Genomic DNA, 144179 nt, shown 5'->3' with positions numbered 1-144179 from the left:
CTCTCGGGTTGTGGGAGCCTTCCTCGCCTGAAGCGGGGGACTTGCGGCTCTCTGGAGGCCCTCCCAATGTAGACCTCACACCCCCGACATGCCCCCGCCTCCACCTGACGCGGGGACAGCAGGCGAGTTGGCGTTCCCCTGCCACTGCATTTACTGCCGACTTGGCACTGCTCCTGAGACGAGGCCGCACTGGGCTCCCCCCCTCCGGAGGATCCGACACTGCTGGGCTGGAGTGCGACACGCTCGCTCACATCCTGCCTGGCCTACTGTGGTGCACCCGCCACCCTGATCAGCTGTGGTGAGATGGCCGGGATGGCGGGGCGTGTGGCGTGACCCCTCCACAATATCTGCAGGCCCTAATTGAGGGGATCCTCTGTGCGGGCCCCCAGGGGCGGACACACTGCTGCTGCATATGCATAGAGGCGTTCGCCATACACGGATGAGACGGTGAGTCCTGCCTGAGAAGCCGCGAGCCACGCACTCTGACTGTCTGGCCCCCTTGAGAACATATGAATAGCGCCGAGATCTGAAGCCTGCTTGGCTGCAGGTATACCTGCAGTGAGCTGATCATCGCACTCCATAATAACCGGTAGCTATTACACACTTCCCTCCTAATCTACCATTAAAGCACGCTGTGTGAAATCCCTGGCCAGTGAGGAGGGCTGATACAATCTCCTGATTGCTGTGGGCCTTCTGTTGGTGGGCTAACCTGACCCCAGGAGACTGCAAAGTAACTTTTACCAGCTCGGCATCCCACATCCCTGCCTAGTGTGAAGCCTCTCCCACTGGAGGCGCTGTACTCTACCCCTGCTACAGTCATCCCTTTGGACCGGGCAATCTGCATGTTTCTCTCTCCAGCATTCTTCCTTCCGGCGACCCTAATCAGCATGGTGATACGCTACACCTGGGATGCTACTAAAAGTTCTGCCGGCCCACTGGCCCTCCGCCCTGCTGCTCCGCCCTGCAGGCCAAATACGGCACGCCACTCACACTTACGCCACACTCAACTGATTCCCTGGCGCAGCTATCACATTGGGCAACTGGGCCTATGGTCATCGGGTCTCATCTTCTACTACTTAAGTCCCCGTTCTGTGCATCAGGTGAGCTGTGCCACGTTGCACGCCAAGCTCCATATCCGAATTGCGCCTAGACGCTTTCCGGCTTTTGCTTTAACACCATTACTGCTAGGTGCACCGCCCTCAAGGCGTGTAAATAGTGCGAGCCCCTCTGTGCTCTAACAGTTAGGACTGCAAGGCTCCTGCTGACACTGGAGGGGCCTGCCCATACTCAAGATGTCCAACAGATACCGCGGCACTGGCAAAACTAGAGCCATGGATAAATGTGCTAAAGCTACAATTAGACCTGAACATTGCCAGCCTGCTGCCAGTCAGGACGACGCAGACATTCAGGGGGACGCGCCAGGCCCTGATCTAGCTACCATGATGGAATCCATGGCTAAGAACTTTGCCTCCTTCAATGAAAAGCTGGACGACATCAATGCCAATGTTGCGTCATTCAGGTCCAAACTGGACCAGGAGGGCTCCAGAATTACAGAGGCAGAAACTAGGATCGGCACCAATGAGGTCGGCATTAAAAGACACTGTGTCTACCCTAGTTCGTGACATGAAATCAGTCAAGGCCAAGTGTGATGATTTGGAGTCTAGATCACGAAGAAAAAACATACCAATCATCGGGGTCCCGGAGAATGCGCTCAAGGGCCAGCTAGAACTGGCGACAGAAAACCTAATCAAGGACCTGCTAGGTGACCCCGATCTGTCTCCCTTCTTTGCAGTTGAACTGGCCCACCGTGCACTGACCCCACGTCCTAAACTTGCCGATTTTCCGAGACCAATAATAGCAAACACTTTAAGCTTCAGAGACAGGGATCTGATACTCCGCCTTGCACGAGAAAAGGGCAAACTCAGACCCGAGGCTCAGGTCATCAGGATATTCCCGGATTTCTCCACGGGGGTGCAGCAGGAGCGGCGACAATTTATCGGAGTCAAGAAACTGCTCAGGGAAAGGAATATTGCATACGCCATATGGTTTCGGCTCGCCTGAAGTTCACTTTCAACAACAAACTGTACTTTTTTACGGTACCGGATGAAGCTGTGAAATTCATCGAAGCACACATCCCTCTACATGCTCCCGCCGATGACCTAATGGAGAACGATTGAATACGATGAGATGTCTCCTATGCTGAATGCTCTATTTTTCAGGTTCATGGTTTTTACGTATTATGTGTACTTCTAACACAACTGGATCATTTGCACCACTGTTTATGCATCGGCTGTTCGGCCTGGCCGCCCCCAATATGACTGCCTGAACTACCTCCGCCAATTTATTGCCTACGAGCCGTATCATATGGGTGGCCCCTGTCCCCACTTAAGAGCTATAGACCACTGCTATTGCTCTATCTATGCTCCCTCTTCTGTGCCCATGGTCCAGAGATGTGGCCACCCTGATCCTACTTATAAGGGGGGAGGTGGTAGGCCCGATCGGCACGATCACTGTGAGAAATGTAGTGGAACCCTTAGGTTCCCAAATAGGTTGGCCGCACGGCAGCGGCGCACCCCCTGCGACTGCAATGTTGGTTAGTATGTTCCTGTGGCACGCACGCCCCTGTTCGGCTGGTGCAAAGGCTCAGCCATGTCGGGGACTACTCACCTTCTGGAGGGATGGGGTGGGCGATAGTCACACTGCCGCTTTGGGACATGGAGTGAGGGTGGCAACTTTTGAAAATGGCATTGAGTGCATGGCACTGCGCGCGATGGGTGTACTACATTGCTTCATCATCGACTTTTGGCAGGTGCGCTGCCGCGCACACTGGGATGTTCATTGAAATAGTGATATGGCTGTTCAGATGATGTCTTGCAATGTCCGGGGAATAGGGAACTTCACTAAGGCCCGTAAGATTACAGCATACGCGCAGAGACATGGAGTGAAGGTGCTCCTCTTGCAGGAGACACACGCCCCCGGCCATCTTGCATCATGCTTGGCTCCCCCATGGGGCCCAAATAGGTTTTACACCACATACTCCACACAGTCCAGGGGAGTGTTAACATTACTTCATAAAGCTGTGAAATTTGTATTGAAGAAAAGTCTCATAGACCCTGATGGGAGATATGTCATCCGACATTGCATGTTGGCAGACCGTGAGTACCTATTGGTGAACACATACGACCCTAATGTTGACACCCCTGCATTTTATGATACAGTGTCCTCGAAATTGATGGGATATGTCGGGGTCCCTATAATTTGGGGGGGACATGAATCTCATACTTCACAATGACCTAGACAGGACAGGTACAGCACCCAGAGTCCATTCACGAGCAGCTAGGAGATTACACGCACACATGGTGTCCCTTGGACTGCGGGATGTCTGGAGGACACTCCACCTCCATATCCAAGAATATACTTTCTACTCCTCCGTCCATGACAGCTCATTTAGGATAGACTTGTTTATGACTACGGGCAGGACAGTATACTAATTGTCACTCTGTCTGACCACGCCCCTGTGACGCTGAGCTTAGAGCTCGGACGCCTCTCGCAGCACCTGGCGCTTCAAATTTGAAGCAATACTTGACGCAGTATTCAAGGCCGAAATTCTCGCAGATATAAGGACCTTTTTCTAATGCAACCCCCATGGCAGGACACTTCCCTTGGGGTCAGATGGGAGGCCTTTAAAGTTTATATCAGTGGCATGGCTATCTCATGGGAGGCAGGGGCGTCCTAAAGGTCATCAGGAATTACCTAAAACGCTCCAAAACTAGACTTAGAGACCTGGAGTGTGAGTGTGCGACAGGTACAATGCCAGCCAAGTTGGCTCAAATTAGAGCGGAACTCGAGACATTTGAAACTCGCCTCGCGTGAAATAAAGCATCTGGAACGGCCACTTGCAGTGAGGAAATATGGGGAGAGCAAGACACCTGGGAGAACACTGGCTAGGCTAATCTGTGCAGAAGGGAGCAGAACCCACATTGGATGCATAAAAGATATGCAAGGGAATCCGCAATGGTCAGACCAACAGATGCTTTCGATATTCTCACAATTGTATGCCCACTTATATGCTACACGACATGAACACAACACCACTCTTGTATCCCAATCCACTCGTGAACAACTAGATGGCCCCAGAACCCTAGATGAGATAGTCAAAGCCATAACAGACCGCCCTCGAGGCAAGGCCCCAGGCCCCGTCGGACTTACCTCGGAATTCTATCAAGAACATGTAGCCATTCTGGCACCTAGACTGTTAGAGGTCTGGTCTGAGGCACTCAACAAGTACATCCTCCCCCCGTTAATGCGCGAGGCACGTATAACAATTCTTCTCAAACCTGGTAAGCCCAGCGATGAATGCAGGTCCTATAGGCCCCTCTCGCTTATGAACCTTGATACGAAGATACTTGCTAAGACCCTGGCCAACAGATTCCTCCCCATTATGCAGTATCTTGTCCACAATGACCAAAGCGGTTTTGTACCTGGCCGCTCGACGACCCTTAATATTAGAAGACTTTTCAATGTCCTGTCAAGAATAGACCAGGGGGTGGAGGCAGTCGCGGTCACGCTGGACGCACAGAAAGCCTTCGATATGGTCTTGTGGCAATATATGTGGGTCGTCCTGGAGAAAATGGGGATTGGCCCAAATATGATCCAATACATTAAGATACTATACACTTGCCCCACTGCCAGAGTCTTGGTCAACTCCTTGACCTCTGACTACTTTGAGTTACAGAGAGGTACGTGCCAAGGTTTTCCCTTTTCCCCCATCCTCTTTGCACTGGTCATTGAGCCAATGGCAGACTACATCAGGGCACGACATTCCTGGAGGGGCATACGCCTTGCCGATCCCCCGGATATAATATCACTGTATGTGGACGATGTCCTATTGTATGTCAAAAACCCATCCACTCATCTTGACCCCATGTTGAGAGACATAATCAAGGTAGGCACATTCTCTGGCTTCACCATCAATTATATGAAATCCGAGATCTTCGCCCTCACCAGCACAACCCAACGTCCGACTTGTGAATACCCACTTCACTGGTCACCTAAAGGTATCAAATACTTGGGGGTCCAGGTAGCACTATCCAGATCTGCCCTGATCATTGATAATTACACCGCTGGTGCAAAATACTTTGAATCCAAACTAACCAAGTGGTGCGCCCTACCACTCTCTTTGGTCGGTAGGCTCTCTCTGATTAAGATGGTCCTTGTTCCCAAACTCCTATACATTTTCAGAAATGTACCGATTTGGCCGGGGCAGAAATACTTTGAGGAATTATAAGAAATTGGCTCTCAATTCCTGTGGCATGCTGGGGCGGTTCGGAAGAAATGGCAACATATGGCCTTGCCCTACGAGAGGGGGGTTTTGCTGCTCCTGACATGACTCTATACTGGGTAGCGGCCCAAGCTCAGTTTGCCACATACTGGTATAAACACCCCACTGCTCCCCCCCATGTCAAGCTGGAAAAACTGGCCACGCCCAAGGTAGACATTATGACTTTGATCCTTCAACATAAATACACAACAGAAGCCCCTGCTGACCCTATTGTGTCCACTCTGGTGGTGTGGAAAAGCCTCCTCAACCTCACATCCACCCCACGCCCTATTATAAATGGCTCCCCTTATGGAGCTTCCCCAGGCTGGAACCTACTCACAACAAACTCCTCTCTCAACACTGGTCAGACCTGGGGTACCATGCATTAACAAATCTATTCCCGGGGGGAAGTTCATCACCCCACAGACGTGGCGCCCCGGCCATACAGGCTCGGCTCTAGAAATATTACAGTATTACAGACTCCGTGCCTCAGTTCGTGGTATGTGGTCGTCATTCCAAGAGGAACCCTGATACCCCTCTGCTGCATTACATTGCCAACTCCACCAGCAGCTGCAGAATAGTCTCCTCTCTATACAAAATCCTGCTAACAAGGCTCCCAGATATGCCCCCCCGGGCCCATAGTGCCTCGGCCAACGAACTTGGTCTGGATATCACAGATGATCTGTGGAGGAGGATGTGCGCCCACACACGTAAGGTCTCCCTAAACTCCAGATACAAGTGCATGCAGTATAAAATACTGAATAGAGTGTTTTATACCCCACACAGACTCTCCAGGATCTCCCAAGACTGCATGCAGACCTGCCCGAGATGCCGGCCCGAGAACGTGGACCACGCACACATGTTCTGGTCGTGCTCTGCACTGAATGCTTTTTGGGGGGATGTTCTGGCAGCACTCTCTGAGATTGTGGGTACGGTAATTGGCCCGGACCCGTTGGCGTTATTGTTTGGCATCTGGAAGGGCAAAGAGATTAAGCAAATGGCTAGTTTTCTGAATGTGGAGTGCATGGTGGCCAAGAAATGTATACTGCAGTGTTGGAAGCGGCCCTCCCCCCCCTACTTTCAAAATGTGTCTCTCAGCCCTCACTTGGACACAATCATTTCAAGAGGAGTACATTGCATCTCTACCTGCGCAATCTCGCCCCAGGAATGTTTGGGTTGCCTTCTGCAGCTATCTTAATAGAGAGACCGATGAGGACCCGTCCTCAGTGGCATCCCCACACTAAAAACCAAGCTGCGTACCATTGTGGTGAATGCCTAGCTGTTGCTTGATTTAGACGATACTCATGACTTTCATTGTATATGCTGTGTTATGTATATCTGTTGCAATGTTTACGAGCTCAAAGCGTGTAAGTGCCTAAACTCTGCTAACAAAAATAAAAGTAAAAAAAAATAAACATTTGACCCTTTCACCAAATTGACCTCTGTTGTTAAGGATGCAGGGGACACCCCTGCAACCGCCTTTTGACCTACTTACATGAACGTGAGCAGAGGGGGACACCCCCGCACCTCATCTTTAGGTAAATAGGTATTAACCTATTTGACCTAAAACAAAAAGGTCAATTTGGACCAGATGCAAAAAAAGGTCAATTTGGACCACTCCGAAAAGGTCAATTTGGTCAAAAGGTCAAATGCTTTAGCTCAAATAAGCTAATACCGAATAAATAGAGTATGTAAAGTAATCACCTCTTGGCTGAGAGAGGAGTGAAGTACTGGTGGGCCTATCCTTTGCCCTGGTTTGTGAGAAAGGAAGTGACTCGTACAAGCTCACTCCATGAAGACATACTCCAGGCTATTCAAGAGCTGGTTGGAGATCAGGAGGAGAGGAAAGGTTCAGAGACAGAGCCCTTGCGCAAGGAGGGACCTTGCAGAAGTGTCAAAGGAAGAAACATATGAAAATGCCAGGCTGAAGGACATTTTTGAAGCTTAACAGCTCGCTGTCGAGGGCGAGGCACCAAAGATCGTCCTTGTAACCAGAAGACCAGAGAGTGTTGGGCGAGTTCATGTTTAGGAGGAGTACCCAAAGATGTTTTGGTTGTACTAGCCTACAGAACGGTGTTGTTAGATGGGGGTTATAGCTTTTTTCTTGATGGACTGGGAGTCGTGTATGGTTTGATTAGGAGGAAGAGATGTTGCTGTTTTCTGTAATGGGGGATTATCACGAGGTGATTCTTGCTGAACTGACACTGAACGACCCTGGGTTAGTTTAGAAGGGTGTCTCAACTGGGGTAATGGGGTTTACTCACGTTGTGTCAACTCGTGGGGGTAGCAGAAAATGGCCTCTGCCCACTTGATGGGGCTGTACATAGGCTTCATTAAAGGGTGAAGGGGAAAGGCGAGCGATAGAGGGTCATGGTGGGAGGGGATAAATGGTTTGAGAGAGGGGGAAAGGGTAGGAAAAAGGGGAGATGGGATTGGGATTGGGAAAGCAAAAGAGAATAGAAACCATAGATCTATAAGACAAGATACAGATTTGATGGACCATGTTGACGCTGTTATGGGAGTCGGAGATGGAATGACTGTTTTGCATTTAGAGTGCTGTAGTTTCAAGGTAGATTGGAATGTCTGATGGAAAGGGTGGAATGTTGCTTCCCTGAACATAAAAGAGTTAAACTCCACTGCACAAACAGTCTCACTTGGCAAGGGAATTCAAGTGTTGTCATTTGCAGATGTTGGGTATCCAGGAGAAACATTAAAAAAACAGGGAGGTCTCAGTCCTGAGCCATGCCTTTTTGGGTCTCTCATCAAAAGAAGAAAACAGGGGTTGGGATTTTGATGTCCCAGGACTTTACTGGGGTATGTGCTGAGAGATGCCACTCTCATGGGTCATTGACCAAGTGCAGTAACGATGAGGCAAGTGTAGGACCGGAGGAAAGTGCGAGAGGACTGGCAAGGGTGCCACGGACCTGCAAGACTCTGAAGTACACCCGGCAGCCAGGTGTCACGCTACGCTCGCGCGCGCCACTTACCTGTTCTGGGGTCCCGGTTCTTCGGCCACGAGGGTCTCCCTCGTGGAGACTGTATCCGCGCTGGCGTCTTCCCTCGCGACGCCCCGCGGTCCGGGTCGGCTCCATGGGCGCGGCCATCTTGAATGTTCTGCGCATGCGCGGATCGTCAGTATCCGACGTTCCGCGCATGCGCAGTAGCGGGAGCTTGCGTTCCAAGCCTCGCCTTGGCCCGGAACTTTAAAGAGGCTCCGTACACACGGAGACTTGCGTCTCAACGTGATTCTTCCGTGTGTACGCTGCTGGAGCCTTGCTTGTCTCTGCCTCCAGTTCCCTTCCTGATTGTGCTTACCTGCCTAGCCTGCTTCTCTGTATTCTTCTTGGGTCCCCAGTCCCAGTCCTTCCTGCCTACTGCCCTTCTCCTACCCCTTGCCTGCCCCCTGATTCTATTACTGGGGTTCTAGCTGGCCTGTCTGGGTCTTCCTTCCCCTGCTCCCTCTTCTTGGAGTTTTCTTCCCTGGGTGGGCTGTTCTTCCTGCCTCCTCCTGCCTGTGCTGTGCCCTGCCGGTATCTGTGCTCTACCTTCCGGAGGAGTTCTGAAGACTCGCTTTTGGATCTGCTTACTGGACTCTGCTTGGCCTTCTCTGTCAGTGGTAACACTGTCTCAACGTCACGCTAATACAGAGAAGGACCCCTCGTGGCGTTGGGAGCTGATTCAGTCCCATCCTCTCGTTAATCGTCAGGAGGGGGTTGGGTCGGTTCCTAGCGTTGCACTTTCCTCGGCTGTGATTCATCGACATACTGGCAGCCTCAACTCAGCGCTCTCCAGTAAAGAAAGGTAATTTAAGCTCTCGTGACGCATCTTATAACAGATTGAGACGCCTATCCACCAGTCTCGACATGGATGATCTGCGAGAAGTACGTGATGAGATGCGAGCCATGCGTCTTGAGATGACTGCCCTTCGACAGGAGAACGACACCCTCCGTCAGGCGATGGAGCGGGGTGTGCATGTACCTCCCCAACCCGAGAATTCCATGGCCTATACAACCCCCATGAAGTTCGATGGTGATCCACGTCAAGTAGCAGAGTTTTGTACCCATTGTAGGATCCATTTTCAGTTCCGGTCAAGTCATTTCAGCCAAGACAAGGCAAAGATTGGTTACATCCTTGGAAATCTGACTGGCAATGCTCTTGCCTGGGCCGCTCCTCTGGTTTCCTCCAACAGTCCCTTGTTAGGGGATTTCGCTGCCTTCGAGAAGGCCTTCTTGGATGTTTTCAAACCGCCTAATTTGGCAGCCATGGCCCAGAATCAGCTAATGGACATTAAACAAGGATCTGGAGACATAATACACTACATTAGTCGGTTCCGACAGTTAGCAACTGACTCTCAAAGGCCTGAAGTCACTCAGAAAACGTTATTCCGCCGTGGACTACGAGATGAGTACAAGGACGAACTGCTACATATACCTGAGCCAGAAACATTACCCGCATTGTTGGAACAGGTCCTCCGCATTGATCACAGGTTGGCCGAAAGACGTAGTGAACGTCGCCGAACGGACCGATACCACCCGGGGCCCTCGGTACACCCTTCAGGATCGACCTCCACCACCGACACAGGACCCGAACCTATGCAACTGGGAGCCATTCGTGGACCATTGTCTGAAGCGGAAAGGAAGAGAAGGCGCCGGCAAAACCTGTGTTTATACTGTGGTGGTTCCGGCCATTTCTTAAGCATCTGTCCACTGCGTCCTTTGAAGAAGCAGGAAAACTGACAGGCCCGCTGTATGGTGAGAAGGCAGCGGCGGGCCGTTCTTTTGGATCAGACCTTCCTCCTATGCAGTCAGTGCCGTTATTGGTCTTAGAAGTAGGCATCGCCTGGCAAGGAAAATGCTTGAAGACTCGGGCTCTTTTGGATTGTGGTGCATCGGGTAATTACATCGATGTCTTGTTTGCAGCATCCAACGGGATCCAGTTGCACCGCAAGGAACAACCTGCGGTGGTAGAGGTGATTGATGGTACTCCCTTGTCCTCTGGCCCGGTGTGTCAACATTCCGATCCTCTATGGCTATCAGTGGAAGGGCATCTAGAACGGATCTCATTTGATGTCATCAAGTCTCCTTCTTTTCCGGTGGTACTCGGTCTACCTTGGCTACTCTATCACGACCCTCAAGTCAATTGGACTTCCAGAACCCTAGTCTTTTCCACTTCCCGTTGTCCTCGGGATTGTCGTCTTCTAGAATCCTTTCCAACAGCCTTGGGGTCTCCAGCTCTTACGACTACCTTTGATCGTCTATGTGTCACTCAGTCTGTACCGCAGGAATATGTTGAATTCCTTAAAGTGTTTTCAGAACCAGAGAGCATACCGCTACCACCTCACAGGCAGTTTGACTGCTCCATTGACATTCTACCTGATGCAGTAATTCCCCATGGCAAAGTCTACTCCTTAACGCAAACTGAAAAGAAGGTTCTACATGAATACATCCAGGAGTGTCTCAGTAAGGGCTACATTGCACCGTCTAAATCCCCTGCGGGTTTTCCACTGTTCTTTGTCAAGAAGAAGGAGGGCACTTTGCGCCCTTGTATCGATTACCGGCAATTGAACGAGATCACGTGCAAGGACAGGTACCCCCTACCTCTCATCAGGAACATCATTGAGTCTCTAAGATCTGCCCGGATTTTCACCAAGTTGGATTTGAGAGGGGCCTACCACTTGGTGAGAATAAAGGAGGGTGATGAGTGGAAGACGGCCTTCAAGACTCCCTTTGGACACTATGAGTATAGGGTAATGCCCTTTGGACTTTGCAACGCCCCGGCCGTCTTCCAGCGATTCATGGATGTTGTCTTTTCGGATCTTGTTGGAGTTTCAGTGTGGGTATACTTGGACGATATATTGGTTTTTTCCTCTACCCGCATGGATCATGTCACGCACGTTCAGGAAGTGCTACGAAGACTAGCCGCCAACCATCTGTACGCCAAGGTTGAAAAATGTCAGTTTCATCAGGAAAGCTTAGAGTTTCTTGGCTATGTTATCAACAGCACTGGAGTACGAATGGACCCCACGAAGTTACGGGCCATACAGGAATGGAAACAGCCCCATGACATAAAATCGCTACAACGATTCCTAGGCTTCGCAAACTTCTACCGACGCTTCATTTCTAATTTCTCTCATCTTACCACCGTGCTAACTCGCCTGACTAGCAATAAGGTTCCCTTTTTCTGGGATTCTCTAGCTGAAGCGGCTTTTCGAGATTTGAAGAAATCCTTTACAACGGCTCCAATTCTAAAACATCCAGATGATGAGAGACCGTTTGTAGTGGAAACCGATGCTTCAGACTTTGCAATTGGTGCGGTCCTATTACAGCATGATTCGGACACAGAGACGGAACATCCTGTGGCATATTTCTCACGGAAGCTAACACCCAGCGAAAGAAACTACGCTGTCATCGAGAAGGAACTTCTAGCAATAAAAGCAGCCTTCGAGGAATGGCGCCATCACTTGCTGGGAGGTAGATATTCAGTGGAAGTGCGCACAGATCACCGTAACCTTCAATTTTTACGTTCCCTGCAATGCAGAACCTCCCGGCATGCTCGTTGGGCCTTTTTCTTCTCTCAGTTTGATTTTGTGGTGACATACATACCCTGTTCACAGAATATAAAGGCTGACGCCCTGTCTCGTTCTTTGGAGAAAGACATCGAAAGCGCCAAGAGCCCAGAACCCTTGATTGCCTCGAAGCACTTTTTGTCGATGCTGACACCTTGGCTCCATCAACTACAAGATGCCACCCAGACGGATCCCTCCAGGTCTAAGATATTGCAACTTGCTGATGTCAGTGAACGTAACGGTTGTTTGTTCTTTAAGGATCGCCTGTACGTTCCCACGTGGGACCTCCAGAGGATTGTCCTACAAAATAGTCACGACTCCGTTGTTTGCGGTCATCGTGGGGTCAAAACCACTCAAGAACTGGTTGCACGGCAATTTTGGTGGCCCGGATGGGCCAAGCTGGTCAAACAATACGTGGATTCCTGTCCGGTATGCGCTCAAACCAAGATACCTCGCAAGAAACCTCTTGGTCTTCTACAACCCACACCTGCACCGCCTTACCCATGGCATACTATAGCCACGGACTTTATAGTCGAACTACCACTCTCGGGTGGGCATACGTGCATCATGGTGGTGGTAGACTGTTTCTCCAAGTTGGCTCATTTCGTTCCCTTTCCTAAACTACCCTCAGCCTCTCAGATGGCGCAACGTTTCCTCCATGAAATATACCGTCTTCACGGCCTTCCTGAGAAGATATTGTCGGATCGTGGCTCTCAGTATATTTCTTCTTTTTGGGATCAATTGTGTCGTCATTTGAATATCCAGCGAGCTTTGAGTTCCGGTTATCATCCCCAAACCAACGGGCAAACCGAGCGGACTAATCAAACCCTAGAGCAGTACCTACGATGCTACGCAAATGCCACTCAAGACAACTGGTCGGGTTGGTTGGACACCGCTGAAGTGGCTTACAACAATGCTGTCCATTCTGCTACAGGACTCAGCCCTTTTTTTTGTTCTGTCGGTTTGCATCCCAAGTTGCTTCCTGTTCGTCCTACACTTCCCAGTGCGGTTCCGTCGGCTGATGCCATGGTGTCTCTCATCCACGACCAGCATCGTCTAGCGGCCAGTACCCTGGCGGTGGCACAAGCACGCATGAAGGACCAGGCCGATAAACGGCGGAGGCCTGAGCCCGATCTTCGGGTGGGGGATAGGGTATGGCTCTCTTCCAAGAACTTACCAGTTCGCAATCTGCCCGTGAAACTGGCTCCCCGCTTTTTTGGCCCATTTCGCATCATTGGGCGGATTTCTCCTGTTGCCTTTCGTTTGTCCCTGCCGCCTTCTTGGCGGATTCATCCTGTCTTTCACGTTTCGCTCCTGAAACCCTGTATTCCTGATGTTTTGGGGCGTCCCTGTTCCCGTCCTGCCCCGGTCTTGGTTAGGGGTGTTCCTGAGTTTGAGGTACAGGAGATTTGTGATTCCCGGATCAGGCGCGGGGTGCTACAATTTCTGGTCGGTTGGAAGGGCTATTCGGCTTGTGACCGCACTTGGGAACCTCGTTCCTCTGTGCATGCCCCACGCTTGGTTCGGGACTTCTACCTCCGTTATCCCTGGAAGCCTGGTGCCCCTGGGTTGCCCGGGAGGGGGTGTGGTGTCACGCTACGCTCGCGCGCGCCACTTACCTGTTCTGGGGTCCCGGTTCTTCGGCCACGAGGGTCTCCCTCGTGGAGACTGTATCCGCGCTGGCGTCTTCCCTCGCGACGCCCCGCGGTCCGGGTCGGCTCCATGGGCGCGGCCATCTTGAATGTTCTGCGCATGCGCGGATCGTCAGTATCCGACGTTCCGCGCATGCGCAGTAGCGGGAGCTTGCGTTCCAAGCCTCGCCTTGGCCCGGAACTTTAAAGAGGCTCCGTACACACGGAGACTTGCGTCTCAACGTGATTCTTCCGTGTGTACGCTGCTGGAGCCTTGCTTGTCTCTGCCTCCAGTTCCCTTCCTGATTGTGCTTACCTGCCTAGCCTGCTTCTCTGTATTCTTCTTGGGTCCCCAGTCCCAGTCCTTCCTGCCTACTGCCCTTCTCCTACCCCTTGCCTGCCCCCTGATTCTATTACTGGGGTTCTAGCTGGCCTGTCTGGGTCTTCCTTCCCCTGCTCCCTCTTCTTGGAGTTTTCTTCCCTGGGTGGGCTGTTCTTCCTGCCTCCTCCTGCCTGTGCTGTGCCCTGCCGGTATCTGTGCTCTACCTTCCGGAGGAGTTCTGAAGACTCGCTTTTGGATCTGCTTACTGGACTCTGCTTGGCCTTCTCTGTCAGTGGTAACACTGTCTCAACGTCACGCTAATACAGAGAAGGACCCCTCGTGGCGTTGGGAGCTGATTCAGTCCCATCCTCTCGTTAATCGTCAGGAGGGGGTTGGGTCGGTTCCTAGCGTTGCACTTTCCTCGGCTGTGATTCATCGACATACTGGCAGCCTCAACTCAGCGCTCTCCAGTAAAGAAAGGTAATTTAAGCTCTCGTGACGCATCTTATAACACCAGTCAGCAAGCTGTGTGGAAATGGAGGGAGAGAGCGGTTAGCAGGGTAGAGGGAGAGAGAGAAGAGTAATATCTTAAGGAATTTCCAGAATTTAAGGAGATCAGACTCAAGACGGAGGGTGGCAGGGAAGCTATTCCAGAGGGAGGCCCCTGCTGAGGATAAAGATCTCCCTCCAAATCTCTGCTTGGAGAACCGGCTCACTTGCAGAATGTTGGAGGTAGATGAGCAGAGGGACCGGGAAGGACAGTATTTGGGTAGGCACCATTCCAGATAGGTAGATCCCAGGCCCCAGAAAGCATTGTGGACAATGCAGAGGGTCTTGAACTTGATCCGTCCAGCCACAAGAAGCTAGTGGAGGGATGTCAGCGCCGGAGAGATGCAGTCCCTGGGCTTGAGGCCAAGGAAAAGTCTTGCGGTACTGTTCTGAATGAGTTGCATAGGGCGCAAAGCCACAGCAGGGAGGTTGAGAAAGAGGTTGTTGCCGTACTCAATCCTTGAGAGAACCAGGGCTCTGGAGACAGTGAGCCACTGGGGGAAGGTGAGAAAAGGAAGAGTACCTCTGAGGAGGTGCAGCTCGTAGTTGGACTTATTAGAAAAGTCTGAAATGTGAGTGGAGAAGGAGCGAGTGGAGTCGAAGGTAAACCCAAGGTTTTTTGCCTCGCATGTAGGTGCGGGCACAGGGCCAAGGGAGGTTGGCCAGAGTGCGAGTGGTAAAGCTGGAGCAGGAGTCCCAATGCGAACAATCTCAGTCTTACTGGCGGTGAGACAGAGGTAATTTGCAGCAAACCATGACTGAATTGCGGACAGTCCGATATGAGCAAGGTAGAGGAGGTGGTTGAGGGTAGACTGAAGGAGAGTTGCGTACCATCCGCATAACTCTGGAAGTTAGAGATGAAAGTGGCAATCAAACATGCCAGGACAGCCATGTAGACATTGAAGAACCAGGGGGATAGGTTAGAACCCTGGAGAATGCCACAAGTTGAAACAGTGATAGTAGAGAGAAAGGACCCAAGTTCCACCTGGGATGGGCGGTCGCAAAGGAAGGAGGTTAACCAAGCCAGAGCCTGACCTGTGATTCACAGGGTGTCACAAAGACATGCGATCAGGAGGTTGTGGGTTACTGTGTCAAAGGCAGAGGAGCGGTCAAGAGGAATGAGGACAGAGGGAGTGTTAGTGTCAAGATTTGGGATCAGGTCTTTACAGGTGTTCAGAAGAGCAGTTTCCGTGCCTCTGGATGCTCTAAAGCCAGACTAATGGTCACGGAGGCAACCAGCAGATTCCATGTGGAGGGTGAGCTGAGAGATAGCCAGCTTCTCCATGAGCTTGCCCAGGAAAGGGGGATAGAGATGGGGCGGTAGTTTGCCAGAATGGAGGGGTCGGCAGAAGATTTCATACGCAGAGGGTGCACAAGGGAGTGCTTAAGAGAAAATGTTGTCCATATTGGTTTTGGAGGGGCTGTGGTCCACCTGTTTGGATGAGGCCTTCATAGGCCACACTTATCTGGTGGCCTAATCGAGTGGGATGGGAGTGAGAGAACAGAGAAGTGGTGGAGGGGCCAACGGAGGCTCTAGAGGTGTTGGTGTATGATGTGGTGTGGAGGTGAGAGAGGAAAGGATGTATTGAACTTCTATTTTCTTCAATATCGTGGTTCTTGCGTAGGTTTCTTCTTTCCTACGTTGATACTTCCATTGACCTCTTACGTCATTGTTTGTCCTCCAGGACACATACCTCGACGTACTTCTTTACCTTGAGATATCGTGCACTCTTCTTATGACGTCATCAATTCACCTTCGCAATATACTCCTTCAGGGGTTGCCTCCTGTAGGTTATCATCACGTCGAGGGTACAGTCGGTAGGGTTGTCTCAGTGGGTATCTTCTTTCAAACACACGCTGCAGTATTGGTATTATGGATGGTGTCAGGCACAGTACAATCTCATGTCTCCAATAAACGGGAGGTAGGGGTGGGATCTCCTGCAGATGTACACAGCTGCTCCTCTACATTCCCCCATCTGGTCGAGTCCTCGACCACCTCCTCAATTCTCTTGGTGCCCTTGTATTTTCTTTTGAAGAAATGTCTCTGCGGTGTCCATATCTTTGTCACCCCTCTCAGGGTTCCTGCTGTTTTTATGTGCTCATCCACACTCCAGGTCATGTAATTGCATTGCCCATTCGCGGCACAGTAGACCCACCTGCCCATGTATTTTTTATGATCCTTTGGATACCAGAACTTTGTTCCCTCCAGTGCTACGATGCTGGCCTTGATGTAATCTCTGATGGCGTCATCAGTCCTTTACTTCTGGTTCATCCTTGGCATCAATCATGATCTTCATTCCTACTGCTTTCTCGGCAGTTTTCTGACATTGTGCAATTATTTTTCTTCTTATACAGAATCCAAATATTATTAGCAGCAAAATGGCTCCAAGGAACTTGAATACGTTTGTCAACCAATAAGGAATCCATGAGAACAGGAATGCAAACCAACTGCCATCTTCAATGGCTGATGTCGCATACACCATTTTTATGTGCAAATCTGTCAACATTGATATGGCTTCTGTCAAAGTCCTGTTCTCTCTATCATGAGATGGTATAAATGTGCAACATGATGGCCCAATCTTGGCGCAAACACCTCCTTCCATACCTGTGATCATTTAGAGGACATACCTGTTCTGGAGGTCATCTGCATTATGGCCTTCAATTCTTCTTTTATCGGATTAAATCCCTTTATGATGGCATTGATTGTTTGCAGCAGTTCCCATCTGGTGATTTGTAGCCACCTGGCGTTTACAGCAGTCTAAACCCCAGGCATGAACATAGATGTGAACACCACTGCAGTTTTACTGAATAATTTATGCTCATCAGGAATATCATCAAATGCTGCTTTTGTTTCTACTGAGAAGTAAATCGATCTCTTTCTTCGTCAGAGTTCTATCAATCTTTTTTTCTCAGGTGATCATCTACTTTTGGGAACTCTTCAATCTTCAGGTCACTTTGTGGGATCACTAATGCTGGAACATGAATGTTTACAAGAGAGCACACTCCACCCCAATTCCTGGGTAATTTCATATATGCTTTAGATCCGCAGGCCCAATACCGATCCATTGGGACAGCCATCCCTCTTCTCATTCCTTGAACGTCCATGGTGTTTTTATACCACTTATTATGTCTGACATAATTCTTTCCCTTGCTCTGAACGCACATAGTCACATTTATTAATGGGACTACGGATACTGGCCAAGCTTCATCTTCCACCCATTTCAGTAGTTTAGAGTATTTAGGCCATGACGTCAAGCACTCGTCGTTCACTTTCTGCACTCCCTCTACTGCTTCTTTTCTCAACAGATGAGCTGCACATGACATCATTCTATCTTCCCATCCATACTGGTATGTACTCGCCCATAGATCAACAGTTGTGACTGTGCTCAGCATCCAGGCATTCCAGTCTTTTCTGTCAAGTCAGAACAGTTCATTCTCTTCATTTCTTCAACTATCACCTCGTCCTGGCCTGCAGCAGGATGCACGAGCATCCTGTCTGTCCATCCAGTTTGCTTCTCCATTTGCGTTGTTTTGATATTATCATCCTGGTAAGGAAACTATTTTCTTGATCTCCATCGCAATGTCGACGAGCTCCCTTGGAACTGTCCTCTGATAGTGCATGCTGCTAGATCACTGAGGCACTTTGCATCTTGCCCCAGCATTCCTTTTGAAATTAAGATTTTGACAGTATTCATGTCATAGAGGAGGAGAGAGCAGACAAAACAATTATCATCAGATGATCTATCGCCTACCTTTTTCATGTGCTGATACCACATATTATTCCCCAGCTGCATTATCAAGGTAAGTATCTATCCTGATTATCTTCTTCTGCATTTCGCTTATGTCGTTTAACCTGCTCATAGAGATTAACAAAATTATCCTCATTTGTTCTTGCACTGGGAAGAATCATAGACAATCTTTTTTCAATTTGATCAAGAAGGAGATAGATTTTCAGAAAGCTTAGATACAGAAAGATAAAGAGAATACACATGCATTTGTATATTACGCACAAGTGTCTAGAGAACCATTTTTTGTGCCATCCTAACGCTCAATGAGCTAATGCTCTCTCTATAATCACATTACCCTCTTCTTGAATATTTTTTACTGCAAATATTACATTTCGCATCTCTAATTGTACAATTTGCTCAATAATCACTGTCAATAGTCTCCTTATCACTGGACCATTTATGGGATCATGTAAAAAAAGTGTAAATATTAATGTCTCTCCTAACAAGGGCAGGATAGGATTGAAGTATGAACACAAAAATAGCAACCACAAGACTGTTTATATTCCTGCCAACAGGTATCATGTATTTTACCAATTAAAATAGATATTCTCCACAAAATGAATCTGAATATTGATCTCTCTTCCAATTTCTAATCAAGAACTGACGTTTATTTATAATACTAATCTATTATTCATTCCTCCAATATATTTCTAAAAGTTAATTTCAGCCTCAGGAATTCTTCCATAGGACTTTGCACTTCCTGCTAAAATATATAAGGAGTGTCCATTGAATTCCAGTCCAAAAGAAATATGTGCTAATCACTAGTCACTTTATCGTCCTTCTTCTTGGTCATTGATCGAGTCTGCACACAAAGAAATTATTTTTATCTTGCTTCTAGGTCAGCAACCGTTGGAGGGAGGGTCTCGCCTTAATAAACCTTCACATCACACCATATATTGTTTCTCACAGAAACATGGCTACAAGAACCTATAGGTCCCACGGTGGATGCTGCAGTCCCAGAGGGATATCATATATATTATAAAAATAGGGATATTGATAAGGGAGGAGGAGTGGCTATAATAGCCAAACAAGATCTGGCCCTCTTTCCCTCACCCACACACTGTAATGGTTGCAAAATAATCATGTTAAAGATGGCACCCACAAATAACAGTAGCATTAATTTAATTGCTATCCATAGACCACCCTCCTTGATATCTGACTTTAACGAAGAGTTAGTCCACCTTTTAAACTCTCTCAAAGGACCCAACACAGGGACAATTCTACTTGGGGACCTCAATAGGTGGAGAGGAAGTCCACAAGACAAAGAGGCTATCTTCTTCGAGAAAGAACACAATGCTATAGACTTTCAGGTACTCAATACAGGACCCACTGCCAACGCGGGTAACCAGCTCGACTGGGCCATATCTAGCAATGCGAACATCACAGCTCTTGGGACATATCCCTGCATTTGGTCAGATCCCTATAAAGTCTCACACTAAAAGACATTGTCAAGAAATTAAACACCACCCCAAAATCTATTCAAAGTAGAAATCTCAAAAAGATTTCACCAGCCATTCTCGCACTTGGCATCTCAAACGTTATGAATGCCAAGAGCGAGGACGACCTTTGTGAGAAATTAATAACCTCCTTCAATGATCATTTAAAAACAATTCTCAATCAATATGCCCCACTTAAACAGAAACTAGCAAGACCCAATAGAAATCACCAACACTGGTTCAATGCAGAAACTTGTAGAATCAAAAAAAAGAAAAGCAGAAAGTAAAAAAAGATACATCCACCATCAATAAGGAAATCTGAAAAAAGTTAGATCACACTTATAGAGAAAAGTTGAAACTAGCTAAAAAGAAATTACTACAATGACCAGATTACCTCTGCACCTAACTCCACGGGTAAACTGTTTCAGATTCTTAAATCAGTTGAAAAGCCAGCAACACTATCTCCCCCATTCCAACCTTCTCAAAGAGACTGTGGGATTGTCCAAACTGCCTTCTCCAACAAAATACTAAAGGCTAGAGAAAATATCAAATCCTGCATTACAGTTAATCACCCATCATCTTGCCCCGATTTTGTTACAGAACCGGATAATTCTGAGACGGCAAAATTCCACTTTTCCCCAATCTCTGTAGATGAGATGATGAAAATGTTATCATCCACTAAATGTACCTTGTGCTCATAAAATATCCTACCACCCAAGTTGATTCTTGATAATGCGGAGTTGTTTGCCCCTTTCCTCTGTCGTATGGTCAATGCCTCTTTCAGAGACCTTAAAGTGCCCACTTCCATCAAGACATTAACCGTGACACCCCTAGTAAAAATAAACGGCCTAGATCAACACGATCCAGTAAACCTCCGCTCCATTACTAACTGTAATTTTTGTTAAAGATCTTGGATAACGTTGCCACAGGCCAATTACAAAATTATATAGACCAAAACAACCTCTTGCATACCCAACAATCTGGCTTCAGAGTGGTACACTGAACTGAATCAGCATTGTTGGACCTCCAGACTAAAATGCTAGTGATAATGGATAGGAGTAAATCTGGACTGCTTATGTTATTGGACCTCTCGGCAGCTTTCGATCTGCTAGATCATCAGAAGCTCTGAGAGGCCCTGGGGAAGGCAGGTAACTGCTCACAAGAGGCTATTGACTTGATCTCCTTGTTTATCGGTAACAGGAGTTCCAGAATCCAATGGGGCGACTTCTCATCAGCCTCCCAGCCAGTGGATTGTGGTGTGCCTCAAGGAGCTCGTTTTCCCCCCCTCCTTTTCAATATCTATATGCGTTGTCTCTGCACCCTTCTTACCAACATGGGTATATTTTTCACCAATTTTGCAGATGACACGCAGCTAGTTATTGAGTTAACAGGCTGCCATACTACCGACAACGATAAGCTCAATACCATTTACAACTCCATTGAGGCATGGATGAAGTCCAACTGGATGTGCCTCAACGGAGGGAAAACTGAACTTATGGTATTTGGCTCAACTCAATCTAGAGCCACACTTGACTCTGCCTATGCAGCATTTGAAATCAAAAATACCACAGTCAACGTATCGGATAAAGTAAAGACCCTTGGCGTTTATCTTCAGGCTTCCTTGGGAGCAGATGTGCATGTTGCATGTTTGAAACAAACTTGTCGGTACCGCCAAAAACTGTTAAACCAAATTAGACACCGCTTGAATCAACAAAATAGTTCTATCATTGCTAGAGCTATCATTTTATCTAGACTTGACTACGGGAACTCTCTTATGATGGGAGCCAGTTCGAAATGCATTAAGCAATGCCAGATTGTCCAAAATAACACGGTTCAGACTATTACTAGCAAGACTAAAATAGATCATATTACAAATGAAAGGAAAGCCCTTCATTGGTTATCGATTCAAGATCGCATTACTTTTAAGGCAATGGCCGTAGTCCACCAAAGCCTATATGGAACCGCCCCTGACTACTTGAAAAAGCAAATCAGCCCTTACATGACTAGACAGACTCTAAGGTCTGAAAATAAAAGATTTATTCAATCAGGAATCACACAAAAAGTAAATGGACTGGGACACGCTTTTCCCACCAGAGCCACCACAAGATGGAATGAACTCCCACTCCCTCTTACACGGGAACCAAACTATTTCAAATTCAGAAAGAACCTGAAAACAGCCCTTTACAGATAAGCCTGTACCCTGGGACACCCTACCTCTTTATTTTTAGAGCCTGAACGTCCTGTCTCTCTATCTGTAGTCCTTGTCTCTATGTTAAGCGCCCCGATGCCTATGGGCTGCAGCGCTATATAAACATATAAACATAAACCTTCACATCACCTAGATGCAGCCAAGCTCTTCTTCCTGATACCTTAGCTACAGAAGGGGAGACATGCTCAAAAACAACGGGGCCATTGAATCTGGTTCATGTCACCTTCTAGTAAGGTTCTTTATAAGGATCAGGTCCCCAACATATAACTTTGATGGTGGCAATAGTTCACTTGGATTGGTCGCTAGATTGTCCTCTTCCGTGTTCCTAGACCACCCCCCTGATGCTTGACTTGATCTGAAATGAAAGAAATACTGGTTGTGATACATGTCAAATAATCATGCATCTCATCAGCTAGAGTCTTTGCTACAATCTGGGCATCACTCCTGATCCTAGATGGAGGCGTAAGAGGGGTTCTCATACAACACCCTGGCACTAACATGTGCAGGGTGAGTTAGTGGTCAGAACCTGGCTGATTCCAAAGGGCATATAAGGCTAGGGGTAGGCAATATAGCCATCCCTTTTTTAAAGTCAATTTAATCTTGGCGATCCTTTCTTCGAGGAGGCCGTTGAGTCTCTCACATATTCTGTTTGCTTATAGGTGATACGCAGAAGAAAACTTGTGCCTTATACTTAATAAAAGCCCTATTTGTTTGAATAATTAATTGACAAAATCTGGCCCATTGTCGGATCTTAGTACTTCGCACACACCCCACCTTGGGAAGACTTCTCACACTAAAATCTTTGCTGCGCAAGTGGTGTCAGGGTGTGCACATGAACTAGCTTCTATCCACCTAGCGAAGGGGCACCCAACCACTAATATCTGTAGCCATTACATGTCTGCAGCATACTGACATAGTCGATATGCAAATGCTGAAACAGACCACTTGGTCAAGGTATTACTGCTTTAATTGTTTTTCAGTGTATACCCAGAAGTAAACCTTTGACACACCATACAATTACCCATGAACTGTGTAACGTGTTCCAGCAAATTAGGAATGAACCAGTCTTCTGCAATAGTGGCAGCAAGTCTTTCTCTAGTTATATGTGCAGGGTAATGCAGTTGTTCAAGTACGATTTTCAACAAAATTACTGGCATTACTGGCTTTTCAGCACTTTCCTGTAGCCATAAATCTTCTGTGGGGGATAAAGAACACCCCCTTCGCTTCCACAGCTATTGCTCTTCCTGTGGTGCTCTTCCCTGAACCTCTATTAATTGGGTAATTGACAGCATATTAAACCCCTCTAGTAATATTTCCCTTAATATCTTCAGTATCAAAACTCGAAATATCTGAAGAATATGCAACCCTTTTGGCTTCCACGCCTGCGGCTACGTTTCCACGAGAAATAAAGTATGTTTGTTTAGTATGGGCTGCGCATTTGACGACCACTATCGCCACTGGGAGTTGTAGTGCCTTGATGAGCCTGTCCAATAAGGACGCATGTTGTACAGGAGAGCCGTCTGGATGGTGATAGCCCCTCCTCTTCCAGCATCACAGCCCTGCATGTACGGTTGACGTCACATAGGCATAGTCACTGTACACGTCACTTCCCGTCCTTCATGTTTCTCGAGTGCAACAATAAACGCTACTAATTCTGCTGCTTCCGCTGAAAACTGAGACGGTAGTCTTGCACTCGCCACTACCCCAAATTCACCATTTAGCCCGTGTCTTACCACTGCAGATCCTGAATGCCTTTCCCCGCTAGTCTGGTCAATTTTTGAAAAACCCTCAACAAAAAGAACCCCCACGCCAAAGCATTTTCTTTCACCTGGGGTGTATCATCATAAAATGTAACATAATTTGCACAGTCATGAACATGATCACATTCTATTACTGGTTCAGCTACGAACATTCACTATTTTACATTTTACGATTTTAATCTCTTTAGGATGTTAACGTGCCCTTGAACATTTCAAGAATGACAAATAAAGCATACTCCACATAGAGTAAAAGAACAGCCCATGACAATACTTGTGGATTTTTCAATTGCAAATGTGGCAGCAGCCAAAGATTGTTTGCAAGGGAAGTATCCTCTCATAACTGGGTCTAAGATCCCGCTGTAGTATGCCTAAGGTTTATACCCCAATGTTGTCCTTTGTGCAAGCACTGCTCTCATGACTTCCCTGTTTGTGTGTGAAAATAAAAAAGAATCCTCACCATAGTTGGCAATCCCTCAAATCCTTCCTCCATTTCTTCAGTCCATTCTATCTGTTCCTTACCAACTTGTGCTTTCTTTAATGCTTGCAAATGTGACTTGGTGGACATGCTGTAATCAAACACCCAGGCTCCGCAGCAATTGCACAAGCCCAGAAACTGCTGCACCTGTCTCACTCTGTTTGGTTTTGGTGTTTTCATAATTGCCTCAGCCCTTTCGGGTGTCTCTTTCTTCCCTTCATGCGAGATCAATTGACCTATATACAACACCTCGTCTTGGCAATACTGTAATTTCTCCTTGTCCACTTTATATCCCATGTCTGCTAAAATAGTAATTAGTAGGAAGGCGTCTTGTCTGCACTCATCCTATGTTGTACTGCAAATCAATGTCATCTACGTACTGTATAACTGAACTCTTAAAATCGATATTTCCTAGATTCATCTAAAGGACCCTGTTAAAGATCGATTGGGACACACACTTCCCCTGGGGCAAACAAGTGTGTTTTAGTCTTTTTTTGTCTTAACATAAAGGAAGTCAGGTCCTGTGAGACCTTATGCAGTGGAATCGTGAAAAACGCATTTTTCAAATAAATCACCGTAAAATACTAAGCTTCAACTGGGATACTACACAATATTGTCGCAAGATTGAGAACTAAAGGAAACTCTGCCTCTACAATCTGGTTAAGAGGTCGCAAATCATGAATGACCCCCCCCCTTTAGATTTTTTCATCGGATACACTGCGGTATTGCACGATGACTCCCATGGCACTAGGATAACCTGATTTATCAGTGCTGAAATAGTCTAAAATACACCTTCATCAGCCTCTCAGGACATGAGGTATTGTTTTGCTCGAGGTGAAATTGCTCCAGGTTTAAGCTTTATTCTAACTTCCCCTATTCCCTTTAACAGACCTACGTCATGGGGCCCGTGGTCCACAGAAAACTTGGCCCCTTTTCAAGATCTTACTGCAAAAATGCTGGTCGTTGCCACATTACGGCCATTCGCTGTGGGATTTCTCTCTTCTCGATCTTTATCCAATATGTAATACTCATAAAGAACACCACTTGGTCATCGATACGTTCTTCTCTGAACATATCTTCATCGGTTGTGTCGGTCAATCTGTATCCTTCTTCAAGAGCTATCAGCGTACTCCATGGTCTACCCTCTATATCTACCCCTTCAAGCATTGTTATCTCACCTCATACTATAGCTACTTCCAACTCTATAGGAATAGTCTGTCCACCTTCCTCGTTCATAGGTATTTGTGGTCTAAATAAAAATCATCAGGTATCCTCAGAGTCTTCCCTACCAGACCAAGTTGCCATGTCAACAAAATGCTTGCTCCATATAGGAAGACTTCTGGATCGACAGGGATGCCTCTCAGATCCACTTGCCCTGTGTATGCCAGTATGAACTCTTCCACGTTTAAATATTGTGTTCCTGGAGTGGAGCACACTATTCCTTGGTCAGTAAATGAAATCATCATGTTAAATCTTGTCATTAAATCTCTTCCCAGGGGGAGCCACCAGGGGGCGCTGAGATGTGCTGAAGTCTCTCAGCCGATCTCCTCACTTAGGCGGGTAATTTCTTAATTTTGAGCCCCCCTAGCCCAGTGGGTGCTGTGCCCCGACCCCCCCTGGTGCTGACTGACACCGTAGAGAGTCTGAGGGATGAAAACCCGGTTTTTGGGAGTGCCGGGTAGCTGGTGTTTGCAGCCCTTTTGGTAGGCGGCGGACGGAGTCTGGTGTTCAGCCCCGCCGAGATAACCGCACGTCGATGGTCTTGCTGGCGGTGGGGGAGGGGCAAAAGCTTTCTGGACGCCGGCGCTTTCGGAGCGGAGGCCCCTGTCCAGCGGTTCTGTGCACGCGAGGACCGCCGCTCAGAAGGTGTGCTTGGTGAGTCGCTGGCCCAGGCGCAACAAAGATTTCTCGATAGCGAGCTGCTGGCAGCCTGCAGCGGAAGAACTCGTGATGTGCGGTGACCTCCCAAGCCGCTGGTGGCGAAAGTGTGGGGTCTGTGTGTCCCCGTTCGCGGCTCGGATCCTGCTGCTGGTGGAAGAGGAGCTCGGAGACGGTGGGGTGAGCGGCGGACGGGAGACTGGAGGTTTCCTTCGCTTCCCCATTGTCCCGGGAGGTCTGCAGTCAGCTGGGACGCTGCTGTGTACCCCGGAAGCCCCCCAGTGGTTTTGGCAGGCTGAGCGCCCATGCAGAGGACGGAGGAGCGGGTAAGAGCTTCTTCGGTTCTGTGTGCGGTGGGGTGAGCAGCTGGCCCCTCCTCTTACTATCCTGGATGTTCGTCCTGGAGGGGCCGCCTGTTGCAATTCTGATCCCGAACTGAGGGAATGCACTAATGCCTGAGATCCTTTTTGTATGGAGTGTATGGAGTCCGCCTGTTACGGACATCTTGGAGTCTTTATCCATTGACGCCCCTGTGGGTCCCTGGGGCCCCTTCCTCCTTTGGCCCAATCTCTGCGTATATGCCCACTCTTCTGCACTTTTCCATCGTTGGATTGCCTCTGCCTGGGGGACTTTGAAGGGATCCTGTTGGTTTGTCTCCCCCCTCACCTAACGCCCGGACGTCCATTTAGGAGGCCTCTGAGACTTTAGCGCCCCTCTTGGGCGGATCCCTGGACCTTATTTAGAGGAAGTGGGGGCCTGAATTGTTCCCTAGTCACCCTCTCTTGTGTGTTTTACCTGTGTTGGAGTGCCTCTGGTGACATGGTGGTAGGTGTCTGCTCCTCAGTCAGAGGACCACGGTGTGGCTGGTCGGGGGTGTGAAGTTTTCCCTCGGAGTTGAGGAAGGGAGAGGAGAGGCGCGCTCTCCCCCCGTCCCGGGGGTTTCGCAGTCTGTGAGTGCGCTGGGTACGTGTTTGATGCAGTGCAGGCTCTGCAGAGGTTTAGGCTAATCAATCTTCGGCCGACCTCTTTGAAACCCAGTTTGATATGCGGCTGGCAGATTTGAAGAGGAGGGAGGAAAAGATCACGCTCAAGCTGGACGATTTGGAGAATCTGGAGCGACGCTCCAATGGGAGATTCCTTGGTATTCCAGAGCACGAAGGGGAAACGCAGGCAGATATTGTGAGAAAGGTGAAGGAAATCGTCAATACCTTGTGTGGTGGGGAAAATACCAGCGTCCCTACCATTGACAGGGCTCATAGAGCGGGTGTAGCGCAGGTGGTCCCTGCTCTGTCCTGGTGAAATTTCACTATTTTGTGGAGAAAACCAAGATCCTGGAGTTGGCTCGCCGAAGTGGTCCAATTGACTGGAACGGAGCTAAGACTTGTATTTACCAGGACCTCTCGGCACTTAGCTTGCGTGCCGGAGACTCTGCAGGCCTTTGACGAAATGGTTGCAAGACAAGGGTGTGCGCTACAGGTGGTGTCACCCGTTTTCGCTCTCTTTTGAAGTCAACGGCGACAAGTACTCTCTCACCTCTGAATCTGACATACAGAGAGCGATGAATGAGCTGCTTGGGGACCCACCTGTGGGACATGTTAAACCAAGTGAAGGCTCCGACAAAGGCCGTCAAAAGGATCCTCGGAGTCTTGGGGCGGCGTCGTGTCCGAGGACATAGGAAGTATAGAAAGATGACTCCGCCCTCCCCGGGACAGTCAACATCTTGAAAGGGAAGCAGAGGTCTAGTTGAAAGTTGTGCTGACATGTCCTTGGAACGGGACAACAGGGGTTGGGCCAAGCTGGAGTTTATGATTTCATCTCTGCTTGAACTTCTGATTGATTTCTTGACTGTTTTTTCTGTTTTTTGCAGAGGGGGGGCTCAGAACATTGTGCTGTTTAGAGGGGGTTATCGCCCAGGTGGGGGCGGTCCATGGTGGTCTGGGGGCTCGGCAGTTGGATGTCGAAGTCCTTTCAGGCACTCAAAAGTTGGGAGAAGGGGGGAGTTGGATTTGTTGGGGAGGGGGGGTTTGGAGCTACAAGATTTGTAGGGTTCAATGGAGTTCTTTTTGGTTGTCTTATGTGTACGGGGGTATGGGGCTGGGTTTGTATGAAGGTCTCCTACGGGAGGCGGATGAGTTAACTGGCTTTTCCTATAGGTGATTCTGTCCAATTCTTGTCGGTGGGGTCCCTGAACGGGCGGGGCTTAGATTCTCCGGCCAAGAGGTCTTTGGTGTTGAGGGAATTTGTAAGACTTAAACTTCACTTTCTTTTTGTGCAGGAGTCTCACTGGGTTAGGGGGAAGGAACCTACTCTCAAGTCCAAAGCTGTCCAGCAGACGTTTCGGTCCTCATATGGGTCAAAGAGGCGAGGAGTTATTCTCTTGGTTTCTCCGAATGCGCACTTCTCTCCAAGGGCCCATAGAGTTGACTCGGAAGGGCACTACATTATGGTTAAGGGAGAAGTGAAAGGGCGTATCTTCACTTTTGTGGAGGTGTATGCCCCGAACGAAGGGCAGGACACTTTTTGGCAGATGATGGGGAGAAAAATTAGAGAATTTGAAGAGGGAGCGTTGATAGTCGGTGGAGATTTCAACATGGTTCTGAACCCGGACAAAGACAGGAAAACCTCAAAGCCCTGCCCAGATCTTAGGTCCCAGGTTAAGGTTGCGGATACATTCCGCCGTGTAAATGAGGTGCTGGGTTTGGTTGATGTGCACCCTGCTCGGAGCAGCCGGGATCCTCTCTATACTTACTTTTCCACAGTGCACCAATCCTTTTCCAGGATCAACTATGTGTTTGTAGACTCATCAATCCATGACTGTATTTCTGAATATAGTTTAAAGACTGTCCCCTGGTCCGATCACGATCTTGTTCGAGTTACCTTGGGTGTCCCCCTGTTGGCCCGGAGCAAATCACGATGGGTTTGTAATGATTCCCTGCTAATGGATGGGGAGTTGAGGAAGTCCCTCTTGGCCTCTATCACTGAATTTTTTCTGTTAAACAACATCGGGGAAGGGGAAATTAAAAGTGTGTGGGACGTGTTCAAGGCCACGATGAGGGGTGTCCTGATGGAGATGGGAGCTAGGAGAAAGAAAGGACTAGAGAGGAGCTTAAGTTGAGGGAGCAGATCTCTGCCATCCAGCCGGGGGGTAAGTTGAAGACGCAGATGGTTCCAGACAAGGATGAGAAGCTCCAAAATCTTAGGGCGAGGTTGTCCGCCCTCCTTGTGGGTCAGACGGAGAAAAAGCTTGCATTTCTAAAGCAGCGCTACATGGAGAAAGGGGAGAGAGTGGACAAGATTTTGGCCTGGAGGTTGAGGGAGCTCCATAAAAGCAGGCGAGTCAACTTTATTTCTAATCAAGGGGGTGAGAAATTGCTTGGGACTAACAAATAGCGGAACAGTTCCTACGTTATTACGAAAAGCTCTATACCTCTGAATACGCCGGGGATGGGGTTGAGGTGGACCGGTTCTTTGACTCTCTCCCAATCCCTTGTCTCGCTCAAGAGAGTTCTGCCTCCCTGGAGCTTCCCATCTCTTCCCAGGAAGTAACTGACGCGATTTCTTCTCTGAAGAGTGGTACTGCTCCGGGAGATGACGGGTTCACTGTCCGGTTCTTTAAGACATTCCGGTCCACGCTGGCTCCCTTTCTAGCTAAGGTATTTAATGACGCCTTGGACACTGGTTGCCTCCCCCCTTCCATGATGTCTGCTCTTATTGTGGTCATTCCGAAGGAAGGGAAAGACCCATCACTTTGTCAGTCATACAGACCCATTTCCCTCCTTAATATAGATGTTACAATATTAGCCAAGCACCTAGCGAATAGGCTGTCCAAATTCCTTCCTTCGTTGGTCCATGGAGATGAAGTTTGTTTTATCCCCGGGCGTCAGGGCTCCGACAATATTCAGAAAACTTTGAGTCTTATGCATGAGGTGTCCAAGTGGGAGTCTGAGGCTTACCTCCTCTCGCTGGACTCTGAAAAGGCCTTTGACCGCGTAGAGTGGCCATATATGGGAAAAGTGCTCCGTGAAATGGGTTTCGGTGACTGATTTTGTGGATGGGTTTCGGCCCTGTATAATGGTCCCTCGGCGTGGGTACTAGTTAATGGTAGTACTTCTCTGGGATTTTCGCTATCCAGATGAACTCGCCAGGGATGCCCTCTTTCCCCCCTCTTGTATACTTTAGCAAAGGAGCCTTTTTCCATTGCGATTAGGGATGATGCAGACGGTACGGGGGTCTGATGTGGGGATTGTGAATTTAAGTTGTCTCTCTTCGCGGATTATATCTTGGTGTATCTGACTGGGATTCACGACTCCCTCCCACGGTTGTTAGACTTAATTCACTGTTTTGGGGCGTTCTCCGGGCTTATAATCAATGTGTCCAAATCCTGCATTATGCCGATGGGTATGGTAGACCGGGAGGTTAGCGGAATGACAGAGGTACTGGGGATGAGGGTAGAGAGCGTTTGTACTAGGTATCTGGGTACCAATATACCTAGGGATCTGGGAAAGATTTATGAGTTAAATTTCCTTCCCCTGCAGGCCTAAATTTTCAGGGACTTGGATAGATGGGCTCCACTCACCCTTTCTTGGTTTGGACGTATGGCCTCTGTGAAAATGAAAGTCAATTAGAAGTACTAAATCTGTGACTTTCGTTCACACCTACCCAAAACACCGCTCATCTGGAAGAACGTGTAAACCTCTACAGACTACTGAGAAAATGTGGCTAAAAGTCTTCTTTTCCACACAGATTCCAGTTGAACACCCAAGCACGTCAGAGTTTTTGGAGATTAAACCTAAGAGTACATTTGATCCGCCCATTCACAATACTACCTTGAAGTTATTCGAATCACAGACGTTGCATCAACTTAAAAGAATTAACTACAAAAGTATAAAAAGATATAACATCAGGAAACATCAGAGTAATATCATCAAAGATTTAGCAGATGACCACACATTGACCCGTAAACCTGCCGATAAGGGAGGTGCCATCATAGTTATGGATACCATCTTCAACAATGCACAATGCCTTATACTTCTGAATGATAGGGACACGTACATACCAATTGACGAAGATCCTACTTCAAACATACAAGCTATGATTGAGTCTATTCTGGAGAAAGCACTTGAGAATGATTGGATTACCTTGAAAACTAAGACATATTTGTCTAAACCCTACCCCATTATTCCAGTATTCTATGGACTCCCAAAGATCCACAAACATTTGACCAAACCACCATTAAGACCAATAGTTGCTGGTATAGATAGCGTATTTGACCCCTTGGCTATCTACATTGATCAGATTCTACAACCAATAGTTCAAAAGACTAATACGTATCTTCGAGATACCACCCATTTTCTCAACATCATCCAGAATATCCAGAATCTTCAGATAAATGACACTCTAGTAACTTTGGATGTACAGAGTCTGTATACCTCCATCCCACATGACAAGGGAATTGAGGCACTGGAATGGGCCCTACTGCGAGAAAATAACTGTCTAGCAGAAAAAACCTTTGTACTGGATTTAGCCAAAATTATCCGACACAACCACTTTTTCAGATACAATAACCAATTTTACCTACAGGCTTCTGGCACCTCTATGGGTTCTGCCATGGCACCGGCCTATGCAAATTTGTTCATGCATTATTTAGAATCGCTATACATCATTAATCATGAAGAATGGGGCCCCAGACTGATATGCTGGATGAGATATATTGATGATGTTTTTGTAATTTGGAGAGGAGACAAGGCACAACTTGAAAGGTTCTTACAGTATATCAACACAGTCAATGAGAGGATCAAATTTAGAATGGAGATTGGAACACCTAAAATCCACTATCTCGATGTTGAACTTGAACTTAAAGATGGAGTGATTGTCACTAATTTATTTACCAAACCCACTGATGTCAACAATAGCTTACACTAGAGGAGCTTTCACCCGAAACACCTAAAGAACAATCTGCCTTATAGCCAATTCCTTCGAGCTAAAAGAATAACATCGGTTGAAACTACACTAATGGTCGAAATGGACAAAATGGAATCTAAATACTCGAAGAGGGGATACCCAGAAAATGTGATAGCGGCAGCTAAAACAAAAAGCACCCTTATATCAAGGGAAGAATTGTTGAAGAAAACACCTGATATCCCATACCTATATTCCTTAAAATACTCGAGTCAAAGTCACCAAATCACGCGTAAATTAGAAAGAATTGGAGGACAATACAACTGGACCCACACTTGAAGGAGCTTTTCCCAGAGCCTCCCCTAATTGCCTACAAAAGAGGAAAAAACTTTAGAGAAAGACTGGTGAAGGCAGAACGAACACAAGTTGATCGACAAAGGGTGCTACAAACTAAGAAAATTGGCACCTTTCCGTGTCTACATTGTAACAACTGCAACAACATCACAAAAGGTGACTACGTGAGACATCCTCGAACAGGTGCAAAAATCAAATTACGACATTATGCAACCTGCGACACCAGATCTCTGATTTATGCCTTGAGCTGCCCTTGTGGCATTTATTATGTTGGACAAACAAAGCGGAAGATGAAGGAGCGATGCAATGAACACAAGAGTAATATTCGCTCAAAAAACAAACGGTCCCCAGTAGCGAGGCATTTTAATGAGAAAAAACACACAGTTGCACAACTGAGATACCAAATTTTAGAGGTAGTACAAAGATCCCCACGAGGTGGAAATCATGCAAAAAAGATGGACCAACGTGAGCTATTCTGGATTGACAACTTAGACAGTATGTGCCCATATGGAATGAATGAAGATTTTCACCTAGGAGTATTTTTATGAGCAGTAATAGCATCCATGATGTACAGATTACCTATGGAATTGAGTCACATAATCTATAAAAATCTTTAATGTCTTCTCTCATTGTAGACACACACGCTGTCTTGGATTCCCTGTGACTGGGCAACCTCATATGGATGAATTATAGTCTGACTGTATTCACTCTTCCTTTTTTGAACATTCTGAAGATGTAACATCTGTAAACTTGCATTTATATATTGTATGTCTGCACATGGTATTGTGATCTTAAAACTGATCAGCGATCTTTACCAATACTGTTAGCACTTCTCTCAATGGGTCACACTGTGTCCAAACTGCTCTACTTGTATTTAATTTAACTAGAGTGGACATACACACTCTACTGAATGAGTCGAATATATGAGATTGCCCCATTATGAGTACATGGCAGATATCTACCACTGTGCGTACATTGTTAAATAACTTTATTACATGTACTAAACAAGTGCATCTGCAGTCATGTGTAAAAATAAATTTAATAAGCATCATTCCTAAGACTGTGAGCAAAGGTGCCCCTTTGGGATACTCACATCATACAGCTCCCATGTAGTTCAGACCTTTGTCATTCCCGTTCCCTTTAAGGGCTTGCCTCCCATCATGGAGCAGAGCTCCATTTTTTACCGGCCTCTGCACATTATTCAACTTGCAGCAACTAGATACCATTCCTCTACCCCTTATAAGCTTTTCTTAACATGTAATAGGCCCCCACAAATCGGCCTTTGCACGTTACTTAAGATGTCCGTTACAATGCTTACCTACCTTTAGCACGATCAGTGACGCGATGCGGGTGACGATCTGTGCAATGACGTCAGATGTTTACATCTGACGTCATTACGCCGACGCAAGACGTCAACACAATACTTAATCTGGCTCCCGCGTTTTGCGCCATTCGCGGATGCCGGCCACTCGAATCAAGAGTCTCAGGAGAGGTAAGAAGCTCTGCTAGCATGCCGTATCAGATGGCAATCCTCTAGCCCTGCAAGGCTTTTTTTACTCTGCTCAATTTCGCCCTATAGATAGAGGTATGACATTACCACCCTCTGTCTTTTACAGGGGATGATTTAAGCCGCCACTATCCCGCTTTCTTTTTGTGAATTACGAATTTTCTCCCAACACGGGAGTTACTGACTCATCATTGGACACATTGTCCATCTCATCTACTATGTGGTGAGTGCATAAGTGTACGTTATCTCTCACAACCCCTGAGTTGGGGTAATATCTTTACCAATTAAGAACAGTTTTCTATGTACTGTTTCTAAACATCACTCTCTAGCACTTAAGTGTTTAAATTTAGAGTATTGTTAACAGCACTGTACCATTCTAAAAGACATATTCCATCCTTTTTAACTTTTCTACAGTACAAGAACGCGCTGAATACGGATTAATTGCAGTTTAGGGGTTCTCCCCATTTTTTCAACATTGATCACCCCCTCCAGATAGACACCTAAGGGGCACCGATGAGAGGTAGAGAAGCCCTTTTTTGCTTTGGTTCTAAATATATTATCATGTTTATGAGAATGTAGTGACATTGTACTAAAAACATCCTTATCTTTTATGCTTTAAGGGGAACAGTTTGTCTTGAAGTACTTCACCTATGAAAATATGAATAACTGAATTGTGATAACACAGAACATTCAGCTCCTGAAGAAGGGATATTACATCCCGAAACGCGTTGAGCCAAACAGATAGTAGTTAGGCCTCTACTATATTTCAAAATGTATACACTTCTTGTTTAAGGACATGGCACTATATGACGATCAACAATTGATATTATTGCTGAATATAGACTGGCATGCATTAATAAATCTTATGTTTCTTGAAATCAATTACTAAGTGATTTGTTTATTACTATTGAAAATAAGCACTAAGTGAATACTTGAGTGACTATGACTTTATAAGTATAACACAATTGGTGATGAACCAGTAAGCTTTTTTTTCAAAAACTTTTCAAAACACTTTTTTTACACCTACTCTGGTTTATTGTATTATAAACAATTTATTTTCAAATGGTTACATTGAAATCTATTCTTAAAAACTTGATCTACTCTTTGTAAATTACTGTTTGCCATTGGCAATAACCCGAGTGTGCAGGGGACGCAAGTGTTCCACAGCCCGTGGACACTTTTCTTCTCTTGTTATGTACCGCTACCTAGTGTCAAGGCAGTGTTTTTCTCCTCTGCACCTCACTAAATCTTTATGAGCATTACAAAAATCAGTATTTAGATTCTGGTGTGCATACTGTGTCCATCTTTTTCTTTTGTGAAAATGAATATTCTCCCCCGGCTTCTCTATCTCTTTTCATCTCTCCCCTGTATTATTCCGAGGGCCAGAGTGAAATACGATACCTTGACCCTCCCAAAGGCGTACAGAGGTTTTGGCCTTCCTGACTGTAAACTGTATTATAAAGCAGCCCAGCTGCGGGTGATGTTGGAACATCTCAGAGATGACCTTAGGACGTATTGGACATATGTTGAGGATGTGCAGGTTCATCCTTACAAGGTCAGGAATTTGCTCTGGACCCCATCAGGCTCTTTACCGGCGGTGGCCAAATCCCATCCAATCCTTTCGGTTCTTTGGGCGCTATGGAAGCCGAATAGGGACAACAAGTTCCTCTCTTCATGGCCTTCCCCACTGTCATCCTTGTGGGGCCCCTCGCTTAATCTAGGGACCAGAGGATTTCGGGGGGCGCAGTTGTGATCGGACCAGGGGCTGGAGAGGGCTGCACAGTTGTTTAATCAGGGGTGCTTTGTTGACTTTGCCCAGTTGTCGGAAGTGCTTCCACAGAAGGTAATCTCTATTTTCTATTATCTGCGAATTAAGGGCATTCTTACCCAGAGAGATTGGATGGTGCCCCTTTCCCGTCCTCTGACTCCCATTGAGATCTTTTGTAGCGGCCAGATCCAGGAAAGGATCTCTCTCTAAAATGTATAACGTCCTGATTACAGCAAATCTAGAGGGCAGGCAATCGTTTAAACGTGCATGGGAGGAAAGGTTGGAGGGGGCGCTCGATGATCACTCATGGGAGCTGGTTTTTAGGGCAATTTACGAAGGGGGGCTGTATGCTGCAGCCATGGAGCATAATTTTAAGATTCTCCATTCTTGGAATCGGCCCCCCGCCACCCTGTCCAAGATGTTTCCTAATGTATCCCTATGTGTCCCAGGGCGTGCTCTAGCCGAGGAACGTGGTTCCACCTGTGGTGGGAGTGTCCGATTATTCAGGTCTATTGGGCGGAGCTGCTTAGCTGGATTAAGAGCATCCTGGGAACGTGCAACTCCCTACACCCCATGGAAATCCTTCTGGGTGTCCCCGAGCCTGAGGGTGAGATGTTGCCCTTCTCTAAAGTGACGGGAGCTATGTTGAGAGCGGGTAGAATGGCCCTGGCACAGAAATGGAAAAGTCCTCATGCTCCAACGAAGACAGAATGGCTTAATAAACTTTTGGCAATCTTTATGTATGAGAAACCTGCGGCGATAGCCAATGATAACATGTCCTCTTTCTTACAGGAATGGACGATTGTGTTGTTAAATGCGGAATGTGAAGCCTTAAGGCTCTAACCTTCTCGAGCTGGGAATTGGGTTTGAGGATGGGAGAGGGTGGATGGTATCTAAATGTGCCTCGTGCAGTTGGGTGTTTGCCTGGGACCTTGCCGATGGGGACGGGCTGTAGAAAAGCCTTACCTTGTTCAATACCTCTGCTCTAACCTTCGTGCACGTTTTGTTTATTGCTAATTGAATCCTGTGTAGCTCTCTGTTTGGGGGGAGGGGGTCTTGGGGTGGTGAGTGGTAGGGGAAGGGGGAATAGGGAATACAGTGTTTTATTTGTTGGGAATGTTTGGTGAATGTTGAAATTTGAAATGCTTAATAAATACAAAGTGGAAAAAAAAATCTCTTCCCAAAATGTTAACTGGTGTCCGTTGTATAACAAAGGAATGGGCATGTCACATTCCCCTATGGAGACCAGTAATATATCGGTAAAAGGAGCTAAATTCGTAGCTCCAGAGAATCCTTGAGCATTCATGGCAATACCAAACATTGGGTATTTTCCCTCCCATATACACGAACGAGTTGCACCAGTGTCTACAAGAAAAGAAAAGGATTTGCCCCCTATCGTCACATCGACCCTTGGTTCCTCCTAGGGGTCTGGTGTCACAGATTGTACTGAACACAAATCAATTCACCCTGTGAGCTGTTGTATTGAGGGTACAAGCTCATCCCCGTCCCTGTGAAAGTATTTCCTCCCACCACATTGACACCTCCTATTCTAGGCGTCAGTAATTGTCCTGTATTTGCATATTGTTGCATCTGCATAGGTGCTTCTTGCGACTGAACTTGCGGTGGATGCATTTGTACTTGTCTCTGTTGTACTTGTGGCGCCTGTGTCATTAAGGATGTATGATCTTGTACAAAGCCCTCTCTGTGTGCTGTATGGTGGTGGATAAGCTGTCCCCCCTCTTGAAAACTGGCCGTTTTGTACACTCCCTCTCCTGCACACGCGTGCAATATGCCCTGTTATTCCACAATTCCAACATACTGGGGGTGGCCCTCTGGCAAACGCTCCCTGCTTATATCCTCCCTGAGCACTCTGGCTCTCATTCTCAGTGTTTTGAAATCCACCTTGGTTGTTCTGAAATCACCTTCTCTTCCTCTAAACCCATAACTCTGCTTTGTGGCACAAACCCATACCCACCTTGATCCATTGGGCGTGAAGTATTCGCATGTGATGTACCTATCGCTTCCTGCATTCCCATTCCATCCCCGCTTGTCAATACTGCCCCTTCAATTTTTTCTGAACAAATTTGGCTTCCTCAATTTTTCTATGTTCATCCTTCTCTTTGTTGTTCTCTTGTAATAACCGACAGTGATGTACTATGGTCAATTGTCTCTCAGCCCATGGCTACGCTACCATTCCCATTTGTTTTTTCATCTGTCTTTGTACTGGTTATGGTAACCCTGGACATAAAATATGATAAAATAGTGCTGCTGTCTTTTCCCACATCTCACAAGTTTCAAGCTGCCATTTCTCCTGAATATCCTTAATATTAGTATTAGGGTCTTCATCGTCCTTCATTTTACGTGTCATAACTGCACCCAGGTCCGAAGTGTCAGGATACTGTACCCTGAGAGCCCTCCAAACATCTTCCCTACAATTATTAAATGGCGCTCCATTGTGCGCTGTGTTCTGTGCAGTCAGACTTGAATACCCCGCTTTCTTCCATGTCATCAGCCCTCTCCCCATGAATGGCTGCCAGGAGACCCTTTATGTCTCCTATGGCTAGCATTTTTCCTCCTGTAATTTTCTCTAATTCCTATATCCATTTCCCACCCCTGAAAGTCAAACTAGGGAGCTTATATTTTAAGTTATCCTTATTAAGTTATGGAATGTAGTGCTGCCGTGCTCCCCCCTTCTCTAGCAAGGGTATCCGTGTAAAACCCATCCCATAATCAGATCCCATTATTAGTCTATCTAGAGCAGGGGTAATCGTCCCTATCCGTCTCCTTGCTGGTAATGGCCTTAGCCTGCTCACATATCCTACACGATCGTCTTCGGGTAAGCTCAGTATATGATATGGGATCTAGCGTTCTTTCTTTAGGATGTTCCAGATCTGACCATCTCACTTCTTTATCCATCTGTTGGCTTTCCAAGGGGTTGCACGCACCCTCTCCTTCTGCCTCACAACCTGACTCTCTTTCCTCATCTGACATTTCTAGACCCCAGCTAGTATGACTCTCATCCCCATCGCCCTTATCTAGTTTTAATCTGCTCAAAGATAGTGCTTGGTTCGGCGTTCATCACTAAACACGTTTTCCTCCTCAATTTGTGGTTGAGGTACCGGGGATCGACTACCGCTCACTCGAGTTCCATACTCACTATCCCGTCTTAATTGCTGATAGATCTTATCAACCCTTTCTCTAATGCCTTCAACGTCATATCTTTCTTCTCCTGGCGCTACTCTAGGTGTTTCTTGCGTTTTCTCCTTTGTCGGGAGAACCTCTCTCACTCTATCCCATCGTATTTCTGTGCTCGGCCTCATCTGTCCCCTGAGCATGAGACTGGCATCCAGACATTGCTGCCTCCTATTCTGTTCTATTTCTTCATCCACTTCCCTTTCTCGCAACCCTTCTAGCTTTTTCTTCCTCCTGTCTTCGTTATTACTTCCTCACTCCTTGTCTTTGTCCCTCTTCTCTCCTTGTCTGTAACCTTTTGTCCTTTACTCTTTCTGCTTCTTCCTCCTCTCCCTTTCTTCTATTGCTTTTTGTCTATTGACATACTTTCTTTGTTCCTCTGCCCGTTTTTCATCCTTTTCTTGTTCCTCCCTGTATATCTGTTCCCATCGATCGTTGCTTTTCCTTCCTTGCGCATCCTCCCTCAATCTCTTTTCTTGTTCCCTGTCCTTTTCTTGCTCATCTTTATCTTCTCTTCGCCTAACCTCCTCGATGCTTTTCCCATCTATCTTGAGTAGTATCTGTCCTCCAATCCATTCGTTCTGTACGAGTGCTACCTTGTCAACCCGGTCCTTCTCGCTCTTCCATCACTTGATTCCTCTATGTCTGTCGATAAAATGAACCTTTTGCCTCTTTCTTCGTTGTCTTGTATAAACTTACAGGTATCTTCCTTTCTTTTATTCTCTTCTGGTTTGTCATCATTACTGTAAGCGGGGGGTTTGTATGTCGGATTACTATACCCCGTTGCTGCTTTCAATTCTTTAAAGGATAAACTCCTATCTCTTCTGTAGTAACACTCTTTATTTCGGGCCAGTTGAGAGGAGCTGAGGGGTCCACTCCCGCCCTCTTATGCTGATTAAGCATCCACTCCTCCGGTGGTGGGTCTTCCTTTTCCTCTTGGTACATTTTCCAAAGTTTTAAATTGCCAGTCTTTTCTCTGATTTCTTTCCTGTGTAGGCAGCGTGCACGTATGTGGTCATGTGTTGCAATACCGCTTTTGGCACAGATCCCCCTTGGGGCCATGGCATGAACATTTTATCTGCTGTGCCCTTTACCCATTCTGCACTGTACTGTTTGAGCTTGTGCGCATGTTTTGGCAGTGTTTTACAACGATGCATGAGGAGTGTCCTCTACAATGACAAGTCTCAATTAACTGTTGATACTTACCATATCGTTAAATAAACTTATTTCAACTCAAACCGCCACCTTTAGTGTTTGAAAACAACAAATATGAGCCAGCACCATCAATTGCCACTCAAATCCTCTTTTCTTTCAGTAACCTATCTGTTTTTCGATTGGCGGCAATCGCTTACTACACCTTTACTTCAAATACCGCTACTTCCAACTTCTCGTAGTTCTATTACTTCTTGATATTTTTACAAAACAAATATTTAAAATTACCAAATGCTACACATTAATATCCCCATGATCACCTTCCCTTCATTATTAATCATTTATAATAAGGGGTATACTTCTCCCGCCTCTACTTATTTTACACTACAGAGGGTTTAAGACATCACCTTTCATGGTCCTACCATCCATTTTCTCTTTTAGCACTACTCCCTTTGGAGTTTGAAACGTTTTCTTTCAATTCCCTTGAACTAGAATTTCTAGGCGCTAGGCCACTTTATATTGCCATTTCCCTTAGTCTACTTACATTCGTTAATCGACATTCGTTAATCGATATCGACTCCTTCTTCAATCTGACCACTTCGCCTTCCGTCTGCAGAGCGCCCAAGATACCGAGCAGGGATTTCTTCAAAGCGAGACCTGCCACCATCTCGATTCTTCTTGCAAGTTTTATTACTATAGGCTGCTCTCCACAGGAAACTCTGCGATCTTCCAGCTAATGGTGTAGGATGCCTGATCATTCAAAACTCTGGAGCCAACCTCGTTTGGATCTGAAACCATCCGCACTGCTACCACGTGAGGTTATGGCCCTTAGGAACTTGCATTTGAAATGGATGGGATTACACTAGAATAATTCTGAGTCCAAATAACGGGACCAACTCAGGAAGACGGCAAAGTACTGTTTTATTAACAATTATCTTGAACAGGGAGGGTCCAACTAATATCAATGGTGGACGCTCCGTCTCTCAATGATCTTCACATAAAATATGGCTTTTATATGGAAAATACGTCAAAATGACATCATACTACGTGGCAATAGTGAAAAACCTATCAAGGGTCGGGATTGGTTAAGGGAGACATCTAAGTATACCTTTCTATAGGAGCTAGAATTGTTATTGGCTAGTTGTTGTCATGTAATTCCAGAAACATTTAGATACACAGTTCGCATTGGTCTTTAAATGATAAGGTCCTTCGTTATATGGACTAATACAATTGGTTGGCACCCTTATGCCATGTCTGGAACATTCAGTAAATGTACCAGTAGGTAAGACCAGACACAGGTGCAAGGAGATAGGGCATCTAACTACCCCACCACCCAATTAGGCCAGCATCTCTCATCGCCCATGCCTTCTGCCATGTATTTGTCTTTGTACTTGGCCTTGCAGAGTATCCTTGTCTTTGGGAATTCACAGGCGTGAGGACACTCGTTAACGTGCCTGGGACTCCTAGTTTGAACTTTATTTCCATTCTTGGACAGGAGACTACGATTTGGTCCATTTTGTAGGGTTACAATGTGCTAAATGAATTCTAACTTGGCATCCTTGGTGTTCTTTCATTGCACCTTCTTAACAAGGGAAGATTCATCCTCTGCAAGCTTGCTCCTTTCCAGAATAAATAGCTGACTGTGGTTGCTTCAGTCTTGACTCTAGGCCAGACACCCTCGCCATTCAGCTCCATGAGCTATTATTCTTTCTGCAACACAGTTTTACATCCCCGCTTCATGGGTTTTGGCTTACTAAATTCATGATACCAATGTCCAGTTTCTGTACAATGATGGCTTCGCCTGCATTCTATTTACTACTTATCTGGGATTAGGTTGGGGTATAACCGTAATTTCGGTGCGTTTTGAGCCGATGATGTGTTGCGTTGGTTAGCTGCAAAGTCAGTGTTTGAGCCGTTGATGTGTTGCGTTGGTTAGCTGCAACGTCAGCACTGAGAAGAATTCCCCTTAACCTCTCCTTCCAATGTCTACAACTGATAAGCTAGTGCTGGTGATTTGCGCTTAGCCTTAAGGAAATCAATTTGCTTGTGTCATAAAGTTGATTACAAAGTCTATGGGCCTCATTACGAAGTTGGAGGTAGCCATGGCGCTATTAGCGCCATGGCTGCCTCGAAAATCGTTCCGACTCCGGTCTGGTGGATGGAGCAATTACCGGCCCATTCCGAGGTCGGCGGGACCGGTAATTCCCCATTCATCAGAGCCATTCCCCATTCCAATTTGAGCCCCCATAGGGCTCAATGGGAAGGGGGAAGGCGTCAATAATGGTACCGCAAATTGTGGTACCGTTATTGACCCCGGTATCCCTTTGCGGGTCCCGTCCTTAATGCCTGGTAAAACCAGGCGTTAAGGAAGGACCCGCAAAGGGAACTCATAGTAGGGCGGTAAGGGATCACCGGCACCGGTGCCCTTACCGGTGCCGGTAATCCCTTACCGCCCACCTTGTAATGAGGCCCTATATGTTAAAGTTGCGGTTGATTTTGCTTGTAATTCACAGCCGACACGTGTTTCGACACTTGGTCGTCCCCAAGGCTGTTGCATGCATTATGTCAAACGATATTCAGTTATTATGACAAATCATATTACTTACAACAAGTAATTTGAACATTATAGTTCATGTTAAAAAACAAGTATTCAAAAACATGTTTACATACCATAGACCGGCAGATTGCTGAGACAAAAAAATAGAGACAGTATTGTTCCATAACAATTGGAAAATGAAACATCTTGCATGTTAACAGTACTGGTTAGCTCAGTACTCATATATACATGATTAATGGCTCTTAGTGATACAATTGAAGCCAGATAGTCGGCCATTGTCCTGAGTTTTGTGTGGAGTCCCATTTAGCGTGAACCAGGTCTTGATTGTCTATGTGTGTATTCAAATTGCCAGATATCTATATTGGTGGATAGTTGGTTGGTGTAAAGTTATCATTCATACTACTTACATGCACTACATTGTCTCACCCATTGCAGTAGTTGTTGCATACGTAAGTGCTTAATACACATATGGAGATCTTACCAGCTGTATCTGGGTAAGAATACCTGTTGGAAAACATAAGTTAACAGTAGATGTGAGTTGAGCATACAGCCCTAATTCTTTTCTGTTTCTAAATTATTCTAATTATTGGATTTCATTGTGATTCAAAATGGATCACTTACCCCTGCTAGTTGCAAAGCCTTATTGTCACTGTCCCAGACTGGCTCAGACATCCATCTGGTATTGTCAAAGAGTATCTCAGGATTTTGTTGCTTAGGAGTGCTGCAATAAGATGCATTGGGCCTCATCACGAGTTTGGCAGTATCCGGGCGCATATACCACTGAGCGGTATTTGCGTTAACGCCATCAGTTGTGGCGCAAACAATGCCCCATCACGAGTTGGCGGGCATGCGCACACGGACCTGGCGTTAACGCAAATAGTGTCCGGCGGTAACAGTGGCTGTGAACCCAAAAACTCAGAGTACATTGTGCTAGCGTCGGTGTCCCGCGCTATTAGCGCCCACTGTGAGCGTGTGCTAATAGCGCCTGTGTGAAATGCGTCACCGCCGGAACGGGAAACAAAGCGACGGCCATTTTGGAAATCACAACCCGACCAAAATTGCAGCCCCTGGAAGCCATCCACACACGAAAACCCAGGAAAATGTCTCAGGAGCGTGTCAGGGGCAGGTCTGCCCTGCACAGGGTGCGGAAATGCAAGTTTTCCGACTCAGGACTGGCAATACTGATGGAGGAGGTCCTTTCCAACCAGGATGAGCTCTATGGCCAACAACAACAAAAAAGACGGGCTCACAGCGGCGCATCCAGATCTGGACATCCATAAGCCAGAAGGTGACAGTGGCGGGCCATGTCCTCAGGGATGGAGAGGACTGCCGCAAGCGCTTCAATGACCTGCGGGTCCATGTCCAGGGCCTCCTGGACCAGTAAAGGAGTGAGTGCCGTCAACAGGCAGAGGACCACCACCGGAGCTGACATCATGGGAGGAGCAGTGCACCACCCTCATTGACATGACTTCCATTGAGGGAAGGGGAGGAGCAGAGGCAGGCACTGGCACCCAGGACGTTGCAGGTGAGTCACCCCCCTTCCCTTGCAAATAGCATTGTGACTAGTCCACCAGTCCGTTCCCGGGGTGAATGTCCGACGATCCAGGCACTGTGAGTGGGTGGAGTGCGTGCGACGGACCACAGCCACCCACAACTGAACCCTTGTACCAGTGCACCCAAGCAACCCCGGGTATCCAGATTGGTCAATAGTGCATCCAATGGACAAATGGAAGCACCATGGCACACACATCGATGGCGTGGGCACAGCAGCGTCAGGCGTGCGTGTGTACTACCAACCACCCCTCACTGACAGCAGCATGCCAGCTGTGCATTCACATCAAACACATGAAAATGCCATCCCAACAAGTCAGAACTGTGCGCCCCCCCCCCACATAGTATGCCCCAGCAATACCAACATTGTGAATACTAAACAGGTTATGCCCAAGCATGATTGGAACTATCCTCTCTCCCCCTCGTAAACCATGAAATGCATGAAACTAATTTTAGGTGCCCTGTCCTCATACCATACCCTATGCACCCTACAGGCATCATCAGAAGGCAACGTGGATGACAAGAAGGCAGGCCCATCCTGATGTCTGCCCAGACGCACCTCCACCAGCCTCACCACCTCGTGAAGGCCCCAGCACGATACACCAAGGCAGAGGACACACCCCGCCCCATTGCACCATGGGCTCAGCAGCTCAATGGCCCCAAGCCACCAGGGGCTCACCAGCTCAACAGCCCCAAGCCACCAGGGGCTCACAGGATGTAGAGGTTGCCACCAGTGCAACCACCCCAGAAGACGGCAACTCAACCTTTGAGGAGCAGCATGGCGTACCTGTGTTGACACCAATTCACAGTCCAGAGCAGCAAATGGCCACACCCCAAGGGACCCCGGAGCATGTGCAAAGTCCAAGCCACAGTCTCCATGTCTGTGCACGCCGCGCGCACACACCAGTGGCGGATGAAGACACACCCTAATATGGGTCTGTTAGGAAAGATTTCATAATTGTATGTAATTTTCCCTCCATGTGTCAACCCCCAAACTTTTTGCTGCTGTTTTCCACCCTGATCTAGACTTTGCCAGAGAAGCACAGCCCTCAGCTACGCTCCTCTGGGCTTTCGCTCACTTTTTATGGGGAAACTGACATGCCCTTAAGACAGTTAGTACTGGGAGACTTTGTTTCCCTTAGTCCTTTCCTCATGTTGCAGCTTTTGTGCAACATGTAACAAGAGTGCAATGTAATTTACTTTACAGCACCCTTGGGTCTCTAGTCTTTCCAAAGGCCCTAGAAACTCTTGCTGGACTTTTTATGAACTGTGCAGATGTGTCATAGGCAGGACTGGTGGCAGCTATCGTTTTCATGTATTTTTAACCCTTTCTTGCCATGTTAACCATGCTTACCGCAATTGGCACGAATAGCTGGCCCGGCTCCAAAATGGCCATGCCACGAGGTTCTTTGTCCTGCCCTTAGGCCATCTTGCCCCTTCACCTCCCCCAGGTCATGCACTTTCCCGCGAAACCCAAAGCTTTTGCGGGCTTCTGCATGCTTTGTGTGTGTGCCTCCAGGATGTGGGCTGGGATGTCTGTTCCCAATACACATCCTAGGTGCCAGAGAGTCTGGAGTGTCCTGAATGCCTGGGACCACTGTGGTCCGTGATTGGTCCACGTATGGAGTGAATGGTTGTGAACAGATCTCCCATTGGGTCCTTTTTGTTTTGGCGCAAAGGGAACTTTGGATACTACCATGTCGATCTCCTGAGTTCACACGAACAAAGGATAAGGAGCAAGTATCCTGCAACAAGAAGCCGAGTCGAGGAACCGCTGGTGACCTGCTGGAAGGTTTGGCACCCTGAGCCCGCTGTCGTCCCTTGGGACCTCTCTGAATCTGATCGTCCTAGAAGGTCTGCGAAGACGCTTCGACCCTTTGGAATAGTGGGATCAACTATTCTCGGCACCTTCAACAAACCCTGCAAGTAAGCCTCTTCGGAAATGTCCCTGGGCCAACCAGTGGGCTATCCAGCTTACACCGGACGTTTGCTTTGATACCGCCGCTGTTTTGAGGAGGCCCTCGAAACTTGGTATACTGCTTGCTCTGTGTCCATGGCACCCTCACACCGAATTGCATACACTTGGCATTCCCAGATCTGAAGTGAGATGAGTGCGCCCGGACCGGAGTAAACACGGTTACCGTGTTGCCCTGGTGGGGCAACGAGCTGTGCAAGTTCGCTGCATTTGTGACCCCCTTCACACTGAAGCCTGCTGCAGTGGAATTGGACCGATTCCTCCTCCCGGAGCTGAGAAATCGCCACTGTCCCGTTTGGGATCCTCGCTGTATCTCTGAGTCTACACCAGGGGTGCACAACTGATTTTGACAGAGGGACGAAAGTACCTTACATGAGGGCTATAGTGGGCGGAAAAGTAAAAGCGGGCGGGGCGGTAGGCGGGACATGTCAGGAGGCTTTTTCAACCCCCAATTTGTATTAAACACATGGAAAAAGAATATGTTTTTGAGGGGTAACGTTTTTTATTGCATTTCAAAATTACATTTTGTACTACACATTTTCCATTGTTATCATTTATTTCGATTTAGTTATTGTATATCGTCTGTTTAATTAAATTATATATATTTTATTGATCCTTGATTGGAAATTCCGTTATTTTGGACTGCTATAGTTTGCTGTTTGGGTTGCCCAAGAGGAGTATGGCCTTCGTTGAGCCAGGTTTCCTCAAAAAAGCAAAGGATGTACATCTCCTAACTGTGCCTGTTTTAGCTTTATTATTGAGTTCACTCTTGGAGTGCAACACTATGCCCCATGGCTCCCACCCCCAACCAAACACTATGCCCCATGGCCCTCTCACCCCCAACCAAACACTATGCCCCACGGCCCCCTCACCCCCAACCAAACACTGTGCCCCATGGCTCCCACCCCCAACCAAACACTATGCCCCCTGTCCCTCACCCCCAAGCAAACATGATGCCCCCTGTCCCTCACCCCCAACCAAACACTATGCCCCATGGCACCCTCACCCCCATCCAAACACTATGCCCCATGGCCCCCTCACCCCCAACCAAACACTATGCCCCAAACACACTCAAGCATGCACCCATACAGACCCAAACCCCCCACCCCCCAAATCATCACACTCTCAAACATGCACCCATACAGATCCAAACCCCCCACCCCGCAACTCAGCACACACACTCTCAAACATGCACCCATACAGGCACGAACCCCCACCCCCCAAATAAGCACACTCTCAAACATGCACCCATACAGACCCGAACCCCCACCCCCCAACTCAGCACACACTCTCAAGCATACACCATACACCCTTACAGACCCGAACCCCCCACCCCCCAACTCAGCACATACACTCTCAAACATGCACCCATACAGACCCGAACCCCCACCCCCCAAATCAGCACACTCTCAAACATGCACCCATACAGACCCGAACCCCCCACCCCCCAACTCAGCACACACACTCTCAAACATGCACCCATACAGACCCGAAACCCCCACCCCCCAACTCAGCACACTCTCAAGCATACACCATGAACTCATACAGACCCGAACCCCCCACCCCCCAACTCAGCACACACACTCAAGCATGCACCCATACAGACCCAAACCCCCAACTCAGCACACAAACTCTGAAGCATGCACACATACATGCATCTCAACATGCACAACACGAACATTCAAAAACAAACATTCATGCACATCTGACACCCCCCACCCCATCTCAACATACACAACACAAACACTCAAAAACAAACATTCATACACATCTGACACCCCCCCACCCCCATCTCAACATACACAACACAAACACTCAAAAACAAACATTCATACACATCTGACACGCCCCCCCACCCCCTATCTCAACATACACAACACAAACACTCAAAAACAAACATTCATACACATCCGACACGCCCCCCACCCCCCATCTCAACATACACAACACAAGCACTCAAAAACAAACATTCATACAGATCCGACACGCCCCCCACCCCCATCTCAACATACACAACACAAACACTCAAAAACAAACATTCATACACATCCGACACGCCCCCCCACTCCCCTTCTCAACATACACAACACAAACACTCAAAAACAAACTTTCATACACATCCGACACACCCCCCACCCCACCCTACCCATCTCAACATACACAACACAAACATACAGCAGAACAGACCCGACACACAAACACACAGACCACTAACCGGAGACGTGCTGGAAGGCAGGTAAGCTGGAACGCTGGCGAGGTAAGTGGAATCGTACTACGGCTGGCGTGGCCAGCAAGGCTGAAATGCCTTCCGGCATCAAGCCTTACTGCCCACGCCAGCCGTAGTACTGGCCCTCCATTGGTGCAGCACACACGCACTACGTGGCTCGTAGGAGTGACGTGGTGCGTGTGTGCTGAGCCAATGACAGCCAGTGTTTTGTCCGGCTCGGAAGACAACAAAGACTTTCCTAATGGAGGGAGGCCGATGCTGCTTGCGGGCCGCCCTCCATTAGGAAAGACGTTGTGCCTCGCGGGCCGGAAAAAACAGCATGGTGGGCCGCAACTGGCCCGCGGGCTGTATGTTGTGCACCCATGGTCTACACGGTGTTGAGACGTCCTGATTGTTGCATTCGAACCTGCAGCGAAGTGGACTGTACTGGCGAAGTTTGGGTCTGCCTGCGTCAGGGACCGGTGAGTAATCCTTACCCCAACCGGTGTCCCCTAGCACAGGAGCCCATTTTTATGCATGAAGTGGCCCCTGAGGGCCCCTTTCCTTTCCACAGCTATTGCGAAATAGTGACTCCATCCCACACTCTCAAACTACCTCTGCCCTCAAGTGGAGGTTCTGCTTGAATAGTGGGAACTTTTTCTTCATCGCCTCATCCACCTTCCTGAGCTGTTAGAGACCCTTGAAGAACCCTATTTTGTCCATTGGCACAAGCGCGTGCATGTACTATTGAGCATAAGGCTCCTCTCTTCGTAGGGCTTGGACTGCCTCTCAGTTAGGTGTATTTCTGATGTCGAACTGGGTCTAAAGATTACCTGCACTGCCTGTTTTCCTCCCCCTCTAGGTGGTCTACATTTTTCGTGCTTATAATCCCTTTGACCCCTATGGTCTTGTATATATATTGTGTTGGTTGTGATATATTGGTTTACTTTAGTATAACTGTGATTCTGTGCTATGGTCTATGTTACAAGGCCTTGTAATAAATGTGTCTATATTTTTAATATATCACCTGTCTGGAGTAATTTGTAAGTGTCCTTGCTTTGTGTGTTCATTGAGGTCTTTCAGTCACCCTCAGCCCTCTTGAGACTTAGGGCCTCATTACACGGATGGCGGTAAGGATTTACCGGTACCGGTAAAATACTGGTACCGGTAAATCCTTACCGCCTTACTACGAGGTCCCTTTGCGGGTTGGGGGATTTAACGCCTGCTTTTTGCAGGCGTTAAAATCCAACCCGCTAAGGGACCTCGGAGCTAATTACGGCACCGCAAAATTGCGGTGCCGTAATTAGCGCCTTCCCCATTCCCATAGAGCCCTATGGGGCAGAAATGGGAATGGGGAAGGGCAATGGCGGAAAGGGGATTTACCGCCCCTCCAACCTTGGAATGGGGCGGTAAATCCCCTTTCCGCCAAGGCGGTGCCAGTATTTTACCGGCATGAGCCATGGCGCTAATAGCGCCATGGCTCACCGCCTACCGGCTAATGAGGCACTTAGTCTTCACCGCCTGCCATAGCTACCCTGATTGGTCTGGCTTGTCCAGAGGTTACCCTGTTCCAAGAAACTAGGTGGGCCTTCTGAACCTCTGCCCCTCCTGATCAGAGTTTAGAAATCCTTAATAACAGGGTCACCTGCTGGCAGCCCCTCCATCCACAGCAGCCACACCAGACAGGCCACCATGACAAGCAACAGCACCTCCTCTACCCTGTGTAGACCAGCCAGGCAGAGCAGCCCAACACGTAACACAGGCACAGCTCCGGGCACAGCAGTCATGGCACGTCTAGACATGATTGAGGCACGCCAGAGGCGGATCAAGAGCATGGCCGTCCAACACAAACGCCACATCAAGGCCATCAGCAGTGCGATTTGGGGGGCAGCAAAAACCATGGCGTGAGACAATGCCCGCACCCGTAAAATGGTGGAGGGATGTACTGTGGCTCTCACAGAGTTTGGGCAGAGAGTCTGCAAACTATGCGGCCAATAACCTCCTCTGACAGCAGCTGCAGATGGCTGCATCGCTGCCATCAACCTCAACAACCCCCACTGAGGGCTCTCTACAGGGGTCACCCAGGTGTCGTTCCCTGCGGCATCTCCAGCGGCGCTGACCTTAAGGTGGAGGACGTGGAAAGCGACAACGTCCTTCCTAGATGGAGTATAAGTAAGACTACATTTGGAAACCCATTAGTTTGCGCACGCGAACATGCGTTTATACTTACCGGTCGCGATAACTTATTTGGATCCCGTTAGTTTATGATTACGTGTAATTTTCGCGCACGCGTATGTGCGTTTTTTACCGATTAGACCAGCCACTCCAATAATAAGTGTATTTTTCCTCACGCCAAGTGCATTTCGAGTCATTAGATGTGGAAACACATTATTACACATTATTACTTGTACTCTCTCGCACGCAAACGTGCAACTTTTACTTAACAGACTATGAAACCTAAGAATACGTGCATCTTGGCACACGTTAAATGTGCACTACACTTATTTTAGAGTTTGAAACCTAGTACAAAGTGCATTTTTACTATCAAGATTCTATAATTAAGTAATACAACAATTTGTTTATGAATCTATTTTACAATTACAGGGACTTACCCGTTCAATATATGGAAGCGTATTTTTCACATTATGTGACAGGGGCACTTTACATGACTACAAGGTAATACGTTTTTCATACATTTTTTGACATGAACAAACACAAATGAATATAATAATGCTTATACTTCTTTAAATGCATCATAACTAACAATTGCTTTGTATCTACCTCTCTCCTAATCTCACCCCTGCTTTCTCCGCCCCCTTATTCCCCACCCCATTTTTGTCTGGTTTTTTACTTTTGACATCCATGTACTTATTTGTTTCATGTACTTACACTCTTCTTTTGGATGCATATTCAATCTCACTTTGTCGTTTTATTTTTGATATATACACATGTCTACCAATGTGATTATTTTGTTATGTTTTCATTTGTTTTATGACTATATGATGTTAAGACAAATCAATAGCCCTGATTTAAAAAGGTCCTTGTAGGACCGAAACACGTGTCATCAGTTATAAGGGCAATTTCTTTTTGAGCAATAAATTTACTCTGCAAAGATTTGGCGCAGTCTTTTCCAGGTTACTTATACTTCACACTATCTTTTAAGGGGTCTTGTACTTGGCTAAACCCTATACCTGGTGAGAAGCGACTCAATGGACTTAATGTATTGATTGAATCAACTTATTTCTTCTTTTTTCACTACTATAAGATGTCGCCAAGGTAGACCAAACCTTCCAAGCCAAGAATTCTTTTTTTTTTTGAGGAACTTCCTTCCTAGATGGACAATGCACTGTTGGTCTGAAGGCCGGGCACATGGACCCCTATGCACTGTGTTGGGGAGGGTGGAATGGGTGCTGGGTAGTTAGTGGTGGGAGGGAATGTGTGCTGGGTAGTTGGTGGGGAGAGGGGGTAATGTGTGCTGGGGAGTTGGTGGGGAGAAGGGAATGTGTTGTGAGGAGTAGGTGGGGAGGGTGGAATGTGTGCTGCAGTGTTGGTGGGGGTATGGGGGAATGTGTGCTGGGGAGTTGGTGGGGGGAGGGGGAAATGTGTCCTGGTGAGTTGGTGGGGGAAGGAGAATGTGCGCTGGGCAGTTGGTGGGGGCGGGGGAAATGTGTGCTGGGGAGTTGGTGGGGGGGAGGGGGTTTGTTCCATGCTAATTAAAGCCTGTTGAAACTTGACAGAAAGCTTGGGCATTCATGATGGAGTTCAAGTGCTGTTTATTTGACAAGTGATCTTCGTGACATGTACCCATCCACCAAATCAAAAGAAATTGTCAATCAACGCATGTCTGGCCAACCTCCCCTCCCTCAGCCCATCCCTGTGTGCATTAGCCCTGTCAACGGGCACATGGTCATCATCACTCCCATACCCTGTCTGTTGCACATCAGTATCAGGGGGTAGTGGCACATGCCTATGGCAGCAGATGTTGTGAAGCTTGGCACAGGTGAGTACAATTTTTCCAACTTCATCTGGCACATACATCTGTGCCCCTCCGGTACGGTCTACGCACCGGAAACGTGCCTTCAACAAACCAAATGTCCTTTCCACACATTTGCGGGTACGACTGTGTGCATTGTTATATGCCAGCTCTGCGGGAGTTTGTGGATTCTCCACAGGGGTCATCAACCATGTGAGCTGCGGGTATCCGGAATCACCTGCAGGGGATGAAATGTGTACATTAGGCCTAGGTTGCTTCACTGGGTGTGCAAGGGATACGCATTAATACACTATGCACTGTGGTCATCTATGTGTGCAACGGGTACATGCAATTTCATTGGCAGATTGGTAGACATCCATCATCTTTAGGGACATGCATTATCTGACCCCTACATGCAGCCTGTATCATTCAGTAAGGTGGTCTGTGGCTGGTTTCATTTGCATGCACTTGGTGTTAATGGACTTGCAGCAGTGGATGATGAACTATATGTATAGATATGTGTGGAACACTCATGCTGAACAAGTATCGTCATGTTACCACTTGTCCTTTGATTATGGTGTTTTCATGTGCCCCAGGTTTGCTCTGCAATGTGCGCCATGTCTCTTGTAGCAAACCTTCAACATGCACCACGCTCTGGGTTTGATTGGCACAGTGGTGCTTCCATTACGTCAGGATGAGGCTCCCGTCATGTCTGCCTGTTCACGGACAATGCCAATTTGCAATGGGTTGTGGCTGTATCTGTGGCTGGTGTGGGATTAGCTACATGTCACATTATTTTGACTTTTTTGCATGCATATAAATGGGCATTCAGAGGTCACTCTCTCAGGGATGTTCATGGTCATGTATTTTCCAGATCATCTACAGTGGTTTTGTGTATGGGTTTTGCATTGATCTTACTTAGCATTCCTGTGTGGTGCCCTGGGTGAGGTTGCTCTTGGGTGTCAGGGTGAGAAGCAGCACTGCAACACAGACAAGGTGCATTGTGGTTGTTGTGTTTCCATAGGTAATGGTGAATTCACAAGTGTGTGCCCGTCATCTTCTGTGGGTTCAGGTGTGGTGGTTGTGTGCAGGTGTCCTTGTGTGCCACACATACATGGAACTGTTGCTGTGATGGTCTGGCTGTGTCTACTGGTGGGTGGCAAGGATTCCTGTGGGTCTGCCCCCTCTACATTTTGTGTACTTTGGCATGCATTTCAAGCAGGGTTTGTACTCACCCACTATCCATGTGCGTTGGCCTCGGTGCCTCTCCATGTAGGCTGGCAGTGTGCTGTTGGGCAGCACCATGGAGTCGTGGGTGGATCCTGGGTAGCGAGCTCAGCAGTGTCTGATAGTCAGGCCTGGGCTACAGGTCATCTGCACATTGATCAAATTGAAATGCTTCTAATTCCTGTAGGCTGCCTCATGGTCCCGGGGTGCTACCAGTGCAACATGTGTGCAATCTAGGGCTGCAATCACATTCAGGACTTTGGCAATGGCATAGTACTGTGCCTTGACTTCGTTAACCTGTGCCTGTGTGGTGGGCAATGCTATATGTTCATTCACATGGCGCAGCAGTGCATCCAGCACGTCCCTGAATGTGGACTGGGCCATACCATGCATCATGGCAACTGTGTGTTGGAAGCTGCCAGTTCCAAGGTATTGTAGGACTGACACAAGATTCACAAGTGAGGGCACAGCAGTGCTGAGGGCAATCCAGCTAGCTATGTCACCTTGGATTGTGTCCAGCAACTGGGTGATGGTTGCCCTGTCCAGCCTATACTCAGATACCAACTGACCATCAGTCAGGGCCCAGGGTGTTGGCCTGTCCCCGGGGATGGCTGGCCGCCTTGCTGGGCTTGGTCTCATCCTCCTCCCCCCTCCCCTCTGCTCACTATGCCCTGGGCTGGTTGTCAGCAGCATGTAGAGGTCGACATCAAGGTCGACAGCCCGGCTACAAATGGCAACATGGTGTTGGGAAGGGTGTGTGGGTCATGGGTGAACCTTTTGTAGGCCTCTTGTGTGCATTGTCGGCCTCTTGTGTGCATTGTTTCCACCTGGGGCTTTTTTGCTGTCTCCTCCCATTATTACTCTCACATGTGTTCTTTTACCTCCAGCATTTGGCCAGGGGTGTTTTCAGCGGTATTAGCAGCGGTTTTCCAGCACTAGGAATGCCCACGCTGTACTTGTGATAGGCATTTGGTAGCCGGTGCTATTATAGCTGGCTGTAATAGCACCCGACTGGAATTGAGCCGGCTGGATTGCATTCGCGATCTGGCGGAGCGGTATTGCTAGCTCCAATACCGTTGCTGTTGGATTTGAGGGCTACCGCCCAACTCGTGATGAGTCCCATAATATATTGTACCTGGTCTCTGAGCTTCGTTACACAATATTATGTTGAATAAGCCAATTCAGTTATTGCATGAAGGTGTAGCGCTTGCCTACAGGAATCCTATTAGTTAAAGCGCCAGTAAGTTGGGTAGTGTTTGATCTCTTAGTAGCCTCTCAGACCTGTAACGTATAATGTCCTAATTAGGATGTGTCTTGGTTTGCCTCAGTCACATGGGCAGTATTGTGTCGAGTATCTTAAAAGTTTTCTTGTCTCACTGTACTCTTCTTAATAATATTAAATATGGGCTAGACCCTTAATTTTACCTGATTAGATGTGAACCATTATTTGAGTTAGTTCCCAGGCACTGCAGAAAGTATAGCACGCACCAGCGCCATTTCGGTTATGTGTTTTTATTCTGTGTGCTGCGTGTGACGTCATGCGTGTGACGTCACTGAGATATGCCACGCTTTGTTTACATTATGGCGTTTCATCATTACCATGTGGTTATATTAAATCAATGTGGTTCAGTGCATATAGTTTGACCCTCATTGGGTATAATATTAATATGCCTCGTTGTTTGGTCCAATCTATCCTGCTAATCTGAATTTATCACACAGTATTTTTGGAATGTGAATACGCATTCGAAAAGTGGTCATGCTCATGATGTATTAGATTATTATTTAGCTTAGATGCTTGCTGATTCAGCAGATGTGTGGTGATGCCTCTTACTGTTCCTTAATAGTTAGTCATATCCTATTTTGCGTAATATGAATATAGGTTTAATGTCCAGGTCTTTTGGGGCGTTGTTTTGACTTGTCTCCTATTGTTCCATGTTGCAAAAATCCTCCTATACCTCCTGAAGCATGCCTGGTAAAGCCAATGGGGACCCATGCCTGCACACCTCCAAACGGGTATATTCTTTCAAACACACGCTGTGGTATAGGTATTATGGCTGGTGTCAGGCACGGTACACTCATTTGTAATTATTATAGTTGGTACTCTTGTAATGTGCGATCCCCTTTAGCTGTGGTTCCTCCGGAGAGATTCTAAACCAAAAAGAAAAAAGAAAAAAGAAAGAACATTTTCTAATTATGTCAATATTTATACAAAACCACATCTATCTTTTTTGTGAAAAAGAGGACCTTAGTTTTTTGGAAAAAATTATATAAGTCCACTCACCCTTGTTACTGTTTTCTTGATCTTGGTTGATATTAATAGTTATATCTTTATATCTCCAAATCTTTAGTGAGTCATATTTTCGAATAGAACCTAGTAAGCTAACCAAAAAGAAAGGTTTTGTATAGGATCAGTTACTTTATGCACTTCTTCACAGATTTGCTGAGAAATATTGAAAATACAGTTTCTAAAAAAGGTGATTGAAAAAGCCCAACTATTAATATCAACCGAGATCAAGAAAACAGTAACAAGGGTGAGTGGAATTATATAATTTTTTCAAAAAAACTAAGGTCCATTTTTTCACAAAAAAGATAGATGTGGTTTTGTATAAATATTGACATAATTAGAAAATGTTCTTTTCTTTTTCTTTTTGGTTTAGAATCTCTCCTGAGGAACCACAGCTAAAGCTGTGGGGAAACACGTGTTGGGAGATTGTGTAAACTAGTGTGGAACTGTATATATGTGTTATTCAACTATTGACAACAAGGAGTTGCATATATAAATGTATGAAGTACAAAATAAGGGCACTGCAATACCTAAATGTATGAATCAAATACATGAAGAAACTGGTAACACACGAAATAAACAAACTAAACTATATTGGAAAATTGATTGTATTTTTTCTGGGGATCGCACATTACAAGAGTACGAACTATAATAATTACAAATTTGGTGTCATATTGTCTCAGCCACAATATAGGCACTCTAAGTGCAGACTCTGGAACCTTAATTTAAAACAGCACAAAGGATTCGCTCTAGGAGAGGAATAAAAGCTGACAAAGGCTGACAAATTTGATTTTCAAAATACGGTACACTCTCATGTCTCCAATACACAGGAGGTAGGGGGCAGGATCTCCTGCAGATGTACACAACTGCTCCTCTACACCGGGCTGGAGTGGCTTCTGTCTGCCGCCCGCGCTCAGAAAGCGCTTCTCAAACTGTCTCCGACTTTCGGGTTGCGTCATCTCGCGAGAGGACGGGTGCGACTTCTTGCAAGCTTGTAATCTCCACATCCTCCTTTTGTTGATCAACGAGGAGCTACTCCATCACATAGTCTGCAAAATGTCCAGGTCTTCTCCTGTCAGAATGTACCAAAGTATTAACTGAAAAGGATACAATACTCAAAAGGATACAGGAGGTAGGGTCTTCCGGATCCCTGTTCACACGATTTGATAGTCGTGAAGTCAATTGAAGACCTTCCAAATGATACAACCCTCTGGCTGATAAAACAGGCAGAGCGATGGATCACTGGAAAGGGCGTGGGTAAGGTATAGAAATCCAGCCTAGGACAAATTAAAGTATCATGAATAACTGCTCCAACCTGAGTATGATGAATTAGATAATGACAGGAATGTTTACACTGACCTTTAGATTTGGGTAGAATAATCCAGAAGTCTCTTGATGGATTTGTAGAATGAAGAACAAACGACAAGGAAGGGAAAATTAGTAAGGGAGACTTATCCCGAACGGAACGAGGCTCACGCTAGATACGGGTTGAATTCACCACAGGATAGCGTCCAAAGTTCAGTTCAATGTCACCTTCATATAATCCTTGAAAGGCTTCCTTCCCACTATAGGGATCAATCCTTCTGTTAATTCCACAGATGCAGGAGTTAGAAGTACACGCGGTTATAAACAGCCGCGAAGAAAATAACGTTTGAAGACAACGTGCGCGTGTGGATTTTACACGCGGGCAGGATTCGCACAGTCTGGGCCAGCCGCGTGTGAAGACAACGTGCGCGTGTGGATTTTACACGCGGGCAGGATTCGCGCAGTCTGGGCCAGCCGCGTGTGAAGACAACGTGCGCGTGTGGATTTACACGCGGGCAGGATTTACGCAGTCCGGGCCAGCCGAGTATGAAGACAGAGAGCGTGTGTGGATTTTACACGCGGGTAGGATTCACGCAGCCTTGGCCAGCCGCACTTGAAGACAAAGAGCGCGTGTGGATTTTACACGCGGGCAGGATTCACGCAGCCTTGGCCAGCCGCACTTGAAGACAGAGAGCGCGTGTGGATTTTACACGCGGGCAGGATTTACGCAGCCTTGGCCAGGCGCGCTTGAAGACAGAGAGCGCGTGTGGAATAACACGCGGGCGGTGTTCCCGCAGTCCGGAACAGCCGCGTTTAGAGACAGCGTGCGCGTGTGGAATTACACGCGGGCAGGATTCCCGCAGTCCGGACCAGCCACGCTTGAAGACAGAGAACGCGTGTGAATTATCACGCGAAGGGATAGCTCCAGGAATCAGCGTGTGGCGGAACACACGCTATTGAAGGCCCAAAAGTAGCTGTAGAAATATGCCAGGATGCCGATCAGAGGTTCAGCTACACAACGCCAATAGATTCGATCAGAAGCAGCGAGTGAAGTTTCTACGCTGCTTAAATACGTAATACCGTAGTTCACGTGACGAAGCAAAAGTCACGTGAAGTTAGCGACGTGAAAAGTGCAAACGTCGTTTTCCCGGTAACGTATCGAATAACCTCCATTTGGAGTAGAACGGTCTAGCTGTTCTACGAGCGTAGCGTCCAGCATGCATGACAGTGCCATCCCCCAAAGGGACAACCTCTCCCCTTCTTGTGTGAAAGCGCTTCAATAAAGCAGGAGCATGAATATTAGAAAGAGGTTCCCAGGACCTATCTTCGGGACCATAGCCCTTCCAATCCACCAGATAATATGGTCTACCAGAACGTAGTTTCATATCCAGTATGTCTTGTACCTCGTATTCATCAGAACCCCGCACAGAAATAGCAACAGGCCATACAGGCAGTCTAGTAGCTTCAGAGAATGGCTTAATGAGTGAGACGTGGAATACAGGATGCACCCGCCATCGTTGTGGCAAAGCCAGACGTACAGCAGCAGGATTAAGAACATGGAGCACTACATACGGACCGATGTATTTAGGCAACAATTTCTTTTTGCCTGGAATTCTTAAGTTCTTAGTGGATAGCCAGACTTTCATACCAGCCTTATAGACAGGTGCGGATACTCTATGAGCATCGGCATAGAACTTGTCACGTCGTTTAGCCTGCTCCAATTGCTGCTTCACCTTTCTTTGTAATCTCTTCAGATCACAAAGAGTACGGCCTGCGGCAGGCGTGTCCAAGGATAGACCGGAATCCAGAGGTATTGATCGGGGGTGTTGTCCATAGAGAGCATAGAACGGTGAAGTGCCTATGGCACTATGATAAGAGTTGTTATAGGCGAATTCAGCCGCCGGCAGTACCGTGAGCCAATCCGATTGGTATTGCAAACACAGACACCGCAGATATTGTTCCATAGTACAATTGACCCTTTCAGTCTGTCCGTCAGTTTGAGGATGATAAGCACTGGACATTCTATCATCAATCAGTAATGCAGATGTTAAAGCTCTCCAAAAGCGTGACGCAAACTGTGAGCCCCTGTCAGTAATGATTACTGATGGTAGACCAAAGAAACGAAATATATGTTGGATGAATAGTTCAGCCAGAACAGCAGCAGTTGGTAAACCAATACAGGGAATAAATAGAGCCAATTTAGTGAAATAATCCACTACGACCCATATTGTATCATATCCCTGATTTGGGGGGAGTTCTACCACAAAGTCCATAGATATCATGTCCCATGGTTTGTTAGGGACAGGTAGGGACTGGAGTAAGCCCACTGGTTTACCAGGAGTATTTTTACATTGGATACATACAGAACAAGAAGATACATAGTTTATAACATCTTTTGCCATGGATGGCCACCAGCACCACCTTTTGAGCAGATCCAGTGTTTTCTTCCGTCCAGGATGGGCTGCAATCAAGGAATCATGATTCCATTTGAGGGCTTTATTCCGCATTGAAGGAGTTGGTAGATAAAGTACTCCTTGTGTGAATGGTAAACCGTTATGTACGTCCAGATTCATATCTTGGACTACTTGTGGATGAATTTTTACCCACTCTTGTACTTCGGTTTTTAGGGATGGTTGAACCGAACAACTACATATTACATGATCTGCCAACAGCTGAATCTGTACTTGTTTTTCTTCCTGCGCCTCTTTACTCATACGGGACAAAGCGTCCGACTTAACATGTTCTCGGGCAGGACGATAGGTGACCTGGAAATCGTATTGGGCAAAAAAGACATGCCATCTGGCCTGACGGGCCGTAAGGCATTTCATGGATTTGAATGCTTGGAGATTTCTATGGTCAGAGTACACCAACACCTGTTGTTTGGCCCCAAGAAGATGATGACGCCATTCTCGGAAAGCATCTTTGATAGCCAGTAGTTCCCGCTCAGTGACGGTGTAGTTCCGTTCATATGAGGTGAGTTTGCGAGAGAAGAAAGCCACTGGGTGTTCCTCCTTGGTTTCTGTGCAAACTTGTGAGAGTACTGCACCAATAGCGACACTGGATGCATCCGCTTCAACGACAAACTGGCGATCAGGATCCGGATGTTGAAGCACGGGTGCAGTGGTAAATGCTTCCTTCAGCTTTTCGAATGCTGCTTGGGCATGTTGGTTCCAACAGAAAGGAACTTTAGAACTAGTTAAAGCCGTCAAAGGAGCTACTGTTTTGGAAAAGGAATGGATAAATCTGCGATAGAAATTCGCAAAGCCTAAGAAAGACTGTAGTGACTTGACGTTATGCGGAATCGGCCAATTCAAGACGGCCTTTACCTTGGAACGACTCATTCGAGCACCTAGATTGGTAATGTCGTAACCAAGGAATTCCACTTCCTGTGAATGAAAGACACATTTTTCGGCTTTCACATAAAGATGGTTCTCCCTGAGTCTTTGTAGGACTGTAGAAACATGTCTGACGTGTTCCGATAAAGATGATGAGTAGATCAGAATGTCATCCAGATAGACAACCACAAATTGGTCCATTATGTCTCTGAATATATCATTCATGAAGAATTGAAATGTGGCGGGAGCATTGCACAGACCAAAAGGCATCACCAAATATTCGTAAAGACCATACCGTGTCTTAAAAGCGGTCTTCCATTCGTCGCCTTCACGAATGCGAACCAAATTGTATGCACCTCGCAAGTCCAATTTGGTGAAATAACTGGAAGTGCCCAACTGATCCAATAGAACGTTTATTAGTGGTAAGGGGTATTGGTTTTTGATGGTGATATCATTAAGTGCCCTGTAATCAATGCATGGTCTGAGATCTCCCTCTTTCTTAGGAACAAAGAATAGAGGAGATGCAGCAGGTGATTGTGAGGGCCGTATAAAGCCCATTGCTAGCGCTTTATCAATGTATTCTTTTAACACGACATCTTCTTTAGGTGTTAATGAATAAACACGGCCTGTAGGAATTTTGGCACCAGGAATCAATTCGATAGGACAGTCGTACTGTCGATGAGGAGGTAATTGTTCTGCCTGGCCTTTATCAAAGACATCAGCATAATCAGCGTATTCGCATGGTATGATATTGTCGCATTGATGTACAACGCTGATAGTAGAATCCTCCACCATAGAGGCCAATATGTGTTGTTTATTTGACACCTCCTGACTGGTAAAGCAATGTTCATTGCAATGAGTCGAAGGATATTGGAGCGATCCCGAAACCCAGTCAACAGCAGGATTGTGAAGGGTTAACCATGCAAGGCCAAGTATGATCTCGTACTGCGGAGCAGCAATAACATCGAAGATGATTTCTTCTGAATGGTTATTCGATAACGTCATCTGAACAGGTACCGTCTCCTGGGTTACCATACCAGAAACCAAAACAGATCCGTCCACGGTGTTCACCGTTTCAGGTCTTTTTTTGTTTACAAGGGGTAAGGAACAGTTCTTGGCATAAGTGATGTCTATGTAATTGCTGGTGGCTCCAGAATCAACCATGGCCTTGGAAACCACTTCTCGCTCATCACAACGTAACGTCACCTGAACTATTACAGGTGCATGTTTAGGAATGGTACTGGAGTCCGATGAAACACTCGACATAGGGACTCCTGCTATTGTCGAGTTTTGGCGTTTCCCGCACGCTTGATGGGTTTTTTAGGACATGTTGCCAATAAATGCTCGGAAGAACCACAGTACATACATAAGTGGTTTTTTCTTCGGTTCTCCCGTTCTGCATTGGACAATCGGCCTCTCACGGCGCCAATCTGCATGGGTTCAGGGCCGTTAGAGATGACTGCTGGTGTCTCTGACCGCCCCGAGACTGGCATGAAGGGCTTTTTCTCTCCCTTTCGAGCATTCCTTCGGGCGTCGATTTGCAGAACCAAATCGAGCAACTCTGGAAAACCCGTAGGAACCACAGGAACTGTAGATAAGGCATCTTTCAGTTCTTCAGAAAGACCCTTGTAGAAAACAGCCGTTTTCTTGCTGTCAGGCCATTGGGTTTCCGCCGTCAGTTGATTGAACCGGGCAACGTAAGACATAAGGGGTTGGCTGCCCTGTTGTAGGTTAAGCAACTCTAAATCTGTGGCTTGAGTAGAGTAACGCATGTCAAAGACTTTACTCATAGCAGTCAAGAGATCGTCACAATCGTACAACAAAGGGCTATTTGTTTCCAACAAAGGGTTAGCCCAAGCAGCAGCTGTGCCCCCTAAATGGGAAAGCACGAAGGCTGCTTTTGTGGTTAGATCAGGAAAAGATGTAGGACGGCAAAGAAAATGGAGTCGGCACTGATTTACAAAGGTTCTATAGGTTTTGGGATCACCCGTGAACCGTTCCGGAGGGGCCAAGGGAAACTGAGTGGGCATAACCACATTAATAGTTTCCTGTGGGGGTGCCGTAGTCCCAGATCCAGATGCAGTAGCCATCGGCGCCTGTGCTCCCTGAGGACTACCATGTAGGGCGTCTTGCATAATGTCCATACGGTGCCGTAACATGTCCTGTGCTGTAACCATTTCATTTCTCAAATCGTTGATCAACTGTGTCAAAACAGTTAAAGGATCCGTACCCTCCATGGCTTCTGATTCTGTCAGAATGTACCAAAGTATTAACTGAAAAGGATACAATACTCAAAAGGATACAGGAGGTAGGGTCTTCCGGATCCCTGTTCACACGATTTGATAGTCGTGAAGTCAATTGAAGACCTTCCAAATGATACAACCCTCTGGCTGATAAAACAGGCAGATCGATGGATCACTGGAAAGGGCGTGGGTAAGGTATAGAAATCCAGCCTAGGACAAATTAAAGTATCATGAATAACTGCTCCAACCTGAGTATGATGAATTAGATAATGACAGGAATGTTTACACTGACCTTTAGATTTGGGTAGAATAATCCAGAAGTCTCTTGATGGATTTGTAGAATGAAGAACAAACGACAAGGAAGGGAAAATTAGTAAGGGAGACTTATCCCGAACGGAACGAGGCTCACGCTAGATACGGGTTGAATTCACCACAGGATAGCGTCCAAAGTTCAGTTCAATGTCACCTTCATATAATCCTTGAAAGGCTTCCTTCCCACTATAGGGATCAATCCTTCTGTTAATTCCACAGATGCAGGAGTTAGAAGTACACGCGGTTATAAACAGCCGCGAAGAAAATAACGTTTGAAGACAACGTGCGCGTGTGGATTTTACACGCGGGCAGGATTCGCACAGTCTGGGCCAGCCGCGTGTGAAGACAACGTGCGCGTGTGGATTTTACACGCGGGCAGGATTTGCGCAGTCTGGGCCAGCCGCGTGTGAAGACAACGTGCGCGTGTGGATTTACACGCGGGCAGGATTTACGCAGTCCGGGCCAGCCGCGTATGAAGACAGAGAGCGTGTGTGGATTTTACACGCGGGCAGGATTCACGCAGCCTTGGCCAGCCGCACTTGAAGACAAAGAGCGCGTGTGGATTTTACACGCGGGCAGGATTCACGCAGCCTTGGCCAGCCGCACTTGAAGACAAAGAGCGCGTGTGGATTTTACACGCGGGCAGGATTCACGCAGCCTTGGCCAGCCGCACTTGAAGACAAAGAGCGCGTGTGGATTTTACACACGGGCAGGATTCACGCAGCCTTGGCCAGCTGCACTTGAAGACAGAGAGCGCGTGTGGATTTTACACGCGGGCAGGATTTACGCAGCCTTGGCCAGGCGCGCTTGAAGACAGAGAGCGCGTGTGGAATAACACGCGGGCGGTGCTCCCGCAGTCCGGAACAGCCGCGTTTAGAGACAGCGTGCGCGTGTGGAATTACACGCGGGCAGGATTCCCGCAGTCCGGACCAGCCACGCTTGAAGACAGAGAACGCGTGTGAATTATCACGCGAAGGGATAGCTCCAGGAATCAGCGTGTGGCGGAACACACGCTATTGAAGGCCCAAAAGTAGCTGTAGAAATATGCCAGGATGCCGATCAGAGGTTCAGCTACACAACGCCAATAGATTCGATCAGAAGCAGCGAGTGAAGTTTCTACGCTGCTTAAATACGTAATACCGTAGTTCACGTGACGAAGCAAAAGTCACGTGAAGTTAGCGACGTGAAAAGTGCAAACGTCGTTTTCCCGGTAACGTATCGAATAACCTCCATTTGGAGTAGAACGGTCTAGCTGTTCTACGAGCGTAGCGTCCAGCATGCATGACATCTCCTTTCTCTTTGCAAGCGAGTTCCTTCTAAATCACCACTATGTGGTGAGTTTTCCATCTCTGCTGGTCTCTCCTGCGATACTTCACACCTCCTTGGACTGTTCTCTTCTCGTGTTTGGGTGCTTTCAGACTGTGCGATCTCCTGTGTTGGCCGCACGTCAGCTGGCGACTTGGCATCGCTGGAACTCCTCTCAACCCTATCATGTTCCTTCTATTGTTTTCTTTTCGTATAGTGCTACCCTTTCCAGGTTCATCTCCTCCCATCTTGGGTGCCTACATGATTGCTCCCTCGCTGACATACTTTCAAGACTCAGCTGAACTTGGACCCCGTCACAGGGTCTCTATGTGACAGTTTTATTTTGATGAAGTCACCTTCTTGGACGGTACTTCAATGAGGAGCTCTCCTCCTGTCGTTCCACAGTTTAATGCGATCCTTGCTACTTCTCAATCGCCAGACTAATTCCTTCATGCCCATGGTGTCCTCTTCCCTTATTTTTGACAACCATGCTGGGACCAAGGTGGATGCTGCTCTGTATCCTCTAAGGAGGCGGAACGGTGATATATTTGTGGTCCCATTAGGGGTCAGCCAATGGGCTGGCACAACCTCCTTCACTGTGTTATGTAGGGTCTAGTCCCGCTGCTGTGGCAAGTTGCTTAGCCCCTTTGATGAACCTGTTTGCGCGTTCCACCAGGCCATTCACCTGAGGGGGATACAAGGCTGCGTTTATCTGGTGGATGTCATTGCCCTTCAGAAACATTTCCATCTCCCTTGAGACAAGCTGGACCCCATTGTCTGTGACCAGTTCCTTTGGCAACCCTTATCGTTGGAAGATATGTTTGAGTAAGCGGATAACAGTGGGTGTAGTGATGCCTGGGACAAACTCTACCTCCACCCACTTCGGCAAGTAGTCTACCAGCACAATCCTGTGCGTGTGCTCTGGTCTTATCAAGTCTAATGGACCTATGAAATCTAGCCCCAGTTGTTGCCACACCCCATCTGGTACCTTCTTTGGGTGTAATGGAGCTTGCCTGACCTTGAGTCTTTTATCGCTGTTGAGGCATTGATGACTCCTTTCTGTCATTGATTGCATGCCCTGGTCCATGCCAGGCCAGAAATATGATCCTCTCACGCCCCTCCTCGTAATGTTGCTCCCCACGCGTCCTGCATGACCCACTGTCACAAACCCGGTTACTGGCACGTATGGAGAAGGTGGAGATTCGGCTGCCATTAGAATGTGCCGTTAAATTTTTTTCTCAAATGTATGCGGCGGTCTAGTGATTTTCAACATGGCCGTCGCCGAGTTCTATTTGCTATTCTTCACTCAGCGGCTCGGCGCGTTGCAACTCTCTGGGTTTCTCCTTGGTGCAAGCGCTCCACATTACTTCTCTTGGCTTGGCAGTGATCCGCCCATACTTCAGCTCCCCTTTAGTAGCTTTCCTTTCCGCCCTTCCTCGCTTCCGCTCTGCGCTTGTTTTTTCCTCTCTCCTTTCGTCCTGTTCAGTCTCCTGCCTCCCTTTCTTTTTCCCCTGTTTCTGTTTCTGGTCCTTCCTATTCCTCTCCGGTTTGTCAAGGAGTTGTATTTTTTCTGCTCGTACTTGCGAGTCATCCTGTCCATTCCCAGTGTTCAGACAACCCAGTTTGCTGAACACTTCCCTTTAACTCCACACGGACATTCTGCAGAGTATTTCCTTTCACCTACGAAGGCAGCCAGGATTCCGGGCATTGTCGTTTGTACCTGTACCTATCAAGACCAACTACTGGTTCATCAATTGTTTTCGGCTGTTGCGGAGAGGGGTCACCGGAGATTCCTAGGATGGGAATCACGGTGGCTTCCTTCCAAGGCAGGCCTTATCTCCACAAAAAAAAGAAGGCAGTTTCTCGGCAAAACCGAAGAAAGCAGCTGGATTATTCTTCAACTACTTCAGGTGAGGAGGAAGGGGAAGAAGGTGTACTCCAATACTTGAGTGAGGAGGAGGATATTACTGACAAATCTGATACCCTTGCACATGATGGTTCTCCTCAGTCACTGGTGGGATGGCTTGATCACCACTCATTAGCATGCCATTGTGTTTGAAGATCTCGTCAGCCACTTTCTATTATGGTTGCAGGCCTTCGGGGACCCCGTTCTCGTTCGGCCAGCCTTTCCGGACCCATTCTATGATATGTTTCATCATGGTATCTTTAGCAGCTTCTTCCTTCCAATGATTCTCATTCATCTCAAGAAACTCTTTGCACCTGAGATCGCCAAACAACGCTACAACACATTAATCTTTGAGGAAGTTGGTCGAAAGTATCCCTTTGTTCGGGCATCCCAGACATGCAGTCCGCCTGGGCGTTTTTTCCAACCTGCAATATGCACAATCTCATAAGTATATTCTTGCAATTTTGCTGCGTTGCGGGCCAGGTGGGAAGTGGATGTTAGAGTACCTCCTGGACTCAACATGTGTACCAGGGGCTTGTGGTCTATAACTAACTGGAATCTTGTGCCAAAACAGAAGTTCGGAAGTAGTCCACCGCCCAGGCACATGCCAGCATTTCCTTCTCTATGGTAGAGCAGTTATTTTCCGCCTGTGAAAGTTCTTTCGATGCAAAAGCCACTATGTGCTCCTTGTCGCCTTTCTTCTGAGGTAACGTTGCCCCAATCCATATGAACTGGCATCAGTGGTGATCACTATTTTTCTCTGTGGGTTAAATAGTTGAAGGCAGGGAACGTGCACGATACCATCTTTGACCTCCTAAAAGGCTTTTGCTGCTCTTCTCTCCAGTGATATTATGTTCCTTTCTTGAGTAGTTTCCTCATGGGGGTTGTAGTTTCTGATTAAATTTATTATTTTTTTTTTTTATTTGCTTCTATCAATTCAATGATTTTGCAAAAGCGAAATGATCAGATCTTTCTATGTTTCTTTTCTGTTCTTTCTTCCCAAGCTTAGTTCAACTTGAAGTTAGAAGTTTGGACTTTGAAGTTTCACTCTAAGACTTAAAAGTCTGAGTGGGTTTCACATTCAGTTTAAGACTTTCGGTAAACTGGATATGGCTACGTCTGGCCCCTCTGATTTGCGTAATCAAGTCTCTAGGGCGTTCTTTAGTATTTTGGCAGTTGCCAGGGCCCAAGTTGTCCTCGATCCGCTCATCAGTCGATTCCACCAGACCTTCTCTTCATACAAGGAGTTAGGGTTGATCAGCGGTCTCAAGTAAGCTCTTCTCCATTTTATTGTTTCGGGGCAATCCAGAAGAAGGTGTTTTATTGTTTCTGGCTCTCTCTCAGATCCACACAGTCGGCAGAGATTTGTTTGCGATTGACCTCTGATAGCCCTTATTTCGTTTGTCGGAAGTAAGTTAAGGCGAGAGCGCAAGAAGGTTGATCTTAACAGTTTGTCTGGAAATCTCTTCAAAACTTCATTCGGCGAGTGTAATTTTTTTGGCTCAAAGTTCACATGAGTGAGAAGTTTGTTTTTTCCTGCCAATGTTAGAGTCTCAATCCAATCCAGTTGGTCCATCTTGCGTTTTATTCTCGTGGGGTTTTGAATTAGTTCTGCTTCGCTGCAGCCATTATTGGCCAGAGATGCTCGCTGTTTAGCTGCCCAACTTGAAAGGGCCTTACATCTTCCTTCGACAATTTCAGAGTTAATTATTTTGTATAGGGGAGGAGAGTCCAGCATTATTATTTTCCTGTAAAGCGCCATTTCACCTGCTTCAATTGTTGCTTTTAAGGAGAGAGTTCCCAGTTCTCTTCTGATTATCGAAATTCCTGTGGAGTTCGGGAGTTGAAGGACTTTACGCCAAAAATAGGCTTCCAGTTTAGGCCAAATCGTCGAAGCAATCGCTGGCATTGCCTCACAACATACGTCAAACTTGGTATTACTTTGCCTTTGTAGAATTTAATAACAGGGAGAAGCGAGAACCTCCCGTATTTTCGGTCGATTATTCTTGCCTGTGTGGTTAATTTTCGGGTCTTGTCCCAAAGAAACTGTTGCATTGACGTTTCTGTTTTTGAATTGTCCAATGTCACTCCTAAATATTTGATGAGTTTTACCACTTCCACAGGCGGGTTTTCGATGTACCATTTGTAAGGTTTTAAATTCGACTTCCGAATTTTCTTTAAGATCACCCAAAAAGGAAATGAATAAGGCCAGGGCCAATGGACAGCCCTGTTTCACCCCTCTAAGGGTCGGAATTTCTTCGGAAAGCTTTCCTGCTTGGTCCAGCTTGACCCTAATCGCTGTCTTGTCGTGGAACGCCTTTATTGGGTCAAGAATGTTGGATGGACACTTCCATTTTTCAAATTTTGACCAGAGCAGATTTCTATCTATTTGATCAAAGGCTTGGCTTAGATCTATAAAAGGGTCTTTCCATGAGTCTAGCTTTTATTGTGCTCAACGCCATGATGTTCGCAGTGGTCCCCGAGTTTTTCATCAACCCTGTTTGAAATGGGTCTCTGCACGGGGCTGTTTTTGTCCATGTTTGGAAGCTCCTTAAAAGAAATGATCCGTAAAGTTTCCCGATTGTGTCCAGGAATGCTATTGGACGATAATTTCTCGGGCCAGTTCTATCTCCTTTTTTGTAAATTGGGGCAATCACTGCGGTGCGCCAGGAGTTTGGAATCAATCTTGTGGTGCTGCAGTTTTTAAATACCTGCCCTATGAAGTTTGCCCACTCCTCTGGATAGTTTTTCAGATCGATATTAGTTATTCCGTCTGGCCCTGGAGCTATGACGATTTCAGACGCTCAATGGCCAATATGATGTTGTCTTCATCCGAAAAGTCTTCCCAGGCAGTTTGTCTAGCCTCCGTCTTTAGTTCTTTCGTTTGGCTCGGAATTTGAAAGGTTTTGGCAAAATGTGTTTTCCATTCTTCTTCTGGAACATTGTTTAAACCTTTTTGCGATTTCTCCTTCTTCGAGTCTTCTTATTACTTGCCAGAAGGCTCCTGAATTTTTATTGGCCAATTTTCTGAGCATGTCTTCAGAATCTTGTTGATAAAGAAAAATTCTGCGGAAGCGTAGCCAAGATTTATACTTTTTTTGTTCCTTCAGATAGAGGTTTCTGGGTTCTTCTGAGGTAGATTGTGCAGCCAGTTTCTTTAGCTTCCTCAGGGTGGAACGTTTTGCTACCAAATCTTTGTCGTAGGTAAGAAGCGGTTGTTGAGTAGACTTTTGGGTTAGCCTCCTGGGGATTATGAAGGGGATCAGTAGGGGCTGGTAGTCAGTAGATTTTGATGACTCATTGTTGCCCGGTTTGCAGTGGCTTTTGTAGTTTCTGGCCAATTCCTTTATTCGGTCGGCAGTAAGCCTTAGGCGATTTCCTGTTATTTGGTTCCGTTTTTTCTGACATTGTCATTTTGTCCTCGCCTTCTGTTAGCCATGCGATTTGCAGGATATTATGATCACTCTCCTCCGCCCTTAGGACCTCAAAGGATGTGATTTGACGGAGCATCGCCTCTGAGACGTATATATAGTCTATCGTCCCTTCCTGGGCTCCCCTTTCCCACGTTGGGACATAGACCTTCTGCGGGAGTGAATGATCAATGTTGCGAAGATTTCTTGAAGCCATAAGTGATTCCCATTTCTGTCCACGAGATTCCACCTGGCTTAACGGGCGGAATGAAGTGCTTCTTGAGTGGTCAATCGGGCATTTTGCATTTAAGTCTCCACTTAGGATTATTAGTGGACTATTTTGGGTTGTTATTATGTTATCTATCTCACTTTCAATTGATTCGATGAAGAGCCTGTCTGAGATGGTTTGAGGGTCCCAGTAGACTGTAATAACAGTTATTACCAAGGAGTTTGAGGTTTGGCTCTTCCTGTCTAGTTGATCTCATTTTATTGAGACTGCTAAATAGGATTGGGTTGCCGCCAACTTCTTTTGAATTGAGAGGCCTGAGCCGGATCTGACTGCCACAAGGAGCCCAGAAGACGGACGGCCCAGACGACCTTTCTTGGCCGGGGAGATGACGACTGTGAAGCCATCGATGGTCGGGGGGGTCACAAGCCATGTCTCTTGAAGGGTGATAATGTCAAAAACTCCGAGGTTTGTTGCTCCAGGTTTAGTCAGATGGTTGAAACCCCTTGTATTCCAGGACATCATTTTGAGTGTTCGTGGCTGGCAGTCATGGGGCGGTCTTTGTTCTTTCGCATCTACATTGTTGAAGTCCGCCTTGATGCTAGACGGAATTTGTTGCTATTTCTTTATTTGACCAGAGGACGTTTTCGGTAGCCATGCCAGTAGGTGTTTGATCGGTGCAAAATCTGATAGATTGGTTTTAGGTGCTGATGGTTTCGTCACTCCTGAGAGTTTCTGACTTCTGTCAGACAATTTTTGTTCCGATATTTTTTCCGAGGTCGACTAAGTTCTTTTCTTTGTGTACACTCTGTCTTCTTCTCTGTCTCTGGTTCTGTATGAGACTCTTTCTGCGGATTTCCTAATAGTTGAGGGTCGATTTTTTGTCCTTTCTCTGTTGACCAATCGATGAGGAGAGATTTTTCTTTGAGTTGATAGCCAATTTCGATCATTAAGCTCAATTTTAGACCTGTAATGATTGTTTTCATGGTGTTGCAGGGGATTGTTAGCCTCTGCATTCATGCCGGATTGCCCTCTTTTCATCTCTGAGATCAAGTACCCCTTTCTCCGGAGATCTTCCTTGCCTTCTTTAGATAGTCTGCCTTTTGCTTCTACACTTACGTGTAGAAATGTCTTTGCTTTTTTGTCTTTGTGGTAGGGTTCTACCAGTAGCAAATCGTTTGACTCAAGGTTTTCGAAGATTTTGACATGTTTCAAAATTTTCAAAACTGTACCCCTATTTAGGGTAACCTTTTCGAAGTTTGCCGGAATCTGTTCTAATTTGAGAACGGTCGCAAGAGTCAGTCTTTGTTGTTTTACCGTTTTTTGGTTTCGATTGCTGGGATTTGGCTGGTGGACTCCTTTCGACTCGGTGGGTGAACTTGATTTATTTAGCTGGATGAGACGTTCCTTTCGATTGTTATCATTTTCTTTTGGTAAGTTTAGATCTGCATAGTTTCTTTTAGTTGCCACCGATTTTTTTCGTATGTGGTCCGGTCCTCTAGGATATCTTTGATTTAGACAGAGCTCCTCCTTTGTTTGATCACTGAACGTCCTGCGTTTTTTGGACGTTGGAGAGGATGCATACTTGTGGCTCATAGGAGAGCTTGTTCCTGCTTGCTTTCCAGTATAAGATGAAATTTCACTTACAGGAGACGAATAAGTGGAAATGTTCATCATCGTTTCGTCTCTTAAGAAGTCGACGACTGTAACAGGAGAGTGGATCTGTGAGGGTTCTGATGGGCTCCTGACAAAATGGCATGTCTGGATTGGGGATTTCGAGGAGCTTGTAGCTGCATTTGGATTTGGCGCCAACTCTCTGCATTCCCCTTGAGATAAGTGGGTAGGTCCGCGTGACGGAACAACTGAGGGTCGGGACGTGGGACCTGCTGTCGTAGGTTCAATGTTAGATGTTTTGCTTATTTTCTTTAAGTTGACAGAGTCCGAGGATGTGGCTTTTATCGACGATTTTGATGAACAATTTTGGGATGGTAATTGTGGAGGCTTCAAGGCCGTTTCTCTCGGACAAGGTTTAGCCGTTTTCTTTGTCATGCCTTCAAATAGGAAAAGTCTCGATGGTTCAGGTTTTTCTTTTGGTGTTTGGTTGCTCGGACGCTTTCTCCCAAAATTGAAACTGATTTTGTTTACAGGTTGTTTATCGGCTAACTGAGTCTGCGTGCACGCTTCTTTTACTTTTTTAGCACTTTGGACAGTTTGCGATGACTGTCTCTACAGTCTTTTATGACAATAGGCGGTGATGAGGAAGTTGAGATTGTTGAATTGGGACGCTTGAGGTCATTTATGATTTTGTCGTATGTTACACTGTCAGCTTTTTCTTTTGCAGTAATATAGCCTTCGAGAAAGGTCATTTTAGTGTGAGTCATGGCAATCAATGTAGTCTGATCTTTTAATGTGTCATTTATTGCTTCGTATAACTTTCCAAATGGGGCGAGCGCGATAGTCAATGCTGACATCAATGTTGTCAAGTCTCGCTTTCTTGGTGAAGTCTCCTTTGGCCCTTCTTCTGTTAAACTAGCCCCGTGCTCTTCTTTCGGGATGGAGTATGAGCGTGACCATGTTGAATAGAGGGTGATGTTTGAGATGAGGGTTCCGGGGACTTTGGTTCCAATGAAACAGTTAGAAGAGGCTGCTGGCAATTTGTTTTAACCGGGGACGGAGAATAAAGTGATGGTTGGTTCTCAATGAATGGCCTCTCCCCGACCTCTTTTGTAGCCTTTCCCAATGGCTGTATTTTTTGGTTTGGAGAAGGGTAAAAGGCGCTGGGACTCCTTTGCGCTACTTGTCCCTGGGTTCTCTGGAAGAGGGGAAGACAGGTTCGCTGGAGACCGGTTAGCTGATATAGGTCTGCAACTTTCCGATGGTCCTGTTTGGGCTCCTCCTTCGCTTCCAGTCAACGGAAAATCCCTCTGGTTACAATCTTTGTCATTCAAATCTGTTGTGCTCTCTTTTGGTGTGCAGGGAAACTTGGATGCTTTTGGGCATCCAGTCACGTCTAGTGTTGCATCCAACATTTCTGCATCTGTCAGTTCGAGCAGAACATCGTATTTTCGTTTGCCTTGGCTGGCGAAATACGCTTTTAGTGAATTGCATATGGCAGCGTTGGTCAGCATCTTTTCTGATGATTTTTTTTTATTTGTTTTATTTTTTGTTGCGGAATATTGCCAGATGGTTTTTTCTTTTTATTCTGGTTTTTTTGCTTTTGCTTTGCAGAATAAATATTTTTCCCTGTTGTTTTGGGGAAGTTGAATATTAACCGCTGATCTGCGGGCGAGATTTCAATAGAGTCTTGTGGGTGTGGATTCCATAGATCGCTGTTTGGTTCTCTGTTTTTTTCCTCCGTTGCTTGTGGTTTGTCGTTGGCTCCACCCCCTTGAGGAAGTGGAGCCTCATTTTCGTCCGGGGCTATCTCTATGGGAGCCTCCGTCTGTTAGGATGACGCCTCGTACTCCCTCGCTCGCGGGACACGCGAAGCCTTCCCCGGCGTCTGCGGCGCATCCGGACTGCTGCCGGAAAAGCTTTCATCGGTGCGTGGCGCACCTCCCGGCGCCTGCCCAGCCACCGGAGAGCCCGACCTCGAGGCAAGTTCGGGGCCTGTGTATGGGGCGATTTGGAGTAAGCCCTCCTGGGCTGTCTTCGGCGGTCGGAGAGGGGGGCCGCAGGAAGTTCCCTCGCTGCCCACCCTTCGGTCGGCAGCACTGGGAACGTAAAAACATGCAGTTTCCCCTCCTCCGTTATTAATGTGCCTGTTTTTGCTGTCATAGATCCAAACTGGCTTGCTTCATTTCCGCGGGCGTCGTCTTGGGGCAAGGCATTTGAGCTTTGGCCCTGGGTTGAAGTAGGAGATACAGATGCGCTTTGTGAGTCCTCCTTGCCCAACACATAGTTTGCGCGTTTTGGAGGCGCGGCAAGATCTGGAGGTTTTAAGGAAATGTCACTTAGAAGTCTCGGTTTGTGTGGGTTCTTTGTTCTTGATGGAGGGCGCCCCACCGATGGACATCGAGGGTCCAAGCGAAGGGGAGCTTGCCTTGAACTCTGGTTATGCCCTGGCTTGAACTTCTCATCCACCGCGCCTCTTCATCGTCACCTCCTGATGAAGATGGCGAATTTTGATTTTCCGTTCGCCTTACTTCCATATTGGGTTGAAGGGCTCCTGCCACCTCCTGCACACGGACTGCCACAGACTGCAACTCAGCAGCCAACTCCGCGGCCGCTCCGCGGTGTGGTGGGGTTTTTAAGTCCAACCCTCAAAGCAGAACAAAAAAACTGTAGAAAGACTGCAAACTGTAGAGTGGACTGCCACAGACTGCAACTCAGCAGCCAACTCCGCGGCCGCTCCGCGGTGTGGTGGGGTTTTTAAGTCCAACCCTCAAAGCAGAACAAAAAAACTGTAGAAAGACTGCAAACTGTAGAGTGGACTGCCACAGACTGCAACTCAGCAGCCAACTCCGCCGGCACATATTTTGCATAGTACTCAGACAGGCCTAGAAACAACCTCAGTTCCTCTTTACTGTTGGGTGGGATGACCTGTAATAGATCCTTTTTCGGGCTTATCCCTGTCCTGGATATCTTATAGCCCATATACTCCACTTCCGCAGCCTGCAATACGCACTTGTTGCAGTGTAGCCTAGCTCCTACCTCTTGCAATTTGGATAACACTTTACAAAGCACTTTGTCGTGAGTTTCCTGATCATCTGCAATATATTAAGATCTTGTCATGAAAATAGGACACGTTTCCTATGTTTTTCAACAGGGAGTCAATCATGCGTTGAAACGCTGACGCGGCCGAGGACAGGCCAAACGCATTCTCGTGAAGTGGTATGTACCAAATGGAGTTATGAAGGATATGAGAGGGCTTGACTCGCGATGCAAGCTGATCTGGTGATAAGCGTCTCTCATGTCGGGCTTCGAAAAAAACACTTTCAATAACAAAATTAGTTAATTAATGCTGGGTAAATGGTAATTGTCCGATACTACTTCCAGATTTAAGCTACATACATCGATGCAAACTCATAGATCCCCTGGAGTTTAGTTTTTTTATGAGCACTACTGGGTTAAGCCATTCAGCCGACTCTATTTTTTCAATCGTCCCTTCTTTCAGCATCTTGTCGAGCTTCGCCTGTAGTGCACCTCTTGCGGTCGCTGGTACAGGTCTCACCTTGTGCCTTACTAGAACAGCGCCTTGCTTAAATTTGATCTTGTGCACATAGTTCTTCATCGTGATAGGTGTGTCGGAGAACAGTTCTAGAAATTCCTCTCTAGTGACTGACGGTTCTCCTCTGGCTACGGACAAGACTTGTCCCTCCCCGCTGGGATCCAATTTAATCTGTAACTTGGCCTGGTCATCCCACCCCAATACAGCCGGGCCTCTCTTTGAAAAGTATACTTTGTTTTTTGTCACTCTACTTTTGAACTCCACAGTAGCTCAGATATATCCTAGTAAATTCACTGTGGCACCGCCGAAGTCTGTGGGGTTGTGCTTCGTCATGCAGACTTCCACTTTCTCTTTGCGGACTATGCCTTTGTACGTTTCTAACGGGAATATGGTGTGGCCTGAGCCAGAGTCTGCCATTACTCTCGTCTCATGTTCATCCACCTTGATGGTACAGTGGGGCTTCCCTCTGCGAACTGTGACACCGTTGACCATAATGACTGTTGGATATCCTTCTTCTTCTGACAAGACTTAAACTCTGACCTTTCACTGCGCACTGACGTCACCACTTTCTTACCTCTCCATGTGCAAACCGAGGCAAAATGTACAGACTTCCTGCATTTGGAACACTCCTTGTATCTTGCGGGACAATCTCTGCTATTTGTCAAGTAAGTGGCGCATCTATGGCACTTGAGTGGCTTGCGTCTTCCCACCATTTCCTCCTTGGCTTCGCGCTGCTACCTGTCCCGCCTCTCTTTGTAGTATACTACTTGGACTTCTGGTATTAAAAAACTACCAGCCCATTGCTTGCACCTGCAGGATGTTTCCTCCTCCACTCTCGCAATCTGGATAGCTGTGTCCAGTGGATGTTCCTTTTCAAGGATGAACTTATCCTGGACATTGCGAATGTTAGTGTGCAGAATGAGCATGTCGCAAATTCTGTCTTCAGACGTGTCGCCAAATGCACACACCTCTGCCAATTCTCTCAGCTTAACTAGACGTGTCGCCAAATGCACACACCGCTGCCAATTCTCTGAGTTTAACTATGTAGTCATCTACTGGGTCCGCCGGCTCCTGCTTTCTGCCATAAAACCTGATCCTATGCAGGACTATGTTCTGTTTGGACGAAAACCTCTTTGCTATCCTCCTCCATATTTCTTTATACGCATTGTCGTCTTCCCCCTCCTCAGCTTCGGGCTACAGTCCTGCAAAGGTTCTCTGGCCTTCAACCCCCAGTGCATTGAACAGCATTGCCTTCTTCCGTGCCGCTTGGTAATCAGCTCCATCCACCGCCTCCAAATACATTTGAAACAGTGGCTCCCACTGAAGCCATGGAATAATATGCCTGCCTGGGGCCTGTAAGAAGGCCGGGGATGGCGTTGCTGCCTGCATCTCGGTGATCGTGGGTGATCTGTGAATCCTTGTCGCCAAATATGTTGTGGCCAACATAGGATAAGCACACTCAGGATATTTGGAATAACAGGCTTTATTGGCAACAGGTGTACAGCTATGCCACAGTTGCCTCGCTGTGCTCTATTCTGGTGGATAACTGTCTTACTTGGAGACTGCAAGTAATGTGGTGAGGGATGAGTTGCAGGAAGGACAGTGGTCCGGTGTTCAGGAGGAGTACCAGGGCTGCCGTTGCATCTGTCCGCCGCCCACGCTCCCAATGCGCTTCTCGGCCCGTCTTCGCCTTCCGTGTCGCGTCATCACGAGAGAGGTCGGGCACGACTCTTGCGAGCTTGTAGTCTCCACAAGAGCCTTTCAGATTCGTGATAAGACATTTCCAACTGGATTTATATCCATGTTGCAAACCTCTCAACTCACACGCTTTCGGCGGGTGTCAACCGACATGGAATTCATACACTCAGCCGCCAAACCCTTAACCCACCTATAAAATTCAAGGGCTTTCAAAAGATAAAAAGGAAATCTGATGTTTTTACCTGCCCTGGGAAAGAAAACTTTGAGAGTTATGCATGATGTCTAGTAACCTGACACGCAAAAAAAGTTCTACTTTATGTCCATAGTGAGATATTCTTATAATTCGTAAAAATAAAAGCTGCAAGTTTGTGGCTATCACCAAACCTAACTGAGTTTATTACAAAACTTCTTTCCGTATGTCTTAAAGTGGTCAATGTGCAGTGGTGTTAAATAGATGTTTCAGGCATGCATTATTTTTCTTTCTGGAACATAGATTTTCTTTGTTGAAAAATAAAGCTACATTGATATTCGTTTAGCTTACCATGTCCCGGGAGGATAGCTTAACGGCAACGTGCGTGCCTTGGAAGCAAGACGACACAAAACAACACACGTTCGATCCCCGGGTCCGCGCTTAAAAACCTCTGGGTGTTTAAGCGCGTTATAAATACGCAACTAAGAAAACAACAAAAAAAAAACAATTATGCAACTGAAAAAACAAACAATTCCTGTAAGCGCCTCGATGCCCGCGGGCTGTGTGAGCGCTTTAAAAATGCAAAAATAAAAAAAATGTTTCTATAAGGATTTAAAGGTTGTCAGGTTGCTGCAATGTATGTAAACTGTCAACATTATTGTATACTTTAAAATCCAAAAAGTAAATATTTGTACCAAGTAAAATTTGGAAGATGTGTGGGAAAATGCTTAAATTGTACTGTTGATTAAAATCCCTACTTCAATGTTTAGTCCTACTGTGATCCTGAACAAATCATTTATCTCAGCATGACTTATCTGCGGGCAGCATTCATGGTTATAGGGGCAGGATGTTGTCTACCCTCATGCTCATGTTACAGGCCCCCAATACTGTCATGTAGAATGACATCATTGTTGCACTCCCTCAGTCCCATGTCACTTGATCTGATGGGAGATATATAGTCTCACCATCCATTTTGTGCACCAGAGATTCGAGTATAGTGGGGGTTAGGAGGATATGCAGCAGCATCAACATTAATTTCCTCCCCTGCTGCCAGTCACGGAAGTTGCTTAGACCATCTACAACTATGGTCCAAAAGAGAATGAGTGAAACTTTTTTCTATGCTCTTTTATGCAAGGTTATTGAATCTTGTGTAGCATGCCTTCTGCCATTTTCACAGTCTCTAGGAGCTTCAGGGTCTACAAGATGTGAGTTAGGGGACTAATGTGGTAGCACGGGCAGCAAGGCAAGGTTGCTTTGTTAGACACCATTTTACAGAGCACTGGTGTTTAGCATGCCTTGACAGCCTTCACATTGAACATACTGATTGGTTTCCAACATTCTGACAGTCTTTATGAGACAGCTACTATTAAGAAATAATCAAATAAAGAGGTTTTTGAAGCTCTTAATATAGCAGTTAATTAATATTTGTTTCCCTTCTGTAGAAAGAAGAACTAAACAGCCCAAAGAATATTGTTAGAAATTCCCATGCTTATGAATATCCCCACACAGAAAGCTCTCGCCAGTATCTACTGCCTATGGGCCCTCAACTACAAGTAGCACTTGCTAACATAAAGATTGGAGAGCCTTGATTTAAAGTCCGATCTAATGAGATGGCGCAACTTCTATGTTAAGACCAGAGGCAAGCATTATGCTTCACTTCTTTATAAACTACTCTCTAGCAGCCCTTTAAAACTTTCACATTTCTCTTTTTCTTTCTTTTAAAACATCAGCAACCAGCTGTAGAAAAACAACACACAGACATAATTCTCCCTCCTTTCTGTAGTCCTCAGTGCCTGTAACGCTCACCTGATTCCCGCAGAGGCGCCGGTCTTGACTGGGTGAATGCTGTGTCTTCAAAGGTGATGTGTAACACACGGTTGGTTCCTCGGGCTGGACCTCTGTGCACTGTGTGTCTGACTCGGAGAGTAAGATGTCTGCAGATAGAAAATATGGGATTAATGAACTGGGGTTATTGGGTGCCTCTCTCCTCTTCCCTTTCTCTTCTCCTGTAGGACCCCAAAGGTTAACGATCTCACCTTAGGTAGGTGAACGCCGAGCTCTCCATCTGCCTCGGGGGCAGGGTGCCGTAACCAGTTTCTTCACTGGATAAGGGTGCAGGCCTCTTGACCTCAGAGGACTGCTGTCCGTCGTTTACTGCACGAACGGTAAGTTCTGGGCACTTCAAATGTCTTAAAAGTCTTTAAGTGCGTAAGGCGTAGCTGCTGTGGAGCGGTGCCGAGGAGCACGTGAGTATGGCTTTTGACTTATGTAAAGTTCTTTTGTAATGATACCTCTTGTTTTACAGGGTTACGGCGATGGCGGATGGCGGGCTGAAGAGAGTTGAGGATCGAACCCGCGTGATGAATAGAAGCGCTTGGAAGCACGTAAGTGAGCGCTTGTTGCCTGCTTCACGATGCGCACTAACTGCCTCTTTTACCTTGCAGGTACAAGTTCGGAGCTTTAGAGAAGCTGAAGGGTGCTGGGATACCCGCTGATTTCGGCGTGGGAAGGAGTGATGGCACGTGAGTAGTAAAGTTGCCCAATGTCTCTAAACACACCTTCTTTTGCCTTTCAGATGCGGGATGCAGCGTTGAAGGCCTCCGGAGCGTGCGAAGAGCCGGTAAGCTTTTGTCTTTCAGATGCCGGAATGCAGCACGAAGACCTCCGGAGCGTGCGAAGAATCGGTAAGCCTTTGTCTTTCAGATGCAGGTATGCAGCGCGAGGCGTTGGTGACAGCCGCTGGACCAGGTAAGAGATGCGCTGCCACTGAAGACCGTAGTGCTAACCTGTTCTTTCTTTGTCTTTATAGGTGCTGCTGAAGACTGGATTCCAGGATGGTAAGCCTTTGTTCCCTTAGGCACAGGATCAGAAGACACGGTTAGCGTTCTGCTGCAGAGAATGCAGAATAACGCAAAGCAAGATTCATCCATCGGGTGTGGTTTAAATAGCCTCCTGTAGTGTTTAGGTGTCTCCTTCCACGGCCTCGCCTAGGTAAGAAAAGAGTTCCTGCTTTCCAGAAGAGTTCCAGTGTTCTGAACCTAGGGAGTGGCTCCTTCCCCACCCAACAGGAAAAGTAGTCCCAAACAGAAGAGGATCAGAGGCTCAACTGGCAGGTAAGTAAGCAGCATGGTCTGCTGCAGGTAAGTCCACCCAAGCATTATGAGCCCGGCGCTTCCAGCACTGGGACTGGGCATATTTATGAGCCTGGTGCCACTGGCGCCAGGACAGGGTCCAAAAGGTCCCAATTGGGACTGGCCGGCACCCGGAACCGGGGTTATGGGTCTGCTTCCAAGGGAGTTGGGTAAGTCCTGATCCTTTGGAAGCAGAGATCATGACAGCACCACCCCTCAAGGCCCCTCCCAAACCGGGCTTCTCCGGGGGTTTGGGCTTGTTAGGAAATGTTTGATGAAATCTTTTGATTAGACGAGGCGCGTGGACATATTCTGCAGGTTCCCAGGACCTTTCTTGGGGGCCGTAACCTTTCCAGTCAATCAGGTAAAATAGTTTAGATTTGGAGATCTTAGAATCCAGGATACTTTTGACTTCAAACTCGAGTTCTCCATCAACTAGGATAGGTTTTGGAGATTTAGTTAGTCGGGTTTTATGTTGCACGGGTTTTAGTAGAGAGACGTGGAAGACCGGGTGTATCTTCATGTGAGGGGGCAAGTCCAACTTGACCGCTACCGGATTTACTATGGTAGTGATTGAATAGGGACCAAGGTATCTTGGGTTGAATGTACGTGGTCCTTTTAGAGGTAGATATTTGGTGGATAACCAGACTTGATCTCCTACCTAATATTGGGGGGCTTCCTTCCGATGTTGGTCTGCTCCTTTCTTGTATTGTTCTTTAGCCCTTTGAAGGTGAGAAACAGCTTCCTTAAAGGCTTGGGTGATTGTAGAATGCAGGTGGTCTACTGCTGGTGTTCCAAGATCTTGGAGTGGATCCAAATCCGAGGTTCGAGGGTGACTACCATATAAAAGAAAGAACGGGGTCTTCCCGGTTCCCGAGTGGACAGAGTTATTGTAGGCATATTCGGCTATCCAAAGGATATCTTTCCAAGTTTTTTCAGTTTGTTGCAGCATGCAGCGTAAATACTGTTCCAGAGTTTGATTGGTCCTCTCGGTTTGTTCGTCGGTTTGGGGGTGGTGGCTGGTCGAAAGTCTCACATCAATTTGAGCTGACCGACAGCAACTTCGCCAAAAATGAGAAATAAATTGACTTCCTCGATCCGAAATTAGAACCGAAGGAAAACCGTGCAGTCGGACGATGTTTTCGAGAAATTCTCGGGCCAGAGTTGCTGCTGATGGTAAGCCTTTGAGTGGAATGAAGTGCGCCATCTTGGAGAATAGGTCAACGATTACTAAGATCGTATTGTATCCGGAGCATGGAGGTAGATCGGTGATGAAGTCCATAGAAAGCGTATGCCAAGGGCGAGGTGGGATGTCAATAGGGCTTAAGAGGCCGGCTGGTTTTTCCTTTTGACTCTTGTTTTGGGCGCATACTCCACAGGACATTATAAAGTCTCTGATATCTTTTTTCCAAGACGGCCACCAGAAGTAGCGCTTGATCTTTTCCGAGGTTTTGGCCATACCGGGATGTCCTTCCATTAAAGAATCGTGATAACAGGAGATTACCTTTTTCTGTAAATCTGAGCTGGGCAGGTATAACCGTCCTTGGAAATACAATAGATTGTCCTTCACCGTAAAGTCCTTTCCCTGCAGATGCCAATTCTGTATGTCTGCTGGAGTTACCAGTTGCCTGGCTTTATCCTTAACTTCTTCAATGGATTGTGTGGCGATTACACCCAGAATTCTTTGTTCGAGAATGATAGGTACAGGTTTAGGATTGATCAAGTGTTCTTCCACTCCCATCCGAGAAAGGGCGTCAGCTTTACCGTTTTTCGTACCAGGTCGGTAGGTAATTATGAAGTCAAACTCGGCAAAGAATAGTGCCCAACGGAGTTGCCTAGAGGATTGAGCTTTCGCGGTTTTCAAATATTGCAGATTACGGTGATCTGTGATCACAGTAACGGTGTGTCGGGCCCCCAGAAGATAATGCCCCCAAGCCTTAAAGGCGGACTTGATAGCCAGAAGTTCCTTATCAGTAATAGTGTAATTGATTTCAGGAGGCGAGAATTTGCGGGACCAAAATGCCACGGGATGCAACTGATTGGTTACTGGGTCCTTTTGTGATAAAACTGCTCCCATGGCAAGACTCGAAGCATCAGTTTCAACAATGTAGGGGAGTTCTGGGCGAGGATGTTTTAAGATCGGTGCAGAGATAAATTTAGTCTTCAAATTCTGGAAAGCTTGTTCCGCCTCGGTAGACCATTCAAAACGTTTGTTTTTCTTTAACAGGGCGGTGATGGGCTGGACTATTCGAGAGAATTCGGGGATAAACCTGCGGTAAAAGTTAGCGAAGCCTAACATGCTTTGAACACCTTTTACGGAGGATGGCGAAGGCCACTTGAGAATTGCATCGACCTTCTTTGAATCCATACGCACTCCGCTAGGTGATAATATGAATCCCAAGAATTCAACTTCAGTCACATTGAAAACACATTTTTCCAACTTAGCGAAAAGTTTGTGTTGACACAACCTCTCGAGGACCATTTTCACGTGTTTCCGATGTTCAGTTTCCGATGAAGAATAAACGAGGATGTCGTCAATAAAGACAACGACACACACATCTATGAGCTCTCTGAGGACGTCGTTCATAAAATATTGAAAGACGGCCGGGGTATTGCAAAGTCCTAAGGGCATGACCTGATATTCAAATAGCCCATACTTGGTGCGGAAGGCCGTCTTCCATTCATCGCCCTCTTTTACTCGTACCAAGTGGCAGGCTACTCTAAGATCCAGCTTTGTATATATGCATGCTTTTCTGACTTGGTCCAGGAGTTCAGGGATCAAAGGTAACGGATATCTATTCTTAACGGTGATCTGGTTCAGGGCGCGATAATCTATACAAGTTCTAAGGTCCCCTTCTTTTTTTGGAACGAAGAACAAAGCTGAGGAAGCAGGGGACTTGGAAGGACGGATAAACCCATTCGCTAGGTATTGATCCAGGTATTGTCGGAGGTGAAGATTCTCAGGCTCGGTGAGGGCATAAATTCTACTACAAGGAGGGGTAGATCCAGGTATCAGGTCTATCTGACAGTCATAAGACCTATGAGGAGGTAGAGAGTTATCTTGATCCTTCCGGAAGACATCCTGGAATTCTAGGTATTCGGGAGGTAACTGGGGAACCTCCGAAGAAATTGCTGCCAGTGCAACATCAGGTCGAGGGTAACAAATGGAGACACATTCTGGAAACTGAACCGTTCTTGCTCGCCAATCGATCTGAGGATTGTGCTTCTCTAACCAAGGAATTCCTAGAATAATCTGGAACTGAGGGGCCTTGATCACATCGAACACGATCTTCTCATAGTGTCCATCTTGACTTACTAACGTCACTTCTTGGGTGGTATGCGTTACTGGTCCGGAAGCTATCTCCGTACCATCCACCGTAGTAATGACGTCCTTTACAGCCTTTGGACAAAGAGTCATATTCATCCTCAATACCATTTCATGATCCACATAATTGCCGATGGCACCGCTGTCGACGTAAGCTTCAATCGCATGTAATCGATCCGGACGTTCAGGGCTAAAGAGGACCATAGGTATCACGAAATGCGAGGTCACGGAACTGGTTTTAACGCTCGGCAAGAGGACCTCTATTCTTGTCGGGCGAGGTCGTTTCCCTGCTCAGAGTTTGTGACCCTGGTAACTGCAGCTCCTACTGCCTTCTTGGCTGGTTTCACCGGACAGTCTCGAAGAAAGTTCCCTGAGTTTCCGCAATAGAGGCATAATTGCAGCTGTTTTCTACTTTCCCGCTCCTTTTGGGTTAGTGGTCCTTTCAGGCCCCCTATTTGCATGGGTTCCCCGGAGTCTGCTCCTTTGGTAGGAGTTGGTGGTTTGGAAAACACTCAAGCATCAAACTTGGAACGATCGGCCTTCCTGTTCTGTAGTCTGTGGTCTATTTGAACGACTAAGTCAATATAGTCCGAGCAGTCTTGCGGGGGATTCACTACTTGGGCTAACACATCTTTGAGCTCTCCACGTAGACCTCTATAAAACAGCGTAATCCTTTTGTCCTCAGGCCATTGGGTTTCCACTATCAGTCTGTTGAAAGACGCAATATAAGCCAAAAGGTCTTGATTACCCTGTCGTAATGAAAGGAGCTCATTGTCCAAGGCCTGCCCCAGTGAATGTCTTGCGAACAGTTTTTCCATGCTGAGCTGAAAAGCTTGAAAATCATGGAGAACCGGATCATCCTGATTAACTAGTGGGATCGACCAATCTGCCGCACTGCCACTGAGGTACGAAAGCACGAAAGCTACCTTAGCTTGATCTGTTGGGAAGGCTGCTGGCCGGCATAAGAAGTGCAAGCGGCACTGATTAATGAATACTGCAAACCTCTTTGGGTCACCAGAAAATCGTTCGGGCGGAGCCAGAGGCACATTCCCGGGTAGGTTGATCTGCACAGGGTTCGTAGAGGATGTTGGAGGATGATTTGCCCCTGATGTGGGCAACTGAGTTTGTCCGGCTTGTGACAGTAGCAATTGTCTAGCGAGACCATCTGTTCGCTCCTTGGAAATAATCAGTTCCCTTCTTAGAGCATTCGTTTCCGGGCGGGCTGCATGCACTTCTGCTCTTAGTTCCCCAAGTAACTGGGCTAGCTGGTCGGTATCCGAGGTTTCCATAGCGCCTGGGTGGGAGTTTTGCGGTGGGCTTTGCGTTCTGTAACGCTCACCTGATTCCCGCAGAGACGCCGGTCTTGACTGGGTGAATGCCGTGTCTTCAAAGGTGATGTGTAACACACGGTTGGTTCCTCGGGCTGGACCTCTGTGCACTGTGTGTCTGACTCGGAGAGTAAGATGTCTGCAGATAGAAAATATGGGATTAATGAACTGGGGTTATTGGGTGCCTCTCTCCTCTTCCCTTTCTCTTCTCCTGTAGGACCCCAAAGGTTAACAATCTCACCTTAGGTAGGTGAACGCCGAGCTCTCCATCTGCCTCGGGGGCAGGGTGCCGTAACCAGTTTCTTCACTGGATAAGGGTGCAGGCCTCTTGACCTCAGAGCACTGCTGTCCGTCGTTTACTGCACGAACGGTAAGTTCTGGGCACTTCAAATGTCTTAAAAGTCTTTAAGTGCGTAAGGCGTAGCTGCTGTGGTGCGGTGCCGAGGAGCACGTGAGTATGGCTTTTGACTTATGTAAAGTTCTTTTGTAATGATACCTCTTGTTTTGCAGGGTTCCGGCGATGGCGGATGGCGGGCTGAAGAGAGTTGAGGATCGAACCCGCGTGAGGAATAGAAGCGCTTGGAAGCACGTAAGTGAGCGCTTGTTGCCTGCTTCACGATGCGCACTAACTGCCTCTTTTACCTTGCAGGTACAAGTTCGGAGCTTTAGAGAAGCTGAAGGGTGCTGGGATACCCGCTGATTTCGGCGTGGGAAGGAGTGATGGCACGTGAGTAGTAAAGTTGCCCAATGTCTCTAAACGCACCTTCTTTTGCCTTTCAGATGCGGGATGCAGCGTTGAAGGCCTCCGGAGCGTGCGAAGAGCCGGTAAGCTTTTGTCTTTCAGATGCCGGAATGCAGCGCGAAGACCTCCGGAGCGTACGAAGAGTCGGTAAGCCTTTGTCTTTCAGATGCAGGTATGCAGCGCGAGGCGTTGGTGACAGCCGCTGGACCAGGTAAGAGATGCGCTGCCACTGAAGACCGTAGTGCTAACCTGTTCTTTCTTTGTCTTTATAGGTGCTGCTGAAGACTGGATTCCAGGATGGTAAGCCTTTGTTCCCTTAGGCACAGGATCAGAAGACACGGTGAGCGTTCTGCTGCAGAGAATGCAGAATAACGCAAAGCAGGATTCATCCATCGGGTGTGGTTTAAATAGCCTCCTGTAGTGCTTAGGTGTCTCCTTCCACGGCCTCGCCTAGGTAAGAAAAGAGTTCCTGCTTTCCAGAAGAGTTCCAGTGTTCTGAACCTAGGGAGTGGCTCCTGCCCCACCCAACAGGAAAAGTAGTCCCAAACAGAAGAGGATCAGGGGCTCAACTGGCAGGTAAGTAAGCAGCATGGTCTGCTGCAGGTAAGTCCACCCAAGCATTATGAGCCCGGCGCTTCCAGCTCTGGGACTGGGCATATTTATGAGCCTGGTGCCACTGGCGCCAGGACAGGGTCCAAAAGGTCCCAATTGGGACTGGCCGGCACCCGGAACCGGGGTTATGGGTCTGCTTCCAAGGGAGTTGGGTAAGTCCTGACCCTTTGGAAGCAGAGATCATGACAGTGCCCCTCTCTCCACCAATCAGGGTACACCCATCCACATGTCGTGCCCTGCCTGGGTCCGTTCCTCTTCTTTTTTTCTGCTCTCTTCAAGATAAGTACTTCCACATATTTCTCCTAGCAATTCTGTACTTTACTGTATTTTAAGATGGTTCACCACACGTTAGATTGCAGTTGCGTTACATAGGAATAAGGGTGATCCATAGTTTGAGTTAATTGCACATAGATTAGGCTTATTCGCACGTTTCAGTCTGCGCAGCATTCGTACTCTGGGCGCGCGCGAACCCTGAGCGAGGTTCTCCTTCTGCGTGCTGGTTTCACGCCGCTGACCAGACAGGTGCTGTAGCTTAATATGCAGAGTGAAGCGGAGAGCGGGCCGGGCCCATGGGTGGATTTGTTCACCTCAGGGTGCTGGCCCACTCTGCCATCTGCAAGACCTTTGCTAGACGATTACGACCTCCGAGACTACATTTCCCAGCCGGCGTGTCCTGTTGCGTTGCGCGTAGCCATCTGGGAACGATCAAGCGCATGATGCACCGTACGCCCACAGGCACAAGAGCAGCAGAGACAGACTCGCCCAGAGCTCCGTTAACCCGTCCGCATTGATTGCAAGCAAAAACTTAAACATAACAAGCAGAGTGATCGCACGGAGCTCTGCTCCTCACTACACACGTGCAGCTCCATCTGCAAGCACGCCCTTACTGCACGTTGCTAAAGCTAAAAACAAGTGGCAGCTGTGCAGCCAGCAGACATAGCTCAGATTCAAGCAGTCTTTCCCAATTAGCTCACATACAGCTTACAATGGCTGGTGACCAAGCATACTCCAGCAGACCCCAGATGAAGTGGGGAAAGCGACCAAGATGAGGGGTCAGTGGAGGCTGACTTCACACAGAGCTTTAAGAAAGTGTTAGGGGATTCCTTGGTGCAAGCAGTAGTGCAAGCAGTGAGACCCCTACAGGACGACAGGCTACAAGTCCTGGAGAATCTTTTGGGCAAGAGTATTCCAAGAAGAAACGAGTCAGGTGTGGATCCTACTGAAGGGCCTTCCACAGATAACCCTGAGAAAGGGGACATCAAGGGGAGCAAACCAGCCAGGAAAGGGAAAGGCCTCTTCTACTCCCCTGCACACTGAGATGGGTATTAAAAGGAAGCCCCAATAGGCGGCTTGTGCTTTTAACGGGCTGAAAAATGCCTGTTTACTCAAGACAGCCTTACCCATCCTCATACCACCTAACCCAGGGGTGAAAAATAATACAGGGGAGGCACAGACGTCCATGAAGGAGGACGATCAAACTGGGGAGGATGATGACAGAGTAGGTATATATATGCAATCAGATGACATCATCACTGCCTGCGAGACTAAAGCCAGCGCTTTGGATGCCCCAAACGGAAGACGATATGTCTGATATGTTTGAGCCAGAAGCGCTTAAACACCCCAGATTGACGGACTGTGTGCCATCCCCCAGAGTAGCGCTCTATATGGTGCAGAAAACATCTAGAGAGGGGAAACCAGGTTTCGTCTGAAAGCAGAATGTCCCAGATCAGAGCTACCGGGTGAGGTGCCCAAGACTCCGGAACTTGACCGTATGATGATCACCTTGATAAAGGTGCAAAGAACATCCAGAAGGGCATGGACCGAGCATGGATGTCCTGTCAGGACAAGGTCCTCGACCTATCTGGGTCCATAGCACAGATTATGGACCTTGCAGAGCGAGTAAGAGACACCAGGGAGCCGGTGGACACACAGGTGCTAGTAAACTGGGCACAGCACACAGTATGCATGCTCGGGAATACAAACTGTGCTATCTCATCTGAGAGAAGGAGGAGCATGCTATTGAAGATAGATAACAAGTTAGAGGAGACCTAGTGTCCTATGAAGCATGGGAAGGAGCCCAGGGGCTCCTCTTTGGTGAGGCCATCATCAAAGAAATGAACATGATTGTGGGAACATTTACTGTGCTGGAGATAGCGCAAGCGTCCATAAGAAAAGTATTTCCCAGAAGAATTTTAGCTGGGACCGGCCAACACAGGTTGCTCAACCGATCACTTTAGTTCCCAGAGGAGACCCCAAGGCCCAAGGGCACAGTACTGAGAGACAAAGCAGCAGGACGCCTTCTTTGCCAACAGAGGCAGGAGCTCCAGAGGCCACAGAGGTCGGGGGTACTACAGGCACCAAGGCGCCCCCACAGGTGAGCGTACAATGCGTGCGATATCCACTAGTGGGGGGCGGGATGGAGCAATTTGTAGAAAACTGGCGCAGACTATCAGGCTGGCATGGGTTTCACCTCGAATTTGTAGAGGCAACCAAGCAAGCCCCCCAACCCCTCAGATGCATAGATCACGAGAGGAGGGTATCCTGTTGGATGGAGTTAGAGCTTTTAGTGCAGAAGAGAGCAATAGAGCGAGCAGACATGCTAGCCCCAGGCTTCCACAGCATCATGTTCCTAGTCCATCGCAAGGACAGGGTCCGACCAGTCATAAATCTCAAGGAGCTCAACAGCTGGTTACTTTACAGACATTTCAAGGTGGAGGGGATCCATCTGCTGGGTGATATCCTTAGGAAGGATGACTGGCTGCCCAGACTAGACCTAAAAGACACGTACCTTACCGTCCCATGGCAACAGAACACTGTTGCTTTTTGAGGTTTGCTTTAAAAAAGCAGTCCTGGCAGTTCAGGAACCTACCATTCGGCCTCTCCTCATCCCCCTTGGGCGTTTACCAAGTGAATGAGGCCAGTAGCAGCGGCGCTCAGTGAGAAGGTTTTGCAGATGATTATATATTTAAGAAGACATCCTATTAATGGAAGACGACAGAGAGAGGTTACAGACTCAAGTACAATGGGCAACCTCAGTGCTAGTCGATGTAGGGTTTCTAGTGAACAAGGAGGAATCAGCACTCATCCCCAGCAGGGGGCGGAATTCTTAGGTTTCGTAATAGAGACTCAGAAAGTGACCTGGGAGCAACCGACTCCCAAAGTGACAGCGATAAAGAAGTATTTGAGAGTAGTTCTCAAGAAATCGGTTATATCGCTTCAGAGTCTAGTCAGAGTAGTGGGCTGCTCGCAGCATCTATCCAAGCAATCTTTCCCGGCCCACTACACTACAGGGCCCTGCAAAGGCTAAAGATCAGACACCCCCAAAGAGGCATGCGTTATCATCAACTAGTTCCACTAAATGAGGAAAGCAGGAAAGAGCTACGGTGGTGGCTAAACAACATGGAGGCATGGAACAGTCGAGCCATATTCTGAGACGTTCCAGAGCTCATCATAGAGTCTGAGGCCAGCAGGTCAGGCTGGGTCGCCAGATGCGGGCAGTTGCAAACCGGCGGAAAATGGTCCCCGGCAGAGCTCAATTTACACATCAACTTCCTAGAGCTGATAGCAGGCTCATTTGCAATGAAGGAATTTGCAAAAGGGAGAGTGCAATATGGTGTTCTTCTGCGCATGGACAACATATCTGCAGTACGTTATGGACAACATATCTGCAGTACGTTATATCAACATGCTTGGGGGGGACAAGAACCAGAATGCTGGTAGAACACTAGCAAAGGATTTCTGGCACTTTTGCCTGTATCGCAGGATCTCCGTTACGGCCGAATATCTGCAAGGAGTGCAGAACGCGCTAGCGGATTGGAAATCCTGATATTTACAGGACTCAAACAATTGGGAATTGCACAAAGCAGTGTTCACACAGCTACACCATGAGTGGGGGACTTTCAGTATGGACCTCTTTGCCTCCATGCTAAACACTCAGATGCCGAGATACTTCCGCTGGAGACTAGATCCAGAAGCGTTGGGGACGGACACTTTCCAGCACAGTTGGTCAGAGAGTGTTCACTACGCGCTCCCTCCATTCGCGATTCTGGTGAGGGCACTAGCAAAGGTCCACAGAGACAAAGCGGAAGTGGTGCTAGTGACGCCAGAATGGAAGTCGTAGGCATGGTTTCCAGTTCTGATGGAACTTTACTCGGATTTCCTGTAGAGGATTCCATATCGAACAGACCTGCTGACGGACACATCGGGAATAGCACACCCCCTAGTGCAAGAGAAGAGTCTGGCACTGATTATATGCAGAATTTCAGGCACAGGTGGTATTTGCCAGGACTTTCGGAAAAAGCTACAAAGCTCATCCAGGTGTCTTGGGCACCATCCAGGAGCTATGGTGCCACATGGCAAGCCTGGCAGAGATGGTGCAGGAGGAGGATCATTCTTCCTGTTTCTGGCCCTGTAGTGCAGGTCCTAAACTACTTAGCAAGCCTATACAGTCAGCTTAGGGTGTTTAGGACAGTGGGGGTGTACAGGTCGGCCATTTCCACGGGCCACAAGCTAGTGGATGGTGCACCGGTAGGCGAACACCCGGCAGTTGTTCAAAAGTTGGCAGGCCCCCCCTACCAAAGTGCTCTTCCTTGTGGGACGTCAATGTGGTCCTTAGACGTTTCGACCAGTGACCGTGCAACAACTCAATGTCAATTCAGACAATTGTCAGGCAAGCTGGCAACCATGCTGTGCTTGATTTCTTGTAGGCGCGTGTCAGACTTCAGGGCACTAGAGATTGACAGAAACGTGTTTTACCCAGAGGGTATAGCATTCAGAATAGCGCGGCGTACCAATACCAACTACGTAATAGCAAGTTATGTATAGCGCAGTCCATTAAGAGTTACAAGGCTGTTACGTTGGAAGTCAGGCCACACAGTGTATCACAGCTTTTAATCGCGTGCAGGAAGTCTTATAAAGCAATAGCGTCTGCCACCATAGCGAGGTTGGTGAGAGAAATCATGACTCTGGCAGGGGTCGACGTGTCAGTTTTTGGAGCACATTCCCTGAGGGGGAGCCATGGCTTCCAAGGCTTTTGCAGTGGGGTATCCTTGCAAGATATAATGAAGGCAGCGGATTAGTCAAGTCACTCCACGTTAAAGACTTTCTATTTCAAGCCGTTATCAGCAATTGCTGCAGCTGTAGTAGAGAGCTTTGCACAAGCATAATGCTCGCCTCCGGTCTTCACATAGAATGAAGATTACCAAAGCTTACAGCATAGGGAGTCTTGATTTCATTAAAGACACAGAGGCAAGCATTTTCCCTTCCAGCGAAAATGTGTGGAGTAACATAATGTATGCAATTTATATGCGAAGGTGCAGCGTATTCCCATCCCTAATTGTCCATTCTCTATTGTTCCAGGAGATGACCAGAGGAACGGCTGAGCAAGCATGAGGCTAGCAGGTTGAAGGAACGAAGCTGGTTTTCCCGGCAAGGTCCAGAGTTAGTGTACCACCAGGAACGAGGTTCAGTTCAAGCGCACAGGAATGATGGACTGTTCGATTTGGTTGGACTGTTTTGTTCAGGAGTGTCAGTTTATGGCATCAAAAAGAAGAGGAAGGGACCCAGGTAGGGCACGACATGTAGAGGAGGAGTGCGCCCTAATTGGAAGATAGAGAGGCATTCAGGACTATAGAAAAGAGAGGAACTATGGGAAATAGTAGACCCTTTTTTGTTCGTTTGTTGTTTTTTCTAGAGCTGGTTGCTGATGTTTTAAAAAAAATAAACATTTTGAAAGTTTTAAAGGGCTGTTGGCGAGTAGCTAATAACGAAATGAAGCATAATTCTTGCCTCCATGTCTCCAATAGAATCAAGACTCCCTGTGCTGTAAGCTTGGGTAATCTTCAATGTGCCTGGGATTAGTGGGACGTCTGGCAACAATTACAATTAACATAATTCCAAGGCTACTCTTCTGATTTACAACACTTTCCGTCCAGATTACTAAGAAATTCCTGTGAGACATCAGGATTTCCTTGGCACCATTTTTATGGAATGATATAAGGGCAAGGATCCCGGTTAGTGTTACTGAAAGAGTTAGCAAGAGTTGAGCTCTTGGATATGGAGAGTTACTATTTACCAGCACAGACTGGATACTTTATGACCACCTTAAGCCCACGGAGGCAAAACAGCTAGTACAATTATATAATGAAATATTGCACCCTGTCACGGTTAGAGAGTGGCTTTGGGTCCCTGCGTCGTTGCTGTCTAAAAGGGCCGGGATGGCCCCGGTACTGAGCACTCCATGGGTAATATGGAGGAAGCATAAGATGGTGGGTAACCTGACAACATGGCCTTCCCATTTAAGTTGTTTATGTGCTTCCCCTTTTGTGGGCGAGAAAGAGGGTGTAACGAAATTCCAACCATGGTTCGGAGCAGGTCTGGAGAAAGTGGGGCAGTTGTGGTGGGGAAAAAGATTATTGGCCTCATTACAAGCCCAGCGGTAACCCTGTCGGTGCTACCGGCGGGTTTGCCGCCAGATTTTTAAGATTTACAGGCACCTGGGGAAGGGCCACGGGTGGCTGGAATAGCAGGCGGAGAATGTAAATTCTCGCTTGCTGTTCCAAAGTTCCAGCCACCATGGCTCTTCCCCGGGTGCAAATTATAAATATGTAGGTCTTGGGAAGCGAACTGGGATTTGAAAATTTGTTGGAGTTTTTGTATTTACAGTCATGGGTCATGGTGGTCCGTATCACAAGGGAAATGGAAAACTTGCATCTCTAGACCTTTGACCCCATTTGCATGGATACTAACACCAAAGGCCTAGTAGGGTAAATATACAGGGTCATTATAGATATGAAGTTCACACCCTCTTCTTCCTTGAAGGAAAGAAGGGAAAAGGATTTGGAGCTCCCGATGATCTATGAGTTGGGGTCACATATGTGCAGAAAAACATTTACAACCTGTAGATCGGCCAATTTTGACTCCATGCAATCAAATTGTTAAAAAGGTGGCAGAGAGAAAGGAGTCTACTATTTATTTATTGTACATTTGTATGGCGCCTATACACAAGTGTTTGCAGTATCCTGTCTGGTGGGAGTGCGAAGTGTTCCAGAGGTTTTGGGTAGAGGTTTTGTCGTGGATTAAGTGGGTTGATGATATAGTGAGGGAGCTTGGCCCCCTGTTTTCTTTATTTGGTCGCTTTCTCTCTGGCAGAGGAGGGTAATTGGTACAGTGTTGGGAGAGACCTTCCCCTCCCTCAAAGGGAGAATGGTTGCAGAAGTTTAACGGCTCTACCACAGAGAAAAGCAGACTTTGTTGCTACGGCTTTATGAATGGACATTGAGATTGCGTGTTGCCCATTCTGGTCATTCTATGGGGTCACTGAAAGTAAGTGACTAAGATGGGGTGGAGAGAACAGAAGGGGTGACAAGGTTAGAGGAAGTTGTGCCACCCGTCTAGTTAACAATTTAAACCGCCCAAAATGTGTTTCTATGGTGGTAAGTGCAGGCTCAATTGACTGCATAGATCTATTATGATAGATGCTGAGCCAAGGTTTTGCAAGATGGGATGGGGGTGAAATTAAGTTCAGAAATGTTAAATAAGTATTAAATGCGCTGAGTGATAAGAGGAAGGGGCTACTGTTGCTTGTGGTGAGGGCTACTTTACTTTGACCCCTCTTGAGATTCACGTATCAGTGGTGAATTTCCTTGTCCATTACTTTTTGGGAAAGATACAAATTGGATAAAATAACATAAAACCAAGTTCTAGATGGGATCACTGCTATTGAAGCACTCTAGAACAATAAATAGACTATATAACAGGTAGCATGCAGTCCTATGTGAAGTGCACTTCTACAAGTGTGAACTTGTAGTACTGGTCGTGGCAGGGACAACTGGGAATTTGTATTGGGCAAATTAAAGTTAAATTACTTTATGATGATGATACGTACCTTAATCTGCAGTGTGGCCACTCCCATTAGTGCCAATGTACACATGTGATCCCCACAAGGCTGGCAGTATGTGCCTAATTCTACATAATTCGTGCAGCTTGCTTATGTGAAGTGTTGAAAACATTAATTCCACAAACACCAGATTGTGCATGTTCCAAAATTTGAATATCTTCAGATTTTGCATATATCCCGATTGAAGTACCAGCATCAGGCCCAAATAAGTATACTTGCTTGTAAAACAAAACATATATCGTGCAAGCGCTTTGGAATGCATTTCCCCAGTTCCAACAAAGCTTATCGATCATGTACCCCTCTAGCACTTAGGGTACGAGATAATATTGCTAACAGCTTCATTTTTATGACTATACTTCATGTACATTAAAGGATACCAAAAGGCCAAAACACTATTACCCACACCCCTGTTATTGTCACAATTATATAACAAGCATTGGCAAAGCCAATCGTTTTGTTTTTGGCAGTTGTTTATTGCACTTTACATTGATAAGCATGCATTTGTGTTGGCCCCATAAAGAGCGTGCCCAACTCAAAGAACCTGAAGGTTGAAGGTACGTTCATAAGGTGACTTATCACACGTGAAGTTAGCCATTGCTGTCTGATTAAAACATCTTAAATCAGAAGCTGCGGCACAAATCATGCCTCTTACAGAGCCTGCTATGGAGGCTCATAAATGTGTTGAATCACTGTACCATCCAGCATGGACTCATCAATAAAGTTAAAATACACCTACATCCCAAATTCCCCAAGAATGTAAACAATGTCAAAAAGAATGTTGTAATACCTAACCTAAAAATCTGCTTACTATAGGGTCAATCATTTGAAATGTACCACTCCAAAATAATATATAGTGATAGATGAGACCATGTGTAGGAGAGGATGTGCTTGTAAAGACTGGAGGGGGTATCTGGATGTCTGCACCCTATGTGGTAAGGTAGAGACACAGAGCACCCCAGCCAAGATTCTCTATATGGTAGCTATGGACAAGCAACCAAGGTGTAAGCTCTCAGGAGGTGATGTGGGCCGGTTCTTAAGTACAGTGAGTCCCCAAGCCACCACAAAGGAATGTCCACACAATATGTAAAGTGCTAACACAGTTCTTTATATAAAAATAAGGTTCAGAGATATAAACACAATTCAATAACACACTTTGTACCCTGGTAATTCTATAATGACAAATCTATACAATTCTATGTGGTACCACACTTAGGCCCTCATTACGACCCTGGCGGAAAGTGACTGACCGGACCGCCACAGCGTAAATAGCGTTTCCGCCATTGCACGAAGGAGCAAAGTGCGGCCCATTCCGACCCATCGGGCACGAGCACCACGGCATGGCGGAAGTGCAAAGTCCGCGATGGCGGAAATGACCCCAAAACGGCCCACACCGCCGTCGTACGGCGCCCTAGTTGCAATACCGCCACCCATCACAGCGGACACCGCAGTGTGCGCCTACCGGAAAGTACGGTGACCGGAAATATACGGAAACGGAAGTAAAAACATGGGCCCGGAACGGGAAACATCCCGCCGTACACCTATAAAACCACTAAAACCACACAACCACCAAAAACACTACCCTGAGACACACCCCAACCCGTCATCCACCCTAGCGAAACCAAGAAAAATGGGAAAAGTAGCGAAGAAAGCGTGCGACCGCAAGCGGCAGGTCCACTTCTCCCGTGAGGAACTCACCGTGCTAACAGAGACCCTCCAGGAGAATGCAGCCGTCGTCTTCTCCACGCAAATGACCAGGACGGCACTTGCAAACAAGAAGGCCATATGGGCTCTGGTGGCACAGCGGGTAAGTGCGGTGGGGACCACACCCCGCAACCCACAGCAATGCAGAAAGCGATGGGACGACCTGCGGATACGCGTCCGCAGCATACTCTCTGCCAACCGCAACATTGCCACAGCCACCGGGGGAGGTCCTGAATCACCCATCAAGTTGACCCCCTGGGAAGAAATCTGTGCCTCCACCATCGGAATGGAGAGCATAGAGGGAGTCGGAGGGATGGAGAAAGGAGTGCAGACATCCGAAGATTCAGGTAGGTGGGCCAGATAAAACAATGCCAAATCCACAAAGTCCATTCATGTGAAGTACCATGTGTCCACATAGTGCAACAGAAACACATGTCCAGGAGAACGTCCACACACATCGGCCTGATAGCGCACATTAAAACCCACAATAAATACATAATTAATTAAAAACCCCTAAAACACGCACTACACGTGCAGCAGGCACACCCTAACTGCAGGCTGCCAAACAACTGCACCCTCACTCCACACACAAATGAAAGCACCTCCAAGGCCCCGACCCAAATCACCCTCAGGTACCACCCCAATGCATGTGATACAATGCCATTCCAATTCCCACAGACCCATCAATAACCCTCGCCCTCCTTTACTCCACCACAGGGTCCGATCCAAACGACGAGCATCAGGACACCCCTACCAGCACACCTGCAAAGAGGGCCAAGACCAACGGCCAAAGACCCTCCACCTCAGCTGCACGCATCAAGACACGGCAGCAGCACAAATCAGGTGGCAGCACAGAGGAGGGAACATCAACAGGCACCCCAGCAGCCAGCATGCCCACAACACCACCACCACAGGTCCCCCCAACGGATGCCACAGAAGGCACTGCCTCTGGTGGCAGCAGCACCATAGGTGACACCCCATTGATGGCAGCATGCTCCGAAACAGAAGACGGGGATGTCGAAGTCAGATCCATCCATGACCTGTCCCAATCCCCCTGTCTGTCCCATCCCGTACAACATGAGGATACCACGCAGGGGCACCCACAAGACGACGACTGGCCATCCCCCACAAGCCCTGTGGCAAGGCAACATGAGGTCAACAGCCCCTCTGTGACACCCCCGCAAATGGCCATGGCCCAGCAGAGGCAACAGTCCCTCGACCAGTTAATCGTGCAACAGCAGCAACTGGCCACGCTCCTCAAGGACCATGCCGATGAATGTGGGGGCACTAAGGCAGACATAGAAACATCAACTGAGACACTTAGGGCAGAAATGGAGAGAGGTACAGAGACACTAAGGGCACAAATGGAGAGAAGCACCCAGAGCCTGAGGGGGGAACTGCATGCGACGTCCAAAGACGTATGTGCCGAACTTGCCGCAGTGCGCCGTGTGCTCACTGAGCTCTCGCAAACCCTTAGGGACATGCATGGACGTGAGCAGGCAGAGACATCATCCGTTGCAAGTTCCGTCCAGGGCAGCCCCCAACGTAGATCTGGGAGGAACCTGCGCTCCACAGGCAGGGGTGCCCCTGATACCCGCAGAGGGGGCTTGCAATAGCGACTGCCCACTGACAATGAGCATCTTTGGACACTGGTGTTCGGGGGGGAGGTAGGAGGGTGGAGGGGGTGTGTTGGGCTCACTTGGGTGGCGGGTCGATAGGGTGTTCAACATGATATCACATATGCCATAAACAGTGCACGATCAACCAATGAGATGTGTGGACATTGATCTTTGTGTACTAGGCCATCATAGGCGTACAGTCCATATTGTGCATGTCCCAGACACACACAGTGCCACGAGTCCCGTGTCCATGTATCAGCCACCAGGCGTGAGTGCTAGAAGCATGCATCAATGAGATGCTGACGAATGTCACGGCCCTCCGGTGCCTCGCAGACTCCTTGAGGTGCTGCCACATCCCCACCCTCATCATGACCATCATCAGGTGCTTGCAGTTCTGCGTCAGGGGGCATGGGCACATTTCTACGTACGCACATGTTGTGGAGCATGACACATGCCATCACCATCTTTGCAACCTTCTCATGGCGGTACAGGAGTGCCCCGCCAGACCTGCTGAGGCAGCGGAAACGACCCTTCAGTAGGCCGAATGCCTGTTCAATGACTACACGGGTACGTGAGTGGGCATGGTTGTAGTCCTCCTCATGCTGGTCCCGTGGGTTCCGGACTGGTGTGAGGAGCCATCTCTTCAGTGGATATCCAGCATCACCTGTATGTGGACGATAAACGTATGATGTGGAATGCCATTGCTACGTACGCACCCCCCCCCCCTTCCTGCCAGGTAATTGCCGAATCACATACCCCACATTATCATGCATGTAATGAGACTCACCGAGTAGCCAGGATCTGTTCCCTGCGTGTCGCTCCATGTAGCGTGGTATTGTAGAGTTCCTCAAGACCATAGAATCATGGGTTGATCCAGGGAATCGGGCACAACAATGTGTAATGATCCTGTTGGAGTCACACACCATTTGTACATTCAGGGAATTAAATTGTTTTCGGTTGCGGTACTGGGTCTCCATGGCATGTGGGACGGCCAATTCCACATGGGTGCAGTCGATGGCACCAATGCAACCCGGTATGCCGGCAAGTACATGGAATCCCACTTTTGTGTTGGTAATTTCCTGCTCCAAGCGTGGTAGAGAGATGTAGTCGTCTGCGTGCTGCAGGAGGGCATCGAGCACTTGCAATAGTGTCCGTGAGAACAGTGGCTGAGAAATGCCATGCAACTGTCCGACTGTGTGCTGGTAGGTGCCTGTGGCCAGGAAGTGGAGTACAGACACCACCTTCAGTAGGGGTGGGATGGCGGTTGGGCTATCTATCATGCTGACAAGGTCAGCCTGTGTCATGTCCACAATGGCGGCTATGGTGTCCCGGTCCAGACGGTAGAGGGTGTGGATCTGCTCATCAGTGAGGTTGAACGGATGTGCTCGGAGGCGTGGGATTGCGGGCTGCCTGCGTGGTGGTAGTGGCTGTGCTGGCGGCCCTTGCTGGCCCTGCCTTGCCCTCCTCCTCCTCCTGCGTCTCCTCCGTGCGGCCGGTTGTAGTTGGTGTTCGTCTTCTTCTTGGAGTTGGAGTACTTGCAGTGCTATCAGGTCCCCCAGGGCCAACATCGCGAGTCCTGCCGGTAGCATTTCGGAGTGGGTGTGGTTGTGGGAGGAGACTGGATGTGCAATTTATGTGTTTTCAGGCTGTATGGCCTCCACCTGTGGTGATTCATTCCACCTGTGCAAACTGCTCTCCCCTTTGGCCGAGCACGTCCCGCACACAACGCTGCAATTCGAGGAATGGCATCTTGCTATTGCAATCATGTATTTGTACCCGATGGCCGTGTAACATTGGTTGATATGTTCATTCTGCTGTGGTCCCATTGTTTCACATACTATCTGTGCAGTCGCGAACAGACTTGTGAAGGGTCAGTGGTACGTAGTACTCGAGTAACGGTGGGCCCTCATGCATCACTGTACCGAGTTGCAACGACGGGCGGGGCGTCCCATTTGTGGGTGAAGGCAGTTGCCATTTTCACACACAGCCGCACTAGATGGATTAATTAGTGATTTCAAACGACCACAGATGCCTCTTCGACGTGATGTTGCAAATGAGGAATTCGAAGGGCGGCGCTTTCGGTTTTCAGCTAGCGGCGAGGAAATGCCCACAGGTCTGACTGCAAATATAACGTTCTATTGTTCAATGTCCTTGAGACAGGGGCCATGGCGAGGATGCAATGATTGATATGAATGGTTTGGGATGCGCAATAGCGACGTGGGCGATGAGGCCGGACGTTCCCAAATACATGTTACTTCACTACACTGGAATTACGGGCTGGGGCACTGTGGATTTTGCAGGCTGCATAACGCACAGACTCAATGGATATTTCTAATGTTATGTGAGTAAATATTCAGGCGTTTTAATCCCGGGATGAGGGAATGATGAATGGATGCATGGGCAGGTGATTTGATACAGAGTTTGCCATGTACAGGGCTTCTTGGAATCTATCCGCCTCCCCTGCGCTATGTGATGCAGGGCTGCCATAGTGGGACCATCGTCTATCTGGCCTTGTTGAGCCCTCCCTGTCTCGACGCGCCCTCAGACACTTGTGTCCATGCACGTTACCAATCCCATCTGATGGATTCTGTTTTGACAGACGCATGCACAGGTACACTCGTTTGTGATGGTGTTTACACCTCGATATAGATAGTTATGAGTCGCAAGTGGTTTTTGGGTGGTGATGATCCTTTGGAGTGGGCTAGCATGCATATGGCTGTGGATTTAGTGTGATCATTGAAGTGAGTTGTTCGAATGTAGTTCTGATGGCCATTCTATTCTTTTTCTTTTCTTTTGGTTGACAGGTATCTCCTCCCCTTTTGCCACTGCCATCTGTATGCCACTCCTGCAGATGGATTTTACTCCCGACACCTGTTGCTTCGTGTTAATCAGTGGAGCAGCATTACGATCTTATGGGACGATCGCCAATGGGCCACATGCCCTTACGCAGTACTGGTGGCTCGGAGCAACATTTCGGCCTTTCAGCTGGACTAGTGCCTCCCCATTGGGACGGCCCTGCGGTTCTGTGCGCTTCCATGTTGCCTTTTCGTACGTGAATGTGGCTCTGTGTACCATGATGGAACAGGGCGTCACACAAGTAGTGGCTGGTCATTTCTTGCGGATGCAGCCCACAATGGTGAAATGTGTTTTGGAGTTCATGGCCTAATGGCTGTATGGGCTTGGTGATTTTGTTGTGCATTAAATTTCTATTCTGATTTGGCCCGTGTAGCGTTCTTCTTTGCAAGTGATGTGGCATATTCCTATTTGGGGAGCGATGTATTGGGAGGAGATCTGCATTGGGTTCCAGCTTCGGAGTTTAGTTGCGTGGTACTGTACTGGGCACGTTTGCCTACGAAGCCCAGTGAGGTCAGGGATGGGGGCTGACAATATGACTGTTTGAATGTTGTCATGCTCAGGGGCGGGGGATTGGGTTTTGTGTAACAGATGCCGGTCAGCCAGGTGGACTGGTGGAATGATGTGATTTTCGGAATATTGCTGGTCACAGGTGCCTGTGTTTGCGTGCGTTTCGGGGGGGGGGGACTGTGGTCATGTCCATTGGATTGGCTTCTGTATTCGTGCCATCTGTGCCCTGCAGCTCCCATTGGCCCCTCTTGTGTTTCTTTTGTTCGTTGGCATGCATGGGTGACTTGTACATTTCACTGGTTGCATTGTGACTTCATTGCACCTACGGGGAGTTGTACTTTGTGGGCAGGGAGCGGTGTACAGGCACTCAGTGGAGCCGTTTACGGTTGATTTGCGATGCCGTACTTCTCACCATGGCGGAATGGTACATTCCGCCATGCTTGATGGCGTTAGGTACATGTCCGCTAGGGTCGGAATTAGCGTACCCTTGCGCCATGGTGGTGTTTACGGTTTGGCATGGCGCGCGCGCGCGTGCTTGGTGCAGTTAGCGTTGGCGTTCACTACGGTGTCGCTAATGGCTTCGTACTTTGCGGTGACGGGTCATAGTCGCACCGAGCGCTATTCGATGGCGGTATTGCATTTCCGCCATCGTTTTCCGAATTCCGCCAGGGTCGTAATGAGGGCCTTAGACTTTAGATTCCTTTAAAATGCATCAACTGCTGGCAGTTATAATAGAGCATACAAATAATTCAGTAAGGTGTATCAACATAGATAATAAGGAAGGAAGGCAGGTTAAGGTTCAGCAATGGCAGAATGCTTTCTTTGAATATAGTTGCAAAATTCTGAATGGTGAACCTGGTCAACCTGTAATAAGTGAATTAACAAGCCCAGTCCATAAATGCTCAATAAGCCTTGCTTCTTGGTTAAAAGGTTCAACAACCCCAATGTACCTGAAGTGGAAGAGTTTCTTCGACAGTATTCCTCGAGGGTGGACGCCCTTTAAAGCAGGAGCCACTGGGCGCCGAGAAGCTCGAGGAAAAGTGGAACACGGTTTATGGTAATTTCATCTAAAACCATTCCATCTAATGCCATTCCATCGAAATTTTTCCATCTAAAAAATGTCCATCTAATGCATTTTATTTTATCTTTCTGGGCCCCCCCCAAACCCCAGTTTTTTACCCTTTAAAATGCACCTGAACAAAAATGAACCCTTTACCCCCCAAAACCATGCATTAGATGGACATTTTTTAGATGGAAAAATGTTGACGGAATGGGTTTAGATGAATTGACTAATACCGTGGAACACTGGTGCCAATACAGCAGCTGCGACTATTGTTTCCTCGATGGAGGAAGTCCTGGGAAGGTGAGGCGTGCTGTAGACCTCGGTGCAAAGTGTTAGGTGCTGCAAGTAAGAATCTGTGTCGGGAGTCGCGTTCGGTGGTACTCTAGCTTGTCGGTACTGCAGCCGCAGCACATACCTCGGGATAGCTTCAATGTCAGTACTCAACCACGGACTGGACCACGGATCTTCACTCTGTCAGTGTCCTCGGGACATCTTTGTCAGCTTCGGGTGGGGGGAAACCCACTGGCAGAATTTCCTTGGTAGCCAGAGACCTCGACTTTCTCCGACGGGACAAAGTGGTCGATGGGTGTGGCAAGGGAGCCCTCTGTCAAATGTTCCTAGGCCAGGTGGAGCTTTCTGTGCTGCGGGCATCAAGCAGCATGGCGCCAAGGTGTCCCTGGTTCTGGGCGACACGTTTCAAGTGCCTTCCAGCGGTCTCGGAAATCTTCCGACCCCGGTCGACGCCAATGCACTTCGACGACCCTCGATGTCCAGGGGCTCTCTTCAGGATTCTCAGTGGATTCCTTCTCCGGATGTCAGACTCACAGAACTGGCTTCCAGGGTGCCTCGAGGAAAGCATTTTTTGCACAATAGTCTCTCGTAGCTCGGGGAGAGGTCTCCTAGCCAGGTCCTCTCTTGGATCAGTCCTCGACAGACTCGACAGCTCTTGGATTACATCGAAGGGAATGCAGCAGCAATGTTCTCCTCCAGCTGAGCTTCAAAGATCAGCTTCAAGTTTTGACTTCAGCTTCTGTACAAATTGGTAAGTGAGAGGTCCCCAGATATACACATGTGTCCCTCATTCACTCTGGCTAAGCCAGGCTCAGTCAGCCAATCACACAGAAGGGCATTGATGCAGGCAGGTAGCCAATCAGGCTCACAGACTTTCAGGCCATTCACTTCCACCCATAACAAGGAATGCGGATTGGGGGAAGCACCCAGCCTTTCAACACACTACACTGCATTCATGTCAGTTTCAGGCAGGGCTGCCTCATTTATTGTGTCACACAAACAGAAACCAGACACCCCTAACAAAGAATGAATATTGGTCACACATTCTATTCACATATACCCGCAACATACAGTCATTGGGAAGGCTCCAGCCAGTCTGGCCTGAACTTCCCCACAATACCATATATGGTTCTTCCACCCAACAGCCAGTCAGGGGAAGGGACAGAGTCAGGGATTCCCAGGACTTTGGGAAAAAAACAAGGTAACAGGCAATAGAAACCAGGGGCCATCTTGCCTTCTATCAGTAATCCACTTATTCTTATGGCAGGGCTTGGGTATCCCAAAATGGAGGATACTCAGAGCACCTGCCACATCAGCATGAAGCTGCCACCTGCCCATACCCGGTTCTGTGGGCAATACACAGGTGGCCAAAAACATACACTAGAGCTACAGGGTTGTACCCCACCCATGGGTGCCATAACGGAATCCAGAGGGTCTCTGTTCATCACAACCACAAAGAGGAAGAGCTGCACTGCCAGGGGTCCCAACTGGACTCTTGTGCAGAAATTAACACAGAACACACATGATAAGGGAGTACAGGACAAGTAGGCCCTGTCCCTCCAATGCATTTCCAGCATCACAGTGCTGATTGAGTATTCTTGCAGCACAAGAAGTAAATATGCTAGTTTCAGCTGATATAAGGAAGATCCCAAAACCAGAAATAGGACACTTGTCCTTCACGCTGGAAAATATTTCAGAAACATTCACGCCTCAATTAGAATCCTGGACAACTGAAGCAGATCCTCTTGCCTTCAATGTTTACTCTTAATGATCGAACTTATGTTCCATGCATACCTGGAAACCTAGAATCAAGCAAGGCCCCTGGTTGCAAAACATAGAAATTCCACAAGCAGATCCAAATGCAGGCTTCTGGAGGTGTCGGTTTCATCATAACAGCATATATTCCATCACATTTTATGCTTTTCGCCTTCAGCCCCTTGCAAACTGTCCATGCAACCATAATTCTTTCTTCTTCTGTTACACTATATCCATCACGACCAAAAACACATTCTGCAGTGAGATGACGAGAAAGGGAGAGGGAGGGAGACTGTGCTTGAGAGACATCTTAATAACTAGGACAAAGGGGAACAGGGAAGGGAGGAGAACTGGTCCCAAATGTAAAAAGGACAACGGACTAGACCAACGAGGGAGAAGAAAGACTGCTGATTATAAGGTAACAAACATCTATGATGCAACCAATCCATGCTGATAGTATTGTCAGTTCCCGCCCCAACCAAATATTCTGCTTCTGAATACCCCCTCTTCTCTGTAACAATGTTTTGCCCTGTTAAATTACTGCCCGACTCATACCATGTGCATCATCATCCTTTCCTATGTTATACAGGAACTTGACTATGTATGCCACTCACAAGATGAAACTTTTTTTTTCACTCCATTTATGTCAAGTTTAGTTATTGTAGCAGGAATGGCTGTGTTCTCTGATTTATTTTAACTAATTTTCACCTGTACCTTCATAATCTTACCCGGGCATATTGAGAGACTCTTATTTTGTATGTAGCCATGCGTTTTGAATCTTTCTTTTTCTTCATTCAATATCAACAAGCTTCAGTAAAAAGCCTCTGAACAAAAAATAAAATGAAATGACATTGATCTCATTTAAGTTATGAAAAAACATGCTGTTAAAGTCAGTGTAAAACACAGAGGCAGGTAAGTGCCAAAACACGGAGATCCGGCAGCACTGAACTGGAGGGGGTAACACTAGGGGACCATAAGCATTTACCCTATTTAGCATTTACCCTATTTAGCCACGCTTTAGCCAAGGTTTAGAACGTGCTGTTAACAAACCACTACTCAATTTCATATAGTGATAGTTCCTTGCCTATTAGAGGGAATGTAGCCCCAGTACCAGCCTGGAAGAAGACCAGGAAAACCCCAAACGCTCTGTCCTCAGGGTATTACCCAAATTGACATTTTACAATTGACCCTTTGCACAATTGACCTAATTATAGTGGTCCTAATTGACCTTCTGCACAATTGACCTTTATATTATTTTAGTTATTTTATATATGTATTGGGTTGGTTTTGGATGATAAATAATATAAGGGGATTGGGTGGGGGATTGCTGGCGGGTTTGGATTGGGTGGGGGGTTGCAGGGGTCCCCCCCCACATATATGTCCTAATTGACCTTCTAAATAAATTAGGTCAATTCTCCCGAGGTCAATTGTGAAAAGGACAATTAGTATACAACCGTCCTCAGTAGTGCAAAGTAAATGCAGTATAACTAGAGCAGTCCTAGTGGAACCAGGGATTTCAAATCTAAATATTATTAGAGGTCGAAACACAAACAAACGTTTTGAAACACGGTTGTTTAAAACAACAATATCAAATAAACAAATAAGAAAATGAACAGGGATTATGCAAAAAAGACAGTGAAGGGGCAGTTAGGTTGGTGGTGGCGCAGGATCATCCAACCACACGCCGGAATGTGGTTTTCAAGGCTAGGTGGGCAGATGCATTCAGTCAAGCCGACCTGTAACTAGCAGGGATATTCAAATGTCAAACTCACCGCTAATGAAGCGATGTGGAAGGGCCAGTCACGAAAGCCATGTCATAGTCACCTACGAAGGTCTGATTTCACTGAAACAGATTATGTTGCATGTCAGCGACATCGACAATGCTCTATGTCGCTGGGAGTTATTCAGCACCTGCTTGTAACCTAAAAGAGTCTAAACAGCTTGAAACCAAACGCTGCCAGAAGCAACTTTTCTCTCCTGTGGCTAATCTGATGGAGTCGTTACCGGTTCCCGGGGAGAACCTCCCCTCATCTGGCTAAGGAAGGGCAGAAGCTACCCGACTCCGAACCACATGGGGGGAGAGCACCCGCAGGGGAAATAGGGGCGACTCAACAGAAGAGACATGGTATACCTGCCCATCTCTAAGGGATAATTACATCCATGTATTTCCATCTAATCTATGCATGGCACACTGTGAGATAGAACATCCTACTGAAGGTAACAGCATCACCTATACATATCCTTATGAGAAGACTGGGACGAGGAGGAGGGATCGAGTAATGAAGATTACTAAAACCGCAAAGAATAGTGTGTGTACTATTTGTTGGGGACATGTGACCACTGCCAGGAGATTCAAAACCGCCAGTGGAAAACCAAGATGGAGAGAAGGAGAATTCACTTGCAACACCGGTCGGGTCGCAAGAAGGAAGCAGACGGGTTTGCCGTGAACCTGGTGACGCTGTCCGAAGCAAGCATGTGGGAGGAGCCTTCCTGCTGCGCACCATGACCAGAGAAGGCTACTGGAAGGAGACGGATGTGGAGTGGAGGCCAGGGGGTGGACAACGCATCAGTCTGAGCCGACGGCATGAGGCAGACGCAGACAGGACCGGTGGACGCGAAGAACGACAAAGCCACCAAAGAAAGCCAGTGAGCCTGTGCAGAAGGGTTGGGAAGCTGGGGCGCTTTGTCCGGTCTACCGCATACTGGAAAGAGTACTAAATAGAAGCTTTAGAAGCTAGATGTTGATTTTAAAACTCTATATAGATGGAGAGAGATTTATTTTAAATGGACAGAGAATGATTCTTTTATTTAGGTTCTAATGAGTATTGCACAGATAAAAGGAAAATTGAAAAAGAAGATATATGAATTAGATTGTGAACAAATGATAGTCAATCTGGCGACCAAAGCAAATAGTGGGTTTTTTCTTGATCATTTGACAATAAGAGATAGTAAACCCTCTTACCAATGTGCACACCCAGAAAGTAATACTATTAGGTGGTACTTGAAGTTTAAATTTAATTTATGTAATGTATTGTCTATATTTGGAGCAAAATTTGCAATCCCTAAAGAACTTCGATATTGTAGATTCTGTGGGATAAATATTTTAGAAACTGCTTATCATATACTATGTGAGTGTGAAAGTTTGACCAGGCTACGCAACCTGCATCTCATAAAATATAATAAGTATAAATGTAATGGTGTAGACATGTGGCAAAAATTACTCTGTGGACATGATATGAATTTAATATTTTACATGATGAAATTTTATGTGATGATTTTAGATATTTTAACTGACCTATCAAATGGGAGTTATGTGTTTGAGAATTAATTTTATACTATCTATGTGATTTTATATGAGATACATGCAAAACATTTTTGTTGTAAGCATATTATAATAAATAGATAAAACTAAATAGAAGCTGGGGAAGTTCGAACATGAAGATAGGAACCCTGGGACTGTGTATAAAGGTCCAAGACCTGCATGGAAAAGAGACTGAGAACCATTGTATGATTGGATCTAAAGCCAATATACATGGCTACGTGGTTAGAAGTACATATTATAATTTGGAAAGGCCTGGCAAGGAAGTGTACCGGGCACGTTCTGGGATTTGCACCCAATACTGAACTGTGCAAAGAGAAGATGCTGAAACTACAATTCAGGGGAAGGAAAAGTCCCTGAAAATACTGAACTGTGAGTTGAAGTGTTGCAGAGTCCTGGCAGGACAGTATACCAGGAAACCAAGTGAATGTGAATTGTGAATGGAAGTATTACAGAGTCCTGGAAGGAGAGTATAGAAAGAACCAAGTGGAAGAAAATGAGAACCGGTGTATGAAGGAAAATAAAGGGAAGACCTGTAGTAGAGAACATTGTAATTGTAATCCAGGGGAAGGGTAAAACCCCTGATGGTCTTGAATGTTTTTTTGTATGGAATTGGTACAAAGTCCTGGCAGGAGAGTAAACCAGCAGAAGAATGGAAACTAATGGTGATCTGTATGAATTGAACAGAACTGAGGACGTTAAAGGATCAGGAGGAGAAAGCCTCTCCTGAAGTGAATGGAACTTTGATTAATTTATTTACACGTTTTGGAACTTTACTTTGAACTGTTGGAGAATAGCTGCATGTGACAGCTTAAGAGACTGTGCCCTTTTTACATTATATTAGGCTTAGCTTGTGGGGGTCCGGTTAGGGTTTTGCACACAGGATGAAGGATGTATTCATTTATTTATGTATATATTTTGCAGTCCTTTGCGGCTTTGATTTCCTATAATTGGCCATTTCTTACTGTGCAGTAATGAATGATTTATTTGTTACCTGGATGCTGCACCTGTTGAAGTGTATATTGCGGCTGCTGCAATATTAAACAAACAATTCTTTTTAACTGTACACTTCCTTGGAGTGCGCTTCCGGTATTCCTTTTCTGAACTTTAATTCATACAAAGATACATCTTTGATTGGTTATGCACATCTTTATTTTTTATTTCCTTTCAAACAAACTTTCTTCTTCAAATAACCATATCCCTTTTGTCTCTCAACACGTGTTTCTCCACGTTTAACGCACGTGGTTCATGAGGAGAGTTTTCAATTTTTTCAAATTTGATAATATTCTCAATTTTAAATCCTTTTGTTAAAATTATTTTTTTCCCCTTTATAGCAAACATTTATCCTTTCTTATCTTCCAGAAAAATTATATGGGATTTCTTATTTATCCTGGTACGATTGCCTTCAATCCTTCTCAGTCCATGCTACTGTGAAAGTATTTTGAATCCTCTTATTTATACTTGCGGGCCCGCTACGTGTGACTTCATCACAACGCGCAACGCGATGACATCATGCGTTATGTTGCGTAATGATGTCACGCGTTTTTCATACACGGTCGGCGACCATCTTAGTGTTTGAATAAACTATGTTTTTTACTTTATTTCAAAGACACTAATTCAAGATCATGGCACTTTACCAAAATTAAGTTCCGATTTTACTTTTCACTATATCAGCAATTCTTTTAAATTTAGTTAAACATTTTCACAACCCCCAAACAATTTTTAAATTTCAAACAGAATTTCAAAAAACAAATCATTACAACCAATAACTCATTTCATTGTCTGAATTTAGCCCTGTATTGCAAGTATCCAAAATACAGATCCATTTCGCTTCTCTTCTCCTTAATTGTAGCTCTCTGTTGCCTCCTCTCTCCATGCTTTCAATTTTTTCTATACCCAGAAACTTGATACCCTTAATATCCGTTGCTTTATGTTCTTGATCAAAATGAATTGCCATAGGGTATCTTGTGTCCTTATTTTTAATGGCTCTAATATGTTCTTGTAATCTGATTTTCAGTACTCTGATAGTACTTCCCACGTATTTCTTATTACATATACATGTAATTGTATAAATCACATACTTAGTGTTACAATTAATGAATTGCTTTAGTTTGTGAATTTTTCCATTTGGTAACCTTATCTCTTTTACACCATTTTCCATTTGGTCACAGATTCCACAACTCCCACACTTGTGGGTTCCTGTTGGTGCTGGTACTTGTAAAAATTGACTTAGCACTTCGGTTTTTTCTTCTTTCATATGGCTGGGGCTAATTTTTTGCTTTAAAGTTGGTGCCCTTCTATAAATTATCCTGGGTTTAGCTTCTATATACTGTTTCAGCATTTCATTGCTTTGCAAAATGTTCCAATGTTTTGTCAGGAATTTTTTCAAAGGTGAGCTTCACTATTGAAAGTCGTTATGAAGTCTACCTTTTCTTCACTTTTCTTCACCATTCTTGGTTTGTTCTTTAGTAGTTCAGTTCTAGGTACTTTTTCAGCTTTGTAGATAGCTTTGTCCACATCTTGATTTTTGTAACTTCTCTGGATAAATTTTTCTTTGAGCAATTTAACATGATTTTTGTATTTTTCATTTGAACTGCAGTTACGTTTTGTTCTCAGAAATTCACCATATGGTATATTTTTGATTATGTGCTTCACGTGATTACTTTCAGCATGTAGTACTTAATTTACTGAAGTTGGCTTTATATATAGATCTGTTAGGATCTTTTCCCCATCTGTATAGATTAGCAGATCCAAAAATTCAATTTTCTCAGAACTCATTTTTTCAGTAAATTTGATATTATAATCATTCGCATTCAAATATCTGATGTAGTCAAAAAGTTCTTTTTTATCTCCATTCCATATCATAAGAATATCATCGATATATCTTCCCCAATAGGTTATGTATCCATTCGTAAATGCTGTATGTTGCCATGCATGGTTGATATCAAAGTGTCCCATGAATAAGTTTGCATAGGCCGGTGCAAACTTGGCCCCCATTGCTGTGCCTCGTTCTTGTCTGTAAATTTGTTTATTGAACAAAAAGATATTGTTGGTTAAAGCAAAATGCAACATTTCTAAAATCATTGAATTTTGTTGAAAGAACGAAATTGATCTTGTTTTCAAAAAGAACTCTGTTGTTTCAAGCCCTTTTAAATGTTCAATACTGGTATATAAAGATACCACGTCCATAGTTACAAAAAGAAAACTTTCTTCCCAGGGTATTTCTTCCAGTTGTTGTATGACATGTTTACTGTCTCTCAGGTATGATGACAGATTAGTTGTTAAAGGCTGAAGATGTAAATCAATATATTGGGAAACTCTTTCTGTTAATGAACCTATGCCATTGATGATTGGTCTACAGGTTGGAAATTGTTCAAATGTTTTATGAATCTTTGGCAAAAAATATATTATTGGCATAATTGCACAGCAATGGGGGCCAAGTTTGCACCGTCCTATGCAAACTTATTCATGGGACACTTTGAGATCAACCATGCATGGCAACATACAGCATTTACGAATGGATACATAACCTATTGGGGAAGATATATCGATGATATTCTTATGATATGGAATGGAGATAAAAAAGAACTTTTTGACTACATCAGATATTTGAATGCGAATGATTATAATATCAAATTTACTGAAAAAATTAGTTCTGAGAAAATTGAATTTTTGGATCTGCTAATCTATACAGATGGGGAAAAGATCCTAACAGATCTATATATAAAGCCAACTTCAGTAAATAAAGTACTACATGCTGAAAGCAATCATGTGAAGCACATAATCAAAAATATACCATATGGTGAATTTCTGAGAACAAAACGTAACTGCAGTTCAAATGAAAAATACGAAAACCATGTTAAATTGCTCAAAGAAAAATTTATCCAGAGAGGTTACAAAAATCAAGATGTGGGCAAAGCTATCTACAAAGCTGAAAAAGTACCTAGAACTGAACTACTAAAGGACAAACCAAGAATGGTGAAGAAAAGTGAAGAAAAGGTAGACTTCATAACGACTTTCAATAGTGAAGCTCACCTTTTGAAAAAATTCCTGACAAAACATTGGAACATTTTGCAAAACGATGAAATGCTGAAACAGTATATAGAAGCTAAACCCAGGATAATTTATAGAAGGGCACCAACTTTAAAGCAAAAAATTAGCCCCAGCCATATGAAAGAAGAAAAAACCGAAGTGCTAAGTCAATTTTTACAAGTACCAGCACCAACAGGAACCCACAAGTGTGGGAGTTGTGGAATCTGTGACCAAATGGAAAATGGTGTAAAAGAGATAAGGTTACCAAATGGAAAAATTCACAAACTAAAGCAATTCATTAATTGTAACACTAAGTATGTGATTTATACAATTTCTTGTAATAAGAAATACGTGGGAAGTACTATCAGAGTACTGAAAATCAGATTACAAGAACATATTAGAGCCATTAAAAATAAGGACACAAGATACCCTATGGCAATTCATTTTGATCAAGAACATAAAGCAACGGATTTTAAGGGTATCAAGTTTCTGGGTATAGAAAAAATTGAAAGCATGGAGAGAGGAGGCAACAGAGAGCTACAATTAAGGAGAAGAGAAGCGAAATGGATCTGTATTTTGGATACTTGCAATACAGGGCTAAATTCAGACAATGAAATGAGTTATTGGTTGTAATGATTTGTTTTTGAAATTCTGTTTGAAATTTAAAAATTGTTTGGGGGTTGTGAAAATGTTTAACTAAATTTAAAAGAATTGCTGATATAGTGAAAAGTAAAATCGGAACTTACTTTTGGTAAAGTGCCATGATCTTGAATTAGTGTCTTTGAAATAAAGTAAAAAACATAGTTTATTCAAACACTAAAATGGTCGCCGACCGTGTAGGAAAAACGTGTGACATCATTACGCAACGTAACGCATGACGTCATCGCGTTGCGCGTTGTGATGAAGTCACACGTAGCGGGCCCGCAAGTATAAATAAGAGGATTCAAAATACTTTCACAGTAGCATGGACTGAGAAGGATTGAAAGCAATCGTACCGGGATAAATAAGAAATCCCATATAATTTTTCTGGAAGATAAGAAAGGATAAATGTTTGCTATAAAGGGGAAAAAAATAATTTTAACAAAAGGATTTAAAAGTTGAGAATATTATCGAATTTGAAAAAATTAAAAACTCTCCTGATGAACCACGTGCGTTAAACGTGGAGAAACACGTGTTGAGAGACAAAAGGGATATGGTTATTTGAAGAAGAAAGTTTGTTTGAAAGGAAATAAAAAACAAAGATGTGCATAACCAATCAAAGATGTATCTTTGTATGATTTAAAGTTCAGAAAAGGAATACCGGAAGCGCACTCCAAGGAAGTGTACAGTTAAAAAGATTAATTTATTTATGTATGCATTTATAAAGCGTGCAAAACCTGCAGGCATCAAGGCACTAGTTACTCAATGGGGTAAGGAAGTTGGGGGAAGGAGGGAAGGGGAGAGGGAGAGCAGCAGATGCAGAGGATACATGTATGGTCTAATTTGAACTGTCTGGTTTTCAGTTGTTTCCTGAAAGTCCAGTATAACGTTTCAGCCCGCAAGTGAGACGTCAAGACGTTCCACAGACGGGCTGCAGTGGTTGAGAAGCTAGAGCCTCCAGCCTTACGGCGCATAAATCATGGGGTGGTCAGACGTGGCTGTAGATTTCTCTGGTGGGTTTGGAGGATGGGTGTTTGGTAATTATCTGCGGGATTTAGGCAGGCAGAATCTGAGAGGCAGCAGTGGGTGATGGAGAGAATTTTGAAATTAATTTGTTCTCTCACAGGTAGCCTGTGGGCTGCTTTTTTCTAGGGTAGCAGATGGTCTTGTTTGGAGAGCTTGAAGATGGCCTGGATAGCAATGTTTTTGATCATCTGGAGCTTGTTAAGGTTGCGCTGCAAAGTGCCCACCAGCAAAGAGTTGCAGTAATCCAGTCGGGAGCCGATTACTGCTCGAGCGATGGTTAGGCGATCTTGTGTGGCAAGGAAAGGTTTGCTGCATTCAGGAGTTTGGTACTGTGGGCCTGTGATGAGGCAATGGCGTTGAAGTGATGGGTCATATTGAGGCTGGAGTCCATGTAGACTCCCAGAGACTTGACAGAGGATGAGGCTGGGGTGGTGCAAGACCAAAAGGCAGGGTCCAGTTTAGCTAACCATAAGGGGGGACCTACTAAGAGGATTTCAGTCTTGTCAGTGTTAAGGCAGAGTTGGTGGGTGGCCATCCAGGCTTGTATGGTGTCATACATTTTGTTGATGATGATCGTATCATGCGCAGGGTTGCCCGTGAGGGGGAGGATTTTGGTGTCTTTGGCATGGTTAGAATTGGAGATGCCGAGGACATCAAGGTGGTCGAAGAGGGGTTTGGTGTAAATGTTATGTAGGGTGGGGGGAACACAGGAGACTTCAGGGACACAGCAAGAAACTGGTTTTGGAAGGGCAGATGCGTTCCCTGCATAAACATGAGCCGTTCTGTCTGCTAGGAAAGAAGCAACCCAATGGGCCTCATTACGAGGTGGGCGGTAAGGGAATACCGGCACCGGTGCCGGTAATCCCTTACCGCCCTACTACGAGTTCCCTTTGTGGGTCCTCCCTTAACGCCTGGTTTTTCCAGGCGTTAAGGACAGGACCCGCAAAAGGGACTCCAGAGCTTATAACGGTACCGTTATTAGCGCCTTCGCCATTCCCTTTGAGCCCTATAGGGTCTTAAATGGGAATGGGGAATGGCCCTGGTGAATGGGGAATTACCGGTCCCGCCAACCTTGGAATGGACCAGTAGTTGCTCCATTCACCAGGGCGGAGTCGGAACGAGGTTGGAGGCAGCCATGGCGCTAATAGCGCCATGGCTACCGCCAACCTCGTAATGAGGCCCAATGTGTTGCTCCCGGGGAGAAGTTGGCGGCGGTGATGAGATGAGGTGGTGGCAGAGAATTTGGTGGTTGACCAGAACGAATGTCACCAACAGGTCGAGCAGGAGTAGTGGGCCTAGGTTGCTGGGGTCGCTGAGATCATCCAATTGGTTTTTTATGTCGAGGAGGCACAGATTTGGTGCTTTGAATAGGGGAGAAACCTGATTTGTGTGGGCTGAGGATGTTGCTGTTTTCAATGTGGTTTTGTATTTGGGTATAGGCGCTGCAGTCCAGGATTAGTAGGAATGGGACAGAGATGATGGGGCAGTAGTTAGTGGGAAGTCATATGTGAGTCTAATGGGTAGTCTTTACTTTGGACATTCGGACAGTACCCGTAGTTCGTTTTGTTGAGGCAGGGAGAGCCTCAGAGTCAGGGAAAGATAACAAACTCCTTTCTGTTTATAAAATAAAAGTCTATAGCAACCAAAATAATGCCTGTGTCCAACTTTTACTCTTGATTCCTCACACTCCCCAGGTTAACTGGTTCCACGGAATCGTATCTGTATGACACTGTGACACAAACAGCTTGGTATCAACTTTCTCTCCTGCACAAAATCAAGCCCTTCATCCCAAAAAACAACTTGAGATTGGCTGTCCAAACCTTGGTGCTCTCCCACCTGGATGGTGGCAATGTACCTTTGTAAGGCCTTCCAGTGGCTCCTTAACTCCCGTGTGATATGTCCTCCATACTGCAGAACGACTCATCAAAGAACTCAGCAAATTCAACCACATCACCCTGACCCTCATCGAACTGCACTTGCTCCTGCTACAAGCCAATATCATCTTCAAATCCTGCTGCATCATCTACAAGGCAATCACTGCGAGGCCCCCAATCTACCTCACTGAGAAACTCAGCATCTCCAGAGACCTACGATCCAGCAGAAGGACATGTGCAGACTTGCTCTCTGCTGGTGCAGGAAGGAAAAATACAGAAGACAGGCCTTCTCTGTCTATGCCACAAGACTCTGGAACCTCCTCCCCGTCAACATCTGACTCACCCCCTCGCTCCTACAGTTCAGGAAGGAGCTTAAGGCCCTTCTCTTCAAGGAATGACTCCTCCCTAACACCCAGGTCCATACACCGTCCACTCCCCACCATACATGAGACTGGCTGATCTGATCCCCACTGTTTCCTTCCCTGCTATATTGTAGATCCATTGCTGGCAATTGCCCGCCCTCCCGTTATTAGATGCCCACTCCCTTGTTTATCTGCTCCCTAACTCTGTTCTTCCCCCTATGATTGCAAAGCACTCTGTTGCTTCCAGAAGCTAGGTCCGCGCTCAATAAATACCTCAATAATAATATATTTTTTAAAAATAACATTAACTGTTTAAAGGAATGTGTACAAAAGAGCATTAGGACACAACAAAAAGATATGTTGAGCATTATTGGTGATATATAAAAGACAAAACTTTAAAGTTTGCATCTCATGGAAGTTACTTTGGAGGAAGCAACTGCTTACTGGGGGCTGCATCATACCCAATAGCTGCTTTTATCAGCTAATTCAAAACTTGATTTCTATCACTGCACCGGGCAGGTATGTTGGGCTGGAGCACCGTCTAGTTTAGACAAGTTCCCCTTTCAAAATCAAGTTGGGCCAGGAAGATCCAGTCAAATGGCTTACCTATGAGAAGTGAGTTGAGTCAGTGAAGTCAGCCATGTCAAGCTATCCTCTAGAAGACTGGTAGCACTGGAAAATAATTAGTCACATGTCAAGTCATCCGATGAAAGTCGTGTGGGTCTGGGACAGAGGCTATCTAATTTCAAGATTGCCTCTAGGAGGTTGGCACAGTTGGTCACATGCCTGGCTTGAATCCCAAGGTCGGGTAAAACTAGTCAATTCGATGTCAGATTAGCCACTGAAAGGCTGGTGGGACTGAGAGATAGTCAATTGTTCAACCAGACCCGCCATGTGACTGATCAATGACCCCACTGCTCCAGCTGTAGAATATTCTCCTAATTCACTACACCCCAAATCACCTTCTATTTGTAACTTCTCTTTTCCCCTAAATTGTATCTTGAAACATGTGGGTGTTTCCCATGTACCCATGAGGCCCACACAGAGCACCCTTCTCCTTAGCCCTGATGGGGGAGGTGAGGGAACCTGAAGAGGTGAAAGGCCTTACGCCACAGCATTTTCCCAAGTGGGGGTGCAATGGACTTATTCCCACATGTTCATGAATAGGGAAGCAGAGGAACTAGTGGCAGCTTATTTTTCTCTAGGCGTAACGTGAATTCAATGCGTGAAAAGTCATGGGTAAGACGTTTACTCCTTGAATTTGTATTACACCTCCTGGTCATTCATTTGCATGGCAGAGAGGATACATTGATCATGCAATGGTTCCACCTCCCCCTTCCTCTCCACCATACAAATACTATAGCATGAGTTTCTCATGCTGGCGTATATGCTGTGGATTCCTATGAAATCTGCCTGCTTTTTAAAAAGCATGCGGATACCATTGGAAGCCATTGTAAATGCAGCCTGCCCATGCGGACATGGCAGGCAGCACCGGAGCGCTTACTCTATTTGCTCTGTGGAGTGCTGAAGGGTTGTGTACAGGCAAGTATGCCAACACTTTACACTCTCCTTTTGCACTCCAATGAGCAAATGTTGAAAATTATACAGAGGGGATCTGTATACACCAAAGTGTAAACGTAACAGGTCCGCTCCGCGTAAAGCAAGGGAACTTCCAAAATGCACACCAGAAAGTTTGTATTTACTTGAGTGTTGTCAAACAGCGAGAGGTAAGCAGTCTGCATTATGGTCAGCTCCTACATCCTTTGAAAATGCAAGGCTATTGATCTCATCACCTCACAATTAGCATACATTGTCTTATCTGTGAGATGGGGACATGGGAAGTGTTTGAGGTGTCGTCTTTTGAGCTACAAAAAGATTGCAGATTGAGCAGCCCACCATTTTTTTGTTTGGGCTTTTAGATGTCACTTGCAACAACTATAAACCGGCATTAGAGCCGGAATTAGAGTACAGATATGCATATGAGGAGGGTGACACAGCTTGTATGTGTTGTTTGGGTATTTGCCCACCCATTGGCTGCCTATGGCTATGCTAAACCGTATGGCCATTCCCACCCAGTTCCTGCTGCTGCCCGCCCAAAACATCTCCTCGTGGGAACTCTTTGAGCTTAGGTTAATCAAGCCTTACTATCAAACTTTGCACTTGAAGTTCTTGTAAGTGTTTTTACAAAGCAGTCTTCTGAGAGTTAATGAGTTAATTGTAGTTGTAAACCTGCTACTGGTGTAATAAAAATGTTTTAACCAGGTCTGCCTTCAGCCACTCAATTTATAAGCACTCTGTGTCCCCCCTGAAGTCCTGTTAAAAACAAGCAATGGCAAAGCCAACAGTTTTGGCTTTTGTATAAGTAGTATTAGGTATTAGCCAGGCGATGCTATTAGATGCCCAGGTACGCGATCCATTTTGCACCTGCTACCATCAATGGCCAGTTAATGTCACTACTGGCAAGTGACTTTGCCATGCCTACACAAAAGTGCAAACTGTTGGCATTGCCAATGCTTGTCTTTCTAATGCTGTATTCAGACTTGTGAAGGTGAGGACAATCACATTCTGGCAAGTGCTCGTATTGCTGAGAATAGAACAGTGATAACCCGCATTTCATGGATAAGGGAGGAGGCACTTTGGTGCTGTCTCGAGTAGATTAAAATTACCAGCTGGAAACATTGGTTTCAAATGATCTTTACAGAATGCACAATATGCGAACACACTAGGGGGTCATTTTAAAAGATGTGCTAATAACATGCAGAGGACCACCAATGCTTGGACTTGCGTGTTGATGCTCCCCTGCATGCAATTTTCGAACACTCATAAAGCAGAGTGCAACTGCAAAGCGAAAGGAAGGTGCCTTTACTCTTCCCTTTTCCTCTCGGCTTTCTGAGAGATAAAACGCTGCCTGCAAATTGCTTTTTGCAGGCAACGTTGTATAATGAGTTCCTGTGGAATCCGCCTGGTCTTTAGCAGGTGCAAAACCTAGACACATTTCGTAGGAATCCTTTGTTTTTTTACCCCTACATGAAAACCTCCGGCAGGCATAAAGCCGTGTGTTCTTCCAAAACGGAGCCGGGAAGGATAGCGCTGGTGCAAACGCCGCTGTACTGCCCTCCTCTGCCTTGGAACCGCAGGAACTTAAAATGGAGCCCAAAATTAAAGCGTAAAGGCACTTCGTTCACACTTTTATTTTGCGCACCAGTCATTTGAAAATGACCCCATACCTGCAGCGTAACTGTGTTTGCAAAAATGGCATAATTTGGTGGGGGAGAGGGGCTACAATAAATCTATACAATACAGATGTGTGGAGTCCTTAAATGTGCAATACTCAAAACTGCAGCAACTTGGGCTGGGGGGTAGCATATGAGTAGCAACATCCCCAGGTCTCTCGCGCCCATGGCCTAAGGTGCTTACAAGATAAGGATGCATCTCTCACAGCAACAGGTCTGAAACTGGCAGGCCTTCTTGTGCCCCTTCAGAATGACGGCCAGCCCGTGGTTCCGGCAGCGGGCGCAGGTGGGGGCACGGCCAGGTGGCATCTTGGCGGCCAGGTCGGAGGCAGCAGGTTGGAGAGAGGGTGCTTTGTCTGTGGTGGAGACTGGCAGGCAGTGCTGGACGGTCATCTGCTGTTGATAAAGCTCCATGCTGCTAGCTGGGGAGAAATCAGAGAAATCCTTACTGTGCCTCCTCACACACCAGAAGACATTTAAATTCATCTGGTATTAGAAGTCTCTACAGAAGCGACATTGGGCGTTTTGACTTTTACTTCTCAAGCCGATTGAAAATTACTTGTACAATAGATTGGGGAATTTTTCTGGCTCATCAAAAATACGAACTGAAATAAATAAATGCAATTCCACACCAATAAATTGCTATAAATACCACTAGAAATCATGCTTAAATTGTTAACAACTGATCTCAATGGTCTTCATTTGGTTATTCCGCCCCATTTCTTCAGATCCTCCTTAAAGTATCTTTATTTTCACCTTACGCACTTGTGTATGTTCTCTGCCACTTAAAGGATAGTTCCGGGACTTTTTTTTTATTGTCCCTACGGGTCGGCCATGTGTTTGTAAGCATAAATCGGTAGATCGTAGGAAACTTTCCTATGGACCTTACCCGACTTTTCGCCCATTATCGCACTCGAAATCAGCCTCCATTTTGTGATAATCCTATCATTTCGCCGCATCGACCTGGCTCACCTGCCTTTGCGGCACTAAATCAAATCCCCCGCCCCTGAGCCTGACATCAGCAGACGCGTACTGCCCATTTCAAGCACGTCTCGTGTCAACAATCGCTGCGCCTCAGCTATTGACGTGTTGCCATGGAAATGGCAGGACGCCTCTTTCCCCAATAAGTATAAACAGACCGTTTCACAACATACAGCAGCAGATTTTCGATTCCATTACTCTCTCTGTGTTACTTTGAGTATTCTGTGACTCGTTTCAGTGCTCTGGTCAGCTACCTTCGCCGCTTGTAGCCCGTGTGAACACCTGTACCATCTCTGTAAATTATTTTACTATCTTTACCGCACAATGGCCACAATAATGCCGTATATGTACGAGCCCGAGTACACCGAGGAGGAACTACTGGAAAGGCAAGCACGCGAAAACGATGGGGATTCGGACGGCAGTTGGGAGGACCAGTCAACGGATGAAGAGCCTGGACCATGTCGCATGGACGGCGTCTCCACCTGGTGCACGTGCAATCGGTGCGAGCTAATGCCAACTGAGGAGAACTGCTGCTGCCGTGAAAATTCCGGATGCTTGGCCTACATTTCGGAAAGCGAGCAAAGTCTGCAGGAAGGCGAGCAAAGTCCGCAATGCATCACCGAGCTGCCAGAGTTCAGGGAAGCCTGCCTCTCACGGACAGTGTTGAGGATGATGATGGTGCTTATGCACGAACTTCGTGGCACTGTTCGTCCGCGTAATCCGAGTAACGAGTAAGTATACTCTGTTTGTGATGTCAGTGATGCCACCACTATTTCATGGTCGTCTCCCACATATAAAATTACATTTACATATCATTCGAACGCATGTAAATTGGTTCCATATAGTGCATTTTCTAGATATAATTTTTTTCTAAGAAAAATGACATGTGTTACCTGAATCGACATTGATAAGAAAGTTTGGTCAGTTTAATACAGTTTGCATCTTTTTTTTTCACAGGTGGTACAGGCTGGTGGCCTATCGTTGCTTCACTTGGTGGCTTCACGGGAGGCTCGGACACCGCGTTCGGAGAGTAATACCTGCCTGTGCGGTACTTGCCATTAGACAACATTTCCCCAGTGACAGTGGACAATACCGCGGATTTTCCCTCGATGTGCTGCAACCTCAACTTTACAATGTGTAATGTTTATTATTTATGTTTAATTAAAATCTAAAATAAAGCCCAACATATATTTTAACAATGGTTGTTTTGATTTTTTAAATGAATCTAGTGTGTCTCCGTTGAATAGCCTTCCAGTGCCTTGTCTTGTCACACCACATGTCTCCGGCCAGCATCCTCCCTCACGCTGGCCGCACACCTTCAATCCACATAACCGTTGAACCCATATATGCAGCAGTCATACATATATTATTTTGTGGGTTGGCATCAAGCGTTGGCAATAAAAAGCTGTTGGATTTTATTGATACAAAACATGGTTATAGGTAAATAATAAATATGGTTGATCATAATAAATCCTCTTTTTGGGCACCGGGTACAGAGATGACCCCCATATATTCTCCTGGGAGGGTGAGGTATTTATAAACTCACCCCCCTGCCTTCCATGTAGTAGATCCTGCAGCCATCCTCTTACATTCAGTTAGATGGCCTCTCCTTGGTGAGGCCCTGCGGCAAACGGGTCTTGTCTGCACGACCACCGCCCCAATCCACCCCCGCCCTATCAAAGGCAGTTCGCACCGGGGTACTTGTGCTGGCAAGTGGAGCTGTCAGGGAGCGATAAAGGCCAAGAGGTGCCAAAGACCATGTACACTTCAAAGTAGTCTATAGAGCATGGGTTGTTGTTCCCATGTCTACCTCCAGACCCCGTGTCTCCTGCCAAGCATCCCCCCTCACGCTGGACGGCCCCCTGCAATCCACATAAGTGTGTCTCCATTCACGAGTCTTCCTGTGTCTTGTCTGCACGACCACCGCCCCAATCCACCCCCCGCCCTATCAAAGGCAGTTCGCACCGGGGTACTTGTGCTGGCAAGTGGAGCTGTCAGGGAGCGATAAAGGCCAAGAGGTGCCAAAGACCATGTACACTTCAAAGTAGTCTATAGAGCATGGGTTGTTGTTCCCATGTCTACCTCCAGACCCCGTGTCTCCTGCCAAGCATCCCCCCACACGCTGGACGGCCCCCTGCAAACCGCATAATGCCACGACATATACACGTCATTCATTCACAAACACACCCCTGTTTCGAATTCTTTATAACCCACTTCATATTTCTAATGAGAACTTCTTTGCGCTTTGCTAGTCAACCCGTGAAGGTGCTGGTTATCTGCTCTTCGTCTCTGTGAACTTCCGTGACCACTTTGAGCAAACTCGTCAGTTTGCAACCTGTGAACTGGTCCCTGTTCTACGACAAGAAACTACTCTGATCCCTGCATCCAACTGTTTGTTCGTCAAGGTAAGTCCATGTACCATAATCATTTTGCGCCCAATTTTTTAATTTATATCTATTTGCTAGTAGTCATCAAATTGCATCCATGTTTTCTTTTCGTTCACGACAGTACATGCAAGGAACTAGTCACATGTTCTGAGTTTAGTCAAATTACTTTTTCTATTTTTTGAAAGTTATTGAAATACTTATCCGCATGTGAATAACGTGTATAGTTCAAGAACCAAAACGGACCTTGCATTGAACCTTTTATGTGTCATTTAATGTTTTAACACATTGGTATTCATAGAGAATTGTTGATCTTTACTTTTCAGAACTTTCCATAATGCCTGCCTGTTCCATTGGCGGTTGCCCTTCGAAGACCCATAACAAATCTGAAGGTACTATAATGCATGTTTTCCCTAAGACAATAGATCAGATAAGAGAATGGGTCCGATATTGCGGATATCCAGCCTCTGAGATAGAAAGTAGAGTCCTAGAAGTCTTTGCGGACAAGAGGGGTGATCGATACCGCATCTGCAGCAGGTACTTTAGCCCAGACATGTACTCCACATCATTGCTAATAAAGAAGAAAACACCGCGAGCGAGGCGAAAATTGCTCTCAACCGCTATTCCCACTCTATTCGTCCACATCCCTCCACTGGTGAGTCAAGTTTACGTATTTATCTCTCGGCATTGCGGTAGTGTGTAGCATTAGCTAACAATAATTTCCCCATTTATGTATCCACTCAATATGAAGGCGGAAGATTCTCCATCCGTGTCGTTATTGCAGTCATCAGCCACTTCAAGCGCCTATCGGGTAATCTTACTTAGCTATTCTGACACTGACTTGTTTTAGGCATGTAAATCAATAGTTTTAATTGATCGTGTAATTATTTTACCTAATGGTACACCACAGTACTCGTCCTCTAGTCTTTGTTTTCAGTTATAATTATTGTTATCCAAAATAATGCAAGTACTGTCTTTCAGGGAGATGCTGAGGAGTCCAACGCATTGACGACAACCGTAGATGTCACTCAGATGCTCGAGGTACGTTTCCGGACAGTTCCATCGATGGAGATCATCAGATCTTGCATTCTTGTAGCGTGATTGTTACACACAATGTTTCTTTCGTTTTTAGCCATTGGTATGTCCTTCTGTCGTCGCCCTCCTATGTGTCTTCTTTTTTCAATATTGTGTTCATTACTAATGAAAGTCCTATGTTTCAGGGAGTCGATGGAGCATTAGTCCAAGAAGAAGGGGGAGCATGCAGTTACGGGTCGGCGCAACAGCTTGCAGAAGTGTGCACCGCAGTTACAGCGTCCCTTGATGTTCTTATGCATTTCGAGGTATGGATACTGACAGATCAATCATGCGAGATCAAATGACGTGATTACATCCGCTATACTTCCTTCTTTATTAACGCAAGTACTATGTTTCAGGGAGCTGACGGAGCTTCTTCAACAAGAACATCACCCCTAGTAGTTGATGCAGATCTCTGGGTGGTGACACTTCCAACGATGGAGCAAATCGAATCATATTTAGATATCCATTATTTATTTTAGACAACTGATCATTTGTGCAGGTCTATTTAGATGAGCCGTTGACGCCTGCAGAAAGTTTTTGTTCTTTTAAACAAAATAGAAAACCATACTAATGCAATTACTGTGTTTCAGGGAGTTGCTGAAGCGTCATCTTCAATAATATCATCAATGGAAGTCTATGCGGAGCCCGAGGTATGGATCTTGACAGTTCAATCTAACTAGATCAACAATGCGTGAACTATTGTCGTTTGAATGTTCTACACAATGCGTTCATTCGTGTTTTGCTATTGAGATGTACGTATGGGTATTGGTCCCCAAGTACATTTTGTGTTTTCAATATTATTATACATACTAATGAAAGTTCTATGTTTCAGGGAGTCGATGGAGCCTCAGTGAGTGATGGATGTGCTTATCATGAAAATATAGTCGTTGCAGCGCGAGAGGAAGTGGAGACATGCACACACGAGTCGGAGCAACAGCGTCCAGATGTTGAAGTTCGAGGCAAGAAAGTTTCAAAGAAAAGAAAGCAAAAGAAGGTTAGTGTCCTGTTCACTATATTATGTTGTCTTTCACTGTCAATAGTTCAATACTGTAAGTTGTGTTTAAACTGAACATCCCTTTTCTAATCTGTCCTCTAGTTGCGAGTGGGTGTAAGAACTAGATCTACACAGACAGTGAAGCGAACGAGAGATGTTGCTTGTCAAACCTTTTGGCAGGGACTTGAGACTGGAGATGCATCGTGCCAATGGGAAGAATATGAAGTGATTGACAACGGAGCTATACCACCACCAGCCATTGATAGTGAATGTCCTCCTGGTAGTTTGGATGCAGTCGGAGATCAATTCACAGAATCCACACCCGCAAAAAATAAGAGCGCGCGAAAGTTGAAGACATTGTTTTTTTCTCCCATCTCCGGACAAGGAACAGATGTTGCAATGGAAGAGAATGAAGTGGACGACAATGAAACACCATCAATATCACTCAGCATAGCGGAAGACGATATCAGAGATTGTACCTTTCATGCGAGTGACATGTCCTCAACGTTACAGGCCGAACCAGCTGGGATGCAGAGTGACAGTATAAGGAAAGAGGCCAAATTCATTGTATTCGATAGCTGTTTGATGGATATTATTATGATGATGAAATGTGGGCATTGGGTTGGTGGGGAAGTATGTGGGGAGCCATTGATTAATGTGACTCGTGCAATTCGAGGCACTAACCTTAAAATACATGCCACCTGTACACAATATCATCCGTTCGCATGGTCTGCACAACCCATGCTGGGGCAACTGCCAGCAGGCAATCTACTTTGTGCAGCGGCCGCACTTTTTAGTGGTTCAAGTTTTAAAAAGTTACAGTATTTCTTTCAGTTTGTGGGAATCCATTTCATTGCGAAAAGTCAGTTCTACAAATACCAAACCGATTATCTATTTCCAGCCATCAGCGAAGCTTGGAGAATGGAAAAAATGTCAATGGAAAGTACATTCGCGGGCAAACGCTTCAGGCTAGCCGGTGATGGACAGTGCGACAGCCCAGGATTTTCAGCCAAGTACTGCACCTACCACTTTCAGGACATGGAAAGTAAGAAAATTGTGAGTTCGGTGGTCGTGCAGGTGTCACAAAGTACATCCTCAGTGGCCATGGAGAAAGTTGGCTTTGTAGCATCATTGCAAGAACTACAATCGCGGGGAATGGTGATCGACCTGATAGCCACGGACAGACACGTTTCAATTGCCAAGACAATGAGAGAAGAGTACAAAAATATAAATCACCAATTTGACGTATGGCATCTTGCAAAAACAATCAATAAAAAATTGTCGGCTGCAGGAAAAAAAAAAGATATGCAAGGTATTTCACAGTGGTCCAAGTCAATCAGCAACCATCTTTGGTGGAGCTCAAAAACATGTGAAGGGTCGTTGGAAATTCTACTGGAAAAATGGCGGTCAGTAATGTTGCACTGTAGCAACGTACATCGATGGTCGACAAATGAGCATTTCCACAAATGTGAACATGGCCATTTGTCCACAGAGGAGGCACGGAAGAAGAAGTGGTTGATTCCTTCATCACCCACTCACAAGGCCATTGAAAAGATTGTATTTGATAAAACTATAACAAGAGATTTGAGGGGACTCACGGAATTCTGCCACACAGGAGATTTGGAGGTGTTCCACAATATGTGCCTAAAGTACAGGCCCAAAAGATTGCATTTTGGCATGGAAGGCATGATAAATCGGACTCTTCTAGCGGTCTTGGCACATAACCATAATGTTGGCCGTCAACAAAGTAGGACGACCGGAACTTTAGGGACGCTTCGCTACAATAAGGCCTTCACTAAAAGAAGTAAACAATGGGTGATCAAACCAGTGTTTGAGGATATGCAATATGAGTTTATTGAGAGACTTATCGTAGATGTCCTCGATAGGCACATACATGGAGTGGTGAACGAACCTATGCAGGGGACAACTGCATTGCCACCCAACATTGCCTCTGTTCCATGTCCACCTAAAGCAGAGCTCATTGAGAAATACACATCACGGTTTAAATGATTGTAATTTGATTGTCTGTTCTCTCGAGTCTCCTCATGTTGCAGGCCCATTGCAATTAAACCAAACAGTAATATAAATCATTTTTACAAAAATTATAGAATGTTTCCGTATTACAAACACATGGCCGACCCATAGGGACAATAAAAAAAAAGGCACGCAGACAAGATGTCCCTAAAACTAACTGCAGCTAACTAGAAATGTGTGCTCGCTCAAAGTGAAGGTCAGCTGCTTTGATGTTTTGCTCGGGTGGCGGAACGGCCCACGACCCAATATAAGGTCCTATTGTGATTTGACCTTGACAGGCCGGGACCATCCTGAAAGACTAAGAAAAGATAATGAATAAAATTTCAGAAACGAAACGATGAGCCACGTTCATTAGAAGAAGTAACGTCGGCAAAGAAGGAGTGGTGTTTCGGGTCTGCCCTACACAGAGACACAATGGAAAATGAAAATATAATGTAAGTAACTTTTGATGAGTTTATACCGCAATTTCATTACTATACAGTGGCTTTAAAGACGGGTTCAGTTGTACTTGTTCGTTCTATGTGGCATATTGTTTTCTACCGCGCACTATCTTGAGGAGAAACATCTGCTTTTACTGAAGCACCTCAAAACCTTCCTCTTTGCTTCTGCTTTCTCTCTCCCTCTCCCCTGCTACAACTGGTCCACTGTCTGCGACCTCGGTCCTGGGCCCTTCCACTCTCCACCTGCACTGCCTCCCTGTCAACCCCTGCACTGGGGGACTGTCTCAGTATCCTACAGCCCCCCCTTCCCAGCACTTGTTCTGCACTTACCTTGCACTTGCCACCAGCTGGCCCTATTTATTTATTATTTTATGCTACTTACCTTGTACTCCACTCCCCCCCCCCTCCATGCCTCGCCACGCCTTTAAACACTTGTGTACACCCAGTAGCGCTGTCCTCGCTATGAAATGAATAATTTTAATAAGGATCTGATGGTGAGACTAATTTCATTTTTTATGTTTTTAGGTACATCATTCACTACTGTCTGTGTCACGAGTACCAGACACCGGCGGACGGCTTCTACAGCCGCCAGTTGCTTCTCCGCGTGAACAACGTTACCACCCTGACCATTTTATGGGACGATCGCCAAGTACAAGTATGCCCTTACGCGGTACTAACGGTTAGATGCAACATACCTACCGTTGTGGTGGCCTAGTGCCTCGTTGTTGGAACAGCCATGCGATTATCAGTGCGACCGAAGAGCTTATTTTTATCGTAAACCAACACCCTGTGTACTGCACACGAACATCGCTTCCCTCAAGACGAACTAATTTGGATCGAGAGCAAAGAAAAATGCAAATCGCTGAATATTCTCTAAACATTTGATGTCCAATAAACGTACTTTGCCAAATGTACAATCTTGCCGTTTGCTTTTAAACCACGGTTTCACATTCCGAATTGTGGCGCTGTATTGTGAGATGCTCTAAGACCCTGTGTACAGCAAAGGACCATCGCGTTCCTCAATACGAACTTTTTGGAACGTGAGCAAATAAAAATGCAAATCGCTGAATATTCTCTAAACATTTGATGTCAAATAAATGTACTTTACCACATTTACAATCTTGCGGTTTGATTTCAAAGTACAGTTTCATATTCCGAATTGTGGCGCGCTGTATTGTGAGCTGATCTGTGTTGATTTCCGGGGTCTGTGTGGAGTCGCGTAGAAGACGCCTGGGCGCGTTTGCCTACGCAACTCAGTCACGTCACGGATAGAGGCGGGGAATATGAATGTTTTGATAAAGTCTGTTTCAGGGGCGGGGGATTTGATTTAGTGCCGCAAAGGCAGGTGAGCCAGGTCGATGCGGCGAAATGATAGGATTATCACAAAATGGAGGCTGATTTCGAGTGCGATAATGGGTGAAAAGTCGGGTAAGGTCCATAGGAAAGTTTCCTACGATCTACCGATTTATGCTTACAAACACATGGCCGACCCGTAGGGACAATAAAAAAAAAGTCCCGGAACTATCCTTTAATTTTACTGCAACCACCATTTTAAGCCACACATCGTCTCTGCTGCTTGTCCAATCCCATGATAACTCCCTGCCCTGCCCGCCCATCTCAGACCCTCTATCCCTTTGTATGTTACAGTCTAACTTCACCCTGGGAACCTATACCTTGGAATCATTCACGCTACCTCCTTGCAACGTGTCCCCCCTAATCATCCTCTGCCATTGACAACCCACACCATCCGCCCCAGAACCCAGCTGCTATCTGTTTAGATTGTACTTTCTCCACCCGAGTCGTAATGCTGGTCAGGATGAAAGGTGCTACTATTATCCAACTCAATAGAATTAATTTTGTAGGGCGCAGATAGATGGGCACCTTAGAGGTTCATCCATGATAAGGATGTGCCCCTCTGTATCTTATACCCCGCTGTATATCTGTTCTGTTGTTACCTCTGAAAAGCGCTCTGTTATGCATCTGTTCTGTTGTTATCTCTGAAAAGCGTTCTGTTATGCGCTCTGTTATGCATCTGTTCTGTTGTTACCTCTGGAAAGCGCTCTGTTATGAATCTGTTCTGTTGTTACCTCTGTAAAGCACTTGTTGCTTCTCGAAGCTAGGTCCGCGCTCAATAAATACAATAATAATAATGACAAACCAAGCATGCAACATTTCACTGAACTATTTTAGCAACATAATCTTGGCTCTACCACACCTCTGTAAATCCCCCTACCCTCCCTTTCCATCCTGTGCACTTCCTTATTGCACCCATGGGCGTCCTTGGTGTGGGGGGGCAAAGTGGGGCAATTGCCCTCCCTGTTTTTTTATTTGCCCCTCCCCCCTAAATGGAGCCCTGCCTGCCCTTCATCCCCACGAAGAACACTTGTCACCTTTTTTTTGTTGTTGATGAATTTGTTGTCATATTTTCAAGAAAACACAACCGAATAACCATGAGTCAAAAACTTCAAGAATACTAAATTGAACAGTAAGAACGCTTAAAAGTAGCAAAGAGCACCGAAGCTCCGCCCAAACTAAACTAAATCTAAACACAGGACACACAGCATCCTTTAAGTGGCTCCTTCAACCGGTCCACTATCACTCGTTTACACTCTCTCATGCTTAGCCTGCATGTCCTTTCATTGGGCCTGAAGCAGACACCACTGGAATAAACGCGCCATGAATATCACTTGGGTGGTGGTCATCCATGTTAAAAGCAGGCTTCCGACATGCTAGGCACACCGTTTCTTATGTGCACTGCTTACAATTTCGCATGAAACAACCAGAAGATATTTTTTCAAATGCAAACACGTTGCTTAAACTTAAAGCCATCCGTTTTTTTTAATATGTGTTTTCTGTGTGAATTTGCCCACACATACCCCGCTATGGTTGTGCCGCTTCCTTTTCGTGTTTTATTGCATGGTATGCTTCTATTGATTTGCTCAAATTGCTCAATCGAAATTAAATGGTTCTATTATTCTGACAGAAGTTATTAGGAAATTGAATTGTGGCGGCTTGTGGGGTCACTGTTTGATTTTCACATGGGGGACCCACGCTCATCCTGAAAATGAGCAAGCAACCCGCCCCACCCATGCACTGGTCGAATGGTGCATTTTTCAGCACCTCTTTTTTTTACAAAGAATTGCAAAAAGCGATAGTATTTTCCTGCTGCGTTCATAATATCTCAGCAACAGTCATTAAACCACCTATGCTACTTAGGTAGCTTTCTGGTTGTCAACATAGGTGGCTCCCTGATTGTACTCAAATCCACTGCATTGCCAGCGGTGCAGTCCACAAACCTGACTTTAAAGCCAATAGCATTTCATCTTCAGCCACAAAACTGAAAACTGTTAACATCTCTATGTGGGCAAAACCAGACTGCTGCTCCCATTGCTGAAGAGCTATGGTGCAGTGGCCTCCTTTCCGCCCCTAGCCTCAGTGCCTCTCTTCTGTTAATAGCATTCGGGGCTATAGCCCCAGGTCTTTTGATTGTAGCCCCGGATAGAAGCTCAGGGGCTACAACCAAAGGGCTAGCGTGCCCCCAGTCCTGACAGTCCCAAAATTAACGTAGCCCGGATCGTCTCCAGACCTAGCAACACCTGTGAATGGAAAATTCGTATGGATTATATCTGTTAAAGGCACGTAGGGAGGGGTACGTTAAAGCAGACATGTAATATGTGTTTGACTTCATGCAAATCTTTCCTTTTCTTAAACCTATAATCTTTCCTTTTCTTAAACCTACTCTGAAATTGCATGTCACATTATTAGTAAATACAACCAGCTTACTAAAACCAGTGTGGCCTGTTCACCCTTATTTCTTTTTCACCCCCTCCGCCTTGCTTTATTTGTGCCCCCTCGTTCCCGCCCCCAATATTGATTTCTAGAGACGACACCGACACCCTCGACAACACTCTTCTTGACCACATAGCGGGGATCATCTCCCCTTATTGCATGCGTGACTCTCCAGCACCCTGTAACGACGCTTTCTCCTCAACTCTAGTCTGTACCCCCATACCTCGTGCAAGCCTGCGCTCTCCCCTCCTCAGTCAAATGGGAACTCTGACCCTTCCCGATATAGCTCGCTGGGTTACGCTTGGCAACTGTTAGCTTAGTATAATTCGAGTATTACGAGTTCGCATCGTGACAGGCTCTCACATCTATGATACAGCAATAAAAATATAAGTAGCGCGGGATTCATTGACTATACTCTTGTTTCAGCCTCACAATGCGCTGTATACCTTAGACAACTGCGCCTAATCTAACTTTCCTTAAACATTAAGCACGTTGTATTCCACGTTACGACATCTCCCTTTAATGCACTTCCCGCCTCCCCTGTTCTATCAACTCACACAGCTCAACTCGCTCACATTTTACCATTTCCCTGACACCGGGAACATGGGCTCACCTTCCGCTCACCGAGCCGTGTGCACATTAACTCACTAAACTCCTGAACCGCTTGACCTCTTGTGCCCTCTCTTGTCTAAGAAAATAGCAAATGAGAAGTCCCTCCCACTGTGTACCTCAGGACCGAACCCCTGACCTCAGCTTCCAATCTGTAACACTTTTTGCAGTCAGACAGACTTTCGGACAAAATACTAGGGGCACGCTTGCCGCCATTATCTGAAACCTCCCAATCGTGAACATCTGTTTGCCGCCTGAAAAGGTCAGCCAATGACAGCGCGCCATCAAAGGGCAAACCGTTGGTCTCTGAATACCCAATAGATGCTTCCAGCCAATCTACCAGGCTACTGCCAAGCTACCAGTGTCCAATCAGAAACACGGGAGACGCACTAAGCGCGAAAAAGTATCAAATCATAGAGCAAGGTCCCGGTGTTCAACGTACTTTTACAAACACTTGCTGAGGCACAGCCAGAACAATGTTGGCAAAGCCAACTGTTTTGGATTTAGAATGGGTGTACAATTACAATATGTTGATAGATACTTTTGGAAGATAATGATTTATTGACATTTTCTGTTTCATATTATTCTTACACTCAATACGTAACTGACATTTTTATGCACCAGTTTAAACATAATATAAACACATAGCGATGCTGCTTTGAAAAAATGCACTTCACATGTGGCTTGACTTATCATGGAAGACTGGTTTTTACAAAGGGCATTTGTTTAGAGTACAGGGTTGCTTTATATTTTTTTGTCAATGTGCAATAAGCAAGTACACATCATGTCTTCCATAAAATTTATTTTGAAGGTGCGTGAAAATACCTGTAAGCTCTAAGTTAATTTGTGATGGATCATAAAAACGATGCTTATGTCATGCCTCTCAACTTACCATAGCTCTCAACTCACACGCTTTTGGCGGGTGTCACCCCCCTTGTAAAGGGCTGACTCACCCGCCAAGCCTCCTGCACGCCCATTCATTCCAATGGGCCTCTCACCCGCCAAAAACAAAATCGGGTGATTTCACCCGCCTTTGCAAGACAAATGGTTGAGAGCTATGACTTACACACTTTTGGCGGGATGTCACCTGCCATGGGATCAGCTCACTCACTCGCCTAGTTCTTTAACCAACAAAAAGGTTCAATCGCCTCTCCACCCGCAGAAACAAAATAGTCCCCTTTTACCCGTCATGGGCACCAGAAATGTTCAGAGGTATGCTATGTATCATTGGCATAGGCCACATGATTGTTATGTGAATAGGTTTTTGTACTGAACGATTTTAAGGAAATAAATAAATAAATAATAGGCTCTTATACTGCACGAATCATCTGCATAGTGGTCTTAAGTGTCAAACCCCGTCCTTGTGTAGAGGAATTGTGACCCCCATCCAGGGTATAAACCAGACCTTGATCTTCAGGAGATATGGATAAAGAGAAGGGCGAAGGGCTTAGGGAGAAGGAACGATGGGAAGAAAACTGGCATAGAACAAGTGGGTTGGCACACAAACAAGAAAGGGCAAAACGGATAGAGGACTTCATGGTTGGGATCAGACTTGCATGCATGAGGCAACACGAGTAATCATAGGTGTCCCTGGGGGAAAGGGGAGCAATTGCACCCCTCTAAAGGGTACCCTATCCGCTTTTGGTGCTCTACCACCCTTTAGCAAAGGACATCTCAGTGATCTTTAAGCTGCTTCTCAACCACCAAGTAATCACGTTGTTACAGACTCTGCTAGCTAAGCCTCTCCTTTCACCTGGCCTGAATCAGACACCTAGGCAATTATTGCACCATGAATATCATTTGGGTTTGGGGGCATCTATGTTGAAAGGCTTCCCACATCTGGGCACACTTCTGTCTGTTAAGTGCGCTACTTACAAGTTAATATGAAACAACCAAAAAACCTTTCCAAAGTGAAACACATTTCTTAAATTTATTTAAGGACACGAGTTGATTTCTTGGATCTCTGTTTAGTTTTTTGTTACAGGAATACCCCCACAAAACCCTGGCATTCTTGTGCCCCTTCCTTTGATATTTTATCCCAGGGTACTCCTCCAAAGATGCTATTAGCTAGTGAAACTGCTCAATTGAAATTAAATGCTTCTGTTGTACTGAAAGCAGGTATTATGACACAGAGGGTCCCATTCATGGAATATTTGCCCGGTTAAAATTAAATTTGCACTGCTGAAAAGTGACTTTGGGCAAATATTCCATGAATCAGGCCCTTAGTTGTACTTTCACGGTGGCCAACCTTTGATTTTCATTACGGGGTCAGAAATTGCATCACTGCCCCTGAATATGAGCAAGAAACCAGACCATCACCACCCCTGGTCGAACAGTGCATTTTATAGCACATATATTTATGAAGGAATTATAAAAAGCCATATGATTTGTAGGCAGATTTAAACATACAACATCTCGGCAACAGTCACTCAACCTGCAGAACTACCTTGGTAGCTTTCTGCTTTAGGACATGGCACTCAACTTTCAAAGAATTACAAATCAGATGTGGATTCCTGATTGAGCTCAAGAGCACAATATTTTTAACAGTGCAGTTCATGCACACGTTTTTAAAGCCAGTAGTATTCCACTTCCAGCCACACTGACACTACACAGTCTCATTTAGGATGTACAGGCTGAAACTTAAATATCTCTTCAAGGGCAAATGAAGGAGAATCCTGTTTTAATTGCTAAATAAATAAAAGGGCAGTTTCCCCCTCCCCTCTGGACTCTCCACCAATGGGTGATATCTCCTCTCTTAAACAAACAGTTTTTGACTAAATATAATTCATAGATGAGGTAGGAGTAATGTCTTTTTCAGTTAAAAGCATGCTGTCTCTTTCTGAGCGCATACTCCTAGGTGGTTGAAGAATTAATGATGTCTTCTCATTAAAAGTATGCTGTCTCTTGCCTTTACAACACGTTGCAGACCTGTGCAAACAATAACTAAGAGCAGGTGATTATCACACAATCCAAGTTAAGAAAGCACCTCACGTGCTGTCCCCCTGAATCTTGTGATTTTGGGACACATTCTCTCTTTTTAAAAACCCATCTGCACTCCGTGTGCATAGATTGCCTTGGCCTACCCCATCCCCTGCAGCTTCCTGATTGTGTGCCACCAACCCGCCTCCCTTCCTGCCCACCACCCGGTATTTCATGAACTACCGAACCACTCCCATTACCAAATATCTTACTCCCTCATGCATATACCTTTTTATGCAACTAAGCCATAGTTGCCATTGAACTTAATTGTAAAATGTAGGTATTTAAATCTGCCTCATTATGAAAAGAAACAAGATTAGCCTCCCTTCACATCTAGATAGAATTGTGAAGATTAGCCTTGTGTCACATCTAGAAAGAATTGTGGCGATTAGCTTGCGCCACATCTAGAAAGAATGGTGAAGATTAGTATGCCCCATGTCTAGATAGAACTGTGAAGATTAGCATGCGTTTGCAACTTGCTTGCTGGAAAACTCAGGGTTTCGTTCATCTGATTAACACCGAAGCCTGGTCCCTCCTTAAGGCCAATATAGTACTGATTTTCAAGGAAACCTGGCTAATCAATTGCCCATGCCTGGACGGATATGACCTATTCCACCAAGCAGCCATGTCAAGCAGCATAGGCAGACCCTTCAGAGGGTTAATTACTGCAATACGAACTGGGCATGCTCTCTCAGCCATGAAGATTGTAAACACTCCATTTGGCATTTTGGCCGTCGAGATGCATTCTGAGAAATTACTCACCCCTTTCTTCTGGTGAACATATATTGGCACAAAGAGATAGCCAAGATTGATGACTTTTTTCTGTGCCTGCACACAATCATCACACGTTGGAGACTATTACACAGGTCCGGCCCTGTCATAGTCGCCGGAGACCTTAATGTGGACTGTCCTGGCACTCTGCCCGACCCTGAGATCAACAGAGTGTCCGCTCCTCCCCTCCCTAAAGGTTCAAAGGCTAGGGCAGGCTTGGACTGGGCTCTTAGTCTGTGCAGTCTAGATCTGGTCATGGTAAACAATGTCGATCCACTGTCCGGCCAAAGACCACCCACTGCACGGCATAGAATGTCTAGTCACTCGAACTATATATTTGTTGATCATCTCCTATTAAACATGTGTTCTGATATTTTTGTGTTTGAAAACAAATGTAGTGACCACAATATCATAAAGATTAAAATAGATGTGATATATGCAACAGTCCAATCAGATGGTCCGATCAACCTTAAAGTTAACAATAGAGGCAACATGTTGCATCGGACTCATAACACTGCAAACAATCTCAATAGAGATCTTAATGCCTTATTGCAAAAAACCTCCTACACCACAAAAACCACCTGCTTTGGAGTTGAGAATTACAGAAAGCCCTACACCAACCCTTGTGTCCACCTGCATCAGTAAGGTCCTTAAAAAAATGCGAGTTCAGAAGAGCGATTAGGCTAGTCAACAACTCTCAGAGCAAACTACCCATCAAGATCAGAAAGATAACAACAATAAAGCTGAAGTATAAGAACCTTTGCAAACAGATAAAAGCTAACCTATTGCAGAAAGACTCTGAAAAAATGCTATGAATCCTAAAAGGGAAATACTCCCGTCTCTTTTGGGAGACTGTGAATTCTGCGACCAATCCCCAATCTCGAAATCAGGCGAATGCTGTCTCAGAAGCCTCCCATTTTAAGTGTCTGTATACAAGTAAGGTTCCTGCAAGGACAGACATCTATGAGACTTCTTTCTTCGCGGTTACCACACCCCTGCTTTCAAAACCGGATCCCGAGGAGATTTTGATACTGAGTAAGAAAGCTTAATCCTCCGGTGCGCCTGGCCCAAATGGCCTTTCTATAAATCTATTTTAAAAAGATCCACATGTCTGGTCTGTCATTCTAAGTATCCTTTTCACAAGTATCATTGACACAGCAACGATTCCTGCTTCTTGGGGCTTGTCGCATATCATTCCTATCTACAAGAGAGGTGAGAGATCAGACCCGCTGAATTACAGACCTATCGCTCTACTAGATGTCGAATTCCACATATATTCTTGGTCCTGAGGAAGGCGGCCATTACACCATTGCTCCAAAAGATAGAACACCCCAGTGTCATCATCCAGACACGCATGAGTGGTGCGCTGTTCTGGACTAACCGGCGCTATACGTAGACCCCGAGTTGATTCAACAGACATTGAGACCTATCAAATAGCAGCATCTTAAAATATTTTGTTCACATTAGTTACTTCCTTATTGAACTTTAAGTTGTTTAACCAATAGGACAATCTCCCAACCTCATATGCATGATTTATATAGACACAATGAGAGACTGGCTGTTCACAGACTAGGTCCTGGTCAGAATCTACTGTATGATTCATGCAGTCTCTTTGTAATTTGTCTTTGGATTTGTCACAATATTGTTTTATTTTGGATATCAGTCGTATTTGCTTTGAATTTCCAAATCTCTTTTCTTCCAGTCTTTCTAAATCTTGATTTTGACTTTAGTTTTTTTGTGCATTTATTATTGTTGTATATGTGATGTATATTTAGTAATTGTTATACCTGTGAAAAAGAATTTAAATATGTGAAATTTACACAAATGCTAAGCATTCAGCACAGTGTGTTCTAGTTCCTGTATCTCTTGGAGCTGACACAAGGACATACTACTACATGTTATAAATGAACACCGGGTGCTGGCCCTCCTTACTGAAGAGAGTCATCACAAGGACACCTCACTAGGTGCTGGTTATACACACCTCTTGAAAGGGGATCCGTTCCCAGTAGCCATCCTATGAGACAGCCTACAGTGACTTTTTCCACTGTTAAAGCACACAGTTCTTCCTGTTGGGACACTCCTTCCCGTATGACTACCAGCTCTACATCCCGGTCCCCGACAGAGTAGGGATACACCCTCCAGTCTTACAGAGTTTCTTTTTCCTGCAGCACTAATTACCCTTAAGTTCGGCACACTTAAACCCTCCTGGATTGCTTACGCAGACAATTTCTTACTATATGATCAAGCTAAGATCGGTATGCGCAGGCTTCTATTAGCATTCACAAACTATGCAAAGGAGAATGCTCTAACAATCAACCCACAAAATACCAAAATGATGGTTCTCTCTAAGGCTAGAAAAGCCAATTCGGGTAAATGGCTGTTGCAGTGATTCCTAACTTGACATATCTAGGCTTCCACTTATCGTCAAGACCGAGTTTCGCAGCCATAAAGGCTTCAGTAATCTGTAAGGCAAAAAACATGACCAATCAAACTTTCTTTCATCGGAGGCCACCAGGGGGCGCACAGGCAATGGCTGCCTGATCGCATCGCTCCCGCCGGACCCGGTCTGTCAGAGGGTATTGAGCCCCCCCCTGAGCCCCCCCCGGAGCCCCACCCGCACCTACCAGCCGATTGACCCCCCGGGCACCCCCGCAGCAAAAAACGGAGTCTGCGGACCCCGGGAAGCCCGAGAACGAGCCCCGCGTGAGCCGCGGGAAAGCAAGATACGCGGCCCGCCCCGCCGCAGAACCAGCAGGGCAGTGCGGCCTCCGGCGTATCTCCGGACGACACGCGGCAGAGGCGGGCGAAGCGCAAGCCAGAGACCAACGCTGGGAGCGGGGAGCAGAGACGGGACGACGTGGTCCCGGAGCAAACCCCCGTTGGGGTGCTCCGGAGCCCCTCTCGCGCCCGCGGGCCCGGCCACTGCTGAGGACGGACCCCTCCTCCCCCGCCGAAGCCGAAGCGGAAGATCCACAGGCGGCGGGAGCGGGCCCCCACGGAGAGGCTGTGGATTCGTGCCGGGGAGCGGAGGTGAGGGGGCGCGCTCGTGCACCGGCCCCCCCCTCCCGCCACCGGCTGCTGCCTGGGTGAGTGGCCCCCGCCGAGGGACGGTGGGGCGAGTGCCCGCCCTGAAGGATCCCCCCCCCACAGTGTAAAGGGGACAGGGGGACAGGAGCTGCAACCCAACCCCCCGTTGAGGGTCCCACGGCTCGGGTCCCTCGGGGGCGACCGCGCCCACGACCACCCGGGGGTGGGGGAAAGGGGAGAGGAGGGGGAAAAAAAAAAAAAAAAAAAGAAGAAGAAAGGACGGGCCCCAGCTGGCCACAGTGAAATAGGGTGTGAGGCCCCCGCCGGGCGACGGTGGGGCGTGTGCCCGCCCTCAGTGAGGCGAAGCTTGATCCCCGAGGCGCGGGGCCCATCTCACGGAAGCGCCTGCGGCCCGGGCCGGGGAGGCCTCCCCTCCCCCCCCCGCAGGGACCCCCTGCCCTCGGGTCATACACCGAATGAGCTGGAGAGAGACTTTGCAGGGGTACCGCTTTCAAGAAGCCAAGAGGGGCAACAACGGTTTGGGCCTCAAAAGAACCATGGCCCAGTCGGAGGATGCGGCTCCCCCCCCGTCAGCTATGGAGAGGGGCTTCGCCTCGATCCTGCAAGAAATCAGGGACATGCGCTCTGACATAGCCCAAAAACTCGAGAAAATGGACCAGAGGGTGGAAAAGGTCGAAGACAGATTACTCCAGGTTGAGACCAATCAATCCTCATCAGTGACCCAAGATATACAATTTAGGGTGAGGCTGGAGGCCCTGGAAAAGAGAGAAGAGGAGAGAGCCCGACAGATGGACGATTTTGAGAATAGGGAGAGAAGGAATAACCTTAGACTCTTCGGGGTGCCGGAGTTGGAAGGAGAGACAGAGAGGGATGTCATCAGAGCAGTGCGGGACATCATCACCCTCCTATTCGCCGAAGAGATGACCACGGAACCTACGTTCGACAGGGTGCATAGGGCGGGGGGCAGACCGGGGGGCCCCCGGTCGATACTGGTCAGGTTCCACTACTATTCGGAAAAAACAAAGGTGCTGGAGGAAGCCAGGAAGGCCAGAAATATCACCTACAACAACGCTCAGGTCTCAATATTCCAAGACCTTTCCGCCTACACGCTTGCCAAGCGGAGAATGTGTCGCCCGCTCACGCAGTTACTCAAGGAGAAGGGAGTGCGATACAGATGGGGCTACCCCTTCTCCCTGACTTTCGAATACATGGGCCAAAGAACTACCCTGGTTACTGAAGAGGACATCCGGGGAGCCCTGCTGGAATATGCAACGGACACGAATGACCGGAGGGGCCCGTCGGGGCCAGAAAGGGCAGGACCTAGTGGACCCGGCCCGTCAGGGGAAAGGAGGAGGCGAACCGGCGCACGAAAGTTCAGGAAAATGAATACGCCATCACCGGCTAAAGACGGGGAGAGGAGAGACCCGGAGGACTAGGATAGGGACCGCTGCACGCAGGTTGGGACAGCTCAGTCAGGAGCATGTGGGTGTACCGATTCATACGCCCCGACGAACAGCAAGTATACGGGATGTATTGAGGGGGTGGGGCCCTGAGGGGCTAGGGGGGCTCAGGAGGAACAGCTTCCAAAACGATCGGCCCGGCCAGGGGAGCGGGCTGGTGGTTCGGCCAAAAGCCAGATATGGCGGGACAACTTGGCTGGACGCCGGGGAGGGGGGAGGGGGTCAACGCGGGAGTTGGGGGGTTTCAGTTTGGGGGGGGTCCGGGGGGCAGTTGGGGAATAGTTACAGGCCCTCCGGAAGGGGGGGTGCAAAGGATCCAACCATGGGAGTATCCAAACAAAGGTGGTGTAGGTGAGCCGACGCGGAGAGCGGAGCCGCTAGATGACGGCTGAGGGTCCGCCGGCCCTGGGGGTGGGCACTCTCAATGTACGGGGCCTGAACACCCCCACGAAGAGGTCCCTGGTCACTAGAGAATTCAGAAGGGCCGGTCTTGATATCCTCTTCCTGCAAGAGACTCACTGGGCAAGAGGAAAGGAACCCAAGATAAGGGGGGGAGGTATAGGAGAGGTGTTCTGCGCGTCCCACAGGTCCAAGAAGAGGGGGGTGGCCATCCTTCTGGGGAGAAACGTGGGCTTTATAAAAGAGGAAATAGTTAAAGACCCGGAAGGCCGGTACCTGCTGGTGCGGGGATCCCTACAGGGCTCGCCGCTCACCCTGGTGGGGCTTTACGGTCCCAATGAGGGCCAGGCCCAGTTTTGGGAGCGAGTGGCGGAGAAACTCAAGCTCTTTGTCCGGGGGGGGTTGGTAGTGGGAGGTGATTTCAACATGGTAATCGACCCCGACTCAGACAGAAGGCGTGTTGGCCCTCAGCTCTCCAGGCCCACGGATGTCCACATGGCCCGGTCCTTCCGGAAGGTTAACGCAGAGTTGGGCTTGGTGGACACACTCCCCTCCCCCGGAACGGGTACTCCTTCCTACACATATTATTCGTCCACCCACTCGTCCTTTTCTAGAATTGACTACATCCTGGTGGACGAGTCCCTGCACTCGTATGTCTCGGGCCACAAAGTTGACCCCGTCCCCTGGTCGGACCACGACCTGGTTCGAACCACCATTGCAAGGGGCTGGCTAAGCGACCGCAGAGGGAGATGGAGATGTAACGATTCCCTGCTGAAAGATGAGGTCCATGCCCAGGAGGTGCTAGAGGCTATTACGGAATTCTTTGAATTTAATGATAATGGCGAGGTGGGCCCACACACCCTATGGGACGCCTTCAAGGCCACAATAAGGGGCTTTCTCATTAAAATGAGCGCTCAGGCCAAAAGAGTGAGGGAAGCCCAGGAGAAGGCCCTGAGGGGAAAAATTGCCCAACTACAACCGATGGGGCCCCGAGCGGCCCCCTTGGATCATGGTCGGCTCGAATCACTAGCCGACTATCGGCTCCAGCTGCGAGACCTCCTCTTACACAAAACGGAGCGAAGCCTCCAATGGGTCAAGCAGAAGTATTACGAAAAGGGGGACAAAGCGGACAGAATCCTAGCCTGGAAACTGAGGGAGGTCCAGAGGGATAGAATGGTAAAGGCAGTGAGGAGTGAGGAGGGGACCATGGGCCATGACACTCCCCACATAGGAGAGGCCTTCCGGAGATACTATGAAAAACTCTATACCTCGGAATGTGACGGGCGGGACGAGGAGATAGAAGGGTTCCTCAACTCGGTCCAGATACCGGCCCTGTCCGGGGAGATGGCCGAGGGACTGGAAGGGCTGGTGACCGAGGAAGAGGTGGGCAACGCCATTAGCGGGATGAAGGCGGGGACCTCCCCCGGGGAAGATGGCTTCACAGTGTCCTTCTATAAACGGTACCGCTCTACTCTGGCCCCTCACTTAGCAAAGGTTTTCAATGCAGTATTAGAGGGGGGACCCTCCCGGACTCCATGATGGAGGCCATAATTGTAGTCCTTCCCAAGGAAGGTAAGGACCCCACTGATTGTTCCTCATATCGCCCTATATCTCTACTAAACATTGATGTCAAGGTCCTTGCCAAAATCATTGGGAAACGGATGGAGAAGATTCTGCCGACACTGATCCATGGAGACCAGGTGGGGTTTGTAAGGGGTAGGCAGGGCTCAGACAACATCCGTAAAACTATAAACCTGATCCACCACGCCCAGAACTCCGATCTTGACGCGAGCCTCCTCTCTCTGGACTCGGAGAAAGCGTTCGACCGGGTCGAATGGCGATATATGGAGCTACTCCTCCAGAGAATGGGATTTGGTGCTCATATCAGGGGCTGGGTGACGGCTCTTTACAGAGCTCCGAAGGCCAGGGTACAAGTGAACGGCAGATTGTCGGACCCCTTCTTCCTCTCACGGGGCACGAGACAGGGGTGTCCACTGTCCCCCCTGTTGTATATTCTAACGATGGAACCTTTGGCCATAGCGGTGAGGTCGCACCCGGAGATCAGAGGGATAATGAGAGGGGAGGTGGAATTTAAGCTCTCCCTGTTCGCCGATGACATCCTGGCGTACCTGGTGGACCCCGGAGCCTCCCTCCCCCCCCTCCTGTCCCTGGTGAACGCATTTGGGCACTTCTCGGGGCTAAAAATTAACGCTTCCAAATCGGTCCTTCTCCCCATGCGGGTAAACGACCCGGCTCTGGACCCCGTGGGAACTTTTCACGGCATCACAGTGGGCAGGGCTTCTGTTCGCTACCTGGGAGTCCTCCTCACCAGAGACTTATCCCAACTGTCCCCCGCTAACTATGACCCGGCCCTGGCTAGCATTACCAGGGACCTCAGGAGGTGGAGCTCCATGATCTTGTCTTGGTACGGCCGCATGACGGCAGTAAAGATGAACGTGCTGCCGCGCCTGTTGTATCTCTTTACCTCTCTCCCATCCAACATTCCCGACCACCTCATGAGGACACTACAGAATGCGGTCCGAGAGTTTATCTGGCAGGGTAGGACCCCGAGGACTGCGAGGGCGGTCTTGACCTTGCCGAGGGAGGAGGGAGGGTTCGGCTTGCCTGACTTCCAGCTCTATTTCCGAGCCGCCCAGTTGCGAGTCCTCCTGGAGCACATGAGGGAGGGGATGGGCACCTACTGGTCTTACCTGGAGGACATGGACGCTCACCCCCTCAAGGTACGCGATCTTCTCTGGGCACCACACAAGTTCATCCCAAACAGATTGAAATCCCATCCCACCCTGGGTGTCCTTTGGGCAGTCTGGAGGGAGGGCCCCCAGACGGCGCACCTAACGACGTGGCCATCCCCAATGTCCTCTCTCTGGGGACACCCGTTCAGATTGGGTAGCAGAGGTTTTTCCAAGGCACAGGCATGGTCTGACTCGGGGCTGGAGTGGGTGGGACAGCTGTTCCGGGAGGGGGAATTCCTGCCCTATGAGGACCTAAGGGACGCCATTGGGCGGGGGTCTCTTTCTGTGTTTGAGTATCTGCGCTTGAAGGGAATCCTCGGCGACCCATCATGGGGAGAGAACTTGAGGAGGCAGTTGACCCCCTTCGAGAAGTTCCTTGATATGGCGACCTCTAGAAAGGGAGCCGTCTCCGGAATGTATAGAATCCTCAATACTGTGAACTTGGTAGAACGGAGGGGCTTTCGCTCATATTGGAATGATCTCGCAGGGGAGGTGATTTCGGAAGACGCTTGGGCAAGGATCTTCAAAATTGCTTTTCACGGTAATTTGTACACGGCAGATATGGAACATAACTTTAAGATTCTGCAGGGATGGCACAGGGACCCTGTGAAATTGTCTAAAATGTTTACGGCGGTCTCCCCCGATTGCCCGAGGGGCTGCGGCCAGAGGGGCTCACGAGGCCACATGTGGTGGCACTGCCCGAAAGTGCAGGCATACTGGGCAGAGGTGAGGGGCTGGATGGCTGAGGTCACAGAGGAACTGCTTCCCCAGGACCCCCTGGTGGTGCTGTTGGGCCTCCCGCCAGAGACCTCGGACCTCTACAGGTACCCCAGAATGTGGGAAACGATGCTACGGGCGGGGAGAGTGGCATTGGCACAGAAATGGAAGAGCCCGGAGACCCCGTCCAAGGCTGACTGGCTAAAGAAATTGAAAAACTTGTTTCTAATGGACAAACTAACGGCCATGGTGAACAACGATTCTGGGTCATTCCTTGAAAATTGGCAGGGGGTAAGGGAGGCCTGGGGATGGGATGTGCACTGAGGCCTGAGGGGGGGGGCCGAGCGGGGCTCGGGGGGACTAGGCCGAAAGACTGTACTATAAAGTACCAGGGACCCCATGGATGGAATGGGCGCCCACGGCCCGGGGACATTTGGTCGGCCGTCAGCCACCAGAGAATGCCGACGCTCACACTCACTACCAAAGTAATGGACGCAAAAGAAAAGTCCAAATCTCCCGATGTCATGGTTCGAGTTGGTAAAACGAGGGGTGGGGGGAGGGGGGTTTGAAGGGGGGGGCGGTTGGGTGGGTGGGGGGGGGAGTTTGCTGGGCAAGTGCACAGTGAACAACTGCTGATTACAAATATTGCCTGCTTGTTATACTCTTTAAAATGCCAATAAAACTAAAGTTTTAAAAAAAACTTTCTTTCATCGACAGAACATTTGGAACGCACTCTTTCAAAGCAACCCTAACATTTGATATGGGGAAGGTAATTCCAAATGCGATGGACATTTCCAAATTGGATGGAATTATGGCCCACCAAATCCCAATTTTGGTTAGGCACCCTAGAAGGGAAAATGTGGAGACAGATTTTGCATGTCCCTAATGCAGTTCCAACCGACACCTTATGATTCAAACTGGGTTTTGTTCCATAAAAAGCCCATCTTCGGTGGCAGATGCTACTCCTTACTCCTATGCAATCGCAAGAGTTCAGGTAGGACGGGGGTGGGGGAATAGAGGAAGTGGAGGCTGGCTGTTGCATTCCCTCTGCACAATAGTCCAGTGCTTCATGTAGAGGCTCCGGTTCAGTTAGAAGGAACAACTTACCAGGGTGCAACTCAAGGAGTCACAGGAGTCGCTGCTACTGGCACTGGTTTCCCAAAGTAATCTCTGTACTGCAGCATGTCGACCGCGCCACATCAGTTTCTCCTGGACTGACCTGCAGCGTTCACAGCTTCTCTCCACCCAGCACTATTTGATACCGTGCTCCAAGTTGTTGGATTTCCAGCACAAGAAGCAGAAGTCTCGGCCCTGGAAGGCTTCGACCACAGTAGCACGTATAGGCCTGCCGAAACGTGTTTCTCCTTGCGCTTTGCTCCCCTCCCTTCTGGAAGCACTTTGGGAACAAATCTTTGATATTTCATACACGTTGGCAGTTAATTATATGGCAAAATAACCATATGACATAAGTTGATTGTGAATAATTTCACTCTGTCTAAACCAGGGTAATTTTTTACACACCCTGGTGATATTCAGCCCACAGGTACAATTGCTTTCCTGTTGGGCTTCTGTTCTTTCATTAATTGTTTTTTTGCATAATATCCTATTTCATTTCTCTGACGAAATTATAATGTACACATGATGAATGTTATGCTTTATGTTTCTGTTTCATTTTTTTGCTATGTCTTTTAAACCAGTGTAAAAAGCGTTCTGAAATTCTTAAAAAATATGTGTTTTTGTATAATACATTTATTT

Source organism: Ambystoma mexicanum, chromosome 1q (assembly GCF_040938575.1).
Source record: "Ambystoma mexicanum isolate Mex_15411 chromosome 1q, UKY_AmexF1_1, whole genome shotgun sequence".
Classification (NCBI taxonomy): domain Eukaryota; kingdom Metazoa; phylum Chordata; class Amphibia; order Caudata; family Ambystomatidae; genus Ambystoma; species Ambystoma mexicanum.
Note: the sequence above shows the minus strand (reverse complement) of the source record.